Source organism: Notolepis coatsorum (assembly GCF_963971535.1).
Source record: "Notolepis coatsorum genome assembly, chromosome: 5".
NCBI lineage: Eukaryota > Metazoa > Chordata > Actinopteri > Aulopiformes > Paralepididae > Notolepis > Notolepis coatsorum.
In genome coordinates, this window is record NC_140169.1 from 141,902,799 (window position 1) to 142,046,977 (window position 144,179).

Genomic DNA, 144,179 nt, shown 5'->3' on the forward strand with positions numbered 1-144,179 from the left:
TATGTGCTGGTGTCACTTCTGGTGTCACTTCTGGTTGCTTTTGTGCCATAGCTGCAGGGGCATTATTTATCCATTGTAAAACTTTATCATGAAATTCACATATGATTTTGAACTTCGGCATGTACCACTGATCTTGTTCTTCTGAAGCTTCCTGTTCTGATAACAGCTGCTGTACTGATTTGTGAAGTGATTTGAAGTCATTTATTTTAGAATTAAATTCATTGTATTCTTGTTTAACCAATTCCACATTACTGTAATCAACTGCTTGTAACACATTTATTTTGCTTGTGAGTTGTCCAAGTTTAGCTTTTCTTCTATTACATTGCTTTGCATAATTAGCCTCAAGTGCCCGTTGTGTGGGTTTCACTCTTTCCCTCAACCACAGGCAAATTAACATTTTTATCAGAAGTGTGAACGGAGGTAACTTCAGTCACAATCACAGCTTCAGAATGGCCCAATTCCTCTTTATCCTGTCCAGACATCGTTAAGCAGCATTTATCCAAATCCAAATTTATAACGGTGCACAGGGTTTATTTGATGATCAGGGGTGGCCAACCAGTCAGAGACTAAGAGCCACAAAAATTACTGTGGTACCACAAAGAGCCACACCATATACCAGCGTTTCTCAACCTTTTTTTTCAGTCACAGCACCCTTCATGTGTTTATAGGTCTCACCCTCTGGCCTCTGAAGTTGCTAATGTCTTTTTTATTTGGGCCTCACAGGGTTAAAAGTACCCTGTGAGACCCACGGTTGCAAAATTACAAAATCACTTTTAGCCATTTAAAAAAAGAATGTTTATTTAAAAAATGTTAAAGGGGAACTATTTTACTATTTCTTTCACTATTTGGGCACTTTTACACAATTCCTGTGAGTCTATGGAACACCTAGGTTTTTTTCAAAAAAATAAAATGCATTGTTTTGTATTTCTAATCAAGTACTCAAAAACCGCATTTTTCTACCTCAAGATCGTAAGCCGTTTTGAGGCTGGGCTCCAACCACTGTGTGGCCTGGTGCCAACTGCCACATCAACTGCCACATTATTATGCAGCTGAGAAATTTCTGACATCACAGATATGCACATTTTCAGATGACTCAGTTCAGTGAGGGTGAATATTGTGAGAGGAGAATTGGAAGAATGCGCCAATATGAGAATTAGAGACATATATCCTATTAATATAAGTCCACATAGCTAAGAAACAATGGTAAACACTGAAAAAGGCCATTTATAAGATAGTTCCCCTTTAAGCACATGTATAGTCAATTGGTCCTGTTGTTCAGCCTCACAATGCTATTTGATAGTAAATGTGTTTATATGTCCCACCCTCTGGCCTCTGAAGTTGCTAATGTCTTTTTAATTTGGGCCTCACAGGGTTAACCTCTTAAGCCCGAGATATACAGTAAAAGTGTATATTTTCAGCATTACGTTTGTTTACCAATTATTTTAACTGTGGCACATCCAAAAGTGAGTATAGTCTTTTGAAGGAAGAGACTCAGGGCTTTCAAATTTAGAAAAACTACCCTACCCAGCTCACACCAGCCCCTGTCAATCATCCGACTTCTGGATTTACTTTTTTATTTCTCTTATTTTTTGGGATTATCTCCCACAAACCAGAACGTTATTGCCATAAAACAGAACGCAGTTAGTTTCTCTACCTTTCTGTGAACGTCGCAAAAAACGGTGTTGCAATATGATGAACATTTTTGGAGAAATTTACATTATAAAAAAGATGGCAGAATTCAGTACTGTATCTACAAAACCTTCTGTTTAATCATCTTCCCTTTATTCATTTGCTTAGATTTTTCAGGTCTGGTCAATTTTAGCATGGTGTTATTCACAGTCAAAGATACATTTTTTTTTTAAATAGAATTGATATTCTCCTTTGGTTGATTACAATTTACTCAAGCCTAGTAACAGACACTATTTCTGACACTGATCCATTGTCCCTAGATTCAGATACCAAGAACATGCAAATGGACCATTAAAAAAAATGTGTATTCTAAGTCCTTATGGAATGAGTGACATTAAAAAAAAAAGAAGTATATTTTTAAATTTTTTTCTTATGGATGGAAGAGCCACACATTGACAGGCAAAGAGCCGCATGCGGCTCGCGAGCCGCGGGTTGGCCACCCCTGACATAAATTATTCCTTCAACTCCACTTTAAATGCGTGATTTTCGCAATCATTTATCGACATGATATCGCACATTGCATTATCTTCAATAGCATCACACATCCATTAGATACTTTGATCCATCCAATTTCATCTCAAATGCGCGTTTTTCGCGTTCTTTTATCCAATTATATCACACATTCCATTATTTTCAATAGTGTGACACATCCATTAGATCCATCCAATTCCATTTTAAATGCGCGTTTTTCGCGTTCATTTATCCAATTATATTGCACATTCCATTGTTTTCAATAGCATGACACATCCATTAGATCCTTTTGATCCATCCAATTCCATTAATTGTGTCCGTATCAGAGAGATTTTCAACTTGAATGTAGGCTCAATTTGCCTATCTAAGCCAGAATACGTCTTTAACACGCTCACACCACATTGACTTGGGCTGTCTTGTTACTCACTGTTTGATGTTGTTGATGGTTGCATCTGATGGGTTCGAACCGGTTGAGTTTTATGGAAGGAGTTGTGTAAAAGTTTCAAATAATAACGGGGCAAACAACGAAACAAAACAGGCTCCAGACTTGAACTAAAAAGGTTTCAAAACAAACAGGCGCAGCAAAAGGGGTTCAAATAAACTCAAAATGATTCTAAACAAAGTATTTCTTTCAGTCTTTCATTCATTCATCAATCTGCGCTGTGTGTGTGTAGCAAGCGAGCGGTTGAAAATTGTTTCTCGTCTGGCGTGCGTTTACACACAGCTGGGCCATAATTAATAGGAGGACCATGGTGCCATTTTTCGAGGCGACCAGTGGCGGCGCTATTTAGTCAAAAACTATTAAATCAAATGAAATGGCTCCTACAATAATTATTTTTTAAAACCCAGATACAGTGGACAGACTTGTCTTTCTTGCCTGCAACTTAAAGTAATGGCTTTGCTTGTCCAAATGACAATACTGACCAAATTGAGATTTATTTTTCTCTTGTCCATTTATTTTGTTTGCTTTCTAATGTAAAATACAGTTTGAAACCGTCTGTACACAGTAGGCTATGTGTGTGTCGTATATTTCTAAATGAAAACATGAACATAAGCAACTATAAATGTACCAAATGATAAAACAGAGAAATTGAAAGACAGGGTGATTTGAACACCATGTGAAGTTATTTCTGGGACCCTAGGCTAAAGAGGTTGAGAGACAATGGCCCCTCACCCGGCCAGCTGGCAGGAAGCGAGGTTGTTTAAAGTAAGTGGTATGAGACAAGGAAGGAATTTCAGGTTACAACACGGCAGCTGCTGACTACCCCAGAGGTCAGAAAGGTGACACAGGCTATTTGGAAATCGCCCCTTATACAGTAGAATGCCACTCTAATAGGTAGACTAGATGGTTTTTAGACCTTAAGGATATAAAGAAAACTAATGGCTTTGTCAGAGAGATTAGTTAGATGGCTTTAGAAAACATTGCAACACATATGTAAAGAAAAGGACCATTATGTTAAAAGTGAGCTGTCATACCAAATCACCTTAGATAAATAGGTTTGGCAGGCATGAAAAGTTGACCATAAGTGAACCAAATACAAAGACATTGTTTGTAAATTAATGTTAATACTGAACAAAATACTAAGTGATCAAAATAGAGCTAAAACCTAGATTACAGCGTACTTTAGAATAGGAAAAACAAACAGTAAGATAAATAGTTCAATCAAAAATAAAGTAAAAAGTGGACCCAACTGAAGACAAGACAGTGAGTCACTGGCTAGACAATAAAGAATTATCTTAGTATTCTAAAATGCAATTACAGAATGGTAAAGAGTTTGTAGATGGAAATAGCTCATGTTTTATTATGAATGCATCAAGAGCCAGTCTGTCTCCCCATAGACTGTGAAAACCGTTGTCACCAGAACCAACTGGTTGTGTCAGCAGAAGAAATTGTGTAACATGTGGACACAGGACACCAACAGACAGGTTTCTGCTGGAATGTGGACCAAAATAAGAAAAGCGTATGGACGTGAACAGGCAGGCAGGGTCTCCCCCCTCCCTCTCGCTCTCTGTCTCCCCCTCCCTCTCTCTCTCTCTCTCTCCTCTGATAAAAAGGGCGGATGGCGAGGGACAGACACACACTCCCGGTGACGGGAGCAAGGACACACGACTCACACCAGAAGGAACCTGGAGAGACTCGCCACACACACCGGCTGAGCGAAGGAACCTGGAGATGAAACGCTCCTTGCTTGAGCGCTGAACCTCCACCGACGGAGAGAGGATCACCAACCGGAGCTTGAGAGCCGAGCCGGAGACTCAGAGCCACTGACACCCAATGACAGAAGATCGCTTCGCAGCAGGAGATCCTGCCACGGAGAGAGATGAAATCAAGCGCTCCTTGCTTGAGCGCTGAGACTGACGGAGACCCAAGGTTGCCTTGGCAACCACCACAAAGAGAAGCCGCGTGTTGGCCAGGGACAACCTGAGACAGCGAACAGCACCGAGAGACGACAACAGCCATGTTGGCCAGGGACAACCTGAGACAGCGAACAGCACCGAGAGACGACAACAGCCAAATGAAAGAGACAATTAGATTGAACCAAAGAGACGATGTACTGTTTTAATTCCTAAAAGCTGTTTTATTAATAAACAACCGCCGCCCGTTGATTTTGACCATATCATCAGTCTCCTCTTACTTGAAACCGAACATCGGAAAATACCTAAACCAATGCAGAGGGAAAGGGTAATGGAACACTATACGATCAATAAACTTAGATAGAGATACATGAATGAAGAAAAGACACTTCAATTGGTGCCATGACCCGTCCTGCATTCGACCAGAACCGGTTGAACCACAGAGAGGTTCTCTCCCCATCATCGAAGCCCTCTGCGACTGACTGATCGTCCACTTCAGCCAAGGCCAGCGGGACTAGGTAAGTAGTGATGATGGTGTTTAAAATTAGTAATGGTCGAAGCAGTCTCGCTTTTTGGGGTTGCTATTGCATTAGGTAGAAATGAGTTGTAAATGGACCAGGATAATGTTGGTGTTGGAGGGGTACCGGGGTCCAGGTTTCACAACCTGGCTCTGGTCTCAGCCACACACCGGCGCTGCACTTATGTTCAGTTAGGATGCCTATAATTGGTACAAGGCCAAGTGAGGAGAGGAAATAGATGTCTGTATTTAGTTATATCAGCTTAGGGGATAGGCTAGGGATTAGGAAAAATATTTGAGGGGACCGGCGTAGGAGCAGTAGAACAGAGATTAGTCACAGATAGCGGGAAGTGGGACTGTGCGTGACGGAGTGGTTCAGTAGAGGGTAAGGTAAAGAGTTTAATGAGAAAACCGTGGTGTAGCACAGGGCAGCCTGGTTCCACGAAGAGAAAAGAGAACAGAGGACGGAGTGTAGGGTACTGAGGACCGTGGTGTAGTACAGGAAATCCTGGTTCCGCGAAGAGAAATAGAGAACAGGGAGGTAATTGGTTGCTTTTTTTTTCCGCGCCATCATTCGCGGACTTCACTCTTAGAATCGGCACGTATAACAGACGAGTTTAGAAAGACGTTTTCATACAGATCTGTTGTATTGTGACCCGACGGAATCTGCTTAAAAAATTCGCCTTTGGTACGGATTTTTAAGGAGGTATTTGGTCGATTTGGGGGTGAGACAGGTAAAAGCTCCCCAAACGGCGCTGAATATGAAGATTGAGAGGCTGAGAAGAGGAATGATGGGGGGGGGGAAAGTAACCTTTGGAGATAATGCACTTGTGGGGGAAATGCGTGGGGTAACTGCACATGAGATTAGAACATAGGAGGATGTTGTGTGAAAAAAGCAAGGAAATGCGTTTGGAATGAATGTGTGCATAAATGAATAGTATGCTTATGAATGAGACATTGTTTTGCTAAGTATATGTGTTTAAATGGATGAATGTTAGGAGCTCTGAGTAAATGTCAAGGTATTTTTTGTATTATTATGAACCAGCTGGTGGCCAAGGCTGCAACGGAGAAACCACACCCCTGTCCTGCCAGCATTAGCTGAGCGCGACGGGACTAGCGTGTGGACGCTGTGTTGCGTTTTCGAGTGAATTGAATGAATGTCATGTGAGATGGAACCTAGGAGATGTGTAATGTGCGTTGAAATTTTTCAAATCGGGGCTGTAGAAGTTTAAAAGTAATGTAGTAAAGATCAAAGAAAACGGGGATTTTAGAGCTGGTGACGTCATAGGGAGCGTCGGAGCTTGGGGTGCGTTAGATTTGAAATACGGGGCTAGATCGGGAGCGTTAGATTTAAAATACGGAGCCGGCCGGGGCCAAGCGGGCGAGCATGCTAGAATAAGGATAATAATATAGGTTCTGTAAACGGGGGCTTAATAGGATTAAAGTTATGTTACGGGGTGTAGCTGGGGTTGTGTAAACGTCGCGATGTGTTGTGCCGCTCGAGTCAACAGGACTGGGCCGTTTAGGAGAAGTGATGTTGGATGCTAAGCTAAGCTGGTGCTAGCGGCACTGAGCTAACGAAGCTAAGATGCTAAGCTACCTGTGCTAACAATATAGCATGATTGAACTCTCGGGGAATCTCGCGTGTTGCTACTGTTGCTGGCAGCGGGATCTTAGAGAGGCGGTGGACAGGGACTTCCGGTGTAGAGGGTTCTGGGAATTGTAGTTTTGTGGTTGAGGTAGAACGTCGAGTTGACGTCTTGGGGTGGTTTACGTAATGACGCACTTGCGGGGGAGGCGTGGCGCCTCCTACAGGAAGTGGTGAGTGCTGTAGTGCGTTGGTGATGGACAAGACGTTCCAGCGGAGGGCGCTGTTGCCTCTTTTATAGTTTCATCTTTACAGGTGGAACGAGGTGCAGTAAACAATAGAGATCAGTTGTGATTATTATAGGTTTTTAAGCGCGGCAATCTGTGGGAATTTGTGGGTTCTTTTTATCGGTTTTAACTGTTGTTGATGATGGGTGTGTTTACTGGTTTGATTATAAATCTGTATTTGTTATGGGCCAAGTATGGTTGAAGTGAGAGCAGCGGCGTTTTGTGATGGGATTTGGCGTGAACAACCCCCCCCCCCCCTTTTTCCTCTGTCTCTTCCTCCCTCGTTCACGCTCTCTCCCTCCCTCCCTCCCTCCTTCCCTCCCTCCCTCCTTCCCTCCTTCCCTCCCTCCCTCCCTCCCTCCCTCCCTCCCTCCCTCCCTCCCCCCCCCCCCCCCCCCCCCGCCCCCCTCCGCTCCATCCCTGTCTCCCGGCTTAACTTTGTGAGGGGACAGGTGCACAAAGGGAGTTTTTGTTTATTATAGATTGCCTGATTGATTGATTGATTGAAAATTTTTATTAACAGATTGTAGAATGGGTACAGTACAGTACGGCTCAATGCACACGATTGTTAAGGGTATGCAGACCGGGGAAAGACTTTCGTCTTGTTTACATCAGGGTCCCCCATTTTCAATTCATCATGGGCTTGGAGTGTTGGTTATATTAATATAGTGTTACTTGCAAAAATAGGATTACATAAGGATAGATAGAATATTCATGGTCATTTTTTTTGGTCTGATTAAAGTTAAGGTTGGTTTAGACGGTTTTGGTAGTAGTTAATGTTGCATTGTGTGCCCCCCCCCCCCCTTTCCTCCCCTTAGTCCCTGTATCCCTGTATCCCTCCCTCCTTTTTTCTTTTCCCTTCCCTGTCTCTCCTTGTATTTCGCCATCCCTAGATTGCGGCGTGTGTTGTGGGCATTTGGTTGTAGGTTTATTTGAACTGCGTTGTTATTATGTATGTGAAGTGGGTACCGGATGGGCGCTGGCCTGTCTAGGTGCAGGTGGTGGTAGGATGATTTGTGATATTCTTGGTGTGGTAAAAGCTTGGGGTGTTTCCGTTCAGGTTCGAAACTGAAGGGAGGACGCTTTGGGCTGTGAGTTGACGGTTCTTTGTATATTCAGAGAACTGGGTGAATATTGCGGTGGCATAGTGCGGGTGTCCATGAAATTATTAACGTGGCCAGCTGTACTATGTGTCGGTCAGGGTTTCAGTGATCTAAGTTGCTAAAAGTTTGTTGTTTTCCCTGATTAGGTGGTTGGTAGCAGTAGCAACACTGATTAATTTTTATTAAGTGTTGTGGGGGGTATGGTTGTGTGTAAGGATGAATGAAATAGATGTGGTGTGAGGAGTGTGTGAAGCAAAAGCGAATAATACATTTAGTCGATACGCTAATCGGGCATTTAAAAGTAAGAAATAAGGTTAGGATGAACAGATTCATCAAGCAAAGAGAGATTAGAATCAGATGAAGGACCAGGTTTACAAAGGATTATTAGACAATGGATAGGAAGGGGATTAATGATTATATTTCCCAGGAAATCGGGTGGAGAGAGCACACAGGGGATTGGAAAACCTCCAGTGTTCCTGTTGAAGGAACGGACAAAAAACAAGATAAGCTGTATCGTTATTTTTTCAAGCAAATCACACTGTGTCTCTTTAAATATATTAGTATAGTGTTGCCCGACATTTCCAATGCATAACGAAGAGTGGAAATAATAAGGGAAATGCCACTGTGTTAAGTCTGGATGTTTCTGCTTTCTTTCGGTACAGGTGCTCGACCGGACAGGGGCTCTAACGACTTCCATAACCATCTAGGGAAAACGGCTTTAATGCCTTGGTATAAGTATGAATGATAAGCCAATTATCAATCCTTGTCTGCACAGTAAAAATTTTGACAGTGTGAGTGTTTTAACTCAAGGAAGTAGAAAATAGTGTAAGACAGAGAAATTTGTTTTTTCAAACGGTAATTACAGGAGTGGTTGAAAGGGAAGTGAATGACAGTAGCATAGGAAGTTCACCTTAGTGGGACATTTGATAGGAACAACTGAAGCGTTAGATGCAATAACAATAGAATAACAACAACGACAATATGGAAGAGGGCCTTAGTGATCGGGCCATTGGGGGGAGTAGGCCGAGAGCCTCTGCAGACATTTCCCAGATAGACTTTACCAGTGATAGTGATCTGATTGATTTGAATATGGACTTCTCTCATGTGACCAGTACGACAGAAGGACTTGAAATGTTGACTATTCAAGCTGGAGTGTCCATTGCAGGCGACTGCGGTTTAACCAAGGGGCAGAAAAAGAGACTGAGGTTACAGCCGTCCCACGAAGTCCACTCTGGCCGGATGGCTGGAACTGAGACCGACAGCAGGTATGGAATACACGAACAGTTTCTACAGCCCACCCGTTTCCCATGTCTACCCTGCCCTCAGCACCAAAGCCAAGATGAGAGGCGGAGCCCAACGATGGGACGTCAAACCGCCCGTGCTGAGATGGGGGAAGAGGCAGCATACTATAGACAACAGAGAGCGTTTGTGACGGCGTTCGAACAACACGAGGCAGTTCATCGGGATCTGATGAAGACACAGCTGGAGATCGGTCAAGCCGCACACGAGACTCAGAGACTGGGACAAGAACTGGCGAGAAAGACTGTGCTACTAGAAGCGACAGCTGTTGTGATCATGCTTCGGGCGTCTGACCTAGGCCGCTGCGATCAAAGAGTGCCCTGTGCTCCGTTGCCCGGACAGGGAGCTGGGCCGCGACAGGGTGAACAGGACCGCAGGAGGGGTGAGTTTCCAGGCCCCTCCCAACAAGAGAAGGCCCGAGGAGAGGCAGCAGAAAAGGACAGGTATGCCCCTCTCTCCTCCAGGCAACAGGACATGCGACCAGAGGACAGGAGAGGGGTGGACCTGGAGAGGACGGTGGGAGGCCAGCCAAGAGACTGTGGGAGTCGTGGTAAACTGGGTTAACTGGAACCCCTGGGATGGCCGGCGTCGGCTGTGTGCTGGGGTTGTGGGGAGGTTGGCCATTTCGCTCGGTCATGTTACAAAGGGTGGAGGCCTCAGCGAACGTCCAGAAAGAAGCAAGAGTCCAAACAGGGTTGCTGGGAATGTGGAGAGTTGGGACATTTTCAGAGGAGGTGTCTGCATAGGTCATAGGTTAATTAAGAGCAAAGCGGAAATGCACCAACAAAGTCTTTTGGGTGCTCGGGAAAATAGAGTTATTAATAAGTTAAAATGGGAAGAAGGACTGATTGGAACAAAAAATAGAATAAAAAATATATAGGAGCGTTGATACATTAGATTATGAGTGGAAGCGACTAAGATGGATGTGCAACTAACAGGGAGAGGTGAAATGACTGACAGATGCATGAGCCAATCGTACTAACAGTTAATTAATAGACAAATCATGGGTTTTCCTTTTTGCTACAGTGTGTCTGATCAACTCTTGCTGTGGCAGTGAGGAAAACGTAAGGGAGAATGGTATGGTGGACGATTTTTGGTATCTCCCACCTGTGCAGCCTGGCCCGGCTGCACAGATTGGAGAGAGAGAGAAAAATGGTCACCGCAATGGCTCTTGTGGTCATGTGAACTCTGAACCAGACGGTGTCAGAGAAGGGTTGAACAGTTGGTTTTAGACAGGAACAATGGAACATATAATATTAGACAGAGTTAGAATCAAAGGACTATTTATAGTAGTGATTACAATACTTGATCAAAGGGTGGTCAAGGTTGAATTAAGGAATTAAAAAAAAAAAAAAAAAAAAAAAAAAAAAAACAATATTATTATTTCATTACTTATTTTATTTCTTTTTGGATTTCTAATTTTGCTGTCTTAGTTTTGCGGGGGTATTTATGCCTCTGGATGATAGTTTAATTCTGTTGGATGGGTGTGTAGCATGTAGGCACTCACAGTTTTTTTTGTTTATTTTTAATTTTCTTTGTTTTTGGTTGACTATATTTTTTTTTAGGAACTGGCTGGCTGGGGGGGTTCTCTCGCCGGTCAGGGATAGCAGGTGGTGGTGACACAGCGAGACTGGTAGGAGGTCTGATATAATGGGCTGGAAACTGAGAATGGACGGGAGCTGGTTCATGGTTTGTTTTCCGCTCGTTGAGGCTCCAGATGTAGAATCTGGAGGGTTGTGTCACTTTTTGGGTTATGATAAGTGTTGGGGAAACATATTTCTCTGTCTATAAGAAAGCTCTGTAGGTTGTTGGTCGCAATTTGGCCAGTTAGTGTTCATGTAGGGTGCAGACATGTGAATTTGATGATTGACTTATGGAAGACTCTGCACCGGCTTGTTGAAAGCTGGCGGAGTGTGTGTGATGTGTGTTTAAAGGGACTGTGGTTTGTTGACCATGCACATAGGTTCTGTTGGTGATTGGCCTCGTCTAGAGCTGACTGTCCGGACCGAGGAGCTGTCGGGAAACGAGGTATTTGAAAGTGAAATAATGGTTATTCCACTGTCAAGGGTGGAGGTAGTTGTGTTGATCTTAAGATATTTGATCTAGTAAAACAGTACAGCACAAAAAGAAATGAGACAAAGATGATTTGATTGAATGCTAACGTAAGAAGCTGTGAAATACATAGATAATGAATTGGAGAAAAATGTATTGTCAAAATGCAGAACAGTAAAGATGTATCTGTGAAAATAAATGTTTCCAATCTATTGTGTGTTTGTAAATAATAATCCAAAATGCAAAAAGGACAGAGGGAAAATCGTTTCCTTCTGTGGAAAATCGGAGCAGTACCAGAGACCTGCATACAACGAAGGAGAGGCGGTGATTAGCACAAGATACAACAAGAAGAAAACGGTCAAAAACGAGTTAGCAGTAAAGGCCTTAGGAGGTTAGGGAGGGGATTAGGCACCCCGAACCTCTAGCCTTCAACAGGCGGCAGTGGGCTCGCAAGAGTCTGGGCGCACGTTAAACACAAACCTATAGTGCTGGGGAGAAACTGAAGGCCCTCGTGCGTAACGAGGTATGAATTAACATACCACTGTGGTACCGTCTAGTCGGCCCAGGAAACGTCGCACGTAAGTTGGTGTGGGCACTGGGTGGTACGTGGGCGACAGTCCACACCTAGGAGCAGGGCGGTGCACCGGAGGGGGCACAGCTCCTGCCGTGAACAGGCAAGGCTGGCGAAAACGGTCAATATTTCCATGCCCAGAGCAAGCGGGGTGGGGACAAGACCGTCGGTTTCTAAACTGAGTGGCTGATAGGTACTACGGACAGTCAGCCGCTTGGGGTCCTGACTTGATGACGGACTATGAGGTCGCTATCGACTGGGTCGCCAGCCGGTTGGGAGAGCGTTATGGCAGAGACCATAAATGCACCTGGCTCAATGTACAGTCAGGCCACAGTAACCTTACTAGCCGATACAGGGTTAGTAGGCGAGTTGTGCTTCTGTGATCAGTGTTTTTGAAAAGAAAATGCTGGGAAGCAGAGGGATGAGGGGTGTCAATTCAGAGGAATCTGGATTGTCTCTCCTAAGATTGGAAAGGGACCCAGCCTTAAACTGCACCTGAAGGTAAAATAAGGGGACTTCTTCTGTTCATGAGAGGAGACCTTGGCCTGGAAGTGGAGACCTGTGTCTCTGTTGGGGGAGAGGGGCCGGCGTCGGGCAAGGCGGCCAAGGCTGGTTGTACCGTCGTAGCGGACTGCCTAAACCTTACGGGGAGAGGTGCATCTAAGTAGGGCAAGGAGTGCATCCGAACGGGAGGAGGGTACTCTTAACTGGAAGGAGGTTAAAAGGGTCAAAGCGTTAAACAGGGATAACTGACAGGGATGAAAGCAAAGGATAATTGAGGCCTCAGTGGTCTTTTTAAAGAGTAAAAATGATTTATGTTGCTTGTTTGAATTTCCCTCAAATGTTTAGAGTGTTAATACTTTAGTGGTGTGATGTATTAATCTTTTCTTGCAGAGTCCATTACACAAAATAGACATTTAAGCTAAGTACATGGATAAATATAGTCTTAAACGAAAAGAAGCTGAGAATGGTACGATCATCTCTTTGCATAGAGAGACGGACCTAGACTGGATGTCATAATAATAACTGATAAATGTGTATAACTGTGAAAGGAGGAAAAGGTAGGTGAAATGATGATTTTGTAACTGTACAGATGGAAAGGGTTTTGTAGTTTGATTTAGGTCAAATTTTGGATTTTTTTGAAATTTTGAAAAATAGTAGCAAAAATTATGATTATGGTTTTTAACATGTTTAATTTAGAAAATTAATATTGTATAGTGGGTTATTAAACCCCCTAAGGGTGGATTGTCGTATATTTCTAAATGAAAACATGAACATAAGCAACTATAAATGTACCAAATGATAAAACAGAGAAATTGAAAGACAGGGTGATTTGAACACCATGTGAAGTTATTTCTGGGACCCTAGGCTAAAGAGGTTGAGAGACAATGGCCCCTCACCCGGCCAGCTGGCAGGAAGCGAGGTTGTTTAAAGTAAGTGGTATGAGACAAGGAAGGAATTTCAGGTTACAACACGGCAGCTGCTGACTACCCCAGAGGTCAGAAAGGTGACACAGGCTATTTGGAAATCGCCCCTTATACAGTAGAATGCCACTCTAATAGGTAGACTAGATGGTTTTTAGACCTTAAGGATATAAAGAAAACTAATGGCTTTGTCAGAGAGATTAGTTAGATGGCTTTAGAAAACATTGCAACACATATGTAAAGAAAAGGACCATTATGTTAAAAGTGAGCTGTCATACCAAATCACCTTAGATAAATAGGTTTGGCAGGCATGAAAAGTTGACCATAAGTGAACCAAATACAAAGACATTGTTTGTAAATTAATGTTAATACTGAACAAAATACTAAGTGATCAAAATAGAGCTAAAACCTAGATTACAGCGTACTTTAGAATAGGAAAAACAAACAGTAAGATAAATAGTTCAATCAAAAATAAAGTAAAAAGTGGACCCAACTGAAGACAAGACAGTGAGTCACTGGCTAGACAATAAAGAATTATCTTAGTATTCTAAAATGCAATTACAGAATGGTAAAGAGTTTGTAGATGGAAATAGCTCATGTTTTATTATGAATGCATCAAGAGCCAGTCTGTCTCCCCATAGACTGTGAAAACCGTTGTCACCAGAACCAACTGGTTGTGTCAGCAGAAGAAATTGTGTAACATGTGGACACAGGACACCAACAGACAGGTTTCTGCTGGAATGTGGACCAAAATAAGAAAAGCGTATGGACGTGAACAGGCAGGCAGGGTCTCCCCCCTCCCTCTCGCTCTCTGTCTCCCCCTCCCTCTCTCTCTCTCTCTCTCCTCTGATAAAAAGGGCGGATGGCGAGGGACAGACACACACTCCCGGTGACGGGAGCAAGGACACACGACTCACACCAGAAGGAACCTGGAGAGACTCGCCACACACACCGGCTGAGCGAAGGAACCTGGAGATGAAACGCTCCTTGCTTGAGCGCTGAACCTCCACCGACGGAGAGAGGATCACCAACCGGAGCTTGAGAGCCGAGCCGGAGACTCAGAGCCACTGACACCCAATGACAGAAGATCGCTTCGCAGCAGGAGATCCTGCCACGGAGAGAGATGAAATCAAGCGCTCCTTGCTTGAGCGCTGAGACTGACGGAGACCCAAGGTTGCCTTGGCAACCACCACAAAGAGAAGCCGCGTGTTGGCCAGGGACAACCTGAGACAGCGAACAGCACCGAGAGACGACAACAGCCATGTTGGCCAGGGACAACCTGAGACAGCGAACAGCACCGAGAGACGACAACAGCCAAATGAAAGAGACAATTAGATTGAACCAAAGAGACGATGTACTGTTTTAATTCCTAAAAGCTGTTTTATTAATAAACAACCGCCGCCCGTTGATTTTGACCATATCATCAGTCTCCTCTTACTTGAAACCGAACATCGGAAAATACCTAAACCAATGCAGAGGGAAAGGGTAATGGAACACTATACGATCAATAAACTTAGATAGAGATACATGAATGAAGAAAAGACACTTCATGTGCTAGCAGAGCTAGTCTCCAGTCACGAGTCACGGTGCAGATGCGGTGGTTAGTCCACCAAAAAAGAGCCAAAAGATAGAAAATAAACTAGCTGGGCCAGAACTGTTCAACTCCCCTGGTGCCACAGCCAGCAGAGAAGCCTGTTTACTTTCGCTTTCAAACCAGCTGCAGCCTGAGAACTGGTGTGAGGGGATGTAACACTAAAGATGGCGGCAACGACAAAGAATTGATGCAAAATAAACATACATCTGTTGTTTAAAAAAAAAATATATATATATATTTTTTAATACTTATAACAATATCGATAATTATGGATATCGCGTGATATGATATTGTTATCGATATCGTTATCACAATATCATTTTTGGCCATATCGCCCAGCCCTACAAGTGGTTATAGTGTAACAGAGTATTTTCTGTTTCCCAAATAATAGATTCTTATCAAACTGGTGAACTACATGCCTGTAGCCCCCTAAAGCTGCTAAAATACACATTTTGTTCACTGTTTTGTTTCTAGAAGTAGAGCAGGTTGGAAACCCTATATTACTCTCCCCAAAACCAAGACTTCTCCCCAAGCAGAAACAATTTATGAGTAACGCATACCTACTCCCATTATGGGTGGTAAGTGTGTACACAAAGTTAAAACACAGATATACACATTCTCTCCTCAAGTAGATGTATTTTTTTGGGTTATCAATGAATAATTTTTTTTTTACATGTATTAACTCTAGCATTGCCACAGTTATCTACAATAGCAACGATAAAGAAGTGCCAACCACATATTATTATAATAATTAATCCAGTTTTCTAAGTGTTTTGGTTAATCAGAGTGTTTACCAATCGTATATTATCGTTTTTTATTGTTATTTTTGATTACATCACTAACAAAATAATAAAAGAAAAAAGTCTAATTTAATTAGATTAATCACTTTATTCAAATTGAGGATTTAGTTTGAGTATATAAAAAAGAAAATTATAATTATAAAATAAATGAAAATTATTTTTTTAATAAATTTCTTTTAATTAAAAACGAAGGTTCGAACGTCTGTTCGAAAAACCCTGACGAAGTTTGAATCACTTTATTCAAATTGAGGATTTAGTTTGAGGATAAAAAAAATAATAATAAAGAATTTATACATTTTTTTAAATGTATTTACATTTTTTAATTAAAAACGAAGGTTCGAACGTCCGTTCGACAAACCCTGACGAAGTTTGAATCACTTTATTCAAATTGAGGATTTTGTTTGAGGATATACAATAAAAAAATATATAAAAAATTATAAATTTTGTTTTTTTAATTTTAATTATTTTATTATTAAGGTTCTAACGTCCGTTCGAAGAACCCTGATGAAGTTTGAATCCCAAAAACAGGCTTCGGGGACAGCCTTACCAAACATATTATTTATATTATTCAAATGTCACTCAAACATGTTCCGTTGTGATGTCACAGTATGATGTCATAATAGAACATTCTAGAACATTTGTGATGTTGGAGTATGATGTCATAATAGGACATTCTAGAACATTTGTGATGTCGCAGTATGATGTCATAATCAAACATTCTAGAACATTTGTTATGTCACAATATGATGTCATAATCAAACATTCTAGAACATTTGTGTGTATATATATATTCAACAATTCTCTGCTTCAGCACTATTGGTGGAAATGGGGGAGTTGCCCCTAAACCTGAGGAGAGTAAAGTTAGGGCTACAGTACTGGGCAAAATTGAGTGGGACAAGTCTGTCCTTCCCAGCTAGGTGTTTACTTTCAGGAGATGGGGATAAGTATAAACCTTTTTTGGGCAGTATTGATCAGTGGGCCAGGAAGTTGAGACTGCATCAGGGGGGAGTGGCGGAGCACACTCGGTGGCTATCAGTGCCATTTTGGCTATTGCCTGATCGAGTCATTGAACTTAGGTTCTTGAAGGAGGAGGATAAGGGCGAGATTGTGGAGGAAATAGAGAGGTTCCTTCTGGAATCAGGGGCTCTGGAGGTGTACACTGATGGCTCTGTGGATCCTGAAAGTGGGAGGGCAGGATTTGGGTGGTGGGTGCCTTGGTTAGGGATCGGTAAGGGACAAAGAATATCCGATGGCAGCTCAGTATTTGTGACAGAGTTGCTTGCCATCCTCTGGGCATTGTGGTGGGTGGAGGAAGTGGGACCAAGCCAGGTGATTATATGCTCTGACTCGGCTGCTGCACTGATGGCTCTGAGTGCAGGTGGGTCTAAAGCTCGCCCTGATCTCATTCAGGAAATAATGTTGGTTTTATATAGGATTGCGAAGGCAGGCTGGTCAGTGGAGTTTTGTTGGGTCCCAGGACACGCTGGGATTGCGGGGAATGAGATGGCTGACTCCCTTGCCAAACAGAGCCTGGGAAGGGAGGAAGAGATAGGTATTTCAATGGGAAGAGTAGAACTCAGAGATAAGATAAAGAAAGGAGTTGAGGCTGAGTGGCAGGATGAGTGGGAAAGGGGGACCAAGGGAAGGCACTATTTCTCTCTGCAGCCTCGGGTCAAGATCAAGGTGGAGGGATATGGGTCAAGGAGTGATAGGGTGAAGATGTGTAGACTGAGGCTGGGGCACTGTGGGTTGAACAGTAGCTTGTTCATTGTGGGCAAACATCCAGATGGGGTGTGTGAATGTGGAGAGACTGAAACTGTCGGGCATGTCTTCCTAAAATGTGAAAGGTATAGGAAAGAGAGGGAAATCTTTTATAAAAGTCTGGTAGAGCTGGGAGTATCTTCCTTCTCTCTTAAATCATTCTTTGGCATGGATAATGAGAACCACCAGTTGATCACAGAGGCAGTGCTGACATTTCTGCATGCTTCAGAGTTGTACCAGAGGATATAGCGTTAGTGTATGTATTAGTATTGGACAGGCAAGAGGAGCAGAGAAGAAGGAGAAAGTGTGAGTTGAAGAGGCCTAAAGATGGATCACCACTAGTGTAGTATAAGAAATGAGGAGGGAAGAAATACGCCAAGAAAGAAGAAGAAGAAGAAGAAGAAGAAGAGATCATCAAAAGAAGTGCGGAGGGCAGTAATACGCCACGATGCGTCTAATCTGCCGGAAATTCAAAAGAAGAAGAAGAAGAAGAAGAAGATCTCATTGTGCATCTTGAGACAGTACTGAACAGTACTGAACATATAGCCTAAACAACATAGACTGAAACCTGCATTTCTCAACCAAGGTGCCTTGCCGAACGTTTTGCTGTGGAAAGGTGAGTGTCCACAACGGCTAGCTAGCTGTTCTACTTGAATACTGAATGTTAATATTGAATCAGACCATATTGAATACTGAATGTTAATTCAGGTTGACAGTTGACATCATTTGACAGTTGACAGGGGGCTGGAAAGTTGATTTAATAAAAGAAAAAATACTAATTTAATCAGATTAATCACTTTATTCAAATTGAGGATTTAGTTTGAGGATATAAAAAAAAAAAAAAAAAAAAAAAATGGGAATCCTTTTTTTAATTTAAATTCTTTTATTAAAAACGAAGGTTCGATCGTCCGTTCGAAGAACCCTGACGAAGTTTGAATCCCAAAAACAGGCTTCGGGGACAGCCTTACCAAACATATTATTTATATTATTCAAATGGTACTCAAACATGTTCCGTTGTGATGTCACAGTACGATGTCATAATAGAACATTCTAGAACATTTGTGATGTCATAATCAAACATTCTAGAACATTTGTGATGTCACAGTATGATGTCATAATAGACCATCTAGAACATTTGTGATGTCACAGTATGATGTCATAATAGACCATTCTAGAACATTTGTGATGTCACAGTATGATGTCATAATAGACCATCTAGAACATTTGTGATGTCACAGTATGATGTCATAATAGACCATTCTAGAACATTTGTGATGTCACAGTATGATGTCATAATAGACCATTCTAGAACATTTGTGATGTCACAATATGATGTCATAATAGATCATTCTAGAACATTTGTGATGTCATAATAGAACATTCTAAAACATTTTGTGTTCTATATATATTCAACAATTCTCTCACGATCTCATTGTGCATCTTGAGACAGGATAGATAGACTGTCTATCCTACAACACATAGACTGAAACCTGCATTTCTCAACCAAGGTGCCTTGCCAACCCTTTTGCTGTGGAAAGGTGAGTGTCCACAACTGCTAGCTAGCTGTTCTACTTGAATACTGAATGTTAATATTGAATCAGACCATATTGAATACTGAATGTTAATTCAGGTTGACAGTTGACATCATTTGACAGTTGACATGGGGCTGGAAAGTTGATTTAATAAAAGAAAAAAGACTAATTTAATCAGATTAATCACTTTATTCAAATTGAGGATTTAGTTTGAGGATATAAAAAAAATAAAAATAAAAATGAGAATACCTTTTTTAATTTAAATTCTGTTATTAAAAACGAAGGTTCGATCGTCCGTTAGAAGAACCCTGACGAAGTTTGAATCCCAAAAACAGGCTTCGGGGACAGCCTTACCAAACATATTATTTATATTATTCAAATGGAACAGTACGATGTCATAATAGAACATTCTAGAACATTTGTGATGTCACAGTATGATGTCATAATCAAACATTCTAGAACATTTGTGATGTCACAGTATGATGTCATAATAGAACATTCTAGAACATTTGTGATGTCACAGTAAGATGTCATAATAGACCATTCTAGAACATTTGTGATGTCACATTATGTCATAATAGACCATTCTAGAACATTTGTGATGTCACAGTATGATGTCATAATAGATCATTCTAGAACAGTTGTGATGTCACAGTATGATGTCATAATAGCACACTATAGAACATTTTGTGTTCTATATATATTCAACAATTCTCTCAAGAGACAGGATAGATAGTGTAACTGAGGGGTACAATTCCCTGACTGTATTAATCAAGTATTGGTATCATTACACCACTACCGTCTTGTACATTACTGGCCAATACCGTACAAAGGTATATGATGCGAACTTCTCCACAATAATCCGGTTTCCACACAAATACTCGTTTATAATATTTATTACAGCAATAGGTATTATTACATTACATTACTAGGTGCGCTTATATGGCAAATAGAATGTGCATAGGCAAGTCAATACTGAATATTTAGGAATTATCTATGGTACTCAGGTAAGATACTGGAAATGCTGAAAGGGGGGTGTACTACCGGTTGTAAGCCAGCAGGGGGGGGCAATGCTCTATGAAAGTCAAGGGTCCACTGGTCCTCAGCAAGGCACCTGCAGATGGGATATTACTCCCTGCTCCGCGGGGAAAGCAGCTGCTGTTGGTCTCAATGTGCGGGCGGCACGGGGGGTAAGCCGTGGAGTCTCTGTTCCGACAGAGACGGGCTCGAGTGGAGGTCCTCACGGTAGATGTGGATCCCACAGCAGCGGGGTAGCCGGTTCTCGGCTCCGGCAGCTTGGTGAAGAATGAAGAATAATAATCCTGTGGTAGTCCTGCCGGAAAGGGCTCTGCTTGGTGCCGGTGTAAATCCTCCGTGGTGCGGTAGTGCACAATTGAACGTGACGTTACTATTATCCTATTTGCACGCGGCTATAAGTGCTCTATATAGACGCACAATTACTCCCTTCACGTGGTCTTTGACTCGTAATGAAGGCTTTACTAGTAAATAGCGAACGGTACCTTGAACAAAGGTATTAGGATAACACGATTCTATCTTGGGGCGATACGAGCCCTACTCTGCCCACGTTGCGTAGTGGGGGGAGACGTCACTTGGATAACTGGAACTGAACGAGACTGAACGGGACAAGGGACTAAGAGGAATTCTACATTTCTTGCGCCTTATTTATATGCACGGTGAACAAATAGTACCATTTGTATTTCTGTCGCCTCTCTGTCTCGTAGCCTTGGGCGAAAAGCGGGCATGTTAAGGCAAGTCTCGTCGGTACCTTTGAAGGTGGCTCTGGGGGGTAAGTCCCTGACGCCAAGTGGGCGCTGCCCAATAGGAGAGCGAAATATTATGGGCTGTAGGCTAAAGGGATATTCCGTATATATGTACAAGGAATATACAAGGGATATCAAACGATATACAAATATTATGCAATATATATCAATCAATAAATACATATATTCGGTTTAATCTGACCCTTTGTAACAGCCGCCCCCTAATTAGTCCCACCTAATTAGCTAAGCAGGGACAGATTAACCGCACTGTCCACTACTCAATGTCTGTTGTGAGGGGTCGGTCAGTTCACAAAGTCATGGGGTCATGGTCGTCATTTAAGCGAGTCGGGGGGCCTTGGCGACTCTATCAGCTTCGCCACGGGTCGGTTGTAGGTCCGCCCTTGGCCGAGCACTTCTGCCGCTCTGACCTTTCCGTCGGCACCAGTGGTCACTTTGCTTACGCGGCCGGCCGGCCACGCAGCTCGGGGTAGTGGCTGGTCTATGGTCATGACGACTGGACGGGATGAAGGGGGGCTTAGGAGGGAGCGGGCCTGAGACTGCTTTGGTCTGGGCTTGGCTGTGCTTTCTCCTCCTCCGTCTGTTGCTCTTGTTTGCTCTGTACCCCATCTGAGGAGAGGCCGGTCCCGGCCGCCCCGTCAAGGAGTCGCTTGGGGTGCTGGGCTCGAGGTCAGCTACGTCTGGAGCGCAGCTGAGGGGGGTGGAGTTCCGAACTCCCTCTGGTACCCACGGTTCTCTCACGGGCCTCTCGCTTAATGTCAATAGCCTCTGCTGTACGGGGGAGAGGCCGGTGTCGCTTGCCTCTGTATGTAGGCAGCTTGTAGACGTGGGTTGACTGTCAAGTCCGTAGAGGGGTCCCTGGAGCGTCCATCCCAGTCGGGTCTGAACCGCGACTGGGCATCCTTTGGGTCCGACGTGGGCCGCCTCAATGGGGAGAATGAGGTCCGCGTGGTCGGAACCGATGAGCAGGGTCGGTGTGGCGCCGTCAATAAGCGGTATAGGTAGTTGACGTAGGTGCCCATACTTAGCCATCAGCTGTGGGATGGGGTAGGTGTACTGCGACAGGCCTATGTCGTCGCTGGTGAAGTTTGAATCACTTTATTCAAATTGAGGATTTTGTTTGAGGATATACAATAAAAAAATATATAAAAAATTATAATTTTTTTTTTTTTTTTTTTATTATTTTATTATTAAGGTTCTAACGTCCGTTCGAAGAACCCTGATGAAGTTTGAATCCCAAAAACAGGCTTCGGGGACAGCCTTACCAAACATATTATTTATATTATTCAAATGTCACTCAAACATGTTCCGTTGTGATGTCACAGTATGATCTCATAATAGAACATTCTAGAACATTTGTGATGTTGGAGTATGATGTCATAATAGGACATTCTAGAACATTTGTGATGTCGCAGTATGATGTCATAATCAAACATTCTAGAACATTTGTTATGTCACAGTATGATGTCATAATCAAACATTCTAGAACATTTGTGTGTATATATATATTCAACAATTCTCTCAGAAGATCTCATTGTGCATCTTGAGACAGTACTGAACAGTACTGAACATATAGCCTAAACAACATAGACTGAAACCTGCATTTCTCAACCAAGGTGCCTTGCCGAACGTTTTGCTGTGGAAAGGTGAGTGTCCACAACGGCTAGCTAGCTGTTCTACTTGAATACTGAATGTTAATATTGAATCAGACCATATTGAATACTGAATGTTAATTCAGGTTGACAGTTGACATCATTTGACAGTTGACAGGGGGCTGGAAAGTTGATTTAATAAAAGAAAAAATACTAATTTAATCAGATTAATCACTTTATTCAAATTGAGGATTTAGTTTGAGGATATAAAAAAAAAAAAAAAAAAAAAAAAATGGGAATCCTTTTTTTAATTTAAATTCTTTTATTAAAAACGAAGGTTCGATCGTCCGTTCGAAGAACCCTGACGAAGTTTGAATCCCAAAAACAGGCTTCGGGGACAGCCTTACCAAACATATTATTTATATTATTCAAATGGTACTCAAACATGTTCCGTTGTGATGTCACAGTACGATGTCATAATAGAACATTCTAGAACATTTGTGATGTCATAATCAAACATTCTAGAACATTTGTGATGTCACAGTATGATGTCATAATAGACCATCTAGAACATTTGTGATGTCACAGTATGATGTCATAATAGACCATTCTAGAACATTTGTGATGTCACAGTATGATGTCATAATAGACCATCTAGAACATTTGTGATGTCACAGTATGATGTCATAATAGACCATTCTAGAACATTTGTGATGTCACAGTATGATGTCATAATAGACCATTCTAGAACATTTGTGATGTCACAATATGATGTCATAATAGATCATTCTAGAACATTTGTGATGTCATAATAGAACATTCTAAAACATTTTGTGTTCTATATATATTCAACAATTCTCTCACGATCTCATTGTGCATCTTGAGACAGGATAGATAGACTGTCTATCCTACAACACATAGACTGAAACCTGCATTTCTCAACCAAGGTGCCTTGCCAACCCTTTTGCTGTGGAAAGGTGAGTGTCCACAACTGCTAGCTAGCTGTTCTACTTGAATACTGAATGTTAATATTGAATCAGACCATATTGAATACTGAATGTTAATTCAGGTTGACAGTTGACATCATTTGACAGTTGACATGGGGCTGGAAAGTTGATTTAATAAAAGAAAAAAGACTAATTTAATCAGATTAATCACTTTATTCAAATTGAGGATTTAGTTTGAGGATATAAAAAAAATAAAAATAAAAATGAGAATACCTTTTTTAATTTAAATTCTGTTATTAAAAACGAAGGTTCGATCGTCCGTTAGAAGAACCCTGACGAAGTTTGAATCCCAAAAACAGGCTTCGGGGACAGCCTTACCAAACATATTATTTATATTATTCAAATGGAACAGTACGATGTCATAATAGAACATTCTAGAACATTTGTGATGTCACAGTATGATGTCATAATCAAACATTCTAGAACATTTGTGATGTCACAGTATGATGTCATAATAGAACATTCTAGAACATTTGTGATGTCACAGTAAGATGTCATAATAGACCATTCTAGAACATTTGTGATGTCACATTATGTCATAATAGACCATTCTAGAACATTTGTGATGTCACAGTATGATGTCATAATAGATCATTCTAGAACAGTTGTGATGTCACAGTATGATGTCATAATAGCACATTATAGAACATTTTGTGTTCTATATATATTCAACAATTCTCTCAAGAGACAGGATAGATAGTGTAACTGAGGGGTACAATTCCCTGACTGTATTAATCAAGTATTGGTATCATTACACCACTACCGTCTTGTACATTACTGGCCAATACCGTACAAAGGTATATGATGCGAACTTCTCCACAATAATCCGGTTTCCACACAAATACTTGTTTATAATATTTATTACAGCAATAGGTATTATTACATTACATTACTAGGTGCGCTTATATGGCAAATAGAATGTGCATAGGCAAGTCAATACTGAATATTTAGGAATTATCTATGGTACTCAGGTAAGATACTGGAAATGCTGAAAGGGGGGTGTACTACCGGTTGTAAGCCAGCAGGGGGGGGCAATGCTCTATGAAAGTCAAGGGTCCACTGGTCCTCAGCAAGGCACCTGCAGATGGGATATTACTCCCTGCTCCGCGGGGAAAGCAGCTGCTGTTGGTCTCAATGTGCGGGCGGCACGGGGGGTAAGCCGTGGAGTCTCTGTTCCGACAGAGACGGGCTCGAGTGGAGGTCCTCACGGTAGATGTGGATCCCACAGCAGCGGGGTAGCCGGTTCTCGGCTCCGGCAGCTTGGTGAAGAATGAAGAATAATAATCCTGTGGTAGTCCTGCCGGAAAGGGCTCTGCTTGGTGCCGGTGTAAATCCTCCGTGGTGCGGTAGTGCACAATTGAACGTGACGTTACTATTATCCTATTTGCACGCGGCTATAAGTGCTCTATATAGACGCACAATTACTCCCTTCACGTGGTCTTTGACTCGTAATGAAGGCTTTACTAGTAAATAGCGAACGGTACCTTGAACAAAGGTATTAGGATAACACGATTCTATCTTGGGGCGATACGAGCCCTACTCTGCCCACGTTGCGTAGTGGGGGGAGACGTCACTTGGATAACTGGAACTGAACGAGACTGAACGGGACAAGGGACTAAGAGGAATTCTACATTTCTTGCGCCTTATTTATATGCACGGTGAACAAATAGTACCATTCGTATTTCTGTCGCCTCTCTGTCTCGTAGCCTTGGGCGAAAAGCGGGCATGTTAAGGCAAGTCTCGTCGGTACCTTTGAAGGTGGCTCTGGGGGGTAAGTCCCTGACGCCAAGTGGGCGCTGCCCAATAGGAGAGCGAAATATTATGGGCTGTAGGCTAAAGGGATATTCCGTATATATGTACAAGGAATATACAAGGGATATCAAACGATATACAAATATTATGCAATATATATCAATCAATAAATACATATATTCGGTTTAATCTGACCCTTTGTAACAGCCGCCCCCTAATTAGTCCCACCTAATTAGCTAAGCAGGGACAGATTAACCGCACTGTCCACTACTCAATGTCTGTTGTGAGGGGTCGGTCAGTTCACAAAGTCATGGGGTCATGGTCGTCATTTAAGCGAGTCGGGGGGCCTTGGCGACTCTATCAGCTTCGCCACGGGTCGGTTGTAGGTCCGCCCTTGGCCGAGCACTTCTGCCGCTCTGACCTTTCCGTCGGCACCAGTGGTCACTTTGCTTACGCGGCCGGCCGGCCACGCAGCTCGGGGTAGTGGCTGGTCTATGGTCATGACGACTGGACGGGATGAAGGGGGGCTTAGGAGGGAGCGGGCCTGAGACTGCTTTGGTCTGGGCTTGGCTGTGCTTTCTCCTCCTCCGTCTGTTGCTCTTGTTTGCTCTGTACCCCATCTGAGGAGAGGCCGGTCCCGGCCGCCCCGTCAAGGAGTCGCTTGGGGTGCTGGGCTCGAGGTCAGCTACGTCTGGAGCGCAGCTGAGGGGGGTGGAGTTCCGAACTCCCTCTGGTACCCACGGTTCTCTCACGGGCCTCTCGCTTAATGTCAATAGCCTCTGCTGTACGGGGGAGAGGCCGGTGTCGCTTGCCTCTGTATGTAGGCAGCTTGTAGACGTGGGTTGACTGTCAAGTCCGTAGAGGGGTCCCTGGAGCGTCCATCCCAGTCGGGTCTGAACCGCGACTGGGCATCCTTTGGGTCCGACGTGGGCCGCCTCAATGGGGAGAATGAGGTCCGCGTGGTCGGAACCGATGAGCAGGGTCGGTGTGGCGCCGTCAATAAGCGGTATAGGTAGTTGACGTAGGTGCCCATACTTAGCCATCAGCTGTGGGATGGGGTAGGTGTACTGCGACAGGCCTATGTCGTCGCTGGTGAAGTTTGAATCACTTTATTCAAATTGAGGATTTTGTTTGAGGATATACAATAAAAAAATATATAAAAAATTATAAATTTTGTTTTTTTTAATTTTAATTATTTTATTATTAAGGTTCTAACGTCCGTTCGAAGAACCCTGATGAAGTTTGAATCCCAAAAACAGGCTTCGGGGACAGCCTTACCAAACATATTATTTATATTATTCAAATGTCACTCAAACATGTTCCGTTGTGATGTCACAGTATGATGTCATAATAGAACATTCTAGAACATTTGTGATGTTGGAGTATGATGTCATAATAGGACATTCTAGAACATTTGTGATGTCGCAGTATGATGTCATAATCAAACATTCTAGAACATTTGTTATGTCACAGTATGATGTCATAATCAAACATTCTAGAACATTTGTGTGTATATATATATTCAACAATTCTCTCAGAAGATCTCATTGTGCATCTTGAGACAGTACTGAACAGTACTGAACATATAGCCTAAACAACATAGACTGAAACCTGCATTTCTCAACCAAGGTGCCTTGCCGAACGTTTTGCTGTGGAAAGGTGAGTGTCCACAACGGCTAGCTAGCTGTTCTACTTGAATACTGAATGTTAATATTGAATCAGACCATATTGAATACTGAATGTTAATTCAGGTTGACAGTTGACATCATTTGACAGTTGACAGGGGGCTGGAAAGTTGATTTAATAAAAGAAAAAATACTAATTTAATCAGATTAATCACTTTATTCAAATTGAGGATTTAGTTTGAGGATATAAAAAAAAAAAAAAAAAAAAAAAATGGGAATCCTTTTTTTAATTTAAATTCTTTTATTAAAAACGAAGGTTCGATCGTCCGTTCGAAGAACCCTGACGAAGTTTGAATCCCAAAAACAGGCTTCGGGGACAGCCTTACCAAACATATTATTTATATTATTCAAATGGTACTCAAACATGTTCCGTTGTGATGTCACAGTACGATGTCATAATAGAACATTCTAGAACATTTGTGATGTCATAATCAAACATTCTAGAACATTTGTGATGTCACAGTATGATGTCATAATAGACCATCTAGAACATTTGTGATGTCACAGTATGATGTCATAATAGACCATCTAGAACATTTGTGATGTCACAGTATGATGTCATAATAGACCATCTAGAACATTTGTGATGTCACAGTATGATGTCATAATAGACCATTCTAGAACATTTGTGATGTCACAGTATGATGTCATAATAGGCCATTCTAGAACATTTGTGATGTCACAATATGATGTCATAATAGGTCATTCTAGAACATTTGTGATGTCATAATAGAACATTCTAAAACATTTTGTGTTCTATATATATTCAACAATTCTCTCACGATCTCATTGTGCATCTTGAGACAGGATAGATAGACTGTCTATCCTACAACACATAGACTGAAACCTGCATTTCTCAACCAAGGTGCCTTGCCAACCCTTTTGCTGTGGAAAGGTGAGTGTCCACAACTGCTAGCTAGCTGTTCTACTTGAATACTGAATGTTAATATTGAATCAGACCATATTGAATACTGAATGTTAATTCAGGTTGACAGTTGACATCATTTGACAGTTGACATGGGGCTGGAAAGTTGATTTAATAAAAGAAAAAAGACTAATTTAATCAGATTAATCACTTTATTCAAATTGAGGATTTAGTTTGAGGATATAAAAAAAATAAAAATAAAAATGAGAATACCTTTTTTAATTTAAATTCTGTTATTAAAAACGAAGGTTCGATCGTCCGTTAGAAGAACCCTGACGAAGTTTGATCCCAAAAACAGGCTTCGGGGACAGCCTTACCAAACATATTATTTATATTATTCAAATGGAACAGTACGATGTCATAATAGAACATTCTAGAACATTTGTGATGTCACAGTATGATGTCATAATCAAACATTCTAGAACATTTGTGATGTCACAGTATGATGTCATAATAGAACATTCTAGAACATTTGTGATGTCACAGTAAGATGTCATAATAGACCATTCTAGAACATTTGTGATGTCACATTATGTCATAATAGACCATTCTAGAACATTTGTGATGTCACAGTATGATGTCATAATAGATCATTCTAGAACAGTTGTGATGTCACAGTATGATGTCATAATAGCACATTATAGAACATTTTGTGTTCTATATATATTCAACAATTCTCTCAAGAGACAGGATAGATAGTGTAACTGAGGGGTACAATTCCCTGACTGTATTAATCAAGTATTGGTATCATTACACCACTACCGTCTTGTACATTACTGGCCAATACCGTACAAAGGTATATGATGCGAACTTCTCCACAATAATCCGGTTTCCACACAAATACTCGTTTATAATATTTATTACAGCAATAGGTATTATTACATTACATTACTAGGTGCGCTTATATGGCAAATAGAATGTGCATAGGCAAGTCAATACTGAATATTTAGGAATTATCTATGGTACTCAGGTAAGATACTGGAAATGCTGAAAGGGGGGTGTACTACCGGTTGTAAGCCAGCAGGGGGGGGCAATGCTCTATGAAAGTCAAGGGTCCACTGGTCCTCAGCAAGGCACCTGCAGATGGGATATTACTCCCTGCTCCGCGGGGAAAGCAGCTGCTGTTGGTCTCAATGTGCGGGCGGCACGGGGGGTAAGCCGTGGAGTCTCTGTTCCGACAGAGACGGGCTCGAGTGGAGGTCCTCACGGTAGATGTGGATCCCACAGCAGCGGGGTAGCCGGTTCTCGGCTCCGGCAGCTTGGTGAAGAATGAAGAATAATAATCCTGTGGTAGTCCTGCCGGAAAGGGCTCTGCTTGGTGCCGGTGTAAATCCTCCGTGGTGCGGTAGTGCACAATTGAACTTGACGTTACTATTATCCTATTTGCACGCGGCTATAAGTGCTCTATATAGACGCACAATTACTCCCTTCACGTGGTCTTTGACTCGTAATGAAGGCTTTACTAGTAAATAGCGAACGGTACCTTGAACAAAGGTATTAGGATAACACGATTCTATCTTGGGGCGATACGAGCCCTACTCTGCCCACGTTGCGTAGTGGGGGGAGACGTCACTTGGATAACTGGAACTGAACGAGACTGAACGGGACAAGGGACTAAGAGGAATTCTACATTTCTTGCGCCTTATTTATATGCACGGTGAACAAATAGTACCATTCGTATTTCTGTCGCCTCTCTGTCTCGTAGCCTTGGGCGAAAAGCGGGCATGTTAAGGCAAGTCTCGTCGGTACCTTTGAAGGTGGCTCTGGGGGGTAAGTCCCTGACGCCAAGTGGGCGCTGCCCAATAGGAGAGCGAAATATTATGGGCTGTAGGCTAAAGGGATATTCCGTATATATGTACAAGGAATATACAAGGGATATCAAACGATATACAAATATTATGCAATATATATCAATCAATAAATACATATATTCGGTTTAATCTGACCCTTTGTAACAGCCGCCCCCTAATTAGTCCCACCTAATTAGCTAAGCAGGGACAGATTAACCGCACTGTCCACTACTCAATGTCTGTTGTGAGGGGTCGGTCAGTTCACAAAGTCATGGGGTCATGGTCGTCATTTAAGCGAGTCGGGGGGCCTTGGCGACTATCAGCTTCGCCACGGGTCGGTTGTAGGTCCGCCCTTGGCCGAGCACTTCTGCTGCTCTGACCTTTCCGTCGGCACCAGTGGTCACTTTGCTTACGCGGCCGGCCGGCCACGCAGCTCGGGGTAGTGGCTGGTCTATGGTCATGACGACTGGACGGGATGAAGGGGGGCTTAGGAGGGAGCGGGCCTGAGACTGCTTTGGTCTGGGCTTGGCTGTGCTTTCTCCTCCTCCGTCTGTTGCTCTTGTTTGCTCTGTACCCCATCTGAGGAGAGGCCGGTCCCGGCCGCCCCGTCAAGGAGTCGCTTGGGGTGCTGGGCTCGAGGTCAGCTACGTCTGGAGCGCAGCTGAGGGGGGTGGAGTTCCGAACTCCCTCTGGTACCCACGGTTCTCTCACGGGCCTCTCGCTTAATGTCAATAGCCTCTGCTGTACGGGGGAGAGGCCGGTGTCGCTTGCCTCTGTATGTAGGCAGCTTGTAGACGTGGGTTGACTGTCAAGTCCGTAGAGGGGTCCCTGGAGCGTCCATCCCAGTCGGGTCTGAACCGCGACTGGGCATCCTTTGGGTCCGACGTGGGCCGCCTCAATGGGGAGAATGAGGTCCGCGTGGTTGGAACCGATGAGCAGGGTCGGTGTGGCGCCGTCAATAAGCGGTATAGGTAGTTGACGTAGGTGCCCATACTTAGCCATCAGCTGTGGGATGGGGTAGGTGTACTGCGACAGGCCTATGTCGTGGCTGGTGAAGACGTTACTTATACTATACTGCTTCTCGGGCTTGTCCACCGCTGCTGTCTCGAAGGAGACCCTTTCACCCTTTATGGTCTTCTGGTCCCTTCTGATTGTGCGTATGGTCATTGTGTCTTTGACCCCTCGCAGGCCCAACTGAGCTGCTGCGGAAGCGAGGAGGAGAGTCTTTTCGGACCCATCGTCCAGGACGGCGTAAGTGTCCAGGACCTTGTCCTCGTGGCTCAGGAGCACTCTGACCACTTTGAGGAGCACACGGGGGGTCCCGCTGTGCTGGTCAATGTGGAGCACTCCTGTGGGTGGTGACGTAGACTCTACATGGTGCGAGTCGCACCGTGACTCCCAGTGTCTGCCGTAGCAGTCGGGACACCAGGGAGCGGTCTGGTGGTACTTTGGTTCTGGTGCCACCGCCTCAGCATGGTACAGTACCGCGACGGGCCCACTCTGTTGTCCTGGCTGACGCCTGTTGATGTCGTGCAGGACCTCCAGGTGGGTGCCACCGCACCTGCTGCACTTCTTTTTCAGGCGGCACTCAGCTGCTACAGACGCAGCGCTCAAAAATCAAACCAATTCTGCTGCTTGTCTGCTGCTTGTTGCTGCTTGTGTGCCACTTAAGTCTACTCAGGTGTTAATTTTCCGGGGGTGTTGGCTGGGGGAACAAAGGGAGGGTAGTTAACTTAAGTGCTTCCCCAGGGAGGGGGTCGGGGGCTACTGCCCTCAGACCCCCAAAATAATTTTTATATGGGCAGTCTGACTTGGGGTACTGACCATATATTAGTGTTGCAATGCATGATAAGTAAACAGTGAAAAAAGCTAAGAAATCTGATGGGGCTGGGACATTTGGGACGAATAAAAATGTAAGATGAAAATCTGCCCAGCCTGTGGGAGGAAGTGGAGGTGTGAAATCTGGCCCAGTCAAGAACAATAGAGGAGTGGTAGAGAGTGGTAGAGAGGCATGAGAGGTTTGAGTTTTGAGTGCTGTATCTGTAGGTGGCTGCGCGCGCAGCGGAAGCAGCGGCGGTGGTCCTTGACCCACTGGCTCACATCATCCGTGGTCAGCTTCTTGAAATCTTCGCACTGATAGAGCCGATGTTCTCCCTCACAGTACTGGCACTCGATCTTCCACTGGTCCTCTTTCGTCGAGGGGGTGTTGTGGTTCTGGTGCTGCGGTACTGATTCGGCTTGGTGCATGACAGTCACCGATCTTCTTCCATCGTTTATTCTCCTGGGTCCCTCTCTGGAGCTTGGGGTGCTCCGCACGAACGTATCCAGTCGTAAGCTGCTGACTTCTCTCGCCAGGAAGTCGGCTAGATCGAGGAGGGATGGTTCGGGACCATTAGGATCACGGTGGTCTCTCTGCCGCCTAAAGCGCTCTTGTCTGGCGGGTGGCAGCTTCTCTAAAATCCTCTCGACGTTAGAGTTGGCGTATAGCTCGTGCCTACCCTTTTCTCGTTGCGCTCCCAGCATCCCTACCAGGGACTGTACTTTTATAGACAGGTCGTCTAGTGAGCGATTGTCTGTTGCTGGGGGTAAGCGGTCAATATGCCTTATCTCTTCTATTACGTAATCCCATATACGTCCGTATCTCTGGTCCAGCACTGCTAGAGCCGCGGTGTATGGGGTCGTAGAGGTGGCATAGGCTAGCGCTATGTTGTGCGCTCGGGGCACTTTCAGGTGCTGGAGTAATATTGCATACTTGTGGCGTTCATCAGCGACATCCACCAGCATTGTCTCTAAGCACATCCGGAGCTCCGTGTACTGTGCTCGATTCTCATGGATGAAGTCTGGAATCGTCGGTGTGCCAATGTATGATGTCATGGATGACTGGCACATCGGTGAGCGTTGGGGAGAGGTCTCCTAGGCGAGTCTCCTCTTGCGTGTCGTCTTGGGCTGGTACTTGGTGGGTACCGAAGGTCGGGTACCCAGGTGCTGTTCCTCGGGGCTGACGGTGCGTCAAACTCACCCGTGAGTTGAGTTGGGGGTTTGCAGCGCAGGGCCTCAGGGCTGACTTCTGGGATGTACTGGACCTCCTGGTCCTGAGTACGTTGCTGCTGGTCGGGGCTGTACTGGGCCTCCTGGGCCAGAGCACGTTGCTGCTGGTCGGCTTGACCTTCCTCCTCTTCCTCCTCCTCTCCCTCTGCTAGGTAGGACCTGGAGTCTTCTGTTCAGTCTCTCGCCGTGGTCCGGTTCTTCCCGGTTGCTGGGTCTCGTATGGACCGGCCGGGGAGGGGGTTCGGAGACGTGGACCGGATCCTCCTGTAGGCGGGGTCCCGGGTCGCTTCGTCGGGTAGGGGATTGTGTCCTAGACCCATATCTTGACGATCTCTGAGAGCTCCGTGCGGAGTGAGGGGGTGTCGCCATGGCAACCAGTTTGTCCATTAGCTCCGCCTGCAGCCGGTCGCGCTCTGCCTCGCGCCGGGCATGGGCTGCGTCGCGCGCTGCTTCGCGCTGGGCATTGGCGATGTTGCGCTGCGCATTGGCGACGTCGCGCTGGGCATTGGCGCTGGCATGGGCGGCGTGGAGCTGTGCATTTGCGACGTCGGCGCGGCTTCTCTCAATGTTCTCTTCTGCTTGGAGGCGTCTGGTCTCCAGCCTTATGCGTTCATCTTCACTCCTTTGTTGCGCCTGGAAGCGCTCTCGCTCGCCTGCAAAATGTTCGCGCTCGCACGTCTGTTGCGCTTGAAGTCGATCGCGTTCGGTGGAGGCTGCCAGGGTGGCGATGAGTGCTTGCGCCAGCATCTTGTCCGCCTCGCTGGGGGAAGACGCCGTTCGGGGCGATCGGCTCCCGGCAGTACTTGTTGGAGATCCGTTCTCCTGTTGCGTACCGAGGAGATCCGTCTCCTGGGTGCGCTTCTCTTTAGGGTTGTCTTCCTCCCGGAGCTGATCGGGGACTATTTCTTCGGTATTGTCTGGGGATAAAGTCATGTCATGTCCCTCCTGGTCCCCACCGTGAGCTTGGTCAGTTACATTAGAACCCACTAGGGCCTCTGTGGTCGGGGTAACCTGGCTGTTAGGGTCGGACATAGTTTTACTTTCTACTTTTTCCGCGTTTAATTTCCCTTTAAAGCTAGGTATTGGACTGACAGCGTAATCCTCTAGGTACGGAGGTGGCTGTCGTCTGCGCCGCGGGCGATCTAGCTTAGGAGAACCGTTTGTGGAGTGTTCGTCATCGGCCATGTCAATATTAATATTATATTAATATTACGCTAATTATTATCTCCGGCTCGAAGGACCAATTGTAACTGAGGGGTACAATTCCCTGACTGTATTAATCAAGTATTGGTATCATTACACCACTACCGTCTTGTACATTACTGGCCAATACCGTACAAAGGTATATGATGCGAACTTCTCCACAATAATCCGGTTTTATAATATTTATTACAGCAATAGGTATTATTACATTACATTACTAGGTGCGCTTATATGGCAAATAGAATGTGCATAGGCAAGTCAATACTGAATATTTAGGAATTATCTATGGTACTCAGGTAAGATACTGGAAATGCTGAAAGGGGGGTGTACTACCGGTTGTAAGCCAGCAGGGGGGGGGCAATGCTCTATGAAAGTCAAGGGTCCACTGGTCCTCAGCAAGGCACCTGCAGATGGGATATTACTCCCTGCTCCGCGGGGAAAGCAGCTGCTGTTGGTCTCAATGTGCGGGCGGCACGGGGGGTAAGCCGTGGAGTCTCTGTTCCGACAGAGACGGGCTCGAGTGGAGGTCCTCACGGTAGATGTGGATCCCACAGCAGCGGGGTAGCCGGTTCTCGGCTCCGGCAGCTTGGTGAAGAATGAAGAATAATAATCCTGTGGTAGTCCTGCCGGAAAGGGCTCTGCTTGGTGCCGGTGTAAATCCTCCGTGGTGCGGTAGTGCACAATTGAACTTGACGTTACTATTATCCTATTTGCACGCGGCTATAAGTGCTCTATATAGACGCACAATTACTCCCTTCACGTGGTCTTTGACTCGTAATGAAGGCTTTACTAGTAAATAGCGAACGGTGCCTTGAACAAAGGTATTAGGATAACACGATTCTATCTTGGGGCGATACGAGCCCTACTCTGCCCACGTTGCGTAGTGGGGGGAGACGTCACTTGGATAACTGGAACTGAACGAGACTGAACGGGACAAGGGACTAAGAGGAATTCTACATTTCTTGCGCCTTATTTATATGCACGGTGAACAAATAGTACCATTCGTATTTCTGTCGCCTCTCTGTCTCGTAGCCTTGGGCGAAAAGCGGGCATGTTAAGGCAAGTCTTGTCGGTACCTTTGAAGGTGGCTCTGGGGGGTAAGTCCCTGACGCCAAGTGGGCGCTGCCCAATAGGAGAGCGAAATATTATGGGCTGTAGGCTAAAGGGATATTCCGTATATATGTACAATATTGAATACTGAATGTTAATATCAGACCATATTCAAGCCCAGATTAAGAATTCAGAGGCCTCTGGACCAGACTCTTGGAGGCCCCCACGCGTCTATTCTTAACCCAAACGGTTCATGCGTTTTGCGAATCTGATTGGCCACTGACGTTTCTGGTCATGTGACATGTGCGCCCAATCGCGTGACGCGCCCATTTCCACCTCGACCAGCAGCAAACCCTAACCCTAACCCTAACCCTAACCGTTCTATCGCCATGCTCTAAGACAAACTCTAACCTTAACCAACTTCGAAAGAGTGCCTAAGCTTAACCGGGGAAAGAACTTGCCGTCACACGATTGGTGCGACCAGAAACATCAGTGGCTAATCAGAGCGCAAAACGGGAATGCGGAAGCATGCACCATTTGGGTTAAGAATACAGGCGGCTCCCACACACACACGTGCACGCACAGTGGCGTTTTTATATGTAAAACATTGGTGGGGCAGCCACCAACCAAGGCTACATACCAGGCAAACTACAGTAATCAAAATTACAGTATCCACCGAGAGAGAGAAAGTATAGTTGAGGATTTTTTTTTTAAGTATTGAAAATTTATTATATTCCCTGTCTGCCAAAGTTATTGACAGGGTACCACACAATATATTATACTTTATTGTTCAGCTAAAAACAAGCCTACAAACATCACAAAACAAACTGGTCAGACTACTGCTTGACCTTACTCCTAAAACCCACCTCACCCCTGCCCATTTTGACAACCTAGGATGGCTTAGAGTAGACGACAGAGTACAGCAATTTGCAATGGGCCTGGTCTACAAGATACACTACACCACTAAGATACCCATGTATGTCGAAATACTTCCCAAAGGTCAGTGAATACCATGACCACAACACCAGAGGGAGTTCCACAAATCATGTGAAACCCAGATTCGGCTCAAACAATGGGCTAAACACGTTTCGCAATTATGCCACATCAATGTGGAACACCCTACCCTCAGCCGTAAAATAACGTGATCCCTACCCTCCTTCAAAACCGCTCTCAAAGAGCACCTACGGGTGGCTGCAATAAAAAACTGGCCCCTGTAAATGTCCAAACCCCCGCCCCCACCCAGCCCCCTCCAATGTACAGTTTCTTCCCCTTCGAATGTATATATTTCTGTTGGGACATGTGCAATAATGGTTCATGTGCAATATTTTCCGCCGATGTGCAATATTTTTTTTTCTACTGTGATGATTTTGCAATGCTTTTTTTAACTGAATTTGATGGTACTAGTCTACAGTGTACAAGAGTGAACTATTTTATACTATTTTCCCCAATAAAAAATCCCCCAAATTATGAAAAAGCATATATATTAGGGATGTCCGATATTATCGGCCTACCGATATTATCGTCCGATATTGGCATTAAAATGTGATATCGGAAAATATCTGTATCGGTTTTCAAATTTGTTTTTTGTTTTTTAGTTGTTTACTTTTTTTTTACATTTCTATAACCTTTATTTACCCAGGCAAGCAAGTAAGAACTAATTCTGATTTTATTTATTGTCAAAAGTATGCATAATGTTGTGTTAATTCCACAACAAGAGATATGTAATGTTAATTACCTGAAATTATTCCGTTTTTTGGGGGGGGAAACCCTGCATATATCGGTATCGGTTGATATCGGTATCGGAAATTAAGAGTTGGACAATATCGGTATATCGGTATCGGTAAAAAAGCCAATATCGAGCATCCCTAATATATATATATATTAGTGCTGTCAGGCGATTAAAAAAATGTATCTAATTAATTACAGGATTTGTAATTAATTAATCTAATTAATCGCATTTTCATCGCATAACCATTTTAGGCCTGATATTCTATATTTTATAATCATATTTCAAATGGCATGTGTCCGGATGGCAGAATTCAGTACTGTATCTACAAAACCTTCTGTTTAATCATCTTCCATTTATTCATTTGCTTAGATTTTTCAGGTCTGGTAAATTTTAGCATGGTGTTATTCACAGTTAAAGACATTCTTTTTTATTGATATTCTCATTTGGTTCATTACAATTTACTCAAGCCTAGTTGTAACTGAGGGGTACAATTCCCTGACTGTATTGAGAGTATGGTATTATTAAACCACTACTTGGTTATGTACTTCAATTACTGGCCATACAGTACACGGTATATCTGGTGAACACCCACACAAGAATACAACAATGACACCTAAAGTTCTATTTGGAGGGATTTATTATTATAGCAGCAACGGTAGGTTACAGAATGAGAATTATAATTGCGCTTGTAAGGCGAAGAACACTTAAATAGGTCAAGAGCGTAAGTCCATGAGAATAGTAAGATGGGTATAACTGACGCCACCTGTAGCATAAGAATTACATAAGGCACACTCGTAGTCAGCTGGAGACACTAGGGGGGTTCCCTCCGGTTGTAAGCCAGCAGGGTAGGGGAATGTTCGGATGCAAAGTCTGGATCAATGAGGAATAAAGAAGCTCCAGCTACGGGAGTCGGTACATTACTCCCTTGATCGGCAGACAAAAGCAACAGCTATAATCCAGTATGCTCGACAGCATGGATGAAAGCCAGCCAGCCTCTGTGGTCGTAGAGGCGAGCTCGATGGTGCTCCTCACAGGGGTAGATCCCACACAGCAGTGGGGTAGACGGTTCTCTGCTCCAGCAGCCACAGTACCAAAGCAATATAATCCAGCCGGAAAAGGCTCTGCATTCGCCGGTGTAGATTCTCCTGTGCACTATACTTCACATTAACTAGGTCGAACTTGACGTTATTTCACTAAACTCTGACACTTTTACTATCCTATTCGCACATATTATAAGTGCTCTATTTAGACGCAAAGTTGCTCACTTCACTTGGTCGTTGACTCGTGGTGAAGGCTTTACTAGTAATGAACGAACTGCTGCTGTTTCCACCTGCGCCGTATTTATACGTAAGGTGAATAATCTAGTGCCAACCTCAGTTCTGTCTCGTATTACTGCGCAAAACCTTGACATGTTGAGACATGCCTTGGCGGTGGCTTTGAACTCGCCATTGGGGGTATGGCCGTTGGCGCCTAGGGGTCGCTGTCCAATAAGAGAACGAATATTATGGTCTGGTTTGTACCTAGGTAAAGGGATATTCCGTGTATATATACAAAGAATATACAAGGGATATCAAACGATATACAAATATTATACAAGGGATATCAAGCAATAAATATATATATTCGGTTTAATCTGACCCTTTGTAACAGCCGCCTCCTAATTAGTCCGCACCTAATTAGATAAAGCAAAGACAGATTAACCGTCTTGTCAACTACTCAATGTCCGTTGTGGGGAGTAGGGCAATTCACAAAGTCAGTGGGTCATGGTCGTCATCAAGGGAGTCAGGGAGCCTTGGCAACTCTATCAGCCTCGCCACGGGTCGGGTGTATGTCCGTCCCTGGATAAGAACTTCTGCCGCTCTGACCTTTCCGTCGGCACCAGTGATCACTTTGCTTACGCGGCCAGCCGGCCACGCAGCTCGGGGTAGTGACTGGTCTATGATCATGACGATTGTGTCCACTTTTAAGTTGTCCCTGTCCTTGACCCGCTTCTGACGGGCTGGACGGGATGGAGGGGGGCTTAGGAGGAAGCGGGCCTGAGACTGGTTGATCTGTGCTTGGCTGTGCCTCCACATCCTCCGTCTGTTCCTCTTGTTTGGTCTGTACCCCGTCTGAGGAGGGGCCGGTTCCGGCCGCCCCATCAAGGAGTCGCTTGGGGTGCTGGGTTCGAGGTCAGCTACGTCTGGAGCGCAGCTGAGGGGGGTGGAGTTCGGAACTCCCTCTTGTGCCCACGGTTCTCTCACAGGCCTCTCGCCTAATGTCAATAGCCTCCCAACGGGCTGTACGAGAGAGTGGCCGGTGTCGCTCACCTTTGTGTGCAGGCAGCGTGTAGACGTGGGTTTACTGTCAAGTCCGTAGAGGGGGCCCTGGAGCGTCCACCCCAGTCGGGTCTGAACCGCGACTGGGCATCCTTTGGGTCCGATGTGGGCCGCCTCAATTGGGAGAATGAGGTCCGCGTGGTAGGAGCCGATGAGCAGGGTCGGTGTGGCGCCGTCGATGAGCGGTATAGGTAGTTGACGTAGGTGCACGTACTTCGCCATCAGCTGTGGGATGGGGTAGGTGTAATGTGACAGGCCTATGTCGTGGCTGGTGAAGACGTTGGTGATGCTATACTGCTTCTCGGGCTGGTCCACCGCTGCTATCTTGAAGGAGACATTTTCACCCTTTATGGTCTTCTGGTCTCTTCTAATGGTACGGATTGTCATTGTTCCTTTGGCACCCCGCAGTCCCAGCCGGGCTGCGGCGGATGCGAGGAGGAGAGTCTTTTCAGACCCATCGTCTAGGACGGCGTAAGTGTCCAGGACCTTGTCCTCGTAGCTCAGGAGCACTCTGACCACTTTGATGAGCACTCGGGGGGTCCCGCTATGCTTGGGGTCTATGTGGAGCACTCCTGTTGGTCGGTTGCCTTGTTTGGTTAATCTTCGCTGGTGGGCCCTGCACAGTGCTGCGCGGTAAGCGGCGCCCGCCTGGGCCGCCTCACGCCACTGATCAACTTGGACGGGGTTCAGTGTCTTATATTCGGCGCACTGTGCCAGCCAGTGTCCGCCATCGCAGTAGGTACAGACGATCTCCCCTTCCTCTTTGGCGGGGGAGTGGTGACTCGGCGTTGGTGGCGCCGACTCGGGGTAGTACGGGTGGCACTGTCGGTCCCCGTGTCTGCTGCGACCGTCGGGACACCAGGGGGTGGTTTCAGGCCTGGTCTGTGGTGACACCGCCTCGGCCTGGTACATTACCGTGACGGGCACACTCCGGCCCCCTGGCGGACGCTTGTTGAGGTCGTGCAGGACCTCCAGGTGGGCGCCGTCGCACTTGCTGCATTTCTTCTTTAAACGGCACTCAGCTGCCATATGGCTGCGCGTGCAGCGGAAGCAGCGGCGGTGGTCTTTGATCCACTGACTCACCTCGTCCGTGGTCAGCTTCTTGAAATTGTCACATTGATACAGCCGATGTTCCCCTTCACAGTACTGGCATTCAATCTTCCACTCCTCTTTCGTCGAGGGGGTGTTGTTGTTCTTGTGCTGCGGTACTGATTCGGCTTGGTGCATAACGGTCACCGACCGGCGGTTATCATTAGATCCCCGAGGTCCATCTCTTGGGCTTGGTCCACTCCACACGAACGTGTCCAGTCGTAGGCTGCTGACCTCCCTGGCGAGGAAATCAGATAGGTCTAGGAGGGATGCCTCTGGGCCATTGGGGTCGCGGTGGTCTCTCTGCCGCCGAAAACGCTCTTGGCGGGCTGGAGGGAGCTTCTCTAGTATTCGTTCTACATTAGAGTTAGCATATAGTTCATGTCTCCCTTTTTCCCTTTGGGACCCCAGCATCCCTACCAGGGATTGTACCTTGATAGAGAGGTCATCCAATGCTCTATTGTCTTTGGCTGGGGGGAGACGGTCAATGTCTCTTATTTCTTGTATCACGTAGTCCCATATGCGTCCATAGCGCTGGTCGAGGGCCACTAGAGCCGCGGAGTATGGGGTGCTTGAGTTGGAATATGCCAGCGCTATATTATGCGCTCTGGGCACCTTGAGATGCTTGAGGAGGATGGCATATTTGTACGACTCATCGGGGACGTCGGACATCATAGTCTCCAAGCACATCCGTAATTCCGTGTACTGTGCTCTGTCCTCGCGCGTAAAGTCTGGGAACGTCGGTGTGCCAAGGTACGATGCCATGGATGGCTGGCACATCGGTGAGCGTTGGGGAAGAGGCCTCCTGGGCGAGTCTCCCCGTACGTGTTGTCGTGGGTTGGTACTTGGTGGGTACCAGGGGCCGGGTACCCAGGTGCTGTTCCTCGGTGCTGACTGTACGTCAAACTCACCCGTGAGTTGGGTCGGGGGTTTGTAGTGCAGTGGCTCGGGGCTGACGTCGGGGCTGTACTGGGCCTCCTGGTCCAGAGTACGTTGCTGCTGGTCGGGGCTGTACTGGGCCTCCTGGTCCAGAGTACGTTGCTGCTGGTCGGGGCTGTACTGGGCCTCCTCTTCCTCTGCTAGGTCCTGGAGTCTTCTAGTCAGTCTCTCGGCGACGTAGGCCGGTTCTTCCCGGTTGCTGGGTCTCGTATGGACCGGTCGGGGAGGAGGTTCGGAGACGTGGACAGGATCCTCCTGTTGGCGGGGTCCCGGGTCGCTTGGTCGGGTAGGGGAATGTGCCCTAGACCCTTGTTGTGATGATCTCCGGGAGCTCCGTGCGGAGAGAGGGGGTGTCGCCATGGCAATCAATTGTTCTACCATCTGCGCCTGCAGCCGGTCGCGCTCTGCTTCGCGCTGGGCATGGGCGGCGTCGCGCTGTGCATTGGCGGCGTCGCGCTGTGCATCGGCGCGGCTTCTTTCAATGTTCTCTTCCGTCTGAAGGCGTCTGGTCTCCAGTCTTATGCGGTCGTCTTCACTCCTTTGTTGCGCCTGGAAGCGCTCTCGCTCGGTTGCAGCGTGTTCACGCTCGCTCGTCTGTTGAGCCTGGAGGCGTTCTCTTTCCATGGTAGAATGTTCACGCTCACTTAGTTGTTGCGCTTGAAGTCGATCGCGTTCACCCTGAAGTCGATCGCGTTCGGTGGAGGCTGCCAGGGTGGCGATGAATGCCTGTGCCAGCATCTTGTCCGCTTCGCTGGGGGAAGACACTGACGGAGGTGATCGGCTTCTGGCAGTGCTCGTTGGAGATCTGTTCTCTGGGCGCGCCTCGAGGTCCGTCTCCTGGGCGCGCTTCTCTTCTGGTAGTGGGTCGGGTTCTGTCCCTGGAGCGCTTTCTTTATCCTGGAGCTCTCCGGGGACCGTCCTGTTGACGTTGTCTGGGGGTATAGTCATGTCATGTCCCCCCTGGTCCCCCCCGTGGGCTTGGTTAGTTTCGTTAGAACCCACTGGGGTCTCTACTGGCAGGGTCGTCTGGTCGGTAGGATTTGACATGCTTTGACTATCCGCTTTATTTATTTTATCCGCATTTAACGTCTTTATAAAGCTAGGTATTAGACTGACAGCGTATGCCTCTAGATAGGGAGGTGGCTGACGTCTGCGCTGCGGGCGTTCTAGCTCGGGAGAGCTGCTTGGGGAGTGTTCACCGCTGGCCATGGTTAATATCAATATTATATTAGATATTACACTGATACCCTCCGGCTCGAAGGACCAATTGTAACTGAGGGGTACAATTCCCTGACTGTATTGAGAGTATGGTATTATTAAACCACTACTTAGTTATGTACTTTAATTACTGGCCATACAGTACACGGTATATCTGGTGAACACCCACACAAGAATACAACAATGACACCTAAAGTTCTATTTGGAGGGATTTATTATTATAGCAGCAACGGTAGGTTACAGAATGAGAATTATAATTGCGCTTGTAAGGCGAAGAACACTTAAATAGGTCAAGAGCGTAAGTCCATGATAATAGTAAGATGGGTATAACTGACGCCACCTGTAGCATAAGAATTACATAAGGCACACTTGTAGTCAGCTGGAGACACTAGGGGGGTTCCCTCCGGTTGTAAGCCAGCAGGGTAGGGGAATGTTCGGATGCAAAGTCTGGATCAACGAGGAATAAAGAAGCTCCAGCTACGGGAGTCGGTACATTACTCCCTTGATTGGCAGACAAAAGCAACAGCTATAATCCAGTATGCTCGACAGCATGGATGAAAGCCAGCCAGCCTCTGTGGTCGTAGAGGCGAGCTCGATGGTGCTCCTCACAGGGGTAGATCCCACACAGCAGTGGGGTAGACGGTTCTCTGCTCCAGCAGCCACAGTACCAAAGCAATATAATCCAGCCGGAAAAGGCTCTGCATTCGCCGGTGTAGATTCTCCTGTGCACTATACTTCACATTAACTAGGTCGAACTTGACGTTATTTCACTAAACTCTGACACTTTTACTATCCTATTCGCACATATTATAAGTGCTCTATTTAGACGCAAAGTTGCTCACTTCACTTGGTCGTTGACTCGTGGTGAAGGCTTTACTAGTAATGAACGAACTGCTGCTGTTTCCACCTGCGCCGTATTTATACGTAAGGTGAATAATCTAGTGCCAACCTCAGTTCTGTCTCGTATTACTGCGCAAAACCTGGACATGTTGAGACATGCCTTGGCGGTGGCTTTGAACTCGCCATTGGGGGTATGGCCGTTGGCGCCTAGGGGTCGCTGTCCAATAAGAGAACGAATATTATGGTCTGGTTTGTACCTAGGTAAAGGGATATTCCGTGTATATATACAAAGAATATACAAGGGATATCAAACGATATACAAATATTATACAAGGGATATCAAGCAATAAATATATATATTCGGTTTAATCTGACCCTTTGTAACACTAGTAACAGACACAGTATTTCTGACACTGGTAATACATTCCCTGAGATCCATAGAACATGCAAATGGACATATTAAAAAAAGTCTGTAAATGTGTATTCTACGTTCTTATGGAATGAATGAGATTAAAAAATATTTCAATAAAAAAAAAATATATATATATTTTTGTAATACATTTTTAGTTAATTTTTATAATGTGACAATTTGCTGTGTAATTAATTAATCTAATTAACGCGATAAACTGACAGCCCTAATATATATATATATTTTTTTCTTTTTAATCTAAGTGTTGTAGTATAACCAGTTGGATAAAATGTATCTGTTAAGTGAGTTTGGTGACACTACACTCTATAAGAGTGAAGATATTTAATGTTTTTTTCCAATACAAAATCCCCAGAATTATGAAAAAGCATTTTTTCCCCCCAAATCTAAGTATTGTAGTATAACCAATAGGATACTATTGATGATGTGTGCAGTGATTTTGGTGACACTATACACTGTATGACAGTGAAGTTATTGAATCTTTTTGCAGTGTCTCTTTTCGGTGTTGCACTTTTTAGATGGTCCCTGGCTGCACACTTGCCTCAAGGCCGACTGCACATATAGATCAATATTATTATTATTAAATGTACAGCTCCGAGGCCGGCTCACCTCGTTTAGGTGAAAATAAGGTTGTAGCTCATTGTCTACCTTACTACGATAGGAAAGCGGTGTCCTTTGTGTTTTAAAAACATTTCGCTTAAGAATTATTGACCGCGGAAATTAGAATCTGTGAATATCTTTCTAACTTTACCTAAGTCTCCCGATTCCGATACAATAAAGCGAGTCTTCATCACAAATCATATTCTCAAAATAATCTGACCGGCAGATATTATTGCTGGCGGACCTATTTCGGCCTGCGGGCCGCCTATTGCCGACCACTGAACTATCTGTTGGGTAACGTGCGTTTAGACAACACTATTTGGGACAGACCACACAGGCTATTTCCATATTATTAGGCTATTACTTCACATAAAAGATCATGTCTAAATGAAATGCACAAAACAAAAAATTTATGTATCATAACGTTACCCTGGTATAGATCTGTATGCATGTATTTATGTATTTTATTCATAACGTTATACATACATTCGTTAACGTTAGATCGTGCATGGCTTTTACATTGAAAAACGTACTTGTCACGTGGTTCCGTTCTCCATTCTTCACATCAAAAACAAAAAACGAACTAACAAAACGTACACAGACCAAAATCGGCCCATTATTTACTCCTTTTTTTCATTTGATTCTGACACCAAAATACGAAAAACAGCTCCGTATTTTGGTTTTTCCCTGTTTTTTCGATTTTGGTTTCAAACGGAAATAGGAAAACACCTTGTATTTCCGTATTTTTTTCGTTTTTTCGTATTTCCGTTTGAAACGAAAAACGAACTATCAAAACGTACACGGACCTCCCTCCCCGCTCAACCGGGGGATGGGAGGGGGCCGTCGGGGGGGGGCTGCTTATTATCAGTCAGCTCCTCTATGCACCCCTGTGTAGTTCCCAGTCCTCCCGGCACAGGTCGGGCCTTGCCCTCATTACCTGTTGGCCTGCCCTAGGTTAACCCTTTTTTAAACCTGAAACGCCTTAAACTACATTGTATAGCCTGTGTATACGCGCAGTTGTGTTTCCCGGTTTTTTAATGGGTTAAGGGAGCAATCCTTTTCTGTTGGGATGGTTGTCTCCCCGGTATGCCGGTAGCGGAGTCGACTCTGCAAGTGACGCAGACAGTGAAATCCTGGTTGTTCCCCACCCACCTATGGTTATCTAACTATTGCGCCGCGCCGCCGCCACAACTGGAATTTGTATCTGTGCAGGCCAGGCCACCGGGAAAACTCCCGGTGCTCCCGATGGCCAGTCCGGGCCTGTTTACTATACTTTACTCATAGTATATATTCAGATTCTAATTCTTTATTGCCCAATTCATTAATTAAGATTATGCATCTTGGTCATAATTCAAACAAACATGCACACTTCTAATGACTGCATTGTTGATAGAAAATAGCTTTGAAATTGACACAACAAACTAGAATGAATGAAAGAGCTTGGATCCAAGCTCTCAATACTGAATTGACTCAGTTTGGGTCTCAAGATGAGAACATTTACAAGCTCTGCTCTGTTTCTCCAGTGATCAACAATGGTGTCACATCAACTCATCACCATTCTGGATGACTTGAAGAAGGAGGAGCTGAAGAAGTTCATGTTTTATTTGAAGGATAAAGGGCATGGCTACATTCCCATCCCAACATGCCGGCTAGAGAACGCTATCAGACTAGATATGATGGAGGTGATGGTGCAGACCTATGGTCCTGATGGAGCTCTGAAGACTACAGAGGAGATAATGAAGCTGGTTGGCAGGAATGATCTGGTGGCAGATCTACAAACAGGTATTCTTGTCAGCCTGTCTAGATGAGTTCCAGCTGTCCTCTCTGTTCTGTGTAGATGTGTTCCAGCTGTCTTCTCTGTTCTGTGTAGATGTGTTCCAGCTGTCTTCTCTGTTCTGTGTAGATGTGTTCCAGCTGTCTTCTCTATTCTGTGTAAATGAGTTCCAGCTGTCTTCTCTGTTCTGTGTAGATGTGTTCCAGCTGTCTTCTCTGTTCTGTGTAGATGTGTTCCAGCTGTCTTCTCTATTCTGTGTAGATGTGTTCCAGCTGTCTTCTCTATTCTGTGTAGATGTGTTCCAGCTGTCTTCTCTGTTCTGTGTAGATGTGTTCCAGCTGTCTTCTCTGTTCTGTGTAGATGTGTTCCAGCTGTCTTCTCTGTTCTGTGTAGATGTGTTCTTACTTATTTTGTCTTATTTGTTCTTCAGCAGTCAGGGATGGGACAGGATCAACCTCCAAAGCATCTGGACCCATTAAAACTGGTAAATTAAATATTAATTCTAAATGAATTTATCCTGATGTACAGTAGGTGGAAAGACTCTAGTGGTGATTGATTTTTGTAAATTATCTGTCTGCTGAATAAATGTGGCCATTTCTGCCTGACATCAGAAAAGAAACTGGATGAGTTTGACCTGAATAAATATTCTGCATCAGAGGAGGGTCTTCTGGGACTGCTGCCAATGGTCAAAGCCTGCAGTACAGCTGGGTAAGTATTCTGTCTAGATAATTAACAGCTCTGTAAGTGTTCTGTCATATTTAGATAATGAATTGTTCTGTCTAGATAATATCTAGATAATTAACAGCTCGGTAAGTGTTCTGTAATATCTAGATCATTTAGTGTTCTGTCTAGATAATATGTAGAAAATGAAGTGTTCTGTCTAGATACTATCTATTTGTGTGCTGTCTAGATAATGTCTAGGTCATATTCCCTTGATTAAATTCTGAAAGTAATTTCTGAAAAAAATGCTCTGAATATGTTCTATTTTCTATTTACATTCTATATATTTTCTTTCTGCTGCAGGAAAGGACACTCTGTAAATCAGTTGCTCTACTGAGTGTTAGGGTTAGTTTAATGACTACTGACTACTTTTTACCTGTATAAATAAATATTTCCTGCATGCTGGGTTCATTCTGGTTTCCTTCACATCCATCTTCCTTCAGGCTGGAGGGCTGTGAACTCTCAGAGAGATCCTGTGAAGCTCTGGCATCAGTTCTTAGCTCTACCTCCTCCAGTCTGAGAGAGCTGTACCTGACTAACAACGACCTGCAGGATTCAGGAGTGAAGCTGCTCTCTGCTGGACTGAAGAGTCCACACTGTACACTGGAGAAACTCTGGTCAGTATTATATTGAGACACATTTTACTCAAAGAAATTTAACAAAATGTAGAATTGTAAAAAGAAAAAGAAAAGAAATGTAGATTTGTATGTGAAATGAAGTGATTTTAAAACCCAAAGCTTATAGGTGTATCAACTACATTACAATGTCACTCTGTCATTTCCATATTGTAAACTGTTGCCAGAGAGCTGAATACCAGAGCTGAGGCTTTGTGTAGCATCACCCTTGTGCGTTTATGTTTACCCTTAATGTAACTGAGGGGTACAATTCCCTGACTGTATTGTTAGATATGATACTTACTACCACTACCTCTTGTACTTTAGACACTGGCCACCCAGTACTAGGTATAAATAATTATGATAAACACTCCCACGTAGATGAAACGGATCCAACACAAATGTACCAAGTCGAAAGTCTGCGTTTAATGATTAATACATAGCAAAAGGTATGTAGAGCAATCACTTAATTACATTTATGATTTGAAATAGTATGCACTTTTATGGCAAATGAGTATTCGTTGGTATATCAATAGAGAACGTCCAATCTCTGGTGGCGCAGGAGGTAAATATACAACCTGGAATATTTAGGGAACAATAGCAATGATACTTTAATGATTATAGAACTGGATACACTAGGGGGAGATTCCGGTTGCTTGTAGGACAACTGGAGGAGGGGGGGGGGGGTAGAGTCTGGCTGTATCCCGTCTGGCCGAGGGTATCCTGGGAGAACCCACGGTTGTGCGGCTCGGTGCCCAGCGATCCTCGATCCACAGATGAAAGCAGTTGGACTCTCTGTGGGCCGGCTTCCTCCGGTCCACGATGGAGAGACGTGAGGCGACCTCGTCGTGTAGAGCGTCTTCTCACCTGTCGTCCTCTCCGGGGGGGGTATTTCCAACACACGGCAGTGTTGGCCTTTATCCATAGAATAATCACTGTATCCAAAGCATAATCCGTGCCTAGGAAAGCGGGCTGTCGTCGGTAGCATAATCCAGTATGCAGGTCCACTCGCTCGTCGGCCTGGGGCTCCTCGGGTGCAGCTTCACATGGGGTCAACCACCCTGGATAAGCAGCCAGCTTATGCCCGAAACGATGGGGGTACTGATTACGATATTACTCTTACCGCACGAAGCACTACATATGAATAGACTATTATTAGCTTAATAGACTACGTCCAACTCGACGATATAGTGCCAAATATGACTATTCAAATATTAATATACACGATGTCTCAATACCGATGGTGGGCCGAATTGGCCTTACTCCACACACGTGCGTCGCGGGGAGGCTTTTGCGTCTGTCACTCTGTTGGAGGGTAAGAAACTGGACTAAAAGAAGGTCCTACTTTAGTAGCGCAGTATATATACGCACTATGAACAAATAGTACCATTAGTGGTGCGGTAGCCAGATTCCTACGCGGAACTAGGACTTGTTCGTACATGTTAAGCGGTCGGTACGTTTGAACTGGGTCTGGGGGGTATGGCAGCCTGGCACCAAGGTCTCGACCAATAGTAGAATGGAGACTATTATGGGATGTTCAGTAGGCTAGAAGAGATATTCAATGCATATTGTACAAGGAATATACAAGGGATATCAGGGAATATACGGGAATATACAAATACAATTAAATATATATATATAAATAAATATATATATTCGGTTTAATCTGGCCCTTCACAACAGCCACCCCCTGATTGGTCCCAGACCTAATCAGTTAAGCAGAGACAGATTAACCGCGTTGTCTATTACACATAAGGGTTCACTGTAGGGGTCAGTCAACTTCACAAAGTCATAGGGTTATAGGGTCATGGTCATCATCGATTGTGTCTGGGAGTCGGGGCAGTTCTATGAGCCTCGCCACGGGACGGGTGTAAGTGCGCCCCTGGACGAGCACCTCAGCTGCTCGGACCTTGCCGTCGGCACCGGTGATCACTTTGCTTACGCGGCCAGCCGGCCACATAGCTCTGGGCAGTGATTGATCAATAATCATGACGACTGTTCCTTCCGTCAAATTGTCTCTCTCCTTTACCCACTTCTGGCGGGTCTGTAGAGACGGTAGGTAGTGCAGTAGGAAACTGCTCCAAAACTTGTCGGCTAATACTTGGCTGTACCTCCACATTCGTCGGCCGTTCGCTTCTTCAGGCCGGTACATTGTCTGAGGTAACGCGGGATCTAGCCGCCCCATCAAGAGTGTGTTGGGGGTAACTGGGTCGATATCTGCCACATCGCTGGAGACGTAGCCGAGGGGCTTTGAGTTCAATACTCCCTCAATCTCCGTGAGGACTGTCATTAGGACTTCTTCCGCCACAGTCTGGGCCCCAAGTACTGCGTACAGGGCTGTCTTTATAGAACGCACTTCCCGTTCCCAAGTACCACCGAAGTGGGGTGCGTTTGGGGGGTTGAATTGGAAGTCAATCTGTGCTGGAGCGAGGTGGGTCTTAAGTTCTGGGCCCATAGCTTGGAAGCTCTCTCTCAGCTCTCTTTCGCCGCCTTTGAAGTTTGTCCCATGATCGGACAATAGTGTAGACGGTTTTCCTTTCCGTGATGTGAATCTACGGAAGGCCATAAGGAATGAGTCTGTGCTCATGGTTGGAAGAAGCTCGATGTGTATCGCTCTGGTGGTCATGCATTTGAATACAATACCCCACCGCTTCTCGGTTCCTCTTCCTTTCTTTATGTGCAGCGGGCCAAAGCAGTCCATACCCGTTGAGTGGAATGGCTTGTCACCGATTCGGAGGCGACATGGAGGTAGGTCAGCCATCCGTGGTATGCTGGGCTGCGCGCGCCACTTGCGGCAGTCTAGACATGTTCGCTGGAAGCGTCGTACCGCCTCTCTTCCTTGTAGGATCCAGTAACGACGTCTGATCTCCGCGAAGACTCTCTCTGCTCCTGCGTGATGTACATCCTCATCGTATTTCTTTATAATCAGCTCTGTGACCTTGTGTCGGCTGTTCAATACGATCGGGTATTTAATGTCATCCGGTAGATTGGGGGCTCTGCGTAGGCGACCACCCACTCTGATGAGGGTATGAGCGTCGCTCTCGGGGGCCAAATGAATTAATCTGCTGTCTGATGGGACGGGCTTTCCTCCCTGTAGACAGTCCAACTCATCAGGGAACGAGTCTCTCTGGGCTCGCTGCAGTAGAAGCAATTCTGCTTCCTCGTAGTTAGCTGCTGACATTTCAGCGGGGGACTTAATCTCCGGGTGGTGCCGCAGGAATGTCCTTTGTTGTGCACTCTCTATGGTAGTGCAATCGTCTATGTTGGGGTCGGTGGAGGTAACAGTGCTCAATCCACAGAACATAGGTTTCTTATTCTCAGCCTCCTCTTGACTTGCTTCCCTCGGGATGGGCGTGGGCCACTCTCCTTCCGGGAGCTTTAGGAATGCTGGTCCGTCACTGTAGACGTTGCGACGGGTGAGGTCATCTAGGGGCATTCCCCGGGTGATGACGTCAGCTGGGTTCTGTTTTGTATCAACGTAGCGCCAGTCTGTTTCTCCGGTTAACTCTTCGGTTAAGTCTTGAATCTCGGTGACTCTGACTCCCACGAAGACTTTGTACTTGCATGAGTCCGATTTGATCCAGGCGAGTACTGTCGTGGAATCTGACCACAGGATTGTTCTATGCACCGGTATGGTGAGCTCACGTTGGATGAGCGTGGCTAGGTGCGCTCCGGCTAGGGCTGCGCAGAGCTCTAGACGTGGGATAGATTGTTGCTTGCGCGGGGCTATTCTCGAGCGGGCGAGGATAAATGCTGTGTAGATCTCTCCCCCCTCTTCTTGGGCCCGCAAGTAGGCTACTGATCCGTATGCGACCTCGGAGGCGTCACTGAAGACGTGTAAATCCATTTTACATGTCTCTGGCCTCACCGTGGGTGGGAAGTAGCTTCGGCGCATATTAACGCCTGGGAGTGAGTGGAGTTCCATCTCCCACTCTCTCCAGGTGGATGCAAGGTGTGCGGGAATGGGGTCGTCCCAGCCCTGGTCCTTGTCCCACAATGCTCGTACAATCATTTTTGCCCTGGTGGTGTACGGTAGAATACATCCTAACGGGTCATATTGTCGGGCGAGTGTTGTGTACACACTCCGTCTGGTGGTCGGTATTGCCGCCGACCTTCCCTGCTCCGTAGTCAGGGGTTTGTGTCTGTAGTGAAGCGAATCTGTTTTGAAGCGCCACACTAGTCCCAGGGTCATCTCTTGGGCTTCTCCCGGGATTGTAGCCATCCAGGTCTCGCTGCTGGCTGCCTTGTCCTCGGAGGAGAGGCTGCGCAGTACGTGCGGATCGCTGCTGGCCCACTGCCTGAGATCAAAGCCGCCTTTGATCAGAGAGGCGCGGAGTTTAAGTAGGAGAGCCTCGGCTTCTTCCTGGGTCGAAAGGCTTTGTAGACAGTTATCTACGTAGAAGCTGTTCTTTACCCTGTGTCGGACCTCTTCGTCCGCTGCTGGGTCCTCTGCGACATGTCTCTGTAGTGCAATGTCCTCTGGGCAGAGGCTGCTGGCTGGGGGGTCGCTGCTGGCGTGCTGCCGGAGATCAAAGCCGTCTTTGATCAGAGAGGCGCGGAGCAGCGCTTGGCGTCGCCAGTCAATCTTCTTCTTTACGTGTCCCGCTGTGATTAGCTCCTTATTCAGATTTTGGGATCCGATCTGGTAGCTGCAGTTAAATACTATGCGGTCTTTGCCGTTGTGGTGAACCTTGTGGTGGGGCACGTACCACGATTCAGTGGTCTGGTCGGCCTCTTTAATGTCCATCTTTGTGACGTGTCCCGCTGTGATGAGCTTCTCAATCTCAGCGCGGTACACACTCTCTTGGGCGGGGTTCTTGGCTAGGCGTCGCTCTGTGTTCAGCAGGTACCGTTCTGTGGCGTCTGTCTTGGCGTGGAAGGTAGGCATTCCCTCCCGCCGCAGGAGTGGCGTGGCGTATCTCAACACGCCGTTGACCGGGACTCTCTTGGTCCCTGTCTCGAGGAGGTCAATGGCGTAAATGTCATCTTTAGAGCGAATGTCTTTCTTTCCGTTCTTAAAGGGCATTTGTTCCAAGGTCCATAGCCGCTCTACATGTCGCAGGAGTGCGGTTTCTCCCTCTGTGACTCGGGAGTGGAGACAGCTAGTGGCTGTAATTCGGTTGAGAGATTTGGCGAGTGGGCCTTGGAGAGTCCATCCCAAGCGGGTCTCGACTGCTGCAGGACAGCCTCGGGGTCCGGTATGAACCCGGTCTATCGGGACAATGAGGTCTGCATGGTCGGAGCCTATCAACAGTGTCGGCATAGCATTGTCTATGAGCGGGATTGGTAGCTTGCGCAGATGTGCATATTTCTCCATCAGCTTGGCTACGGGGTATGTGTACCGCGACAGTCCTATTTCTTGGCTGGTGAAAGCGTCTGTAATCTGATACCGTCGCTCGGGCTGGCCGCTTGCTGCGATAGAGAATGAGACATTCTCGCCCTTTATCGTCTTCAAATCTCGTCTTATTGTCCGAATTGTCATTTGGTTTTCGCTTCCCCGCAGCCCCAGCTGGGCCGCAGCGGAGGCGAGCAGAAGGGTCTTCTCTGACCCGTCATCGAGGACGGCGTAAGTGTCCAGGACTTTATTCTGGTAGCTTAGTGTCACACGTACTACCTTTAAGAGCACTCGGGCTCCACTGCTGCTGGCGGGATCGATGTACATGACGCTCGCTTTGCTGCTGGATGGTGCGGGTGAAGGACGCCGTCTGTTACTGTCGTGAAGTATGTCCAGATGGGCTCCATCGCACTTACTGCACTTTTTCTTTAAGCGGCATTCGGCTGCCATGTGTGAGCGCGCACAGCGAAAACAGCGCTTGTTGGACTTTATCCATTGACTTGCTTCCTCCGCGTTCATCTTGGGGAATGAGTCACATTGCGCTAGCCAGTGTTCTTTCTCACATTAGGGGCACACTATCTTCCACTTCTCCTTTCTTGAGGGGGTACTGTGGCTCCTACTGCTCGGTACTGACTCCGATTGGTGCATTACAGTCACCGATCTTCTTCCATCATTTAGTCGTCTGGTTCCTTCTCTGGAGCCAGGGGTGCTCCGTCCGAATGTATCTAGCCGTAGGCTGCTGACTTCTCTCGCCAGGAAGTCTGCTAGATCGAGGGGGTTCGGTTCGGGGCCATTTGGGTCTCGGTGGTCTCTCTGCCGCCTAAAACGCTCCTGTCGAGCGGGCGGCAGCTTCTCCAAGATCCTCTCTACATTGGAGTTGGCGTAAAGTTCATGCCTACCCTTTTCTCTCTGCGCTCCCAACATCCCTACCAGGGACTGCACTCTGATGGACAGGTCGTCCAGTGCTCGATTGTCTGTTGCTGGGGGTAAGCGGTCGATGTGCCGGATCTCCTGGATCACGTAATCCCATATGCGCCCATACCTCTGGTCCAATGCTACCAGCGCTGCTGTGTATGGGGTCGTGGAAGTCGCGTAGGCGAGCGCTATATTATGTGCGCGGGGTACCTTTAAGTGCTTCAGTAGTATGGCGTATTTATGGCGTTCATCCAATACATCCACCAACATGGTACTGGAACGTTGGTGCCAGGACAACAGCCTGCTCCTGAACATTGGTAAAACCAAGGAGCTGATCGTGGATTATAGGAGAGGACAGCGGGAGACACACACACCACTGAGGATTAACGGGGCTACCGTGGACAGGGTGAGCAGCTTCAAGTACCTGGGGGTCCACATCTCAGAGGACCTGACATGGTCAACACACATAGGCACAGTAGTAAAGAAAGCGAAGCAGCGCCTCTACCACCTGAGACAGTTAAGGAAGTTCAGAGTATCGGGGAAGATACTTCAGTCCTTCTACTCAGGAGCTGTAGAGAGCATCTTGACCGGAAACATCACTGCCTGGTATGGGAACAGCACGGCACAGGACAAGAAGGCCCTACAGAGTGTGGTGCGCTCAGCCGAGCGTACCACGGGTATTGCGCTACCTCCCCTGCAGGCTCTATACAACAAGAGGTGCAAATCCAGAGCCTGCAGGATAATGAAAGACCCCCACCACCCCAATAACAGCCTGTTCCAGCTGCTGAGGTCAGGCAGACGCCTGCGAATTCTAGAGACTAAGACGGAGAGGCTTAGGCTAAGCTTCTTCCCCCAGGCCATCAGAGCCTTGAACAATGAACATTGAGAGACACAGAAACTGAACTATCCACACACAAGTACATACACGACACGCACGCTGAGCACGCTCACACACTAGCAGCCACTTTAACACTCATGCCGCACACACGCACACTTATGGCCAGAGGAAAGGCCACTTAAAATAGTATAACATCAGGAACAGTGTATTGCACTACTAAAGCTAACTAGCATGTCCTATATGCTCTGTAAATACTAATGTACAGATACCGAGATGGCACACCATGTACCTGTTTATTGCACTGTTTTATTGGATTCTATTAATATGTTGTACCACTGTATTTTATTGGATTCTATTATATGTTGTACCACTGTATTGCACATCGTCGCGGGCAAGACCAGCCGCATTTCATTGTATACCTGTATGCCGTGACAATTAAAACTCTTGAATCTTGAATCTTGAATCTTGAAATGGTCTCCAGACACATGCGGAGCTCCGTATACTGGGCCCGGTTCTCCTGGGTGAAGTCGGGTACCATAGGTGTGCCAATGTATGACGCTGACTGTGGATACATCGGCGAGCGTTGGGGGAGAGGCCTCCTAGGCGAGTCTCCTCCCGCTCCTTGGTGCGGGCTGGTACCGGCAGTGTACCATGGCCCGCTGGTCCAGGTGCTGTTCCTCGGTGCGGGTCGTGCGTCGTGCTCACCCGTGAATAGCGTCGGGGGTCTGTAGCGCAGCTCCGCGGGAGTATAGCCTGGGCTGTACCGGACCTCCTGGTCCGGTAGAGTACTGTGCTGTCGTCGGGCGTGGTTCTCCTCCTCTTCCTCTTCGTCTTCAGTTAGGTCATCCAGTGCTTGTAGTCTCTGGTTTAGCCTCTCCACAGGATATGCTGCTCCTTCCCGGTTGCTAGGTCTCGCTTGGACCGGTGGGGGGAGGTGGTCTGCGGGGGGTATAGACCTCGTCTGTTGGTCAAGTTCAGGGTTGTTTACTCGGCTTGGGGATGCCGCCCTGGAGGTGTGTCTAGACGAGTTCCTGGAGCCTCTGGTGGAGGGGGAGGGTGTTGTCCTTCTGATCAGCTGTTCTATTAGTTGCGCTTGTTGTCTGTCGCGCTCTGCGTCCCGTTGAGCACCGGCTCGTTCTCGGGCCACATTCTCTTCCATCTGAATGCGTCTTATTTCCAGACGTATATGCTCTTCTTCGCTCCGCTGCTGGATCTGCAGTCGATCGCGTTCGGCAGCGGCTTTCAGGCTGATGAGGAAAGCCTGCTGTAGGGTCCTCTCTGCCTCGCTGGGAGAAGGCAGTTGTATAGGGGAGCCTTCCCTTGGGGTACTCCTTGCGGAGCCTTGGAGCTCTATCTCCACGGTGCTCTCCCCGTCTTCTTCCGTGCCGAGTTCTCTCTCGGTAGTGTTGTATTCCTCCCGGGACTCGTCGGGGACTACTTCTTCAGTACTGGCGGGGTGTGAAGTCATGTCTGGTTCCCACTGGTCCCCACCGTGAGCTTGGTCAGTTACATTAGAACCCGTAGGGGCCTCTATGGTCGGGGTAGTCTGGGCGTTAGGGTTAGACATACTTTTACTTTCTAGTTTTACCGCGTTTACTGTTAGTAGAAGACTAGGTTGTTGACTGACAGCGTAAGCCTCTAAGTACTGAGGGAGCCGTCGTTCGCGCTGCGGGCGTTGGTTAGGAGGATCGTTTCGTGGAGTGTTCATCATAGGCCATTTTAATATTAATAACACTATATTAATATTACACTAATTACCCTCCGGCTCGAAGGACCAATTGTAACTGAGGGGTACAATTCCCTGACTGTATTGTTAGATATGATACTTACTACCACTACCTCTTGTACTTTAGACACTGGCCACCCAGTACTAGGTATAAATAATTATGATAAACACTCCCACGTAGATGAAACGGATCCAACACAAATGTACCAAGTCGAAAGTCTGCGTTTAATGATTAATACATAGCAAAAGGTATGTAGAGCAATCACTTAATTACATTTATGATTTGAAATAGTATGCACTTTTATGGCAAATGAGTATTCGTTGGTATATCAATAGAGAACGTCCAATCTCTGGTGGCGCAGGAGGTAAATATACAACCTGGAATATTTAGGGAACAATAGCAATGATACTTTAATGATTATAGAACTGGATACACTAGGGGGAGATTCCGGTTGCTTGTAGGACAACTGGAGGAGGGGGGGGGGGGTAGAGTCTGGCTGTATCCCGTCTGGCCGAGGGTATCCTGGGAGAACCCACGGTTGTGCGGCTCGGTGCCCAGCGATCCTCGATCCACAGATGAAAGCAGTTGGACTCTCTGTGGGCCGGCTTCCTCCGGTCCACGATGGAGAGACGTGAGGCGACCTCGTCGTGTAGAGCGTCTTCTCACCTGTCGTCCTCTCCGGGGGGGGTATTTCCAACACACGGCAGTGTTGGCCTTTATCCATAGAATAATCACTGTATCCAAAGCATAATCCGTGCCTAGGAAGGCGGGCTGTCGTCGGTAGAATAATCCAGTATGCAGGTCCACTCGCTCGTCGGCCTGGGGCTCCTCGGGTGCAGCTTCACATGGGGTCAACCACCCTGGATAAGCAGCCAGCTTATGCCCGAAACGATGGGGGTACTGATTACGATATTACTCTTACCGCACGAAGCACTACATATGAATAGACTATTATTAGCTTAATAGACTACGTCCAACTCGACGATATAGTGCCAAATATGACTATTCAAATATTAATATACACGATGTCTCAATACCGATGGTGGGCCGAATTGGCCTTACTCCACACACGTGCGTCGCGGGGAGGCTTTTGCGTCTGTCACTCTGTTGGAGGGTAAGAAACTGGACTAAAAGAAGGTCCTACTTTAGTAGCGCAGTATATATACGCACTATGAACAAATAGTACCATTAGTGGTGCGGTAGCCAGATTCCTACGCGGAACTAGGACTTGTTCGTACATGTTGAGCGGTACGTTTGAACTGGGTCTGGGGGGTATGGCAGCCTGGCACCAAGGTCTCGACCAATAGTAGAATGGAGACTATTATGGGATGTTCAGTAGGCTAGAAGAGATATTCAATGCATATTGTACAAGGAATATACAAGGGATATCAGGGAATATACGGGAATATACAAATACAATTAAATATATATATATAAATAAATATATATATTCGGTTTAATCTGGCCCTTCACAACACTTAATATTGATTTCAATTGACAATGGTGGAAATGAATTAAATTAAAATACTTGTCATTGACTGATTTTAAACATATTTGAGAATTGTTGGCCTACAGTATATGTGCGACATTTCATCCAAACTGGATCAGAACTGTAGGAGCTATGGCTGGTACAGACAGACACACAGACAGAATCACAGACAGGAGTGAAAACAATGCTTCCTCTCACTGTGTGCACTGGTGTAATTAATTCATAATTCACACAACCTCATCTTGTTCTATGGTTGTTGATAAACCCGTCTTAATATTCATGTCCTTTCTCATCCTTTCTTTCCCAAGACTATTTTTCATGTTCATTCTATTTTCTGCAGCTCACGCCACTGAAGGCCACACCAAAGCAGACAACTTTTTAGGGTTTCTATGACAACCCTTTCTAGTAATTACTATCAAATGTCTATATAAAGTAAAGTTTGTTAACTTTCTGTAAGCTATTATCACATGATCTTACTTTTTTGTACAGTATAAAACCAATATTTAATAGGAATTTACTGTAAATAGATGGGAAAGTAAAAGCGTAATGCTTACAAGATACTTTTAAAGGGATTTCAAATAGGGTCATTTGAATGTAATTTTGAGTTTTTATATAGCAGTTGGGCTGTAAAAATACAGAGAATATATAGCAAATATCTGTATTAAAAATATATATGTCTAAATACTGAAAGTTGCCTTATTTTCACATACAGTAAAATGATGAGTATCTTATGTGTTTTACATATAATTCAATGTAATTTAACATTCAACACAATTAAGCAAATACATGTATTTAAAAAAAAAAGTACCTGTAGAATAACTGAAGGTTTTTACTGTTTTTTAAATGATATTGTTTTCTTTTTTAACATTATTTAACATTACATTTAAAGTTTAACAGCAAAAAAACTGAAAGTTGCCTTATTTTCACATACAGTAAAAGGATGTATATTCTAGGTGGTTTTACATGTAATTTAACATTCAAGACCATTAAGCAATGGAATAATCCTGTAAAAAAATATATAATTTCTTATTAAATCAATTTACAGATTACAACCTTTATTTAATGGTTAATATTTGTGTTATTTACTGTATTTTTATGGTATTTACACTTAATAACCCATTAGAACCCACACCCATTTCTACTTCAAGGAAAATTATGAGGGGCATAAGACTGACTAAATAGACTACAAAGAACACATTTCTGAATTTATTTTCAAAATTGCGCCCCCTAATGGCAAATATCTGAAAAGTTACATATATGTCACATTGGGCGTTAAGCATTAAACGTATTCCTAATTCCCATGTAGTGCACTACATGGTACTACATGGTACTACAGCCAGGGTACTACAGGATACTACATGACACTACATGACACTACATGGTACTACAGGGTACTACATGGCACTACAGGATACTACATGGTACTACATGGCACTACATGGTACAGGATACTACATGGTACTACAGTGTACTACATGGCACTACATGGTACATGGTACTACATGATACTACAGGATACTACAGGGTACTACATGGTACTACATGGTACTACATGGTACTACATGGTACTACATGGCACTACAGGGTACTACATGGCACTACAGGGTACTACATGGTACTACATGGCACTACAGGGTACTACATGGTACTACATGGCACTAAAGGGTACTACATGGCACTACAGGGTACTACATGGTACTACATGGCACTACATGGTACTACATGGCACTACAGGGTACTACCTGGCACTACAGAGTACTACATGGCACTACAGGGTACTACATGGCACTACAGGGTACTACATGTTACTACATGGCACTACAGGGTACTACATGGCACTACAGGGTACTACATGGTACTACATGGCACTACAGGGTACATGGTACTACATGGTACTACATGGCACTACAGGGTACTAAATGGCACTACAAGGTACTACATGGTACTACATGGCACTACAGGGTACTACATCGCACTACAGGGTACTACATGGCACTACAGGGTACTACTACATGGCACTACAGGGTACTACATGGTACTACATGACACTACAGGGTACTACATGGTACTACATGGCACTACAGGGTACTACATGGTACTACATAACACTACAGGGTACTACATGGTACTACATCGCACTACAGGGTACTACATGGCACTACAGGGTACTACATGGTACTACATCGCACTACAGGGTACTACATGGCACTACAGGGTACTACATGGCACTACAGGGTACTACTACATGGCACTACAGGGTACTACATTGAAATATGACTGATATTTGTTTTAATATGCTTTGAACAATTGAACAATATAAAATATATTAACTAAATATCATTGAATCAGACAAATGAACTGAGCAGATCATAATAATTGTTTGCATTGTGACATATGTGTCACAGCAAATTTTCATGAACATTTTAAGGTGATATGCCCGGCCCGGTGTGACGTACGTGTCACAACGATTTTTATCAATTGTTTTCTTTATCATTTTATTCAAGAAATGTGTTCACAACAGGTTATATATCATAAAGACCATGTTATGTAAGCATTATAATTCTTAAATGGGCAAATATTACCTTTTAGCAACAAAAATCTAGCTTTTGAATGTTAGCTACTTCTGTAATTTAGTCACCACCATCAGTCATCATTGTGGAAAGGTGGTTTATGGGAGCACAACATCACATGATCTGTCACATGACCCCACCAGGATGTTCCACTGGTGTCCCTTTGGGACTTCATGAGGTAAAATCAAGAAAAACGCTTTATATGGACATTTCCAGGACATGTAAAGTATGTGTGACACCTGTGTCACGGTGGGTCCTAATGGGTAGTAGAAAAACAAAAGTAATCTGTAAAATAATACAGTGAATTTCCTGTGAAAAAACCTATTTTTTACAGTGTAGCTGAGGCTTTGTGTAGCACCACCCGTGTGCATTTATGTTTACCCTTAATATTGATTTCAATGGACAATGATGGAAATGTATTCAAATAAAATACTTGTCGTTGATTGATTTTAAACATATTTGAGAATTGTTGGCCTATACAGTGCGACATTTCACCCAAACTGGATCAGAACTGTAGAAGCTATGGCTGGTACAGACAGACACACAGACAGAATCACAGACACGAGTGAAAACGTTAGGTTATGTAGATAACCTAGTTATATTAGTATTGGCTAAGCGTCCCGCTCTGAGCCTTACGAGATACTCCTATCTCCTGTGATACCTAATGTATCTCCCACGAATAAAAACACATGCACCCCACCTGTATGGGGCCCCGCCCCTTATGGTGGCACCGCCCATATAACCATGACCCTGGTCATGAAACACCCTTCCTCGCCAAAACCCGTCCCAGGAAAAGATCCCTCAAGAGGGAACTCAGGGCGCGCAGAGCGGGACGCTTAGCCAATACTAATATAACTAGGTTATCTACATAACCTATCGTTATATTTCGTATTGCATCGCGTCCCGCTCTGAGCCTTACGAGATAATGGGGAAGAGCGGGCGCGAGACCCGACAGATGTACCCCCTGAGGACCCGTAAGCCCACATCAAGGGGTGCGGGGAGCCCTGTCACCCCATCCTTCCTAACGAAGGGGGGGCGCAGTCAACTCCACCTGAATGCGAACAAGAGGGAACTAGAACCCCTTGAACACACCGTACAGGCGGAACCACGTGTGACTCAACACACTGTGGCCCAAACCCATACACTCCTGCTACCCGACCAAAGGACGGGAAGCAGGAAAGGCCACAGACCCCAGAACCGCCTGGGAGACAGAACCCCCGGTCATGTCCATGAGGAAAAACCTTACAAAGGAGCCCGGGGAGGACCATGAAGCTGCAGCACAGATGGCCTCCACCGAGGCCCCACCCAGGAGAGCGGCAGAGGCAGCCACCCCACGAGTGGAGTGCGCCCTGACGCCCCCAGGGGGATCCTGCCCAGCCAACGTGTAGCAGAGGGTAACACCCTCGCACAACCAATGGGACAGGCGCTGCTCCGACAGTGCCTTACCAGCATGAGCCCCACCGTAACAGACAAAAAGCTGGTCGGTAACCCTGAAATCCTGAGTACGGCTGAGGTAAATCCCCAAGCACGGACTGGACATGACAGGTGAAGGCCCGCATCTAACTCACTAGTGTGAGGAGGAGGACGAAACGCCTGAACCACAATATCCCGGGAGCGGAAGGAACTCCGGATATTCTTAGGCACGAAAGCAGGATTAGGTCGCAGAGTGACACCGCAATCGGTCCGAAAAGACAGGCACTCTGGACGTACCGAGAGAGCACAGAGCTCACCTACGCGTTTAGCGGAAGTGACAGCCAGAAGGAACGCGGTCCTGAAGGACAGCTGTCCCAACGGCGCCCGCTCGAGCGGCTCAAACGGGGCCAAGGACAACCGACCGAGGACCAATTGAAGATCCCAAGTCGGAGCCAAGGAGCGTTGCACCGGCTTAACGCGTCGAGCGCCAAGCAGGAAACGCTTCACAAGAGGGTGGCTGAACAAGACATCCCCTCAAACCCCTCATGATAGGAGGATATAGCTGCTGCATATACCCTCACCGTCGAAGCCGACAGTCTATCAAGGAGAGACTGGAGGTAACTAAGGACAGCATCCAGGGGGCAGGAGACTGAGTCCCGGCCCCCCGCCTTACACCACACTTGGAACATACGTCATCTGCCCGCGTAAGCGCGACAGTGGAGGGAGCATGCGCATTCCAGATGGTAACACCATCAGGATCAAGAACCTGCGCGCCTCAACGTACCCGTCCCAACAACTGACCTAACAGATGTATGGGGAAGAATCCCTGGCGGCACGGCATCGGTCCCAGACCTGCCTGGCCATGTCCAGACACAATCCTCACCCGTCAGGATGAGGGCCGCCCCGCGACAGTACACCTGCACCCACATTCTCCCTGCCGGGGATGTGGGGAGCCCTTAGGCCGCGCAGATGGAGGACGCCCATAGCCAGCCGCCCGCCGCCTGGTGCAGACAGGGGGAGCGTACTCCTCCCTGTCTGTCGATACACGACACTGACGTCGTATCGTCCGTCCTGATCAACACCATCTGTGGACCAGAAGGACCGCTTTCAACACCAACACATTGAACGTAGCGCAGACCGGGCAGCATGGTTTGCCAGCTGCCCCCTACTGCGTTGGCCCGACGCATCACCAGCGAGGGAGGCGTCGGTGAAAACGCGACGTGAGACAGCGCCGTAACCGTCCTAGGACGGAACCTCCCGAGCGTGTTGACAACACGCTCTGAGATGGATGCCCATAGCCCTCCAACCGTTGACTGGGAAGAGGAATACTCTACATCCAGTCTACAGCAACCCCAGGCTGGTAGAGACCTGCCTGGTACGAGACCTGACGATCCACCTTGACCGCGAAGGACCAGAACGTCATCAGGGCAGAACACTCCGTAACCCCGGATGACGCAGAGGCCCCAGTGCGGCCTCCACGCACTTGGTGAAGATGCGGGGAGCCAGAGAAAACCGAACGGCAGCCTCTGGTACTCATACGCTAACCCTGCAAAGGAAGCGTAGGTAAGCCCTAGGATGGAAGATCGGGGATGCGCATACGCATCCTACAGGTCTATGGAGGAGAACCAGACCCCCACCTGACAGTGTTCAACAGGTAGGAGACGATCCAAAAAATGCTGAACCTTCCCATGGGACAGGTCCAGCCTGGGTCTTACACCCCTCCCTCCCGACTTCTCGGGCAGAGAACACCGGGAGGAGAACGCCACGACGATGGCTTGCTTCGTCCACAGAGATTGGATCTCGTCGACCAGAGCTGTCCCTGCTGGAGACCCCGACAACAGGGTCTGTACCAAACCTGAAAACGGGTGGGGTTGTGTAAACACAAGTCCCCGCCTCACCATTCTCTCCATCTACCTCGACATATGGTACTGCCGTAGTCATATGTGACGACACTCCCAACGCACCCGCCGTCACGTGGCGCAGGTCCGCCAGGAACTGTAGATAGTTGGCCCGGTCCCCCCGCTGTGCGAAGACAACCCTGGAACCGTGCGAGGAGCGCGTTCCGTGTCGGAACACCTGCCCTGACACCACCCACGAGGCAATCGCACCCAAGGGGGAACCCCGACAGAAAGGGCCTGTCTGATACGGGGGGCTTCCGATCAAAAAAGCCCCCCCACTGAACACCCCTCCAGAACATGCTGAAGGAGTTGTTCTGCAGCCGGACATGCAAGGTGTAAGGCCCCCATGGGTTCCTACACACCGTAGCCCTGCAGTGATATTACTACCACCCCAAACCATGTGAGCTGCGACCACTTGCCAATATTTCAGGAGTGGGAGCACCAACATGATACCTGGCCTGGCGAAGGCGAGGCCGGGGAAGCCTGCACTGTGTGCCTCAAAAGGTTTCGAGCCCCCGTGCTGACAACACTTAAGTTGACAGACGTAACACCAGGCTCAACCAACACAGTTCAAGGTGTGGGAGCCGCTTGACAGCACAACATTCTCACGGACAGACCCAGGCTCAGCCATCAACTGGGTGTCAGCCCCTGTCCCCATGAGAAGCGAAAAGGGGGGCCGCCCGCGCATCAACGAAGGCACGCGGCCCGCAGCCAAAGGAAACAATCATACTTTTTTAGAGCCCACTTCTTCCGCTGGTGTTGGGGAAGGGAGTGATCGGAGAGCGGGCTGCTCGCGGCAGGACGGTGACGGCTTGTTTGTTCAAGCCGAACCCATCCTACATGGCCGATCCCCGGCCTTGTGGACACCTGTCGAATCAACGCCCAGGATACCTCTGGCGGGGGAAAAACATGGCCGCCTGTCGAGGGCCCCGTCATCGCCGCTGACGAGGCCGTGCTCTCTCTTCTTCTGGCTGCGCGGTGTGAGGCGGTGTAGGGCCTAGGACAATACCGCCCGCGCTCCAGCAGAAGACCAAAATCCCCTGCGGAGAGGGGAACCCTGAGCGGTTATAGCTTGCGGCTGGGTCAAAGCTAATAACGCCAACAACCTCGCGCGATGTGTCGACGTCGGCTGGCCCCAAGGCCCCTCCACCAGACACAATTTTTTTTAATAGAAAAAACACCAATTCGAACACAGTTCTAATCGTTGCCAATTCCATACCGTGGCGGTACAAGCCTTAACAGCCCACCAGCCACTCGCCAGGCCGACCCACCCAAGGTGTCGGCCGGGCGGGGCATTGTTTCAATATATCAAAAACAAAGGACTGACGTTAACATGGAGCACCAGTGGTGATTGCAAACAGCACCCTCCACTGTGGTGTGCACCATGAAAAGGTTAAATGAATAAAAGAGCTAAACCACAAAAACTGTAGAATGAGCAAACCCATACACACAAAGTTAAGGGGAGACGGACCAGACCCGTCTTCATTCAAAATATTCACAACAGAACACCAGCCCTAGTTGAGCCCATTTACCAAAAAAAGGTAAACAAAGCCCCCCCCCGCACTACTCCCCCAGTATACCGATTGACCGTCAGTATGAATGGTTTGAGAGGAGAGAAAGCTGTAGCAAGACAGACCTTCTCATAGCAGAGTGACAAAACGAAACAATAGCCCCCTACACAGGGCCGCCCCAGGAGATGGGGGGCCTCGCGTCTAAAAACGCACAGGGCCTCACATTTCTCCCAGGCGGCCCTGCCCTTATACTACTGCAGCCTAACGCCAGGCAATGTGGGATCCAAGACAACAATTGCCTGTGCACAGACACGCAACATGTTTATCATGTCGGCTGGACCCATAGCCCCACTACCCGACGCCAACCCAGATGGGAACACCGTTCAACAAACCCCGCCGGAACACAAGGTAAAATACCTGGCTAGGAACCTAGCCACGACCTACCCCGTTGTCAACCTATTTACCCGAAAAAGGTAAATAGAACTCAAAAACCCCACAACAGCTACCGACTGACCTTCATTGATGAACCTGGCAAGAGGCGGGAGAGTGACAACATCTCACGGCGGAGACATTAAAACAGCATAGCAATTAGCAGTAGTAATAGCATGCGGCAGTAGCGATAGCATGTTAGCATAGCTTTAGATGTTTTAGCAGCACGCCCAAGACAGCTTGGAAACCGTTCCCTGCAGAGAACGTTCACCAAACCATCCTGCCCCCGGCGCCAACACACAACATGGTTGTGTTAACAAAACAAACCAGCATTACTAACACTAATACCCATGCCTGAAGACACAGGGCCTACCTGAGTACAAGCTGGCCCGACAGCCAGCCTTGTACAGCTGAACCTCGATGTGCAGTCATCAAACGAGGAACATCACAGGCCCGTCGTGTCGCCGAAAACATGCGTCGAAGATGCCAGGGGCCAGCAACCTCCGGTAAGCTTCCAACATTATTAATCTTCCTTAATCTTTTCATTCCGCTAGCTCGTATGGTGCACGCATCCAATACGCTGGGACGAAAATAGAGGAAGGGTGTTTCATGACCAGGGTCATGGTTATATGGGCGGTGCCACCATAAGGGGCGGGGCCCCATACAGGTGGGGTGCATGTGTTTTTATTCGTGGGAGATACATTAGGTATCACAGGAGATAGGAGTATCTCGTAAGGCTCAGAGCGGGACGCGATGCAATACGAAATATAACAATGCTTCCTCTCACTGTGTGCACTGGTGTAATTAATTCACAATTCACACAACCTCATCTTGTTCTATGGTTGTTAATAAATCCTTCTTAATATTCATGTATTTCTCATCCTTTCTTTTCCAAGAATTTTCTTTTTTTCTTTTTTTTTCATCTTCGTTCTATTTTCTATTTACATTCTATATCTTTGTATTTCTGCTGCAGGACAGGAACCCTATGTAAATCAGCTGTACTACTGAGTAGTAGGGTTAGGGTTAGTTTAATGACTACTGACTACTTTTTACCTGTATAAATAAATATTTCCTGCATGCTGGGTTCATTCTGGTTTCCTTCCCATCCATCTTCATTCAGGCTGGACAACTGTAAACTCTCGGAGAGATCCTGTGAAGCTCTGGCCTCAGTTCTCAGCTCTACCTCCTCCAGTCTGAGAGAGCTGTTCCTGGATAACAACAACCTGCAGGATTCAGGAGTGGAGCTGCTCTCTGTTGGACTGAAGAGTCCACACTGTACACTGGAGAAACTCTGGTCAGTATTATATTGAGACATATTTAAGAAATGTAACAAAATGTAGAATTGTAAAAAAAAAAAAAAAAAAAGTATATTTATATATATGAAATGAAGTGATTTTAAAACCCAAAGCTTATAGGTGTATCAACTGCATTACAAGGTCACTCTGTCATTTCCATATTGTAAACTGTTACCAGAGAGCTGATTACCAGAGCTGTGTAGCATCACCCTTGTGCGTTTATGTTTACCCTTAATATTGATTTCAATTGACAATGGTGGAAATGAATTAAATTAAAATACTTGTCATTGACTGATTTTAAACATATTTGAGAATTGTTGGCCTACACGTATATATGTGCGACATTTCACCCAAACTGGATCAGAACTGTAGGAGCTATGGCTGGTACAGACAGACATACAGACAGAATCACAGACAGGAGTGAACAATGCTTCCCCTCACTGTGTGCACTGGTGTAATTAATTCATAATTCACACAACCTCATCTTGTTCTATGGTTGTTAATAAATCCTTCTTAATATTCATGTACGTTCTCATCCTTTCTTTTCCAAGACAATTTTTTTAATTTTCTTTTTTTTTCATCTTCGTTCTATTTTCTATTTACATTCTATATCTTTGTATTTCTGCTGCAGGACAGGAACCCTATGTAAATCAGCTGTACTACTGAGTAGGGTTAGGGTTAGTTTAATGACTACTGACTACTTTTTACCTGTATAAATAAATATTTCCTGCATGCTGGGTTCATTCTGGTTTCCTTCCCATCCATCTTCATTCAGGCTGATCGACTGTGAACTCTCAGAGAGATCCTGTGAAGCTCTGGCCTCAGTTCTCAGCTCTACCTCCTCCAGTCTGAGAGAGCTGGAACTGGATAACAACAACTTGCATGATTCAGGAGTGGAGCTGCTCTCTGTTGGACTGAAGAGTCCACACTGTAAACTGGAGACTCTCTGGTCAGTATTATATTGAGACACATTTTACTCAAAGAAATTTAACAAAATGTAGAATTGTAAAAAGAAAAAGAAAATAAATTTATATTTGTATGTGAAATGAAGTGATTTTAAAACCCAAAGCTTATAGGTGTATCAACTACATTACAAGGTCACTCTGTCATTTCCATATTGTAAACTGTTGCCAGAGAGCTGATTACCAGAGCTGAGGCTTTGTGTAGCATCACCCTTGTGCGTTTATGTTTACCCTTAACACTTTGATTGCCCAAGGTTAAATTCATGATATACCATCCGTTGCCAGCTATATTTAACATGGAGAAGTTCCCCTTCTTTGCAGGGCTATAACTTTTTAAATTCTATTGCTAGATTGCCATTATTAGGGCCCATTCAAGGTCCTATATGTATTGTTCATGGTGTAGCAACGTTAAACTTTTTCATTCACATATTCATACTAAAATATGGTCTAAAGTACAAGTATGTTTTCATCTCTTTCTGCAGCTTTCTCCAGAACGTGATTTATAGCCCCAAATGCATTATATTGATGATGAAATACAGTTTGGTAGGAATCTGTGCGAGATCAAAAATTTCAACTGGACGTACTTCTAGAATTTACTACACGTCATCTGATGTTGACCGGGTGGGCGAGGGGGCGTTTATAATTCCGTGGGCAACGTTATACCATTCATCTAATGTGGGTCATATGTTCATCATAGCAGTTAGTATAGAAGACGTTAGAAAATAACGCTGAATCTTACCGTGGCTTCCTCGCGCCGCTGGCAGATGATCGTGGAACAGAATTTTTTCCATTATGGGATGTCGAAATACCCGATCCATTTCCAGGTTGTATAATAGTATATACGTCCAAATCATGTTGTTTTTTCGAGTTATTTGCACCGATCGATGTTCACTGTGTGAAGACAGAGTCTCTCTAGCATTAGCGAGTGGCCGGACCCCATATGGAGTGAGTCCTGCCGGTTCAAAGGTTGAATATCCGGTTTCGATCTGCCGATCAGCCACCAGATGGCGCTCTTGAACCGCTAGAGGGTTGAGAGGACATCAGGACTGTGTTTCAAGGCTGCGGAACGGTAATATGATTTTGATCACAGATTTTTGAAATATTGATGTCAAAGACGAGTTACGGCGTCCTCGGCAACTTGAGCATGGCTAGGAAAGACGTTCTAAGGCGTTTCCGGCAGTTAAAGTGTTAATATTGATTTCAATTGACAATGGTGGAAATGAATTAAATTAAAATACTTGTCATTGACTGATTTTAAACATATTTGAGAATTGTTGGCCTACAGCAGGGCTATTCAACTGGCGGCCCGCGGGCCAGATCCGGCCCGTGGGATGATTCTGACCGGCCCGCCAAAGATTACATGATAATTTTTTTTTTTTTACTTTTTTCTTTTCATGTCAACGTTAACACGCACAATTGAGCCAAAAGTCACTCAATTAATGACAGATTTCATTGATAAATTGAGGGAAAACTTTGCAAGTCGATTTGATGAATTTGACATGTCCAGAGAATTGATGCATTTTGTGAGCAACCCATTTGCCAATGTAGCTGCTATTTCCACAAAAGGACAAGAGTTCCTTGCATCACTTCACATTGATGAAGGTCTCCTGCAACTTGAAATAATTGACATGCAAGCATCATCTGCTCTGAAGCAGGCATGAGAATGAATCCACCACAACATTTTGGATAAAGTGTATTCATGTCAAGACATTCCCCAAAATAAAAACGCTGGCAATATCTGTGCTAACAATGTTTGGCTCAACATACACCTGTGAATCCAGTTTCTCTCACATGAATGCCATTAAAACAAGCAACCATGCCTCCTTGACAAATGAGCATTTGCATCACTGTTTGCGGGTAGCCCTCACTTCCTATGAACCCTCTTTCTCTGCCATTGCCCAGTCAAAGAAGTGCAATCGCTCTCATTAGATGTGTGTATGTAGGCTAGGCCTGTCTGCCCCCCACACCCCCCTGATGTTTGAGAGTTAAGAGTCGACAATAAGTGCTAATAAGATGCTGTGATTTGCTGTTGTTGCACAGACATGAAGCACTTTTTCATAAGCTCAGCTGCACTATAAATGTGTTTTTTTGTTCAAGTGTTGATGTTAGAATGTTCAGATGCACATCATGCACTTGTTTGTTTTTTATTTTATTTTTATATTGAAATGTTGAAGAGGAGATGTTGCAGTTGTTGCACAGTCATAAATTAAGCACTTTTTGCAGGAGATGTTGCAGATGTGGCACATAAATGAAGCACTTTTTTTGAAAAGTATACTACTTTTGCAATGTAGTTAAAGGGGAACTATCTTATAAATGGCCTTTTCAGTGTTTAGCATTGTTTCCTAGCTATGTGGACTTATATTAATATGATCTATGTCTCTAATTCTCATATTGGCGCATTCTTCCAATTCTCCTCTCACAATATTCACCCTCACTGAACTGAGTCATCTGAAAATGTGCTGATTTGTGATGTCAGAGAGACACCGCTGCATGATAATCAGCTGAGTTTCCACACAGTTCCCACTGTGGTTGGAGCCCAGGTACTTGATTAGAAATACAAAACAATGAATTAAAAAAAAAAAAAAATATTACAGAGGTGTTCCATAAACCCACAGGAATTGTGTAAAAGTGCCCAAATAGTGAAAGAAATAGTAAAATAGTTCCCCTTTAAATAAAAGTTGTGAAAATGTGGTTGCGTGTTGTGTCAAGTGTACATATATTCATAGCACGGGGAGGCGCCGTGGCAGTCCGGCCCCTGGCCCCTTGGGTTTCTGACAATGTGGCCCCCTGAACAATTTAGTTGAATAGCCCTGGCCTACAGGATATGTGCGACATTTCACCCAAACTGGATCAGAACTGTAGGAGCTATGGCTGGTACAGACAGACACACAGACAGAATCACAGACAGGAGTGAAAACAATGCTTCCTCTCACTGTGTGCACTGGTGTAATTAATTCATAATTCACACAACTATATATTCATGTACTTTCTCATCCTTTCTTTTCCAAGACAATTTTTTTAATTTTCTTTTTTTTCATCTTCGTTCTATTTTCTATTTACATTCTATATCTTTGTATTTCTGCTGCAGGACAGGTACCATATGTAAATCAGCTGTACTACTGAGTAGGGTTAGGGTTAGGGTTAGTTTAATGACTACTGACTACTTTTGACCTGTATAAATAAATATTTCCTGCATGCTGGGTTCATTCTGGTTTCCTTCCCATCCATCTTCATTCAGGCTGATGGACTGTGATCTCTCAGAGAGATCCTGTGAAGCTCTGGCCTCAGTTCTCAGCTCTACCTCCTCCAGTCTGAGAAAGCTGCTCCTGACTACCAACGACCTGCAGGATTCAGGAGTGGAGCTGCTCTCTGTTGGACTGAAGAGTCCACACTGTAAACTGGAGACTCTCTGGTCAGTATTATATTGAGACACATTTTACTCAAAGAAATTTAACAAAATGTAGAATTGTAAAAAGAAAAAGAAAATAAATGTATATTTGTATGTGAAATGAAGTGATTTTAAAACCCAAAGCTTATAGGTGTATCAACTACATTACAAGGTCACTCTGTCATTTCCATATTGTAAACTGTTGCCAGAGAGCTGATTACCAGAGCTGAGGCTTTGTGTAGCATCACCCTTGTGCGTTTATGTTTACCCTTAACACTTTGATTGCCCAAGGTTAAATTCATTATACCATCCGTTGCCAGCTATATTTAACATGGAGAAGTTCCCCTTCTTTGCAGGGCTATAACTTTTTAAATTCTATTGCTAGATTGCCATTATTAGGGCCCATTCAAGGTCCTATATGTATTGTTCATGGTGTAGCAACGTTAAACTTTTTCATTCACATATTCATACTAAAATATGGTCTAAAGATTTTAAAACCCAAAGCTTATAGGTGTATCAACTACATTACACGGTCACTCTGTCATTTCCATATTGTAAACTGTTGCCAGAGAGCTGATTACCAGAGCTGAGGCTTTGTGTAGCATCACCCTTGTGCGTTTATGTTTACCCTTAATATTGATTTCAATTGACAATGGTGGAAATGAATTAAATTAAAATACTTGTCATTGACTGATTTTAAACATATTTGAGAATTGTTGGCCTACAGTATATGTGCGACATTTCACCCAAACTGGATCAGAACTGTAGGAGCTATGGCTGGTACAGACAGACACACAGACAGAATCACAGACAGGAGTGAACAATGCTTCCTCTCACTGTGTGCACTGGTGTAATTAATTCATAATTCACACAACCTCATCTTGTTCTATGGTTGTTAATAAATCCTTCTTAATATTCATGTACTTTCTCATCCTTTCTTTTCCAAGATTTTTCTTTTTAATTTTCTTTTTTTTTCATCTTCGTTCTATTTTCTATTTACATTCTATATCTTTGTATTTCTGCTGCAGGACAGGAACCCTATAAATCAGCTGTACTTCTGAGTAGTAGGGTTAGGGTTAGTGTAATGACTTGACTACTTTTTACCTGTATAAATAAATATTTCCTGCATGCTGGGTTCATTCTGGTTTCCTTCCCATCCATCTTCCTTCAGGCTGGGGCGCTGTGAACTCTCAGAGAGATCCTGTGAAGCTCTGGCCTCAGTTCTCAGCTCTACCTCCTCCAGTCTGAGAGAGCTGTACCTGGATGACAACGACCTGCAGGATTCAGGAGTGGAGCTGCTCTCTGTTGGACTGAAGAGTCCACACTGTAGACTGGAGAAACTCCTGTCAGTATTATATTGAGACACATTTTACTCAAAGAAATTTAACAAAATGTAGAATTGTAAAAAGAAAAAGAAAATAAATGTATATTTGTATGTGAAATGAAGTGATTTTAAAACCCAAAGCTAATAGGTGTATCAACTACATTACAAGGTCACTCTGTCATTTCCATATTGTAAACTAATTAATTCATAATTCACACAACCTCATCTTGTTCTATGGTTGTTAATAAATCCTTCTTAATTTTCATGTACTTTCTCATCCTTTCTTTTCCAAGTTTTTTTTTTTTTTTTTTAATTTTTTTTCATCTTCGTTCTATTTTCTATTTACATTCTATATCTTTGTATTTCTGCTGCAGGACAGGAACCCTATGTAAATCAGCTGTACTACTGAGTAGGGTTAGGGTTAGGGTTAGTTTAATGACTACTGACTACTTTTTACCTGTATAAATAAATATTTCCTGCATGCTGGGTTCATTCTGGTTTCCTTCCCATCCATCTTCATTCAGGCTGATTAACTGTAATCTCTCAGAGAGATCCTGTGAAGCTCTGGCCTCAGTTCTCAGCTCTACCTCCTCCAGTCTGAGAGAGCTGCGCCTGGGTGAGAACAACCTGCAGGATTCAGGAGTGGAGCTGCTCTCTGTTGGACTGAAGAGTCCACACTGTAAACTGGAGAAACTCTGGTCAGTATTATATTGAGACACATTTTACTCAAAGAAATTTAACAAAATGTAGAATTAATTGTAAAAAGAAAAAGAAAATAAATGTAGATTTGTATGTGAAATGAAGTGATTTTAAAACCCAAAGCTTATAGGTGTATCAACTACATTACAATGTCACTCTGTCATTTCCATATTGTAAACTGTTGCCAGAGAGCTGAATACCAGAGCTGAGGCTTTGTGTAGCATCACCCTTGTGCGTTTATGTTTACCCTTAATATTGATTTCAATTGACAATGGTGGAAATTAATTAAATTAAAATACTTGTCATTGACTGATTTTAAACATATTTGAGAATTGTTGGCCTACAGTATATGTGCGACATTTCATCCAAACTGGATCAGAACTGTAGGAGCTATGGCTGGTACAGACAGACACACAGACAGAATCACAGACAGGAGTGAAAACAATGCTTCCTCTCACTGTGTGCACTGGTGTAATTAATTCATAATTCACACAACCTCATCTTGTTCTATGGTTGTTAATAAATCCTTCTTAATTTTCATGTACTTTCTCATCCTTTCTTTTCCAAGTTTTTTTTTTTTTTTTTTTTCATCTTCGTTCTATTTTCTATTTACATTCTATATCTTTGTATTTCTGCTGCAGGACAGGAACCCTATGTAAATCAGCTGTACTACTGAGTAGGGTTAGGGTTAGGGTTAGTTTAATGACTACTGACTACTTTTTACCTGTATAAATAAATATTTCCTGCATGCTGGGTTCATTCTGGTTTCCTTCCCATCCATCTTCATTCAGGCTGACCAACTGTGAACTCTCAGAGAGATCCTGTGAAGCTCTGGCCTCAGTTCTAAGCTCTACCTCCTCCAGTCTGAGAGAGCTGCGCCTGGCTAACAACGACTTGCAGGATTCAGGATTGGAGCTGCTCTCTGTTGGACTGAAGAGTCCACACTGTAGACTGGAGAAACTCCTGTCAGTATTATATTGAGACACATTTTACTCAAAGAAATTTAACAAAATGTAGAATTGTAAAAAGAAAAAGAAAATAAATGTAGATTTGTATGTGAAATGAAGTGATTTTAAAACCCAAAGCTTATAGGTGTATCAACTACATTACAATGTCACTCTGTCATTTCCATATTGTAAACTGTTGCCAGAGAGCTGAATACCAGAGCTGAGGCTTTGTGTAGCATCACCCTTGTGCGTTTATGTTTACCCTTAATATTGATTTCAATTGACAATGGTGGAAATTAATTAAATTAAAATACTTGTCATTGACTGATTTTAAACATATTTGAGAATTGTTGGCCTACAGTATATGTGCGACATTTCATCCAAACTGGATCAGAACTGTAGGAGCTATGGCTGGTACAGACAGACACACAGACAGAATCACAGACAGGAGTGAACAATGCTTCCTCTCACTGTGTGCACTGGTGTAATTAATTCATAATTCACACAACCTCATCTTGTTCTATGGTTGTTAATAAATCCTTCTTAATTTTCATGTACTTTCTCATCCTTTCTTTTCCAAGATTTTTTTTTCATTTTCTTTTTTTTTCATCTTCGTTCTATTTTCTATTTACATTCTATATCTTTGTATTTCTGCTGCAGGACAGGAACCCTATAAATCAGCTGTACTACTGAGTAGTAGGGTTAGGGTTAGTTTAATGACTACTGACTACTTTTTACCTGTATAAATAAATATTTCCTGCATGCTGGGTTCATTCTGGTTTCCTTCCCATCCATCTTCCTTCAGGCTGAACCACTGTAACCTCTCAGAGAGATCCTGTGAAGCTCTGGCCTCAGTTCTCAGCTCCACCTCCTCCAGTCTGAGAGAGCTGTACCTGCAGGATTCAGGAGTGGAGCTGCTCTCTGTTGGACTGAAGTGTCCACACTGTACACTGGAGGAACTCTGGTCAGTATTATATTGAGACACATTTTACTCAAAGAAATTTAACAAAATGTAGAATTGTAAAAAGAAAAAGAGACGACTTCCGGTTTGAGAACGAGATGTAGCGTCACGTTTGGTCAACGCTCCGCTCCCGTTAACGTTAATTTTGCATCAAAACCCTATTTGTACAACACTAATGTGTTTAAACCTCATCGTATATATTAAATAAGACCTTCTACTAACTATATCGACAGAAAGAAAGATTAAATATGGGACCAAAGAAAGAGAAAGAACCTGGAAAGAGACACGGAGTAGACAATATAACGGTCCCGGCTGTGACTCACTCCGCGAGGGAGATAGCAGCGGACAATATAATGGTCCCGACGATGACTTGCTCCGTGAGGGAGATAGCAGTGGACAATATAATGGTCCCGGAGGCGACTCTCTCTGTAAGGGAGATAGCAGTGGATATTGAAAAGGAAATATCCGACAATATCACCGCTCCCAACGCTCCTGTAACCTCACCCGAAACAGACATGGAGAATAATACACCACCCGATTTCAAGTCTCTGACTAATCTGATAAAGGAACTGATGGATAAAGCGGACGCCAAGGCTGACGCTTTTAAATTATATATCGATGCTAAATTCGAAGAGGTTAAAACAGCGGCTGCAAAACAATCCGAGCGTATTACTGCAGTTGAAAACACTGTGATCGAATTTACACTGAAAGTCGAGGAGAGCAAGAATGCTCTTCATGAAGAAATCATGGAGCTAGCGGAGGCGATGCAACAGGGGGACAAAGAGCTTTTGCAGAAGATACATGACAACGACAAGAAATCAATGGAGAGGCTGCTTGATTTCGAACGTCACAATCGTAGATTTAATATCCGTATTGTGGGATTGGATGAATCAGTCAAATGCACAGACGACTCATTTCCAGCAGTGTTAGCTGAAATTCTAGGCAAAGATATCCTCCCCACAATACCGTTAGTGGATCATTGTAACAGAATCGGTACCCGGGACACGTGTTACTGTCTTGCAACGTCTTTCGCTTCCGGGGGCGCCCTGATTGGCCGTGACGGCCACGTGACACGCGCGGCCCCGCCCCGCGGCAGCCCCAGACGCGCCACCGTCGAGGCTGCTGTGCGCTTCTCAGTGCAGAGAGCTCTGTTCACTCGCCCCACTGCCTGCCACATCGCGGCACGCTTATGCCATTAACAGCGTGCATCATTTAATCATTTATCATTTAACATTTGAAAGGCATACATTGTTGAATGAATGAATGAAAACTTTATTTAACAGATTGCAGAATGGGTACAATACAGTACGGCTCAATACACACAATTGTTAAGGGGATGCAGACCTGAGAAAGACGTTTGTCTTGTTTCCATCAGGGTCCCCCATTTTCAATTCATATAGGCATTTATGACATACACAACATACATGACATTTATGGCATAGGGACATATAGGTATTTAGTACTGATACATTTGTGACATAAACGGTATTCAAATATATAGTACTGTTACTATACTATACAGAAGTACAGAATACTTTTATCCAAAATGCTTCTCATTGTCGCGCCACATCTCCTGAGTGCAGCCAGCTGTTTAATCACTTTCCCTACTTCCACCCGGCCGACGGAGTCCCTCCTGGACGGGTTCACGGAGGGGGACGAGGCGCGGTGGACGGTCAGGCCCTGAGGAGAGCCATCACCGAGGGAGACATGGGCCTGACCGTCCACCGCGCCTCGTCCCCCTCCGTGAACCCGTCCAGGAGGGACTCCGACGGCCGGGTGGAAGTAGGGAAAGTGATTAAACAGCTGGCTGCACTCCGGAGATGTGGCGTGACAATGAGAAGCATTTTGGATAAAAGTATTCTGTACTTCTGTATGGCAACAATGTATGCCTTTCAAATGTTAAATGATAAATGATTAAATGATGCACGCTGTTAATGGCATAAGCGTGCCGCGATGTGGCAGGCAGTGGGGCGAGTGAACAGAGCTCTCTGCACTGAGAAGAGGAAGCGCACAGCAGCCTCGACGGTGGCACGTCTGGGGCTGCCGCGGGGCGGGGCCGCGCGGGTCACGTGGCCGTCACGGCCAATCAGGGCGCCCCCGGAAGCGAAAGACATTGCAAGACAGTAACACGCACCCGGGACCCCAGCGGGACCCCAGCGGCAACAAGGTGAGAGTTATCATTGCTACTCTGCGTAAAACTGAAATAAGAGACGCGATCATCAGAGAGGCACGCAAGCAATGGGGGAAACTGAAATATAAAGAGAAACCAGTGTCGTTCTACGAAGATTTGTGCAGGGAGGCTATAATCCGACGAGCCCCTTACAAGGTTGTGATGCAGAAGCTCTATAAGAGGAAACTCCAGCCCAGCCTACACTACCCAGTGTTTCTTTCCATTGTGGGGGAAAATGGAAAAAGGATCGGGATACGCTCGCCTGAAGACGCCGAAGATTACATGAAGGAAACACATTGTGATCCCGGCCCCTCTCGGATGACAAGCTTATTCATTTTTAATTTTAATTTTTTTTGTGGCTTTGCCATGGCTCGGACTTCAAAAGCGGCAGCAAACTTGTTGACAACATTGAGGTACAAATAGTTTAATACGAAACGCTAGGCACTATATTTATAGATTTCTGGTTTTTGTGCAGGCAATATTCTGACGTTGACATTTTGGAACATTCTGGAATATTCTGGATTCTTCTTTCGATCGCTCTGTGTCATGCTGGAATATACTGGAATATACTGGAATGGCATAACTCTTGGGTAGGAAGAATAATCTGGGACATAACATCAGTTTATACAAGTCATGATCGGTGGCTAACTTTCTAGAATACACTGCACTTTTACAATGAAGGCCTGGGAACAATACCATTCGGTATGTACATGCACATGAACCAGATATAGAAGATCAATAAACCCTCATAACGGTTTAATGCCCACACTTGTCGGGGGACGAACTGCATACAAGGATTTAAAAACTTCATTTTCATCCAAAGGTATAAGCTTGGCAAAGTTATTTTAATATTTTAAGCAATTGCTCCCTTACTTTAGGGATTTATATAATTTAGTTCTAAAAATCTATTTTTTTTATTTTTTTTCTCCTTTTCTCTGTAAGGTTCCAACATATACGTGTTAGTAGAAGGTTCAAATGAATATGCTAATTGAGGTATATTTTTCATTTTTATTTTTATTACATTAATGGGAAGGTGCTAGACCACGAGAGACATTCTATTAAATTAGAATTAAAGTTTTAGATCCTATGGCAATTAGCATAGGAAAGTTAAGGTTAAAAGGCTCACCTTGGGCTAACCGGTGGTGTAAGGGAGGGAGTTATACGCGAAGGTTGTATCTAAGGAACACAGCCCTGTACGACTCTGAGGGAGGGGGATTTAGGGGTTTATTTGTATATATGCATGTTTTTAAGCTCGGCTCTCAACGGGACCTCAATAGTTGGATGTATATCCATTGTGAATTCGTACTCCAGAAGCATTACCACCAATTACACAACAACATGTATAGATTATGGCTAGTTTGAATATAATGATCTGGAATACTGGGGGAATAAATAATCAACATAAATGCAAAAGCGTGCTCACACTGATGAAAAACAAACAGGTTGATGTGGCTCTTCTAAGCGAAACGCACATTTTAGTGGAAGACAAAGCTACGCTAGCGGACAACATATATCATAACATTAGTCACTCTTCCTTTGGAACGAGATCACATGGAGTTGCTATAGTCGTGAAACGGAAGTTGAATATTGAATTGAAGGAAGGTATGGTCTGATACAGATAGTCGGATAACCATAGCTAAAATTGTATACAGGAATAGGAAAATAGCGTTGGTAGCGGTATATGCCCCAAATTTGTACGAAGCTAACTTCTACACTACACTTACCAGAACAATGTTAAACCTTCCTGAATACTCATTTATAATTGGCGCAGATTTTAATGCCATTTGGGATCCCAGGATGGATAAATCTTATCCCACCTTTTCCAACGACCAGAAAAATTCATCTAATGCGTTAAAGGCCAACCTCCAGCTTAAACCCTACTGATCAATTATGGGTAGTTTACATCATTGGTATATCATTTCATTATTTATTTTTTTCCATTTGACACCGGAAATGCCACTCTGAAAGAGTTAAAAAGGTCCATGCACGAATAACATGCACGCGCGAATCAAAAAAGCTTATCAAACGCCGACGTCACAACAGGACACAGGTGCATATTAATGAGCCGAATCTAATGTTGCTTTTCCACTAAAATAAAGTACTCAGTTTGTCTCCGTGTGGGGAGGCGGGGCTGCTGGTGATCAGCATGAGAGCTCCAGAAATGTCACGTGAAAAACTGCAGACCACTGATTGGTCAGAAGAGAGACGCGTCACTGTCTGGAGAGTCTGAACGAAAACAGAACGCCGCCATCTTTAATGTCTCGCGTAGGATGTCTTATGTATGTTTGCAGCACGAAACAAGTGCAATAAAAAAGGATACAGTCACTGTGTATTCTGCCTCATTTATTGATGAAACAAAACCGACATCAACACAATTTGCCACCGAGCGGAGAGTTTAGTCTGACAAAAGGTTCGCTGATTAGTTACGCTTGTTGTTGGGGTTAGGGACGAGTGGTAACGTTAGTTAGCCTAATGCTAACGTTAGCAGATAGACACGAGAGGCTAGGTAACGTTAAAGCTTGTAGAATAGACACAATGAGGTAACGTTAGCGTTAGCATAATAGACACAACGAGAGTCTGGTTAATGTTGTTATTGATTGAATGAAAACTGTGTTTTACTCTGGCTTGCCAAGCTCATCATAGCCCCTTTCGTGACTGATGCACCGAGTGAATCCACAGTCACTTGCTCCTTAATAGGAAACCAACCTAGATTTACCATGAAGGACTGGTTCTGGCTGAACCGTTCGTTATACAAGTATCACAGAGACATTTCAAATGTACTCACAGTTGCACGAGGGTTTCGGACAGAGATACGGGATGGTTTGAAAGCTCTGCGTTGCTAATAAACATTTTAAATATTTTTTATAAACTGCTCAAAACGGCATTATTTCCGGCGTTGGCTGCCTGGTGTGATCACAGCGCATGCGCATCATGCACCCAACGCCGGAAATAATGCTCCGCCTCCTTGCTACTGCCTGTGACTCACAGAGCCCCCTGGTGACCAACACCTGTTGTGACGACATTACACGCGCACGTTATGAACCATTGATTAAAATATGCACGTGCGTGGTGATTGTGTTGGGCAGACAAAATGTTTTGATAAAAACGCTAAAACTGGGTCAATTTCAATACTTTTTTTTCCAATTCTTCATGAAAGTCACTGTTGGCCTAGTCCACATTGTTTATTGAACAAAAATACAACTTGGAGGTTGACCTTTAAAGGATTGGTCTAAGAATACAGGTGTAAATGATCTATGGCGATCACTCAACCCTACGACCCGAAAGTACTCTTGTCGATCTGCAAGACATAACACACTTTCCAGAATAGATTATGTTTTTGCATCCCCTAGACTATTTGATAACTATGACGTGGAAATGGTACCCAATGCACTATCAGATCACTGTTATTTACTCCTAAAAGGATCATTTGGTATACTGTCATCCCGAGCCCCAAGATGGTGATTTAACTCGATATTGCTGAAAAACAAGGAATTCATTACACAACTCAAAGAAGCTCTTTCTGTATTCCTACTGGAGAATGCGAAATCGGTACAGGACCCCAGAATATTATGGATGTTGGTAAAGGGATTGATCAAGGATTTTACCGGGTACTTTTACTCCAAAATACGCAAGAATCGTTGTTCAAAACTGGCAGAGCTGGAAACGCTTTACTCTACGTTATTTTCCTATTTACAATACAACTACTGGGCTCGATTGGAAACTCAAATTAATGTGTTAAAAAAAGAGATTAATGCCATTTATAAACAACAATCTGAAGTTCAAAAATACGTAGCACAAGACAACAGCATTACTTTCATGGTTCTAAACCAAGTCACCTACTAGCTATGCAGTTAAGAACCAACGCAAAATTTGCAGATATAACTACCATTAAGGCACAACAAGGACTTGTTACAGACCCTAAAAAAATCAACGAGACATTCAAAGAGTTCTACTCCAACTTGTACAAATCAGAAACGGCCTTCGATCAAAACAAAATGGACACATATCTTAATCAAATGAACCTTCCTAAACTATCAGAGGATGACGCTAAACAGTTAGAAACACCCATCACACTAGAAGAACTTAGGGAGGCTATATCTGAAATGCAAAGTGGTAGGGCTCCTGGAAGAGACGGTATCCCACCAGAAATGTACCTCTCATGTTGGGATGTAATTGGACCCCTATTACTTAATATGATTCTATATTCAATCAAGGAGGGGAACTTCCATAAGAACGACAATATTGCACTCATAACAGTCCTCCTTAAAAAAGACAAAGACCCCAATGATTGCGATATAGACCCTTAAGCCTCCTCGGAACCGATATCAAGCTGTACTCCAAGGTATTAGCCATCAGACTTTAAAAGCACAAAGACCCCAATGATTGCGATATAGACCCTTAAGCCTCCTCGGAACCGATATCAAGCTGTACTCCAAGGTATTAGCCATCAGACTTTAAAAGCACATGACGTCTTTAGTTCATCCTGACCAGACTGGCTTCATAAGAGGCCGCTTGATCACGGATAATATAAGATGGTTATTACATGTGCTAGATGCCAGCAAGGATGACACCAGACACACCTAAGGCGATGCTGTCCCTGGATGCGATGAAAGCCTTTGATAGGTTGGAATGGTCTTATCTATGGGCAGTATTAGAAAGGATGGGGTTAGGAAAAGGATTCATTGATATGATTAAAGTATTATACAAAGACCCATCGGCGATGATTACAACAGGTATAATCACCTCCGAAATCTTTCCGGTATCGCGCTCCTCTAGACAGGGTTGCCCTCTTAGTCCCGGACTATTCGCTTTATCATTAGAGCCTTTAGCACAATATATAAGACAATCCCAATCCATAAAACCAATCGCAATCAAGGGCACACAACATCATATTAGTTTATATGCGGACGACATAATATTGTTCATGCAAAACCCTAACACCTCAATGCCTCATCTTCTCAAGTTGATTGATGACTTTGGCAATCTATCGGGATTTAGGATACATTGGCCAAAGTCGGCTTTCCTTCCACTTAATGCCCCTGCAAAGAATATACTCCTTCCAGAAGAAATACCAATGGTTAAACACTTCAGATGTTTAGGAGTTGAAGTATTCCCTACTATAAGCCAAACGGTGAAGTACAATTACATAAAAATCCAAGATAAGATCAAATACGACTTTGACAGGTGGTCCAAACTTAAAAACTCAGTACAGGCACGGGTATCAATAGTTAAGATGGATGTTCTACCTAGAATCAACTTCATTAGCTCAATGCTACCGTTACCCCCTCCAGATGGTTACTGGAAAAAATTACACTCCACCGCATAAAAATTTATTTGGAATAACAAACCTCCACATATAAACTAACTAAGCAAAATCTGCATATGGCTCGCTGATAACAAACTATCATTACACATGGGCAAAACAGAGTCCATTCTCTTCGGTTCAAATAACAAACTCAGCAAGACCGACGGCTTCTCAGTTACAGTGGGTGACAATATTGTCACAAGGAAAGAAGATATTACCTACCTGGGTTCCATCCTAGAGGCAAATCTTTCCTGTGACAAAATGGCATCCAATGTAATAAAAAAAGTCAACCAACGAACTCGTTTCTTGTACCGGATCTCCTCACTGGTAAACAAGAATACCCTGAAGACTCTAGCAGGAGCACTCATTCAAGGGTACTACGACTATGCTTGCACCTCATGGTACCAAAGCACCTCAAAGGCGCTAAAAACAAAATTACAAACATCTCAAAACAAACTGGTCAGACTACTGCTTGACCTTACTCCTAGAACCCACCTCACCCCTGCCCACTTTGACAACCTAGGATGGCTTAGAGTAGACGACAGAGTACAGCAACTTGCAATGGGCCTGGTCTACAAGATACACTACACGACCAAGGTACCCATGTACATGACTAAATACTTCCCAAGGGTCAGTGAATACCACGATCACAACACCAGAGGGAGCTCCACAAATCATGTTAAACCCAGATTCGGCTCAAACAAGGGACTAAACACGTTTCGCAATTATGCCACATCAATGTGGAACGCCCTACCCAAAGCTGTAAAGGAATGTGAATCACTACCCACTTTCAAAAACACTCTCAAAAAACACCTAAGGGAGACTGCAACTCGAAACTGGCCCCTGTAAATGTCCGAACACAACCCCCGCCAACACCCCCCCCCCCCCACTCCTACCCCCCCCCCCCCCCCCCCCAACCACCTCCAATGTACAGTCCCACCCCCACCTACCCAATCCAATGTACAGTTTCTACGCCTAATGTATATACTCTTTTCTTTCTGGACTCTTTTTGTATCACAAATACAGTACTGTAATTGCAAATCTGGTATGTCATAAATGTATAGATGTAGCAGTACTGTCTATCTGTATGTCATGTATGTCATATATGTTACGATGAATTGGAAATGGGGGACCCTGGTGGAAACAAGACGAAAGTCTTTCTCTGGTCTGCATCCCCTTAAAAATTGTATGTATTGAGCTGTACTGCACTGTACCCATTCTGCAATCTGTTAATAAAGTTTTCATTCATTCATTCATTCATTCATTCATTCATTCATTCATTCATAAAAAGATCCACCGCACAGAGAAACAAAGCCGACAGAGGTATGGCATTTCCAGATTTTTACCACTATTTTAAGGCGTACTCTTTAAGACCACTGGCAACCTGGTTTGATTCCCAAGCATCTGTATCCTGGAGAAACTTAGAAGTAAATATAGTAGCACCACATAGACTGCAGGACATAGTATACACCATATTATCAATTAAGCAATGCGAATTGAAATTTGGCCCCCTTATTACTCATGTGATCCGGATATGGCGTGAAACACAAAAAAAATATTCTAACCTACATAAATGGCATAGTCATACTCCCCTATTCAATAACAATGCACTCCTGATTGGAAAACAACCTATAAGATACCCTAAATGGGAAAAGCAGGGCATACACACATTAGGAGATGTTTTCAACAAACAGGGTTTTTGTAGCTATAAAGACATACATAAAAAATGTAATCTCACCAGTTCCACATATTATTTTTACGCACAGTTATTGGTCTGTTTGAAGGCTCATGGAGTCCCATTAAGGATACCAATTGAGCACCACAGATATCACAAATTCTTCTATGAAAGAGAGACATCGAGAGGTTTCGTATCTGATTTTTATCATCAATTACTAACGTCCTCGTATGGAATCCTCCCCCTAGACTCAGTCTGGAGGAGGGATATACCAGACTTGGAAATAAATTTTGATTGGCAAGAAGTCTGGGCAAACGTTCGAATTGCGTCACGTAACCCGGACCACCAACAAATTAATCTTAACTATATTCATAGGACATACCTGACTCCTATAAGATTGAACAGAATGGGACTTAAACAAGACTCCAGATGTTCCTTATGTACAAATGGGGATGAGGGTACATTTATGTACTGGGATTGCCCACCAGTTAAGAAATTCTGGAAAGAAGTGTCCCAACAATTATCAAATTTCTTATTTCTGAACATACCTGTACACCCCTCTGTATTGCTGTTGAATGATGTTTTTGAGTTTGCAGTCCCTATACAGCTAAAGAGATTAGTTTTATCTGGTATCACAGCGGCTAAAAAGCTGATAGCATCACGATGGTTTCAACCGGAAATAATTTGTCGGAAGGTATGGGTTATTACATATCTCGATGTGATTTATCTAGAAATATCTACAGCAAGAATTTTAGGTGTCAGTGAAACCAAAATTGCAATGTGGTTAGAAGTGGTGGAGAGAATAAAAGCTAGCATATGAATTGTAGTGCCTGGTTAGGAGCGAATGATAATGGATAATGGATAATGGATAATGGATAATGGATGGATGGATGGATGGATGGATTATCCAAGTGGGGGTGAACGAGCGAGAGCATAATATGGATAATTATGTATGTAGGGTATTAGATAGCAAGTATTGGGTGTATATCTCGTATACTACATTTATTTAAATGGTGATTTCATTGGATGTGTACTGTTAATGCTTGTATGTCTAATTTTATGTTATGTTTAAAAAATAATTAAAAAATAAAACACAAAAAGAAAAAGAAAATAAATGTATATTTATATATATGAAATTAAGTGATTTTAAAACCCAAAGCTTATAGGTGTATCAACTACATTACAAGGTCACTCTGTCATTTCCATATTGTAAACTGTGGCCAGAGAGCTGATTACCAGAGCTGAGGATTTGTGTAGCATCACCCTTGTGCGTTTATGTTTACCCTTAATATTGATTTCAATTGACAATGATGAAAATGAATTAAAATATAATACTTGTCGTTGATTGATTTTAAACATATTTGAGAATTGTTGGCCTATACAATATGTGTGACATTTCACCCAAACTGGATCAGAACTGAAGGAGCTACTGTATGGCTGGTATAACAGATACACAGACAGAATCACAGACAGGAGTGAAAACAATGCTTCCTCTCACTGTGTGCACTGGTGTAATACATTTTTTATTCACACAATTTCATCTTGTTCTATGGTTGTTGATAAATCCTTCTTAACACTTTGAGTGCCAGGGGTGCGTTTTGTCGTTAGTTCATGCCGCCAGTTGAGTGCCACCAACGCTATATAGCGTTTGTTTGTCGTATTTTTTTATTATTAGCGATTTGAATTCATATTTCATCAATCGAGCCTCACGCTAGTGTTGCAGACTCTCTCTGAGCTCAATTGGGAAAATACCGCCCCCTATCGTCTCTCCCTGTGTAACTGCACCCCATTGGTTTAGACTGATGGGGGGGGGGGGGGCGCAGTCTCCTCATGTTACTCTCCGGCGAGGCATCTGAAGAGACCCAAGTGATTCGCCGAGCCGGAAAACGCGTGGAATACATATGTACAGTAATATCGGTAGGCCGATAATATCGGACATCCCTAGAATATACATTATACATACGTTTAAGCAGCAACATCCTGTATTAGCTGCTACACAGACCAACAGATCAATGCAATTTTTAACAAAGTGCAGCAATTTTAGGAATAATATATATATAGAGCAAAGGACCTTTTGTAAACTCAAGCACTTTCGAGGTAAAAGTAAAACGCAGTACTTTCAAGTACATTCCAGAACAGTTGACCATTGAAAAAAAAAATAACTCTTGATTCATCTCAATTTCTCTTATTTTTTCAGTATTCTGTATGAACAAACCAGACTAAGAAAAAAAGTAATTTGCAATTTATTATACTTTATACGTATAGCACATGCATGAGTCTGGTCTCCTTTGAAAGGTAGCATTCTTACACAATAAAGACAAATCATGATGCGATTAAATGCATACATTTTTTTTACTTTTAATTATTTCTGTAGTTAATTAATCACAATTAATGCGATAAAGTCCCAGCCCCACTAATAACACTTCAAATCATTGGTAAACAAACGTAGTGCTGAAAATATACACTTTGACTGCTGTTTTGATAGAGTTAGGGTCTTTACTCTAGGCTACAATTGAAAAAGAAACGTAACATTAATTAATACGGACTGTATTGATCTATTTATGAGTGATATTAATTTTGTACCGGAACACTCTGGCTTAACACTTTGAATGGCAGCCGTTTTAGCCATCCTTGTACTCAGTGTGCCACCGCTGTAAAGGATAGGGATTATCACTGTGCGTCGCGGTGTTTGCAGGGCTATATCTATATTCTATATTATAGCTATGGAGACAATACTATGGCTTATTTGACAGTAATTATCACTCATTCAACATGTGAAAAATAATACGTTTTTCATGTATACGTTCGCGTGTTATACCATGCTGAATATTGTATAGTTTCAGAGTGATCCTGGCTAATTTCAGGTAATTGCGCTATGGAGCGATATGTGAATTTAGCTAAAAACGTTCACGTTGCTCGCCTGTACGCGCTACTATTTCCAAATCAAAGGTATATAATAGGTATTATGTCTCATCATGAATTCATGAAAGGGGGGGGGGGTCGTTTTTTTATGCTTTGATCGCCTGTAACGGCATTCGTTTTGAACACCACACACGCTGATTAAAAAGAATATTCTAATTGTCTGATCGCGATTTAGAGTATTGATGTCCATCTGGTCCCGGACATAATTTGGCACAACTTATGGATAGAATGTGCTAGATGCGTTTCGAAGTGGTCGGATGAAGCGATTCACTTGGCTTGGTCTACATTCTCCGCCCGGACCATATACAATGTAACACACAGTGTGAAATAAGGTTTCAAAGGGTGGGCGATACTGCCACCTAGCAGGATGTGGCCGGTATTGCACTTTGGGGATCTCAGAATGATTTCCTATGATAACACAGAGGTCCGTGAACCTGTAATGAATAAGAAAATCAAATAAAAGAAAAAACTATGAAAACCCGAGAAATCTCGGGTCTGGCACTCAACCGCTGGTGAGTTAACCAGAGAAATCTGGAGTCTGGCCACCAATGTGTTAAGCGGTAGCGGTTAAGTACAGTACTTGAGTAATAGTTCTTACCTATCAAGGGTGAAAAGTAACTAAGAACATTTACTCAATTATAGACAGACAAATTCTACGAAACTGAAATATCCCTTTAAATAATATTTATATAGTGTATATTACTGTATATAGTATTGATATAACATGAAACTAATATATCATTCAAATAACATCAATAAAATTATATATCAATAGAATAACAGATTAATAACATAATAGATCAATCACTAACTAAGTTTCATCCACATGTTTTTATGCAAATAAAGTGTTATCGAAGGAAAAACGTATGATGGAAACAGTAAATCCCCATACAATTTCATGAATATCGGCAAAAGGTTTTTGCACTCAACCTTACCGGATTTTCTCTTTATCAGTAAAAAGGTTATCCACCATGTGTTTCTACTTTAGATATTAGAATTATAACCAACAACTAGAGAAGGAGATGGCGAACAAAGGCTATATATACAAAATCTCCATTATGCATCTCTCTTATATATCTCCTGTTATACATCTCTGTTATACATATCACTTTATATATCTCACGTTATACATCTCCGTTATATATCTCCTGTTATACATCTCCAATATGCATCTCTGTTATATATCTCCTGTTATAGATATCACGTTATATATCTCCTGTTATACATATCACGTTATATATCTCACATTATACATCTCCGGTTATAGATATTACGGTATACATCTCCCGTTATACATCTCCATTATGCATCTCCGTTATACATCTCCTGTTATAGATATCACGTTATATATATCACGTTATACATCTCTGTTATACATCTCCATTATACATCTCCATTATGCATCTCATGTTATGCATCTTCTGTATTAATCCATATTATAATAATAACTTAAACTTGATTCCTTTTCATATGTGATTTGGCTAACTGGACAAATATTTGTGTCTGCACTGTGTGGTTTATTTGCTAATTTTGTGTAAAAATTAAACGCTTAAAATGTAGGAAATATATTCAATGTAATATTAATGTTATAATGTTTGTTTTGTTTAGCAAAAGTGTGTTTTTACAGCATGTGACATCATTACACACAGGTTTCTATTCACATCAAATTTGTTGGATGGCATAATTGGACGGCATAATTCACATTGAAGGTGACATGCATTATAAATGTCTTTTTTCAGTGTCTAGCATTGTATTATAGTAATAGGAGTTATTATCAATGTGTCTGTGTCTCTAAATACCATATTGGCGGATTGCCGTCATTCAGGTCATTCATTTCCTGGTCCATTTTAATCAGGTCGTTCTGATTTGACTCGCATGGTGACGTCACATGGCGAGGATGGAGCGGATAGTGATCCGATTGGCTCTGTGGTTGTAGCGCACCAAACAGGGTTTGACAGAGAGCGAGCCAGAGAGAGAGGGAGAATCAGATAGACCCTCGCGACAGAGCACACATACACACACGCGCTGTCGTCTCTCGGTCTGTCTCTCTCTCTCCCCCTCTCTATCTCTCTCTCTCTCTCTCTCGATTCAGGAGCAGCGCGCGGCACAGTGGTAGACTTCCTCAAACGGGAGAGGGAGAGAGAGAAAGAGAAGGGGACCTGCGTATCTCGCACGCAGCTGTGTTTACACAGTGCTCTCTCTCTCTCTCTCTCTCTGTCTCTCTCTCTCTCTCTTTTTTGCCACTCGCAGACTGTGTGGATGACTGTCACTGAAAGTGCTTATGGGCGGAGCCCAGCCAATAACAGGCTGAAATCTTGAGGCTGGAAAATGATGCTTTTGAGTACTCCATTAGAAATATAAAACAATGATTTTTTTTGATTTTTTCATAAATCTTACAGATGTCTTCCATAGACTCACAGGAATTGTGTAAAGTTGCCCAAATAGTGCTAGGAATAGCAATGCAGGTCCCCTTTAATGTTTTTTGCAAACTTCAAATAATTGGCTTTAAATTCAATTGACAAGTGGATGGAAACTTAGCTACTATCTGTTCTTGTTTCTACAGTCTGGACTCTGCTGAAGATTAAATCTGGGCCGAGGAAACATGAGTGTTTGTGTGTGAGAGAGTGCTGTGTGTGTGCGTGTGCGTGTGTGTGTGCGTGTGTCCGTCCGTCCGTGTGTGTTTAGGTGTGCGTGTGTTTAGGTGTGCGTGTATGTATGTGTGTGTGTTTGTATGGTGATAACTAGTAATGAGGTGTGTGTGTGTCTCCACCAGATTTGTGTCTCCTCTGACAGACGGACACACCTCCACACCTTCTAGAGTCTCCTCTGACAGACGGACACACCTCCACACCTTCTAGAGTCTCCTCTGACAGACGGACACACCTCCACACCTTCTAGAGTCTCCTCTGACAGACGGACACACCTCCACACATTCTACTGCAGCTTCTCTGAACAGCTCTATCCTGGGTTTAGTGTCTGGTCATCTGGCTCCTCATTGTCTCTGTGTCAGAATGATTTCACTGACCTCTTTGATGTCTAACACACACACACAGGCACACACACACACACACACATACATATACACACCCACACATGTACATGTATGTAATAACATCCTCTTACATGTTAAATAGATAAAGGTAACATATTATACCTCTCTTTTCTTATACTTTTACTATGCCTTTCAACGAGCGATGACAAACTCAAATTTAGCAACAATGCAGATGTTATAATAAAAAAGGCTCATCAGCGTCTGTACTGTCTTCGTAAACTAAACTCCTTTGGAGTCGACCAGAGAATTCTGGCAACATTTTATTCTTCCTTTATTGAAAGTATTCTAACCTTTTAATTTGTATGCTGGTTCACATCCCTCTGTCAAAGAAACAAGAACAAACTGCAAGGTGTTGTCAACCTTAGCTCAAAGATTATCGGCAGAACACACAGATCCCTAGTGCAGTTTAACAGCTCAAGTGCTCAAGAAAGCACATAAGATAATTAGTGACTCCACACATGTCTTTCATGTGTGTGTTGACCTGCTGCCCTCAGGAAAGCGCTTTAGACAGCCTGCCTGTAAAACAAACAGAAGGAAGTTTGGGTTTGTTCCAGAGGCCATTCGACTGGTGAATGGCCACAGTACAAGGAATGGTCAGTTTACTAACATATCATGCACTTTTTGACCCCTTGATTAAGTAAAAAAAAAAAAAAAAAAAAATTGTACTGACCGAATTTATTTATTGGACTTGACAGATCAACAATGTAGGGATCCCGTTCTGGCAGTGTCATGTCTATTGTGCTTTGGTAGTGTCATGTATGTCTCTTGTCCCCTGTTTTGTCTTGAATGTGTAGAAGTGCAGCTGTTTTCCGTATCCATGCTCTAAATTGCCCCTTGCGGGACTGTTGAGAGTCACAGCCAGCGTGACCCAGCATTTGCCATCCTGTTCCCCCTCACAGACGTTATTAGGACAGTGACCTCTGTGCCTACTTTCTTTTCTTTCAATGTTGATGATATGATTAAAGAACATGTATTATCTTGTATATCACAGCAGTGCAATTGTTTTGTTCTCTGTTAATGCTGTGTGCTTCAGGACTGTGTGCTTCCACTGTGTGCTTTCCTCCCCCGGACAGGTCCTATCTACTGCAGGGCACATTCCAAAGGGCAGAATGAGGAGCTCTTACAAGGACAGTTACGCTTTGTGCCTACACTACGTTCTTTCACGCTGTGTATAAACGTATAACTAAAATGATCAGTATATGTTGATTGCACATGTTAAATAAACTAGAAAGTATAATCAATACTTAGTATACTTACATACTATATACATACTGCCAAGCAGGAAGGCTTGTATCAGTATTATCTTTCCCTCCCTTGTGTATGACCTTGTAAGCCTGCTAGCCTGCTCCGGTCGGCGCCCCAGGACCCTATAAACCGCTGTGTGCTGATTGGTCGCTATGACCTTATCTCGGAAGAAGAGTTATAGCTGTCTCACTTTACAAACAGTTCGACCTCGGGTCGCTCCCAAGAATCCTAAAATGCAGCTCACTGATTGGTGCAACAGAGGCTTAACCCTTTACTATCACACTACCGAGGGGCACTGCACAATGTTGTACGTGTGTTTAAAACAACAGGTGATGATTAAGCTTAAACATGATTAAGTATTTTATTGTATAAGTCTGTATAGTACCTGTATATATATATCTGTATATATCTATAAGCTTACAGGCTATCCCTCTAAGACCAGTCTCCCTCACTAGCATGCTGATAAGGCCAGGGACCAGTGCGGAAGCACATGACATTGATGAGAGGGATCCTAGGGGAATTCTGAAGTACAGTAATCTGTTTCAGTTAAACTTACTTTTACTTTTTCAAGTTACTAACCATTGGAGTAGCGATAAGCCAATGGCAAGACACAGTTGAAAGAAGGAGTGTTTATCTTTGCTTGCAATATGACGCTACGGAACTGTGTATAAGAAGTAATGTTCGCGCATGAAAAGCTCTTGGGCTTGCTTTTGTGACTCTTTTATATCCATTTCAAAGTTGTGCGGTGTACTGGGACTTTGAAATATGGATGTCCTATAAGACTGAACAAAATGGGTCTTAAACAAGACTCCAAATGCTCTTATGTACAAATGGGGACGAAGGGACATTTATGCACATGTACTGGGACTGCCCACCAGTTAAGATATTTTGGAAAGAAGTGACCCAGCAATTGTCAAATCTCTTAACTCTGGATATACCTGTACACCCCTCTGTATTACTGCTGAATGATGTCTTTGAGCATGCAGTACCTCCACAACTAAAGAGATTGGTTTTATCCGGTATCACAGTGGCTAAAAAGCTGATAGCATCACGATGGTTTCAACCGGAAAAAATTTGCCGGAAGGTCGGACTCTTACATATCTCGATGTGATTTATCAAGAAATATCTACAGCAAGAATTTTGGGTCTCAATGAATCCAAAATGGCAATGTGGTTAGAAGTGGTGGAGAGGATAAAAGCTAGCATATAATGGTAGTGGATGGTTAGGAAAAAATTTTAATGGTTGGATTATACAATGGGGGGTCCGGGAGAGGGGGGTACGAGCTGGAGCATATGTGTATTTGTATATCCTATTGTGTGTTGTCATGTTTGTTTATGTGTTTGTTTAAAAAATAATTAAAAAATAAAATACAAAAAAAAGAAATATGGATGTTTTGAATGAGCTTTTCCTTAGGATGGTAGCACTATCTTTTCTGTTTTAGATTTGAAGAGCTGTGCTAGGCTCTTAGCTCATCTTTTGTGATGATTTTTACCATAGAAGTTTTATTGTTCTTCAGGCAAAAGATGTTGACTTCGACTTTGATGAGTTTTTGTATCCGTGTTTTATTATTTTCCTGGATTGGATCTTTCCAAGACAGTATTATTGTAACTACTTTTTCTAATTAAACTTTGTTAAATACTTTTATTCAACTCTTGGACCGCGTTCTTTTACGAGCTCCATCATGATCTTTCAAAACGCTGGCCACGCCTTGCTTTCATCTGAGGTAAGCGGGATGGAATTGATTGGAATCATTATGTCCTGGTAGCCTGATTACAGATTCAATCAATTGCTGGTTACTGCTTCTAGCTAAAGTTATACCAATGACTATTCAGTAATCCTTACGTCTGTACCCGGGTTGGAGTCAAAAGTAGGGCTCTGATGCGGATACCCTTGTATTGAGTGTGTTTTCGACCTGGTCTTATGGAAATGATTATTAATAGGGATGTCCCGATCCGATCACGTGATCGCGATCGGGGGCCGATCACGTGATTTTCAGAAGATCGGGATCAGAAAAATATATAAAAAAATCGGGATTAAAAAATTAAAAAAATTATTGTTATGACCATGTTCACATCTTAAACTCATACTGAGGCCTTAGTTTTGGTTTTAAATTCCATATCATCATTCATTTATTTATTGTCACACAGAGCAGAAGAATTTTGCCAAAACAAACGCATTTCCTTTGATTTAATTATACATCCGCATTTCATTGTATACTTGTATGCCGTGACAAATAAAACTCTTGACTTGAAAAATACATCAAATGATTTATGTCAAGGATGAGTGACATCCACTAGTTGCAGAACTGGCAGTCACCTGATTTTTACAGACGATGGCGCCATTGCTCTCATGAAGCAGCAGGTTGGAGGCGGAGTTTTTATATTACTCCGGTTGCAATGCCTCGCTTGAATGAAGTTAACTTTTCACCTGGATAACATCAACATTCAGGGTGAATGTAATGTGAGAAATTGGGATGGGAGAAAAAAAAGTGATCGGGACATCCCTAATTATTAATATTATACACTAATATTACACTATTATTATTTTTTTTTTTTTTATTTATCACATTTTAATGCCGATATCGGCCGATAATATCGGTAGGCCGATAATATCGGACATCCCTACTTAGAAGAGTTGTTAACCTCTTCATTGTTTGTAATAAACAGAATGTCTGCTTTGGAAAACTCCTTTCATTGGCGAGTTTAGCACCTCGCTGAGGGATATCGAGCGGCCACAGGGTTTTATCTTGAATCGGTGTTGAGATAGATAGAGACACCTGTAGCTCTTAACAGGGACTAATACATTTTTTTTATTGAATTGAATTGAGTTGAAGTTAATATAATAACTTTATTTGTATAGCACTTTTCATACAGAGGTTGCAGTTATAGGTCTCTGAGGTCCTGAAACATGTATTATGCGTGAACTACATATGGGATATGTACAGATATAGTATATAAATATATGTAAAAGGGATTATATGCAGGTATTTGCAGACATAAATCAAATAAAATCCAATTTATTTGTAAGGCCTGACAACACACGTTAATGTCCCCATGGGCCGGACACATCTTCTTTAAACAAGTCAAGAAGAAACATCACATTAAATCAAGAACAAAACAAAAAACACCATGAAATCCAAAAGAAAATGTCAAATAAACACTCCCAGACATACCCCATGTGAAGGTAAGGAAAAACGAACTAAAAACCTAGCAATAGGAAAAAAGCACCACAGGCAATGTGGAGGGGAGAAACCTTAGAAGGGCCGTTCAAGGGGGGATCTCCCTTCTTAGATGTGGGTGATAGTAGTGTTCCTACTGTATAAAACAGGCGAAACAGTTTGTAAGTATGTACATATACGTGTAATGAAACACAAATATGCACATGCAATAGAAACTGGGGTACATAAGAAGATTTTTAAAGATTGAAAATAGAATAGAGCTGATGACGGATCCATTTGATGTATGGGGAGAGGCGTAGAGAGGATCGCACCCTCCCGGCCATCACCACGGGACGTCCACCACTCCGACTCCGGTCATCACCACGAGACATCCACTCACAGGGAGACGGGGACAGGCGTTAGACAGGCGTATAACACACACGACTTCAAGTCATGTGTGGTACCATTGACTGGCATTTCATAAACAATATATCTGTGTAAGGTAACTATGCAAAAACATAATGGGAGCTATTGTTAGAACAACGTGGTTTGAACAGCTGACTAAGGGGTGATCACCAACCCCCATGGTGCTGGATTGTTTGTGACACATTCTGTGAGAGTCTCTAGACAAAACCCCCCACTCAAGCAACTGCTAATTCTATAGAACAAACAACGATAGGTTATGACTATAACCAAGTTCTGTTAATAGTGGTGACGCTCGGCATCACTCATGCACTCCCTCGCGTACGTGCACGCGCACTGAATAAAATTCCACAATGTACCTTTATCCCAGTATTCGTCTGACCACACCCCTCGTTAGCTTACCTACATAAGCAGGTGTGTGGTCACCTGCTCTCCTCCTTCCCAAGCTTTCACCACAAGGTGAGATCAAGGGCTGCAGCGGCGTCGGATGCCGAGCGTCACCACTATTAACAGAACTTGGTTATAGTCATAACCTATCGTTCTGTATCATAGTGGATCCGCTCGGCATCACTCATGCACATAGGGAGGCCGAGCGGAGCCACCGGCCGACAAATACACCCCGCTGAAGGCCCCCCACAACCATCAGAACAGGGCGGGCCGAGCCCCCCCGACCCCCCCTAATGGAGGGCACCCCCCCCTATTAGAGGTTTCCCGGAAGGGCGACGGACCCGACCGTGCGAAGAGGCACTCAAGCCACTCAACGCACAGGGTGAGCAGACCGTGGCCTGACCCCACGACTACACACACGCACAACCCGCATGCCACCCGGGAACGAACGGAGGGAACAACCTCGTTACTGCCCCCAGAATCACGGGGTCAAGGGCAAACCCAACCCCGTGGCAAGGCCGTAGCAGCGGAGTGCGCAGGAAGGCCCAGACCCACCAAGGGACTGGACCCCCTGGAACGGGGGCCCGGAGAAGTCCATGATGCCAGCATCAAGACCCCACCAGGTGGTCACTTAGTGACCCCGCCCCCCACATCGCCAGCGTATTCGGACAAAGGCCCCTCAGCCGAGCGGGCCCTGTCCCCCCTATAGTACACCGCCTGGCATACTGACCCTGCAGTACAGGCAGTCAGTACGACCGTCAGCGCACCGGGGAAAAACCAGGCAACAGGCTGTTAACCCGAGCGTGGAGACTGCGGACGAGACAGGCGCCAGAGGGGTCAGCTGAACACAGCCGCCCCGGCGGAAGGGGCGTATGCTGGCGTTGTCGTCACCATGACAAACCCTCCTCAAAGCGAAGGCTGACACAATTGGCAGACGTCATGAACGTGCAGGGGCACACTCAACCGGGCAATCCGGGAGTCGACACTGCACCGACACACCAGAGAACCAACCACCTAGCCGTTACCCTATGCGGTGGTTAGTCCCATAACCCCTCAGAAAAAACACAAAACGTACCTGCGGCACTACCGCAGTAACCGTGTTCCAGTTTCCAACAGGGTTATCCCGGGCCTACGGGTCAACGAAAACATTACTTCGGACCGGGCCCGGTGATACGGGGAGCACAGGGTCCCCCGAGGAGGTCAAAGACCACCCCAACAGGCCCCCTTCGCCATGCGTAAGAGAAGAGCGCAAGAATGGAAAACCAGCCCCAAACACCCCGTACTCGGTATTCCCAGGTGGTCGCCCAACCAAGTACTAACCAGGACCAACCTGTGTAGCGGCCGAGATCTGACGAGATCGAGCGTGTACAGGTTGGCATGGCCGTAAGCCATTACGACAGTGCAGAATACAATGTACCCAACCAGGGTCACCATAGCGCTTAACCCTGTGACACCCGGACCGACCCAGCACTTTTCCCCCTGAAAAAAGCCCAAGTCCCTCAGGGTACCAGAACAGCAGATCTGCATCCCCGGCGGACAACGGGTTCAACTGATCCGGACCAGCGTGACCAGAACCAGTCCCGTGCCCTAACCACGCCGACATGCCAACTCCAGGAGAAGGGGCAGATATGCGTGTCGATCTTAACATGAAAAGAAGGCGCCACCCAGGCGTTCGGTGAAAACCGCGCCCAGTGGCCCACCCCCAGGGCGTGAGACCCTTCTACGTATGGTCAGATCTATTCCGTCATCATCCCCTGATATGAACGAGAATCCGTCGACAACCACACAGGTCGTCGGAAGAGGAAAAAACCCCCATCCCAATTGCTTTATAAAAACGCTGTTTTAACCCCAAGCAATCAAGGCGCGCCAGTCAGTTGCTTAATGTCCAACAGAACATCCCGAGCTAGCACTATGTGTGCGTCGGGCATATCCACATCAATAATAGGCTATTTAGACCTTATCATTGAATCCTCAAGGCGCCCAGGGGAACGACAAGAGGGGCGGGATGCAACCAACTCCAACCCTTTATAATAATAAGGAAGAAGCATCAACCGTATAAACCCAACTGCACAGCTGGGAGTAAAAACTGTTTATTTTTTTACATCCAGTCACTCCTGTAGTCAGAGAGTATAGACCGAACTTTCCCAGAAGCCTTCCCACATGAGTCGTAGTTATGAAAAAGACATGTCAACTGTGAGTCACGTGACCAACTGACTCAAGTTCACACATAAATCGAGCGTAGCAGACCCGTAAGCCCTACGCTCTAACTCGACACCTTTAATACCACAAACCTTACGTAAAGATTGTAACTCACGGAAGCCGTCGCCATAGCAACATTGCCATGGCGGGGGGAAACCCTGTACATGACTCCTGTTTGTAATAGGAGTTGTGTCAGGACAACCCTCCCCCCCCCCCCCCCCCCTCCCTGCCAAGACGTTGAACGGCTCGGCCCTGACTGGCTCAGCAGAATAAGAAAAAATCTCCTAAACCAACCAAGTGGAAAGGAGGGGTTTATCCGGCACCCCCTCACACAACCCTGTTTCCCTACACACCAAAAACAACTGTAGCATTTTGAGACCTTCGGTTACAACGCCAATGTATAGCAAAAGCTAATACAATGCCCGCTACCCACAGCTGTGAACAGGATTTACAACAAAACAAGTTGTGTGTGTGTGAATCCTACACCCGCTTCCTATGTCGTACATAGCAACGCTGACAGAGAGTAACGGCCAGGCCGTGGAACGTGTGTGTACGAGTATTACTGCAACTAACACAACAGTGATGTGGAACACATTTACTTTGTTAAAGCAATGGAATATACCACCAGTTTCTACCTGCATGTGGAGCGTCAGGCTAATGACCTTTCTATGACTGAGTGTATGTTTGCAGACCTTGCTTAATCCCATAACACAACACGACTCATCTCTCAATGTAATAATGCAGATTCACATTACGCAACCCCATCATATGATTCGTTGAAGAAACACACAGTTTGTTTGGCCAATAATACAGTTCCCCTTTTATCTGGGAACTTTTTATTTTCAAGGCACAAAAAACACAATAAATGAGGGGCCGGAGAGGGTGTAGAGGAGAGGGGACAGAGGGAAAAGTCACTTTTAGCGGCGTCTGCTACCTCACGCCGCTCGAGTCTTGCCACCCCGAGGAGCCCCGGAGGGGCGGTAGTGAATCGGCGGCTGGTCACGTCGTTCCCTACCGTCTCCTCCGGTCGTGGATGGGCTGGCAGTAGCAGAAACGCAGTCTCTCCTCCTGGCCTTCTTAGAAGGGCCAGCAGTGGCGGCGGAGGCAGTGGTAGGCACGGCGGAGGGAGCTCGACGTGGTGGAAGCCTTCTGACTCCACTGGCAAGGACGGGAGGCGGAAAATGGGGTTGGAGCACAGATCGCTCCTCTGCCATCTCTCTGCATGTTGAGGTCATCAATTGCAGGGCCTTCCCGAATAGTCCAGCATCGGAGAGGTCGGCCGTTAGAAGAGGGGCTCTCTTCTGCTCCGGCACTCGAGCCTGCTCCAGCCAAAGGTGGCGCTGGACCAGGGTAGCCAGGGCGCGCACTTTCCCCGAGGCGATGGCCTGCACCTGAGTAAGATGCAGTACAGCTCCGGCCGCCTGGGTGATCTGATCACGTTGTATCTCAGTCAGATCCGTGCCGCCCATCATTATCCCCGATACAAATCTTGCCAGCTGTGCGACGTTGGAAGCGGCCGCCAGCGATTGTGTACCGGCGATAAATTACTGGTCACCCCAAAATGCCAATCGCCTAGCCGATCTTCCATGGAGAACCGGCTTGCATAGCGGCTCCCACACCACATCCGGACAGAGGAGAGCGGCCATCGGCCTATCAAGCCGTGGCACGCCCTCTCTCATACCTTCGACCAACCCCGACACCCTCGTAACTGGTACGTAGGCGGGGGTAAGTCCTATGATGTGGGACACCACCTGACCCCGACGAACATAGGCCCCCATTGAGGGGGAAAATGGGTAGACAACGTCCACCCCTCTCACCGGGAGACACTGCCAGAGATGGCCTATGAGGTCATCGGGGACAGGAGCAGGCAATGGCTGCGGCAGCGGCACGCCGTTTGCAGCGGCGGCTACCGCCATGAGCTCGGGGAACAACGCCCGCAGTTCCCCCTGCTGACCGTCGTCCACCGAACCCGCATCCCTCACATGCAGCAGGCTACGACCGGTTGAGGAGCCACAATCTGATGTGGCTGATAGCAGGGCATCCTGCTGATGAGGCCGAGGTGGTTCCCCGACATCCTCGAACAAGGCGCCCCAAGGAGACATTTCTCCCCCCTCCAGCGCTACCTGGACCGGAGGGATACTTGTCTCCACAGGGCCTTCAAACAAGAATCCGTCTGCCTCTTCCATGTAATCCTCTGTTTCCATTGGGCATGCAGAGACCGACGCATCCTCGCTGGACTCCAGCAATTCCCCAAACCCAGGCCGCTCGCGCCTGCAGGACACCATCTTGCGACGTGAACGGGCAGACGCGACAAGTTTGCATCGCAAATCCTCCTGAACCAAGGGAACCGGCCGCGTCTCACGGACGGACGATTCCCGGGAACCAGAGGAACCAGAGTCGGGATCAGGCCACCGCCGGAGCAGCGGCACCGATGCACCGGCTCTTCGGTGAGGCAAACAATCCATCGGCTGTCTCCGGGGCTGGGCTGGCAACCAAGAGCGTGGCAGCAGCCCTGCACCCAGGCGCACGACAGAGGCGGGAATGGAGAACCGCTGGTGAAGAGTGGGTCTACTCTCCAAGGTAGACATTATGAATTAGCTTTTTCTTATTGAACAGTTATGAGAGAAGAAAAACCTACGCACAATGTAAACACGTCTCACTTCTTTCAACTGTCACATAGCAATGTCTAATGACAATATAAAATATAAGCTGAAGCGGGCTGTATGTGAAAACCAGCCCCTTCAGTAGTGCACTACACACGGTCCCGAGCAGATAAGAAATAAACACAAGGCGTTGTTCCAAATAGTAAATGATATTTATTATAGTGGGGCTTGAAACCCACTGTTCCCAAAGGAGAAATGATATTTATTATAATGGGGATTTAAACCCATAGTACAAACAAAGGGCAAAGGGTAATGGAGAACAAACAGGGAATAAACAAATAAGACAAACAAACATTAAGCAAAGGTAAACCCTGGGAACCACCCAGAAATAAAACACTACAGTATATATATATCCCTTGATGGAGGGAGATGGCGCAGAGGCCAATAATATATACAATAATAATCCCACCTGTTAGGGAAGCACACAAAAGTGGAAGACAAGACCAACACAATAATATTGCCCACACACAGTGGTTAATGGCTTTTACAATTAGGCTACAAAAGTATCCACTCAATAGTGGCAAAATAGCGGCCACCTCCACACTCCACTCTGGTCGGTGGCAGTGATTCAATGAGGCGCCCCGATGTGTGTCACCTCCCACTCTATTGACCACCCATCTCAACTGCCTGTTCAAAGGTGCACCAATCAGATGCATCCAATCCAATCAGGGAGATGAGTGGCATCTGCGAAACAGAAGCAGGCGATTAGGAGATGACACAACATCACACATAGAAAACACAAATAATATATTACCCTGATGTTACATGTGGGTTTGTGTGTGCCCTCCATATACTATTGTAACCTGAGACACAGCAGACCTCGTTGCCGTGACAACCAGTGCCCCGGGGACCAAAGTCCACTAATGGCGGGAAGATCTACGGAGAAGGTAAACACTTCATCTGTCTCTCGGTATGTCTTGTGTTTCTCCGTTTGTCTGTCTCTGTCTCTGTCTCTGTCTCTGTCTCTCTCTCTCTCTCTCTCTCTCTCTCTCCATCTGTCACTGTATTTGTTTCTCTCTCTCTCCATCCGTCTCTGTCTCTCTCTCCATCTGTCTCTGTCTCTCTCTCGCTCTCCGTCTGTCACTGTCTATCTGTTTGTCTCTCTGTCTCTCTCTCTCTCTGTTTCTCCGTTTGTCTCTCTCTTTCTCCATCTGTCACTGTCTGTTTGTCTATCTCTCTCTGTATTTCTCATTCTGTCTCTCTCACTGTCTCTCTCTCCCTGTCTCTCTCTCTCTCTGTATCTCTCACTCTGTCTCTCTCACTGTCTATCTGTGAGTGTCTCTCTCTGTATCTCTCACTGTCTATCTGTGAGTGTCTCTCCCTCTCTCTGTCACTCTGTCTATCTGAGTGAGTTTGTCACTCTGTCTATCTGAGTGAGTTTGTCTCTCTCTTTCTGTATATCTGTGAGTCTCTCTCTCTCTCTCTCTCTCTCTCTCTCTCTCTCTCTCTCTCTCTCTCTCTCTCTCTCTCTCTCTCTCTCTCTCTCTCTCTCTCTCTCTCTCTCTCTCTCTCTCTCTCTCTCTCTCTTAATTGTATGGCAGTCTGACACTGTTAGCCACTGAGCAGCTCCACCTGAGCAGTTGGGGGTTACCATTTGCATGTTCTTGGTATCTGATTCTAGGGATCTCAGGGAATGTATTCCCAGTGTCAGAAATACTGTGTCTGTTACTAGGCTTGAGTAAATTGTAATGAACCAAATAAGAATATCAATTAATTTTTTTTTTAAATCTTTGACTGTGCGTAACACCATGCTAAAATTGACCAGACCTGAAAAATCTAAGCAAATGAATAAAGGAAAGATGATTAAACAGAAGGTTTTGTAGATACAGTACTGAATTCTGCTATCTGGACACATGCAATTTGAAATATGATTATAGAATATAGAATATCAGGTCTAAAATGGTTATGCGATTAATTAGATTAATTAATTACAAATTGTTGTGAAGGATCAGATTAAACCGAATATATATATTTATTTATGGATATATATTTAATAGTATTTGTATATCGTTTGATATCCCTTGTATATTCCTTGTACATATACACTGAATATCCCTTTAGTCTACTAACAGCCCATAATAGTTTCATTCTCCCATTGGACCAGACCTCGGCGCCAGCAGCCATGCCCCTTGGTTCAAGTTCAATCGTGCCGACGAACATGTCGGTACTAGCCTGGTTCCGCGTAGGAATACGTCTACCGAAATAAGAATGGTACTATTTGTTCACAGCGCATATATATATGGCGCAAGTAAAGTAGAACTTTCTCTAGCCCTTAGCCCTTAGTTCGTACCCTCCAACCTAGTGGCAAGACGTTTTAGCCTCACCCACGAGACACGTGTGGTGTAGTATGGTCAACTTGGCCTCAGAATAGCATTGAGACATCGTGTGGATTAATAGCTTGAATTGTCATAGTTTGGCACTATACCGTCGAGTGGGACGTATTTCTATTAAGTTAATAATAGTCTATTATGTATGGTGCATCGTTCGGTTAGAGTTATAAAGTGAGTAGCACCCCCATCGTTCCTCGCGTTATCTAGAGTCTTAACCAGGTCGAGCAGACCACTAGTGGTGCTTTCTTCCGAGGAGTTCTGGGCGAGGACGAGTGGACCTGCACATTGGATTAATCTACCCGGACGACTGCGAGCCCTACACGGCTTGGATTACCTACTTGCTTTGGTTGCTTTGATTTATGCCATGGATAACAGCCAACGCTGGTGAGTGTTGGAACTACCCCCCGCGAGGCACCCAGGTGAGACGGCGCTCTACCCAGAGTGAGGTCGCCTCACGTCTCTTCGTTGTGGATCTACAGATATCGTCTACGAGAGGGTCCAGCTGTATTCATCTGTGGACCAAGGTTCTGGGCACCGTGTTCAGTACTCTGAATTCTCCCAAGAAATCGTGGCCAGATGGGATATCGCCGGCGGCTCTCCTAACCCCCCCCCCCTCTACTGACTTACAACCAGCAGACCCCCCCTTTAGTATATCCAGCTATAATCATTTAAGTACCATCGCTATAGTTTCCTAAAGAACCAGGTTGTATACTTGCTTCCTGCGTAATCAGAGATTGGACATTCAATGTTGATTTACCTACAAATACTCATTTGCCTTACAAGTGCATTCATAAATGTCAAATCATATTTCAAATCATAAATGTCATTAAGTGAACGTTGTAATATACCCTTTGCTATATTAAAGTTTGACTTATACGTTTGTGTGGACTTGGTTTCATAGGTGGGAAAGTGTTTATCATATATACATCATGTACTGTGTGGCCAGTAGTTAAAGTACATAAAGCAGTAGTGGTTTAATGATACCATACTTATCAATACAGTCAGGGAATTGTACCCCTCAGTTACAATTGGTCCTTCGAGCCGGAGGGTAACTAGTGTAATATTAATATAGTGTTATTAATATTGAAATGGCCTATGATGAACACTCCACGAAACAGTCCTCCTAAAGTAGAACGCCCGCGGCGCAGACGACAGCCACCTCCGTACTTAGAGGATTACCTAGCCTTCTACAAACAGTAAACGCGGTAAAACTAGAAAGTAAAATTATGTCTGACCTTAACGACCAGGTTACCCCGACCACAGAGGCCCTAGTGGGTTCTAATGTAACTGACCAAGCTCACGGTGGGGACCAGGAGGGAACCGACATGCCTTTACACCCCGCCAATACCGAAGAAGTAGTCCCCGACCAGCCCCGGGAGGAAGACAACCCTACAGAGAGAGAACTCTGCACGGAAGAAGATGAGGAGAGCACCGAGGAAATAGAGCTCCAGGACTCCACACCGAGTACAGCCAGGAGCGGCTCACCTCTACAACCGTCTTCTCCCAGCGAAGCGGAGAGGATGCTATCACAGGCGTTCCTCGTCAGCCTGACAGCCTCTACCGAACGCGATCGACTCCAGGGTGAACGCGATCGACTTCAGATACAGCAACGGAGCGAAGAAGAGCACATACACCTGGAAATGAGACGCCTTCAGACGGAAGAGAATATGGCAAGAGACCGAGCAGACACCCAGCGTGCCGCTGCCGGTGCCCAAAGAGACGCAGAGCGCGACAGACTACAAGCGCAACTAATAGAGCAGCTGATCAAAGGGACAACACCCTCTCCCTCCGCCAGGGATTCAAGGAGCTCGTCGAGACACCAGTCAAGGGCAGCATCCCCTAACCGAGCAAGCGACCCTGAACTTGACCGACAGACCAGGTCTATACCCCCCGCAGACCCCCTTCCCCGACCGGTCCAAGCGAGACCCAGCTACCAGGAAGGAGCAGCATACACTGCGGAGAAGCTAAATAAGCGACTACAGGACCTAGAGGACCTGATAGAAGAAGAAGAGGGAGAGGAGGAGAACCAAGGCTGACGACAGCACAGTACTCCACCGGACCAGGAGGTCCAGTACAGCCCAGGCTATACCCCCGCGGCGCTGCGCTACAGACCCCCGACTCTATTCACGGGTGAGCATGACGCACGACCAGTCCCGAGGAATAGCACCTGGACCAGCGGGCCATGGTACACTGCCGGTACCAGCCCACAGAGAGGCGCAGGAGGAGACTCGCCTAGGAGGCCTCTCCCCCAACGCTCGCCGATGTATCAGCCATCCACGGCGTCATACATTGGCACACCGATGGTACCAGATTTCACCCATGAGAATCGGGCACAGTACACGGAGCTCCGGATGTGCCTAGAGACAATGCTGGTGGATGTCGTTGATGAACGCCACAAGTATGCAATATTACTGAAGCATCTGAAAGTACCCCGCGCGCACAATATAGCGCTAGCCTATGCCACCTCCACGACCCCATACACCGCGGCTCTAGCAGCGCTGGACCAGAGATATGGACGTATATGGGATTACGTAATCCAGGAGATAAGGCATATTGACCGCCTACCCCCCGCAACAGACAATCGCTCATTAGACGACCTGTCTATAAAAGTGCAGTCCCTGGTAGGGATGCTGGGAGCGCAACGAGAAAAGGGTATGCACGAGCTATACGCCAACTCTAACATCGAGAGGATTTTAGAGAAGCTGCCACCCGCCAGACAAGAGCGCTTCAGGCGGCAGAGAGACCACCGTGATCCTAATGGTCCCGAACCATCCCTCCTCGATCTAGCCGACTTCCTGGCGAGAGAAGTCAGCAGCTTACGACTGGATACGTTCGTGCGGAGCACCCCAAGCTCCAGAGAGGGACCCAGGAGAATAAACGATGGAAGAAGATCGGTGACTGTCATGCACCAATCAGAATCAGTACCGAGCAGTAGGAACCACAGTGCCCCCTCGAGGAAAGAGAAGTGGAAGGTGGTGTGCCCGTACTGCGAGAAGGACCACTGGCTGTCGCAATGTGACCTGTTCACAAAGATGAAGGCAGAAGAAGTGAGTCAATGGATAAAGTCCAACAGGCGCTGTTACAGATGTGCGCGCAGTCACATGGCAGCCGAATGCCGCCTGAAGAAGAGGTGCAGTCGGTGTGACGGAGCCCATCTAGATGTCCTACACGACAGTAACAGAAGAAAGCCTGCACCTGCACCACCGAGCAGCACCAAGGCAAGTGTCATGTACATTGACCCCGCCAGCAGCAGCGGCGCCCAAGTGCTCTTAAAGGTAGTCCGTGTGACATTGAGCTACCAAGATAAAGTCATGGACACTTACGCCGTCCTTGATGACGGGTCAGAGAAGACCCTCCTACTCGCGTCCGCTGCGGCCCAGCTGGGGCTGCGGGGGAGCGAGAACCAAATGACGATTCGGACAATAAGAAGAGATTTAAAGACGATAAAAGGCGAGAATGTCTCCTTCACTATCGCAGCAAGCGGGCAGCCAGAGCGACGGTATAGGATTACAAATGCTTTCACCAGCCAAGAAATAGGACTATCACGGTACACCTACCCCATCGCCAAGCTGATGGATAAGTATGTGCACCTGCGCCAACTACCTATCCCGCTCATAGACGGCGCCACCCCGACCCTGCTGATAGGCTCCGCCCATGCAGACCTCATAGTCCCGATAGACCGAGTCCATACAGGACCCAGAGGCTGTCCTGCAGCAGTCGAGACCCGCCTAGGATGGACTTTACAAGGCCCCCTCGCTAAATCTCTCAACCGAACAGCAGCCACTAGCTGCCTCCACTCCAGAGTGACAGAAGAAGACACCACACTCCTGCAGCATGTCGAGAGGCTATGGACACTAGAGACAATGCCCTTTAAGAACGAAAAGAAAGACATTCGTTCTAAAGAAGACATTTATGCCATAAACCTCCTCAAGCAAGGGACAAAGAGAGTGTCATGAACCAAGCTCAAGGTACAGACAAAAACAAGGGAGACCACACAAGTACTTAAGGTTTTTAAAGAAAAGTACTTTAATTAATCTATTAAACTATGTACAAAAGTAATTAAAGAATGAGTGGATCAGTATTATCAGTAATGTAGTGAGTGCATTAATGAATCAGTGTGTGGTGCGTGTAAGTGAGAAGATGAGAAACAAACAAACCAACCAAACCATACAAACAAAACCAAAATGCCATGACCAGCCTGGAGGAGAGACAGAGATCAGAGGCAGCCTCTCTCTGATATCCTGCCTGGGACACCCCGGCCCAGGTGTGCCCCAATTAGCTGACAAGCCTTCCCCAGCTCTGCTCTGCCAGCCAGAGCAGAGGAAGACAAGACAATGTGGGAGAGGGTCGTCACACCTCCCCCCATAAGACAGGGACCCTAGGGTCACTGTTCTCTAACCTGACATGGTATACAACCAACATATCAACAAACATTTTTAATAAAAACAAAGTGACAGTTGAACAACGTGGTAGCAAAAACACGCCCGCCAACTCCTCATCCAGCCACTCAGCCCCAGACTCAGCAACCCCGGTGTGCCAGAGAAGCCCTTTAAGAGAAGAGGGGTTAAACTAGAATGGGCAGATATGTACCTATTACACCAAATCAATACTAACAAAAATGTAAATCTTCCAAAAAAAACAATAACAATTTTTACTTTAAAAAAAATTGCAAAAAGAATTTCCTTCCTACAACACCATCCCTCCAGCACCTTCCAATTATAATCATTTACTTGCTGTACATCCAAATCTACGTTCCACCATCCCCATAGCACTCCACTCCTCCGCAACCTTGAACCCTATAGAGCCTTTTAAGAGAGAGTATAAAAGAGCAGAGGGACAGCAGAAGCACAAATAAATAACACAACAATCAATCATTCACATTAAACCTAGAAAGCGTGAGAGAGAGCGTCAGCAATCACGTTTTCAGTGCCTCTAATATGGCGAACATCCAAATGATATGGCTGCAAAAATAAAGCCCACCTCATCAACCGCTGATTGGGGTTCTGAAAAGAGCGCAAAAAGGTGAGGGGATTGTGATCCTGTGAGGTTTTGCCCGCTGCTCACCACCTTTTCTCTGTTTCTTTAAAGCCTACTGTTAGAAATTCCCTTCTCACTCACTCTCTCTAGCCCCCACCCTCTCGTTCTTTACTCTCGTTTACTCTCAGTGGCCACACCTGGACTATTATCAATTACCTCTCGCACCTGTGGTGGCAGGCTAATTAGTTCCCCTGTGGGCTTTAAATACCAGGGCTCTTCCCCTCGTTTCGGCGTGGGGTCGTGTTGTATTCATGCTGAGTCATATTCTCTAACATCTAGACTCTTTCGGGAGATCCCCTGGTCTACCAATGCTGTAAGATGGATCTCTCCAGCCTTGAGATGTTTTGCTCCAGCCTTCGTCTGCTGTCGCCGTAGCCTGTGGAGGAGACTGTTCTGCGCTCCCTGTAACTTCCACGGGAGGCACCCCAGCGTTCCACTGCAGACCCCAGCGCAGCTGTTCGTCCTGACGCACATCTAGACCAACGCGCATCTCCCGGACCCTCGGGCTTGGCACGCTCTCCAGTCACCAGCGCGCAACGCGCATCTTCAAGGGCTTTGGCCACCTGTCGCCGTTTGCCTGGAGGGAGACATTGTACTGCGCTCTCTAATTCTCTACGGGAGGTATTCCAGTGTTCCACTCCAGACCAGCGCGCCAGATGCGCTCAAGCCTTCGCCACCTGCCGCCGTTTGCCTGGAGGGAGACACTGTACTGCGCTCTCTAATCCTCTACGGGAGGTATTCCAGTGTTCCACTTCAGACCTTCGAGCTTGGCACGCTCCTCCGTACCAGCGCTCAGACGCGCATCTTCCAGACCTTCGAGCTTGGCACGCTCCTCCGTACCAGCGCACTGACGCGCATCTTCCAGACCTTCGAGCTTGGCACGCTCCTCCGTACCAGCGCACAGACGCGCATCTTCCAGACCTTCGAGCTTGGCACGCTCTCCAGACCTCAGCGCGCCGACGCGCATCTTCCAGACCTTCGTGCTTGGCACACTCCTCCTCGCAGACGCACCCCGAGGCGTCTCTCGGTTCCGACGCGCACACCAAGGTGTGGCGCGCACTCTGTTCCTCGGCCCCGACAGCGGCTACCCGGTGGACGACACCCTCGCCACCGCCACTGTTCCGACGCGCACACCAAGGTGTGGCGCGCACTCTGTTCCTCGGCTCCGACAGCGGCTACCCGGTGGACGACACCCTCGCCACCGCCACTGTTCCGACACGCACACCAAGGTGTGGCGCGCACTCTGTTCCTCGGCTCCGACAGCGGCTACCCGGTGGACGACACCCTCGCCACCGCCACTGTTCCAGCACTCTGTTCCTCGGCTCCGACAGTCGGCTACCCGGTGGACGACACCCTCGCCACCGCCACTGTTCCAGCACTCTGTCCCTCGGCTCGGACAGCCAGCCACCCGGTGGCGATGCCCTCGCCCCGCTGCTGTCCCTTACCTTTACGCATACGCCTGGGTGAGTTTTGATTGTGATGTCACTCACTCAGCGTAGTGCCCTTGCCCCCGTTCCCGCTGCTGTCCCTGTACCTTTACGCATACGCCTGGGTGAGTTTTGATTGTGATGTCACTCACTCAGCGTAGTGTCCTTGCCCCCGTTCCCGCTGCTGTCCCTGTACCTTTACGCATACGCCTGGGTGAGTTTTGATTGTGATGTCACTCACTCAGCGTAATGCCTCTTGCCCCCGTTCCCGCTGCTGTCCCTGTACCTTTACGCATACGCCTGGGTGAGTTTTGATTGTGATGTCACTCACTCAGCGTAATGCCCCTTGCCCTCGTCCCGCTGCTGTTCCTGCACCATTACGCATACGCCTGGGTGAGTTTTGATTGTGATGTCACTCACCCAGCGTATTGCCTCCTTTAGTTCTCACTTAGTTATTAGTTTGGACATTTCATCTCCCACTCTGTTTTGTTCTCTCGTGGATATTATTTTGGACATTTCATCTCCCACTGTGTGTTTGTTCACACGAAGATAGTATTTACTTTGTTACTTTGTTATTTGGACTGTGCTGCATCTGCTCTGTTTTGTTCCCTTTGAATATTAACCCTCTCCTCTGTTCTGCAGAGCGGCCCAGATGTTTTCCCACCAGTCCCCAGTTCCTCCCTGTCCCCAGCCCGCCTCCGCGGTTCTCTGTCCCCAGTTCCTCCCTGTTCCCCAGCCCGCCTCCGCGGGCCTCAGTCCCCTCTGTCCCAAGTTCTCCCCTTCTAGTTCCACCTAGTCCCTAGTCCTCTATCCCTAGTTCTCCTAGTCCCTAGTCCTCTTTCCCTAGTTCTCCTAGTCTCTAGTTCCTCTGTTCCCAAGGCGTTCCCTTAACCTTCCCTTAGGCGTTCCCTTACCTTCCCATAGTGTTCCCTTTTCCTGCCCGCCTCTTAAAGGCACTTTACCTTCCCCTCTTGTGTTATTCCTGTGTTTTGTGTTTTCTCCCTTAAAGGGACAGTGCCCTTATTCCCTGTTCTAAATAAATATCTGTTTCTTGGCAAACCATCATACCTGTCTTGTGTTGTGCGATTGGGGTCGGTTACAAACCATAACAGATCCGTGTATACCACCAAAGGTGTCCCAGAACTAACATACACATCAAAATGTTGCAATCCCCAAATCAACGCTAAAGCCTCCTTCTCAATGACTGAATAATTTAACTGATATGACGTAAACTTCTTTGAGAAAAACCCTACCGGCCTTTCCACCCCCACATCATCATCAGCCTGCAGCAACACTGCTCCCGCGCCCACATCACTGGCATCAACCTGCAATATGAAAGGTTTCTCAAACTGTGGTGCTGCCAACACCGGAGAAGAACATAGAAGAGCCTTCACATTGTTAAAAGCACACTGGGCCTTCTCTGACCATACAAACTTAACCTTCAACCGTAGAAGATCTGTGAGGGGCGCAACCACTGAAGAGAAGTTTTGACAAAAACTTCGATAGTACCCCACCATTCCGAGAAAACGCATCAACTCTTTCTTTGTAACAGGGGTTGGGAAATTGTTGATGGCCACCACCTTAGCCTCAACAGGTCGAACCTCTTTTTTCAACTGTGCTCCCTTATCCGGTGAAACCCGGTAAAAACGTTGTTTGATAGGTTGAGCCATATCAACATCGATGTCATGTTCAATGAGATGCGTCTGCGACGGTACATCTGCAAACAATGATGGGTAACTGTTTATCAGTGCAACCAATTCATTTTTCTTACCCTCATCCAAGTGCTCAAGTACTAATGGCAATGATTTTAATGTCTCAGAGTTGTTCAAACGACCCTGTAACACAGCCTCCTCTTTTGTCCATTCCCCCTCCCCATTCACTGCGTCTGCTGAAAACACTGTTGTGTTTGTGCACAGTGCCGTTTCTACGCACGGGACCTGAGTGGAGACAGGGGAAGATACACGTTCATAATATGGTTTCAGCATATTTATATGACACAATCTAGATTTACCTTTAGGCAATGAGATCAAGTAATCATTGTCAGAGATCTGCTGCTTAACCATACATGGGCCAACAAAACGTGCCTGAAATGGTGAGCCCACCACTGGCCTAAGAAACATGACCTGATCTCCAGGACTAAACTGCCGTTGTTTTGCTTTACGGTCAAACAGAGATTTAATTTTATCTTGTGATTTTTTCAACTTCCGTTTTGCCATTTGCCCTGCCACATAGAGTCTGTGCCTAAAACCATCCACATATTCCATCAAGTTCTGAGGTGGTTCAGACTGTTGGTCAATATTTTTCAACACAGCCAACGGTCCACGCACCGAGTGCCCAAAAACCAAATCATTTGGACTAAACCCGGTGCTGGACTGAACCACCTCTCTCGCAGCCAGTAACAACCACGGCAGCCCCTCCTCCCAGTCTCGATCAAGTTCTGTGCAGTAAGCACGCAAAAGGGACTTAAGGGTTTGGTGAAAACGTTCCAAACAACCCTGACTTTGGGGATGATAGGCCGATGACAGGTTATGCTTAATCTGAAGCTGTTGCAAAACCTGAGCAAACAATCGTGAGCGAAAATTGGAACCTTGATCCGTCTGTATGACTTTTGGAATACCAAAAACCGAAATGAACTGAGACAGTGCTTTGACCACAGACTTGGCTGTAATAGAACGCAACGGGTAAGCTGCTGGATAACGGGTAGCCTGACACATCAAAGTTAACAAATATTGGTTACCAGACCTTGAGGGCGGCAACGGACCTACACAATCCATAACTAAATACTCAAAAGGCTGGTCCAAAGCTGGAATAGGACACAGTGGTGCCGGACGTATTGACTGATTGGGCTTTCCCGTCAGCTGACAGGTGTGGCAAGTTTTGATGAATGCAGATACTTCAGTTTTCATACGTGGCCAAAAGAAATGATCCAGGATCCGAGTGTACGTTTTTTGAACACCCATATGCCCAGCTACATCATTATGCGCCGCTTTCATGACCATTTCTCTGAACTTAATAGGCACCACAATCTGCACAATCGGGTTACCCACAAAGTTATCTCCCTGTGCACACCACTTTCGCAACAGGACACCATTTTGCTCAAAATAGCCTTGAGCTGCATGTTCCATGTCCCCCACAGGAGACACCAACTCAAAACAAGTCTTCAGAGAGAGGTCAGATTTTTGTTCCAGAACCAAATCACTACGAGATATCGACTCAAGAGGCACCGGTATTAATACAGCCTTTCCCTCTGTTTTTACTTGTTGAGCAGACTCATCCCTCAGCCGACCCATCGCTCGAGTCACTGCGCACGCTGGGAACCACTCCTTTTCAGGACCAGACTCTACTCTTTCATCCTTTGACTTTGAAGTAAGGGGTGCCGGAACCTGGGTGACCACGTACGGTGGCGGCGCCTCTGCCCACACTCTATCTCCTGCCAGGTCATTCCCCAAAATGACGTCAACCCCCTCCACAGGCAGAGCTGGGCGCACTCCTACCCTCACTTGTCTAGTGACAAACCCGCAGACTAACTCGACTCTATGCACCGGTACTGGAATAATATTCATACCCATACCCTGCATCAAAATGACATCTCCGGTGTCTGTATCAGAGGTGAATGGAAGAACAGAGTCACAGACAAACGTATGTAGTGCGCCAGTATCTCTCAATATTCGAACTGCCACTTTCTCCTTCCCAGGTATGGACATGTAACCCTCTGAAATAAATGCTGCATAATCCGCCCTGTTTTTTGACTCGCACAGAGTAGGACAATGGACCACAGACTGCCCTTCCGTTTGGAGTGCTAACTGGACCAAGGAAACATGTGCAGCCAAAGCAGCAGGCTTTACTTGCGGTCTGCCAGAAAACCTTGCCTTGTCTTTAAGTGTAGGACATTCATTTTTCCAGTGCCCTTTTCGCTGGCAGTAATGACAACTATCATCCTTCCACGAACTATCAGGCCTGGAATAAACCGAATCCACATTTGACCCAAAACGTCTGTCTATGCGCGGAGAAAATCTTTTCTGCTGCACACCACCACTAGCTTCGGCAAATGTACGTTTATGAATTAAACTATATTCATCAGCCAACATTGCTGCTTCCTGCAGAGTTTTTACTTTTCGCTCGTTCAAGTAAGTAGCAATACTATATGGCACACCGTTTTTTATTTGCTCCAGTATTACCAAATCAGACAGTTCTTGAAAAGTTCTAACCTCTGACGCCGAACACCATCGATTAAACTGAACAACCAGATCACGGACAAATTCAACATGAGTCTGGTGCTCCTTCTTTTCCCAATTCCTAAAACGTTGCCGATATGCTTCGGGGACCAACTCATATGCCCGTAACACTATAGTTTTAACTGTCTCATAGATTTTACTGTCTGCTACAGTCAAAGAAGCATAAGCCTCTTGTGCCTTACCTGTGAAGACACACTGCAACAACAAAGTGCACTCCTCATCAGACCACTTTCTTGCATTTGCCACCCGCTCAAACAAAGAAAAAAACAGGTCCGGATCCTTTTCTGTGAACTGGGGAAGCAGTTGCCGGTTAGATCCTACATTAAATGTATTTTCCTCCTGACCAGTGACCCCGGAGGACATTTTCCCCTCAATTATCTGCTTCAATTTAATGGTTTCAATCTCTAATTGTGATTGGAAAGAATTCGCTTTAATTCTTTCCATTCTTTCCTCATGTTCCATACTCCTTCCCTCATATTCCAATTTAAGAGTATGAGTAAGAGTTAACAACTCCTTTTGCTGTTCAAAGGTCAAAGCTACAGGGGTCACTGTAGGTTAAATGATATTGTGGGTGAAACTGTAGGTTTATCTATATCAATCAAAATCTCCCTCCCCACCAATGTGTCTCTCACCAATATTCTCACATCTTCCTTCAAACGTTTATCAGTCACCTCAATCTCAAAGTGCTCAGCAATTTTTTGCAGGTGTTCCCTTGTACACTGGTTCAATAACTCGATTGAAGGAGTGTGTATAAAGTATTTTACAATGGACGCCATATCTAAAGCACTAATCACTACTTATATGGAAAACAAACAGAAAACATGGTGAGCAAGACTTTCCGAGTGCCAATCCCTAACCATATACAATGATATTTGTATTTTTGAGCAACCCTGGTTCCCTACCAATATCACTAATCTAAACCTAACAGTCTTCTTTCTTTACCCTCGACAGAGACCGAAGTCTCCACCTTACAGACTCCAGTTCAAAACAAAAAAGGCAAAATAATAAATGTAGTGCATTCGGCGCCTACCTAACCAGGGCTACTCACTACCACTTTTAAACAGATTAAATAGCACTCAAAAAGTCATACTCACCACCCGCTGCACGTCCACAGAGGAGAGGATTCACCACACTCTCACTCAGGGTCCAATTACTGACCAAGCTGCTCTCCTCCAAACCAATCAAACAAACAAAAACAAACAAACAAATTACTTGTATGCATCTCCCAAACAAATTACATGTAGAAACAAACATGCAATTACTAACAAATGAATAAATCTATAACAAAAATGTGGTATGGAATAAACTTTCCGAAGTGTTACTTACCAAGAAAGTCCAAAATCAGATTCCACCACTACAAACTAAGCCAAAAGCCAACAAACTAATCAATTAAACAAAAAAGGTCCACCAAAAGGCCGAGCCCCCATTTTGTCATGAACCAAGCTCAAGGTACAGACAAAAACAAGGGAGACCACACAAGTACTTAAGGTTTTTAAAGAAAAGTACTTTAATTAATCTATTAAACTATGTACAAAAGTAATTAAAGAATGAGTGGATCAGTATTATCAGTAATGTAGTGAGTGCATTAATGAATCAGTGTGTGGTGCGTGTAAGTGAGAAGATGAGAAACAAACAAACCAACCAAACCATACAAACAAAACCAAAATGCCATGACCAGCCTGGAGGAGAGACAGAGATCAGAGGCAGCCTCTCTCTGATATCCTGCCTGGGACACCCCGGCCCAGGTGTGCCCCAATTAGCTGACGAGCCTTCCCCAGCTCTGCTCTGCCAGCCAGAGCAAAGGAAGACAAGACAATGTGGGAGAGGGTCGTCACAAGAGTCACAGTCAACGGAGTGATGAGATACGCAACTCCACTCCTGCGGCGAGAGGGAATGCCCACCTTTCACGCAAAGAAAGAAGCCACGGAGCGGTATCTATTGAACACAGAGCGGCGCCTAGCAAAAGACCCCGCTCAAGAGAGTGTGTACCGCGCTGAGATTGAGAAGCTAATCACAGCGGGACACGTGACAAAGATTGACATTAAAGAGGCCGATCAGACGACCGAATCATGGTACGTGCCGCACCACAAGGTCCACCACAACGGCAAGGATCGCATTGTGTTTAACTGCAGCTACCAGATCGGATCCCAAAATCTGAATAAAGAGCTCTTGCCCGGCCCCACACTCGGCCCCTCTCTACTAGGCGTGCTACTACGCTTCCGCCAGGACAAGGTGGCTATCAGCGGCGACATCAAAGGGATGTTCCTGCAGGTGAGACTAGTGGAGGAGGATAAGCCCCTGCTGCGGTTCCTATGGAGAGAGAGGACCGGAGATGAGCACCCCGCCATCTATCAATGGGAAGTCCTCCCTTTCGGAACTACATGCAGCCCATGCTGTGCTACATTTGCACTACAGAAACACGTCGCAGAGGACCCAGCAGCAGATGAAGAGGTCCGACACAGTGTGAAGAACAGTTTCTACGTGGACAACTGTTTACAAAGCGTTTCGACTCAAGAAGAAGCCGAGGCTCAGCAGCGACCCGCACGTATTGCGCAGTCTCTCCCCCGCGGACAAGGCTGCCAGCAGCGAGACCTGGATGGCGACCATCCCAGGAGAAGCCCAAGAAATGACATTAGGACTAGTCTGGCGCTTCAAAACAGACTCGCTCCACTATAGACACAAACCCCTGACCACGGAGCAGGGAAGGTCGACGGCGATACCGACCACCAGACGGAGTGTGTACAGAACACTCGCCCTACAATATGACCCGTTGGGATGTATTCTACCGTACACCACCAGGGCAAAGATGATTGTACGAGCACTATGGGACAAGGACCAGGGCTGGGACGACCCAATACCCGCACCCCTTGCCTCCACATGGAGAGAGTGGGAGACGGAACTCCGCTCACTCCCAGGCGTCAATATACGCCGCAGCTACTTCCCACCCACAGTGAGGCCAGAGACATGTAAGATGGATCTACACGTCTTCAGTGACGCCTCCGAAGTAGCCTATGGATCAGTGGCCTACTTGCGTGCCCAAGAGAAGGGAGGAGAGATACACACCGCTTTCATCCTGGCTCGCTCAAGAATAGCCCCACGAAAGCAACAATCTATCCCGCGTCTAGAGCTCTGCGCAGCCCTAGCAGGAGCGCATCTAGCCACGTTAATCCAACGTGAACTCACCATTCCGGTGCACAGAACAATCTTGTGGTCAGATTCCACGACAGTACTCACATGGATCAAGTCTGATTCATGCAGATACAAAGTCTTCGTGGGAGTCAGAGTCACCGAGATTCAAGAGTTAACAGAAGCAGCGAGCTGGCGGTATGTGGACACCAAACACAACCCAGCTGACGTCATCACCCGGGGAATGTCCCTAGATGACCTCACCCGTCACAACATCTACAGTGACGGACCAGAGTTCCTCAAGCTCCCGGAAGGAGAGTGGCCTACGCCCACCCCACGGGAGGCGAGTAAAGAGGAGGCTGAGAACAAGAAACCTATGTTCTGTGGACTGAGCACAGTCGCCTCCACAGACCCCAACATAGATGACTGCCTCACCCTACAGAGTGCGCAGCTAAAGACATTTCTGTGGCACCACCCAGAGATTCAGCCCACTGCCGACATTTCAGCAGCTGACTACGAAGAAGCAGAACTTCTTCTACTACAACGAGCCCAGAGAGACTCGTTTCCCGACGAGCTAGACTGTCTACAGGGAGGAAAGCCTGTCCCATCAGACAGCAGATTGCTCCACCTGGCACCCGAGAGCGACGCCCATAATCTCATCAGAGTGGGTGGTCGTCTGCGGAGAGCCCCCGACCTACCGGATGACGTTAAGTACCCGATAGTCTTGAACAGCCGACACAAGGTCACAGAGCTGATCATAAAGAAATACGACGAGGATGTGCACCACGCAGGAGCAGAGAGAGTCTTCGCGGAGATCAGACGTCGCTATTGGATACTTCAAGGAAGAGAAGCAGTGCGACGCTTCCAGCGAACCTGTCTAGACTGCCGAAAGTGGCGCGCGCAGCCCAGTATACCCCGGATGGCAGACCTACCCCCCTGTCGCCTCCGACTCGGCGACAAGCCATTCCACTCCACAGGCATGGACTGTTTTGGCCCGTTGTATATAAAGAGAGGAAGAGGAACCGAGAAGCGGTGGGGTATTGTATTCAAATGCATGACCACCAGAGCGATACATATCGAACTCCTTCCAACCATGAGCACAGACTCATTCCTTATGGCCTTCCGAAGATTCACATCACGGAAAGGAAAACCGTCTACATTGTTGTCTGAACACGGGACAAACTTCAAAGGCAGAGAAAGAGAGCTGAGAGAGAGCTTCCAAGCTATGGGCCCAGAACTTAAGACCCACCTCGCTCCAGCCCAGATTGACTTCCAGTTTAATCCCCCGAACGCACCCCACTTCGGTGGAACCTGGGAACGAGAAGTACGTTCTATAAAGACAGCCCTGTACGCCGTGCTTGGGGCCCAGACTGTAGCGGAAGAAGTCCTAATGACAGTCCTTACGGAGATCGAGGGAGTATTGAACTCCAAGCCCCTCGGCTACGTATCCAGTGATGTAGCAGATGTCGACCCAGTCACCCCCAACACACTCCTGATGGGGCGGCTGGACCCCGCGCTACCCCAGACAATGTACAGGCCTGAAGAAGCGAACGGCCGAAGAATGTGGAGGTACAGTCAAGTACTGGCTGACAAGTTTTGGAACAGCTTTCTACTCCACTACCTACCGTCTCTACAGACCCGCCAGAAGTGGGTAAAAGAGAGAGACAATTTGACAGAAGGAACAGTCGTCATGATTATCGACCAGTCACTACCCAGAGCTATGTGGCCGGCTGGCCGCGTAAGCAAAGTGATCACCGGTGCCGATGGCAAGGTCCGAGCAGCTGAGGTGCTCGTCCAAGGGCGAACTTACACATGACCCGTGGCGAGGCTAATAGAACTGCCAAGACTCCCAGACACTATCGATGACGACCATGACCCCATGACTTTGTGAGTTGACTGACCCTTACAGCGGACCTTGAGTGGTAGACAGTACGGTTAATCTGTCTCTGCTTAGCTAATTAGGTGGGACTAATTAGGAGGCGGCTGTTGTGAAGGATCAGATTAAACCGAATATATATATTTATTTATGGATATATATTTAATAGTATTTGTATATCGTTTGATATCCCTTGTATATTCCTTGTACATATACACTGAATATCCCTTTAGTCTACTAACAGCCCATAATAGTTTCATTCTCCCATTGGACCAGACCTCGGCGCCAGCAGCCATGCCCCTTGGTTCAAGTTCAATCGTGCCGACGAACATGTCGGTACTAGCCTGGTTCCGCGTAGGAATACGTCTACCGAAATAAGAATGGTACTATTTGTTCACAGCGCATATATATATGGCGCAAGTAAAGTAGAACTTTCTCTAGCCCTTAGCCCTTAGTTCGTACCCTCCAACCTAGTGGCAATGATAATAATGATAATAATGACTTGGATTTATATAGCGCTCTTCACTGACCCAGAGCGCTTCACAGAGTCCATTATTCGTTCATACACAGTCATACCGGTGGTGGTAAGCTACAATTGCAGCCAGAGCTGCCCTGAGGCAGACTCACGGAAGCGTGGCGAATAATCAACGCCTACGGCCCCTCCGACCACCACCAACATTCATTCACATGCATACACATTCATACGAGGCAAGTAGGTTAAGTGTCTTGCCCAAGGACACAACGGCAGTGGGATGGACATGGGCTTGAGCGGGATTCGAACCACCAACCCTTGGATCATTGGACAACCCGCTCTACCCCTGAGCCACGCCGCCCCACAAGAGCAAGACGTTTTAGCCTCACCCACGAGACACGTGTGGTGTAGTATGGTCAACTTGGCCTCAGAATAGCATTGAGACATCGTGTGGATTAATAGCTTGAATTGTCATAGTTTGGCACTATACCGTCGAGTATATACCGCCCCCCCCCCCCCCCCCCCCCCCCCCCCTAAAGGTAAAAAATATATATATGTATATATACATTTTTATTTTAATTTTTTTTCATACAGTCAAAATAATAGCGCTGCCCGAGGCTGGGCATGATACAGTCAACATATACGTAGCAAGAGAGAGAGAGAGAGAGAGAGAGAGCGAGAGAGAGCTCCCATTCTACAGTCAATATACAGTGTTATCGCTGCACAGACCCGGCAATGCCCCTGACCAGAGGAGAGAGAAATATAATATAGTATCATAGACTACTACAAAAACCTAGGGGTCCGCAAAGACGACTTCGCAATTATGCCACATCAATGTGGAACGCCCTACCCACAGCCGTAAAAAAAAACACAACCCAACGTGTAGATAGATAGATGATCTATCTATCTACACGTTGGGTTGTGTTTTTTTTTTTGATAGTGTTGACTGGATTAATAGAGAGCTTTTGGACTATAAATTAATCTGTTCTGGTATTGATGGACTATTTTATAAGGCTATCAAAAGCCTGTATAAGGCCCCATCTGCCTGTCTGCAGCTGAATGATGTTAGGACCGGCTGGTTCCCCACACCATTCGGTGTAAAACAGGGAGATGTGCTTTCTCCTACTTTATTCGCCCTTTATGTCAATGACCTGGCGCAAGAAATCAAGCAAGCCAATCTTGGTATTCCAATAGATAATATAATTCTAAGTATTTTATTGTACGCTGATGATATTGTTTTGTTTGCAGAAAATGAAGCAAATTTACAAAACATGTTGAATATTATGAGTTCTTGGTGCATGAAATGGAGACTTGCGATTAACAGTGAAAAAACACAGATTATGCACTTTAAGAAAAAACACGAACAGCAGAGTAGTCATAAGTTTCAATTTGGACCAACGCCCCTGATTTACACACACTCTTATAAATACCTTGGTTTCACTTTTAATGAGTACATGTGCTTCATAGAAGGAAGGAAAATAATGTCTGAGTCAGCAGGAAGGGCGCTAGGGGGCGTGTTGAGTAAAATGAAAGTGTGCACTGACCTTGGGTTTTCAACATATACACAATTATTTGATTCAATGGTGGGTTCTGTTTTGTTTTATGCTGCTGGAGTATGGGGTTTTGATGATGCTCCTGAATGTAATGCGATCCAGAACCGGGCCATACGATACTTTTTAGGAGTCCATAAATACACACCAAAAGGGGCCATAGAAGGGGACATGGGGTGGGATTCTTGCTTGGTCAAGCAAAAAGGTGAAATGGTGAGGTTATGGAACCGCCTGGTCCAGCTGCCAAATGGCAGGGTGACTAAAAAGATTTTTAATTGGGACAGAGCACACGGTCATCCCTGGTCAAGAGAGATGTCTATGATTTTTTCTTCTACTGACTTGAGTATGATTTTTATGAACAATTTGCAGTGTAAGGTTAACATAATTAAAACAAAGTTATCAACAATCCATCAGGATAACTGGAAGGTGGAGATTTTGAAAAAACCTAAACTTAGAAAATATATTGCAATTAAAAATGAGTATTTTACTGAACCTTATGTAATGTTAAACTTAAAGAGAAGACGGAGGTCTCTGTGTGCCCAGTTGAGGTCTGGCACCCTGCCATTGGCTGTGGAAGTGGGTAGATTCCAGGGTAAACCTGAGGAGGAGCGGTTGTGTGTTCTGTGTGATCTGGGAGTGGTGGAGGATGAATATCATTTTGTTTTTTATTGCCCTTTGTACACCACTTTGAGGAGAGCTTTATTTGAAAAAATTCAAATTGTAAACCCAGATTTGTTTTGGCAGTCTGAGAGCTGTATGTTGAGTTGCTTTTTTGTGGAGGACATCTTCGGTTTTGCAGGATTTTTGGAGAAGGCATGGCACCTGAGACAAAACACACTGTATCCTGTATAATTGTGTTTGAATTCACCTTGTTTTTCTGTTTATTTACGTTGGGTACAGCTTGTGTTATATTACGTTTTATTGTATTTTCTTGTATTTTTCTTTGTTTTATGGCCATCTTGGTCTTTGTCATTTGTTAAGAAATTGGTAAAGTATATTATTATATACTTATTGTTATGTGTCTTGTAAGCCCATATGGGCTGGGCATACATCTGTATGTAAGACACGAAAATAAAAAATATCAAATCAAATCAAAAAAGTAGTAGTAGTAGTAGTAGTAGTTGTAGTAGCCAGGGCCGCCGCTAGGGGTGTGCGAGCATTGCGGTCGCACAGGGCCTCGCGAGATATATATATTTTTTAATAAAAATAAAAATAAATAGAATGTTAACAATCACTTTCCATCACAGACCTAAAATCTAGTTTTGCTTACATGCTTATATATTTCACATTAGACACGTGTGTAGAATAGTGTTCTGGGCTCTGCAGATATACTATTGGTTTCATTCAATGACCTGTTTACTTTTGTGCAAAGCATCGTGGGAGGACTAACACTAGGGGGAGCTGGTTGGCGTCGGTCAGGTAGTCGGTAGAGAGATGTGAAGAAGACCGGTATTATCCACGAGGGGAGGGGGTACAGGTACGGGGTCTATTCGGCGCTATCCACGGGAGCGAGTGGATGTCTTGGCCAAGAGCATCCTACTTTTGAAAACCAAATGTGCAGCATCGGAGCAGAAGAAATAACGCAGCGTGCCGTAAGCTTATCAATACCAAGTATAGTGATTATGTTATGCCAAGACGAAGAGGTCGTTCGGCAGATGGACTGAAGATGAAAGTTGTTGCGTGTTAGAACGTTCAGTCAGGCTAGCCATGTCGGCTAGTAGCTTAGCTAAAGGCAGGGACAGCTAACTAGCGTTAGTTAACCTAGCTAGCTAGCGTCAGCTACCTTATCGAGTGCTAACGTGTGGCAGATAAACTAGGAACAGACTCCCAAGTTCATCCCAACGGGGGGACAATATCATGGGACTGGTGAACTTTGTCATCTCCACAGTCGTCTCCTTCCTCTTGGACCTGATTCTGCGTTAGGGTGAGTTTTTTAATGCAATCTATTCTGTTCCTGCCGTGGATCTCTCTCTCTCTCTCTCTCTCTCTCTCGCATGCGCTCTCTCTCTCGCGCTCTCTCTCTTGCTCTCTCGCTCTCTCTCTCTTGCTCTCTTGCTCTCTCTCTCTTGCTCTCTCTCTCGGTCTCTCTCTGTCTCTCTCTCTCTCACTCGGTGTGTTGCATCATGCAACAGGGTCTGCTCCGGTATCAATATTGAATGTGCAGTAATGCTATGCACTGTTCTGCTGCATGGACATTACTGCTCAACATGATCACTCCAGCTTTACAAGTTGCTCCCTGGGAACATTTCACACTGTGCTCGTGCAGTTTGTGACGTGTGTACTAAGCTTATAGAGTTCGATTAAAATAAGGCAAAACTGCAAATCTGCATGTCGTGCTTGAAAAATTAACCTGGCTTTAAGCTTGTTTATCAGGTTCCAGGGGTGTTTTATGCATTTTCGCTGTTACTGCCAGGTGTACGACTGTACAGGTGCATTGCCACTAAGCCTCGGGCAGCACTATTAATTGAGAATGGCAGGAGGCCAGGAACAATTCAAAATAATATTTACATAATGGAGCCAATAAATGTATACAAAAGAACTCAAAAAACAATTCTCTGAATTAGAAGCTTTAAATTGCAGCTACTTGAAGCAAGCAAAGTTTAGTTACTGGTCTATTAAATTGCAGCTTCTTGAAGCAAGCAAAGTTTAGTTACTGGTCTACACTCGTGCAGAACGCACCAGTCCTTTCCTGTCGGGATAGGTCTCCAGGACTCTTCCAAGTAACCAGGAACCACATGGGGCTGTAGCGTCTGCGATCAATACAATGTCTCCAGGGACAAGACTTTGTCTCCTTACTCCACCGCTGCCGCTCCTATAGCAAAGGTAAGTATTCTCTCAGCCAGTGTTTCCTGTTCCACTTTGTCTGCATCCTCATGACTCCGCTTATTTTATGACTCATCTCCATTAGAGTCTTTCGTAGTTTCAGGATCCAAGCAACTGACCTCTTCAACCTTTTCTAGTTAGAAAAGTAGGTGATCAGTTGGTGTGTGGCACTTGGTGCATCGACAATTACTGCATTGATGTTGAGATCCTTTTTGACCTCAGGGTCATCAGCAGAAATTGTTGTACTCCAAGATACCATCTGGCCACTCTTCCTCTGGTTTCCAAAGAAACTCAGGGCCCTCAATCCACCTTCTGTTGGTCAGCAAATCATCCACCTTAACTCCCCTTGAAGTTTTGTCAGCAGGGTTCTGAGTGGTATGAATGTACCTCCACTGCGTGACACCAGATGTTCTTTGGATGGCAGAAATCCTGTCTCGGTGGAACTTCTCATCTCTCCCAAACCTCCTTTTCAGTCCAAGGATGCGTTGCCTAGCAACAAACTGATTGTTTGGCAGAGACACTTCTTTCCTTCTAAAGGGAAGCTCCAAGGTGTAATGTCCGTCCTGAAGTTTGCATGAATCAGTCATGATTTCCATGAACTTCATATCATCCCTCGACATTTCCTCTTTGCCTTCTGATGACCTTTCATTAAAATCATTAGTTATAGAGATCCTATTAACAATAGCAGCGGGGTAGACACTCTCACTCCGCTGCTCACTGTAGCCTGAAAGGGGACCATTAATGACCCACCCCAATAGGGTCTTAATGGCATATGGCCCATTGCCACGACTGTTCACAACTTCCCAAGGTTCAAGCATTTTGGAGGCATTGGTACCTATCAATAACTCCACATCAGCTTGAATCCGAGGAAGGACAACCCCATCCAAGTATGGCCACTTAGCCAACTCCTCTTTGCTAATGATGTTACTTGTGGTTACGGGCATCCTCTTCTGGGTGTAGACCTTGGGCAGGTCATAGAACTGTTTCCCAGTGAGGCTGGCGATCTCCAAGTCTGTCAGCATGTAGCTGGACACAGATGCCTTTGGGCCCATGGTATGTAAGCTGATTTGTGTGTTCCTTCCTGTAAGGTTCAGCCTTCTCATTAGGGTTTCTGAACAAAATGTGTCAGTGCTGCCTGGATCTAAAAATGCATATGTTGTAATGATGTTGTCTCCCTTGCTGGACTTCACCTGTACAGGCAAGATTGACAGAGCCCCATTGCTGCTTCCGGCCCCTGTTTGTCCACATGTCTGCAAAGAGATCTGTGCGTTACTCACCGAAGGTTTCTTTGGCTGGTTTGTGTTGCTTGCTCTCTCCGTCTGATTTATATGAAGAACACTGGGATGGTTTTGGCTGCACACCTTGCAAGTCAAGCGCTTCTCGCAATTCCTGCTAAGATGTCCAATGCGAACGCAGCCAAAACAAATTCCTTTTTGCCTTATAAAAGTAATCTTGTCCCTGTGTGTCTTCTCCTCCATCTGAGGACATTGATCCAGAGTGTGTTTTTTAGAGCAACATACACAAGTGTTGGTGTTGTGAGCACATGCATTTCTTTGCTTTGCAGGGGTTTCGATAGTAACTGTGGTTGCAAAACTGTCTCCTGTGAATTTGGGTTTGATTTGTGACTTCATTCTGTTCATGTTCATAGGTCTACTTCCTGTACTTGGTGGTGTATTTTGAATGTCTCCGAAGACTGGGTCTGAGACAATCTTTACCTGGCGCTCAATGAATGTGACAATATCCATGAATTGTGGTCTGCGATGGTGTTTTTCCATTATCGAACATACAGACTCTCCAATTCTCTCTGAGCTTGTATGGAAGCTTTGAAATCAATACTTTCATGTTCGCTGGCATATCGAGTTCCCTCATGTACTGGACATTCTCCATAGCATTACAGCACTCCAGAAGGAAAAGAGCATAGGCTTGAAGAGATTTTATGTCTTCAGCCTTCACTAGCGGCCAGTTGAGCATCTTCTCCACGAAGCTGCTGTGATTTTATATTCATCTCCAAAGTGTTGTTCAAGTAGGTACTTAGCCATATCATAGCCTCTGTCTGGAGCCATGTGTTGACAGCTACGTACAAGCTCTTTAGGCTGACCCCTGGTGTACTTTGTACTGAAGTACAAACAATCACCTCTGTTTCTCGTGTTCTTCTCCACACAATGAACAAAGGCTCTGACAAAGGTTCTGTACTGCAGAGGATCCCCATCAAAATATGGAATCTCTCTTGGTGGCAGTAAGTGAGTGGTTTGCTGCTCCACTAGCATTGCTGTTATCTCATTTTGTCTTTTTAATAGGTTGCATACAACTGAGGTTTCATTACTTTGAGGTGAAATTACAGTTGGGGTCGTTAGCTGCACAGGAGGGTCCATGTGAGTTGTATTGTCCTGTTCTCCATCCCAAGACACCTGTTGTCTTTGTAAAGATGGCGGTTGTGTTTGAATGAGAGTTAGCTGTAACAACATAGATTGTTGTCTTTGCCAAAATGGGGGCTGTTGAATGGGTGTTGGCTGCATCAAGTGCATAGGTTGTTGTATTTGCCAGGGTGGTGGTTGTTGAATGGGTGTTGGCTGCATCAAGTGCATAGGTTGTTGTATTTGCCATGGTGGTGGTTGTTGAATGGGTGCTTGTTGCTGTTGCATAGCTTGTGGTTTCCATAGTGATGGTTGTTGCACATATGATTGCTGTGCAGATGGTTGCTGCAGTTCTGGTGGTTGCATAGATGGTTGCTGTGGTTCTGGTGGCTGCATAGACGGTTGCTGTGGTAGTGATGTATATTCTTTTGCATGAGGATTGAGAGTGACTGAGGGTTCCTTTAACCTTGTTCCTTTCCTGTAGTAGGAGTCCATTCCATCGGACTGTGTGAGTGAAAGAGCTTGGTGACTGGGGGATTGTAATACTGCTATTCTTGCGTTGGTAGCTGCCAGTTGTGCATCAAGCTCCATCGTTTCCTTTTTCTTTTTCAAGATCTGTTCCTGCTCTTCCAGAGCGTGTTTATCCTTTTTCAGAGCGTGTTTCAGGATCTGTTCCTGCTCTTCCAGAGCGTGTTTATCCTTTTTCAGAGCGTGTTTCAGGATCTGTTCCTGCTCTTCCAGAGCGTGTTTATCCTTTTTTAGCATTTGTTCCTGCTCCTCCAGAGCGTGTTTATCCTTTAACGCTGCAGCGTGAATCACAAGTGAAGCTCTATCTGCCTCGGCCTGTAAGCGAGCTGCTGAGGTAGAAGATCTGCTGGACCTGCTGGACCTGCTGGTACCAGACCTTGTGTGACCTTTGTGAGCAGATTTTTTACTTCCCACATTAGAAATGCTGTCATTTGGATTAATTAGATGTTGCACATCCTCCTCATCCTTATTAACACTTTCCACAGGTTTTGTAATTTTTGTCCATGCATTCATGTGATCAATAAAGTCATTGACATTGATCATTTTGGCTTTGAACCAAATGTCATGTTTTCCCCTTTCCTCAGGAGGTACTATTGGCAACAGAGCCTCCTGGTTTTCTGCTGCTTCCTTGCATATGTGGAGATATTGCATAAATGCGCACTGCACCTCCTGTTTGCATCCACTTTTCATTAACCCCAAAATCGTTTTTTGCAAGTTAGAAGCCTTGTTAAATTTAGATTTATGTAATTTATGTAATGTGTCAATTTTATCCAATAGGGCTTTTGGTGTTAATTTGCTCTTGCGTTTTGTGACCTGCTGATCGGTATCAATATTGTGTGTGATTTGACCTGTGTCCACCTCGGACTGTGTTTTAGCCACTGTGGGGGTGGGCTGTGACTTTTCAACCAATGAAGGTTGTTTACAATGCGTTTCAGCCGTGGCGGGCTGTTCAACCATAACGCTGGTCTCGGTTGGATTCTGAACACCTTTATCAGAATTCATATCAGCAATATAAGACCAACAGATTCAATATGAAACGGTACCTTTGGTTAAATCACAATAAACAAAACCCACAGTTAATCATCACATGACGTTCTAACCAAACCTTAATAGACACACACACACGAACGGGTTGCACAACCATATACCACCAATGCATTGGAATTTTCCCTTTTTATATTTTTCTCAATTGACCCCGTGTGCACACATTTGTTTTTTATATGGCCATATAAGATATACCGGTAGCGCGCTACATACCTGTTCGTTGCGCAGCGCTGTCGGGGCCGTTTGACTTTATTCTTTGAACTTCGAAAAGTCTTCAAACAGCGCTCCTTGTCCGAGCGCTATTCAACTTCAAACAGCGCTCCTTGTCCGAGCGCTATTCAATAAACTGCTTGCGCGCAGGACAGCTCCCTGGTCCGTCCGCTCGCCCAAATGGTGCTGGGGCAGGTGGTGCCGTCCGCTCTTTGACGGTGGTACCGTGGACAGCTCCCTGGTCCGTCCACTCGCCCAAATGGTGCTGGGGCAGCTCAGCTGGTGCCGTCCGCTCCCCGACGGTGCTGGGCAGCTCCTCCCGGTCCGTCCGCTCCCCGACAGCTTGGTCCAGATTGTCCACGTTCCGCGCAATTCCAAGCGAAAAGGTGAACCAAACAGTTGTCACTAATGTCTTTCAGCGGGCTCAAAAATCAAAACACTGTCCCGCTGATCAGCTGTTGAATCTTGAGCGCAGAGCGCGCTGTCTCGCTGATCAGCTGTTTGAATTAATCTTGAGCGCCGAGCGCGATTATCCTCGTCTTCCAATAAGTAACAAAGGCAATTGTCCATTTCAAACGAAGAGCCTTAGTTTTTGACTAATGTAGACTCCTTTACCTATAAGCCTACTGCGAGGGGCAAGTGGGCTGGCTTGAGTTAGACGCGTGCTTGAAGAATTCAATGTCCAGAGTGCTCGTATCATTTTCGATATGCCAATCCTTTTATTGACCATTATCAACCAAATAATATAATAGAAAAAACTCTTTTCCTAATTACACTGAACGCCGACCTATACGGCACATCAACACGAACACGACAAGACACGGTCAAAAACTGTATGGCTATTCCCCTTGCGCACCTGGGGCTCGTCACCCACTGATCAGTATATATGGGTAACCACCCCCTGTGGTGGTTGCCATGGTGACTGATAATGCCAAACCTCTGCACCGTGAGTTAAAATAAAACTAAATAAACGGAAGGGCATTTTGGCTCCAACACTATGTCTTAAATTATGTGTCTAATCTGCCCGTCGCTTATCAATGACTTGTTTGCAGTCAACAAACATTGTCGAAACGGATTGTTTTTTAATCCGTTAATTTCCATTTGATAGCATTTTGAAAAGCCCTTGTTTTCTTGAAAGTTTCAGGAAAATATATAGATTCCGTGATAAACGGCATTTACTGGAATATTCTGGAATACACAAACGTTGTAATTTTTCGGCCTATTTGTGAATAGTTTTCAAATAAACGCTAGATTATCGATAGTATATGTGTACTTATGCACGCTAGAGAAGCGGGCTGAAAAATATATTCTCTCATTTCCTGATCAGCACACACACACACACACACATGGGGCAAACGCTGATATCTCTGTGAAAGTAGATCCAATTACCCCAAGACTGGTAAAATAAATTGCTTACCTCAGATCCGATGTGCTTCCAAAAATTATTCCAATTCCTGATCACCATTCCAAATATCGATCGCGTTTATTGATTCAGCACTGGGTACTGTAAATATGTATTACACTTTGTTTTGCGGCTCAGCAATCACTTCGATCCTTCAGTTGGCTTGACGGAAAAGTAAAATGAGGAAACTGGACCCCCCCCCCCCATCAGTCTAATCCAATGGGGTGCAGTACCACAGGGAGAGACGATAGGGGGCGGTATTTTCCCAATGGAGCTCAGAGAGAGTCTGCAGCACTAGCGTGAGGCTCGATTGATGAAATATGAATTCTAATATACGACAAACAAACGCTATATAGCGTTGCTGGCATTCAACTGGCGGCATGAACTAACGACAAAAAGCGTCCGTGGCACTCAAAGTGTTAAATAGTTTCAAAATATCAGTCATTTCTGAAAATAAGTTACAAAAGTTTTAAAAAAATGCGTTTTGGAAAATAGCTCTTTATTTGATTATCATAAAAAAGTGTTTTCTATACAGAGATATCGACATCGGTAAATATTGGTATCGACCAGAACAGAAATATTAATATCGGTATCGGCCACAATTTTCACATTGGTGCATCACTAGTAGCAGTACAGTAGTAGCAGTAGTAGTAGCAGCAGTAGTAGCAGTACAGTAGTAGTCTAGTAATAGTAGTAGTAGTAGTAGTAGTAGTAGTAGTAGTAGTAGTAGTAGTAGTAGTAGCAGTAGTAGTAGTAGTAGTAGTAGTAATAGTAGTAGTAGTTATTAAAGGAGCTCCCGTCTTATACGGAGCTACTGAGTTGACACGCCGTTATACTCCTGGTCTCATACCAAAACAGTCCTTGTCCCAATGACACAATGCAGGCAGCTTTACTTGGAAAATGATATTTATTTGCTTCACCGTGCAAACAGAATATCCTCGCTTTTGTTCCTTAAACTGATTAAATAATAATGAATACAATATCTAATTGCCTACAAACATTTCGCCCTGTGGCGTGTTCGTGCGTGCGTGCAGTCAAAAACCATTGCCCTTTTCCGGGTCAAAACTCCTCCTCATACAGGTGTACCTGACTCTTAAATAAAAGAAGCGCCACCCCCTGGTCACATAAATCCACTGCACATTAAACCCATTTTGGCCGTTACACACCGACCCCTAATTGTTAAGGCAGGCAGACATAACAATTCAAAAAATAAAAAAAATAAACAAATAAGAGCCAAAACATGTCATGGATTAAGTGCATCTACATTTCATGAACCAAACACAGTTTGGTCACCGGCCTTACAATGGTGCTACTTTTAGTCTGCAATTTCACAGACCGCACCAGACCTTGTTTGTCTGGAAAGACCTCCAGAACCCTGCCAAGTGGCCAGGACCCACGAGGAGCTGAAGAGTCCATGATGACCACAATATCACCAGCTGCCAAACTCCTTTTCCTCTGGTTCCACTTTTGCCTCTCTTGAAGCAAGGGCAAGTACTCACGTACCCATCTTTTCCAGAAAAGATCTGAAAGATACTGGACTTGCCGCCATCGTCTTCTTACATACTGGTCATGTGGATCGAACACTCCAGGTGGCAAAGCTGGTTTACCCTTCAAGAGAAGAAGATGGTTTGGTATAAGTGGCTCCAGGTCATTGGGATCATCCGAGAGTTTGGTTATTGGACGGTCATTCAAAATGGCCTCCACTTCACAGAGCACTGTATGAAGCCCATCATCATCCAACCTCTGCTGACGTAGGACAGAACTGAGAACCATTCTCACCAGGCGGATCATCCGTTCCCAGACACCACCGTGATGTGAACCTGCCGGTGGATTAAAGCTCCAACGGATTCCAACTTGTGCCAGAACTCCATGAATCTTGTCTTGATTCAAAACGGCCAGAGCCTCCTTCAGTTCTCCTTCTGACCCAATGAAATTGGTACAATTATCGGACCGTAAGTGCGCCACTTGTCCTCTCCTGCTGATAAAACGCCTCAGAGCATTGATGCATGCGTCTGTGTCCAATGACACCGCGACCTCCAGATGGATGGCCCTGCTTGCCATACAGGTAAATATGACTCCGTACCTCTTACAGGTTGATCTTCCTTTCTTCACTTCGACTGGTCCAAAGTAGGGATGCTCGATATTGGCTTTTTTACCGATACCGATATTCCGATATTGTCCAACTCTTAATTTCGATACCGATACCGATACCGATATCAACCGATACCGATATATGCAGGGTTTCCCCCCAAAAAAACGGAATCATTTCAGGTAATTAATAATTTCACTGGATGCATTCAAAAGGCTTTCTAAATGTAAGCATTATCTGTGCAAAATATGATAATTAAAAAAGTAAAAATTAACATTACATATCTCTTGTTGTTGAATTAAACCAACATGCATACTTTTGACAATAAATAAAATAAGAATTGGTTCTTACTTGCTTGCCTGGGTAAATAAAGGTTAAATAAATGTAAAAAAAAAAAAAAAAAAAAAACATTTTTTTTTTTTTTTTTACCGATACCGATATTTTCCGATATCACATTTTACTGCCGATATCGGCCGATAATATCGGTCGGCCGATAATATCGGACATCCCTAGTCCAAAGTAATCTACCCCTGTGTTGGTAAAAGGTGGTAGGTCAGGAAGGATTCTGTCTGCTGGAAGATCTGCCATCTTTTGCTCCACTGCTCTGCCATTGTAGCGTTTGCAAAAGCTGCATTCAGAGATGATCTTCCTAACAGCTGCATGGGCGTTGGTGATCCAAAATCTCTTCCTCACTTTGGACAGTGTGTGAGTCCTTCCACCATGTCCCAGATTCTGGTGTACATGCTTGAGAATGAGCATTGAAACATGATGGTCCTTGGAGAGAATGAGCGGATGTTTAGCTTCCTCTGGCATTGACCCTCTGCTCAGTCTTCCTCCAACTCTCAAGAGTCCATCTTCAAACACTGGATCCAGCTTATATATGGGACTCTGTCGACTCACTGCTGCCTTCCCAGATGTTAAAGCAGCAATCTCTTCACTGAATCTCAGTCGCTGACAGTAGCCAACGATGGCAACCTCTGCTCTCTGCAGATCCTCCAGCGTCAAAGTGCCGCTCATAGATGTTGCTGTGAGCCTTTGACTTGCAGCCTGCTTTCTCAGACGGCTCTGTTCAAACAACATGACCCTCAACCTGAGGAACCAGGCAACTGCAGTCTTCAGCCTCTTCCAGTCTGAGAAGTAGGAAATTAGCTGGTAAGCAGGACTGGCCATGTCACCCACACTGATGGCGTTTACTGTTGCCTCCTTTTTGACCTCCTGGTCATTTGAATCCACTGAGACGTCCAACACAGTTTTGGGCCAACCCTCTTCTGGCTTCCAAAGAAATGCAGGACCTTCAAGCCACCTGCTGCCATTCAGGAAGTCCAAGACCCTCATTCCTCTTGACGCATCGTCAGCTGGATTGTCTTTGGAACAGACATGTCTCCACTGTGAGGGTTCAGACCTTTCTCTGATGGTCGAGACCCTATTGGCTACGAATGTGTGGAAACGCCTGTCCTCATTGTTAATATACTTCAACACTGAAGTGCTGTCAGTCCAAAATACCGACTCCTCCAACTGGAACTTCAGCTCTGCCTTCAACAGTGAGTCCACTCTGACAGCAAGGACAGCAGCCGTCAACTCCAGCCGAGGAATAGTTACAGCTTTCAGTGGTGTTACTCTGGCTTTGCCAAGCAGAAAGGTAACCTGGATGTGGTTTTCCTGACACAACATCCGGACATACGATACAGTTCCATATCCACCTTCACTGGCATCGGCAAAGTGGTGTAGTTGGGCATGTCTGACCTTCCCAAAAGACACTGGTTTAATGCACATATTCGCATGGAATGCAGCCAGCTGCTCCAATTCCTCCAACCACCTTTTCCATTGGCGTATGATGTCCCGTGGCAGGTCATCATCCCACCCACATCCTCTTCTGCAGAGTTCCTGCTGCATTATTTTTGCACGCAAAGTGACTGGTGCCAGGAAACCTAGAAGATCGTATACTGAGCTGGCAATGGACAGCATACCACGTCTGGTGAGAGACTGTTGTTTCAACTCGATCTTGAACCTGAAAGAGTCAGTCTCCACACACCATAGTAGGCCAAGAGCCCTTTCCATTGGAAGTTTGTCTCTGTCCAGATCCAACTCCTTTAGATCCTTGGCCCTTTGCTCTGCTACGATGGACTGTAAAACACCACGACTGTTGCTGATCCACTTCTCCAAGATGAAGCCCCCTTTGCGACACAGAACAATAAGATCCGTTATCATCTGGATAGCTTCTTCTTCAGTCGCTGAGCTCTTCAAACAGTCATCCACATAGAAATTCTGCTTGACAGATTGGGTGACTTCAGCTGAGAACTCAGCCTGATTATCATCAGCAGTTTTCCTCAGGGCATAGCTTGCGCAACTAGGGGATGATGCAGCGCCAAACAGGTGCACAGTCATCCTGTACTCCTCAAGGTCCCTAGTGACATCTCCCTCTGGCCACCAGAGGAAGCGCAGAAAATCCCTGTCTTCCTCAGCGACCTTCACCTGGTGGAACATGGCTTGAATGTCACCCATGAATGCCACCGGTTCCTCTCTGAAGCGAGTTAGCACTCCAAGCAGTAAACTGGTAAGGTTAGGACCCTGCAGAAGTTCACTGTTCAGGGATGCTCCTTGGAATGTGGCTCCACAGTCAAACACCACACGGAGGTTTCCTTTCCTCGGATGGTAGACACCATGGTGTGGGATGTAGCACACTTTTCCTTTTTCACCATGCAGTTGTTGCTGCGGTACTTTCTCTGCATAGTTCTTCCCAATACGCTTGTTCATGTATGCTGCATACTCCTGGTGCAAGCTTTTGTTATTTAGGAACCGTTTCCTCAAACCTTGGATCCTTTGCCTAGCGACTCCCACATTGTTGGGCAGACAGACCTCCTTGTTCCTAAAAGGCAATTTCAAACAGTACCTCCCCTCCTGAAGCACTGCTGAACTTTCCACAATTTCCAGAAACCTTAAGTCTTCTCTGGACATTTCCTTCTCCTTCACAGCTACTTCATTGAAGTCGTGATTGTACTGATTGGCCAGCATTTCTTCTAGCCTGCACACTGAGATCCTGTTGACCATAGCAGAGGGAAACTCTGTCTCCACAACACCACTGTTTCCATTCAGTGGACCATTAACGACCCATCCCAGCACCGTCCTTATAGCATACGGGCCATTCCCGTGACTGTTGATGACCTCCCAAGGTTCCAATATCTTGGGAGCGTTGGTTCCAATCAACAGGTCGACATTTGCTTTTAGGCGTGGGATGTGTACGTTGGACAAATATGGCCATTCCGACAGTTCTTCAGGTGTCACCATGTTCTCAGCCGTGACTGGCATTTTCTTCTGTGTGAGAACTTACGGAAGAACATAAAAGTCATCGCTGTCCAAACCAGCTATCTCCAACCCAGTCAAGGAGTAAGCTGGAACAACTGTCTCTTGCCCCATGGTGCTCAACAGGAAGTTGGTTCTTCTGCCTGTGATATTCAGCCTCTGCATTAGGCGTTCAGAGCAGAATGTGGCTGAGCTACCAGGGTCTAAGAAGGCGTAGGTTTGTATGATGGCATTTCCTTTTGCTGCTTTCACACGTACAGGGAGAATGGATAACACACACCGGTCCTTACCGGCCCCTGTATGTCCACATGTTTGCAGTGAAGTTGGTTGCTTATTGGATGGTTCCTTTAACTGTTCTGGAGAAGATGGTTGCCTTTTGATGTGAAGCAGGGTGGGGTGAGTTTGACCAGACTTTGCATATCAAGCGCCTTTCGCAATCTCTGCTCATGTGACCAACACATAAGCATGCAAAGCAAACTCCCTTTTCCCTCAGAAAGTACATTTTCTCCTTGTGCCTCTTTTCCTGAAGTTGTTTGCACTCCTCCAATGAGTGACTGCGAGCACAGAAAAGGCATCCAGCTCTCCTAGCATTCATTGTACTTGATGTTGGTGATGTCAGCTCCTTGGTTCTCTCAGATATGTCCATGGTTGTTAACAGAGCATTGAGAACCACGTGCGAATAGAATGGTAAAGTGTCAGAGTTTAATGCAGTAACGTCGAGTTCGACCTAATCTAATGTGAAGTAAATAGTCGTTCAGTTATTGTATATCGTGCGGCCACAGTTTGTTCGTGTGTAGCATTACCCAGCGGTTCGTCGTGTCTTTAGCTAGTGTACTTAGCCAGGGTGTGTGGCCTAAATACGTCGCCCACACCCGTGAAGCCACCAATAGGGGGGGTGCCCTCCATTAGGGTGGGTCGGGGGGGCTCGGCCCTCCCTGGTCTGATGGTTGTGGGGGGCCTCAGCAGGGTACATTTGTCGAGCTTCTAGCTCCCGCTCAGCTCCTATTATGCATGAGACGCTGAGCGTGAGCTAGTGTGGCACAGAACGTTAGGTTATAACTATAACCAAGTTCTGTTAACACTAGTGAACGCTCAGCGTCTAGACGCTGCTGCAGGCCCTTGATTTTTCATTGTGATGAAATTTGTTGGGAAGGAGATGAGTGTGTGGCCCATCCCTGCTTATGTAGGTGAGCGGATGGGGGTGTGGCCAGATGAATGCTGGCATTTAAAGGTACATTTGAAATGTATTCAGTGTGCATACGCTGAAGCGAGATTATGCATGAGACGCTGAGCGTTCACTAGTGTTAACAGAACTTGGTTATAGTTATAACCTAACGTTATGTTGCCTATGACCTGTAAATATACTATACCTGATCGAATTCAATAGCTATTGGCCTACTAACCTGATCAATACAATATACCTACCTGATCGATAAAAATAGCTTTACTGTATTTCATGTTTGGTATTTGTCATAGTAGAATACAGAATAATTTATAATTCAATGCTTTTGGCTGTGTTTCTAGACATTTACCAGTATAAATACACTGTAAGAAAAGAATCTGTAAAAAAACGGTAGAAGTCCGGCAGCTTGGCGCCAGAGATTTTCTGTAGAATTTACATTGAAATACCCTAATTAAAATAAAGTGGAAAAGCAATAAATTTACAGATAATTCTGTTTATTATTTGAGAACCAGAGAACAGAGAACCACTGTTAATTGACAGGTTAGGTTCAGCAGTGAAACACTGTTATTTTACAGGTTTTTTCCTACATTATTATGATCAAACACCTTCAATAAAGTGACAGAACTTAAAGTTCAGCAGTGAAACACTGTTATTTCACAGGTTTTCCCTACATTTACGATGAAACTCCTTCAATTAAGTGACATAACTCAAAGTTCAGCAGTGAAACACTGTTATTTCACAGGTCTTTCCTAAATTATTACGATCAAACTCCTTCAATAAAGTGACAGAACTTAAAGTTCAGCAGTGAAATACTGTTATTTCACAGGTTTTTCCTAAATTATTATGATCAAACTCCTTCAATAAAGTGACAGAACTTAAAGTTCAGCAGTGAAACACTGTTATTTTACATGTTTTCCCAGAATTATTACAATCAAACTCCTTCAATTAAGTGACAGAACTCAAAGTTCAGCAGTGAAACACTGTTATTTTACATGTTTTCCCATAATTATTACAATCAAACTCCTTCAATTAAGTGACAGAACTCAAAGTCCAGCAGTGAAACACTGTTATTTTACATGTTTTCCCATAATTATTATAATCAAACTCCTTCAATTAAGTGACAGAACTCAAAGTTCAGCAGTGAAACACTGTTATTTCACAGGTTTTTCCTCAATTATTACGATCAAACTCCTTCAATAAAGTGATAGAACTTAAAGTTCAGCAGTGAAACACTGTTATTTTACAGGTTTTCCCATAATTATTACAATCAAACTCCTTCAATTAAGTGACAGAACTCAAAGTTCAGCAGTGAAAGACTGTTATTTCCCAGGTTTTTCCTAAATTATTACGATCAAACTCCTTCAATAAAGTGACAGAACTTAAAGTTCAGCAGTGAAACACTGTTATTTCACAGGTTTTTCCTCAATTATTACAATCAAACTCCTTCAATAAAGTGACAGAACTTAAAGTTCAGCAGTGAAACACTGTTATTTTACAGGTTTTCCCATAATTATTACAAACAAACTCCTTCAATTAAGTGACAGAACTCAAAGTTCAGCAGTGAAAGACTGTTATTTCACAGGTTTTTCCTAAATTATTACGATCAAACTCCTTCAATAAAGTGACAGAACTTAAAGTTCAGCAGTGAAACACTGTTATTTCACAGGTTTTTCCTAAATTATTATGATGAAACTCCTTCAATAAAGTGACAGAACTTAAAGTTCAGCAGTGAAACACTGTTATTTTACATGTTTTCCCAGAATTATTACAATCAAACTCCTTCAATTAAGTGACAGAACTCAAAGTTCAGCAGTGAAACACTGTTATTTTACATGTTTTCCCATAATTATTACAATCAAACTCCTTCAATTAAGTGACAGAACTCAAAGTTCAGCAGTGAAACACTGTTATTTTACATGTTTTCCCATAATTATTATAATCAAACTCCTTCAATTAAGTGACAGAACTCAAAGTTCAGCAGTGAAACACTGTTATTTCCCAGGTTTTTCCTAAATTATTACGATCAAACTCCTTCAATAAAGTGACAGAACTTAAAGTTCAGCAGTGAAACACTGTTATTTCACAGGTTTTTCCTCAATTATTACAATCAAACTCCTTCAATAAAGTGACAGAACTTAAAGTTCAGCAGTGAAACACTGTTATTTTACAGGTTTTCCCATAATTATTACAAACAAACTCCTTCAATTAAGTGACAGAACTCAAAGTTCAGCAGTGAAAGACTGTTATTTCACAGGTTTTTCCTAAATTATTACGATCAAACTCCTTCAATAAAGTGACAGAACTTAAAGTTCAGCAGTGAAACACTGTTATTTCACAGGTTTTTCCTCAATTATTACAATCAAACTCCTTCAATAAAGTGACAGAACTTAAAGTTCAGCAGTGAAACACTGTTATTTTACAGGTTTTCCCATAATTATTACAATCAAACTCCTTCAATTAAGTGACAGAACTCAAAGTTCAGCAGAGAAACACTGTTATTTTACAGATTTTTCCTAAGTTGTTACAATCAAACTCCTTCAATAAAGTGGCACCACTAAAAGTTAGACAGACACTTTTATTGTACAGATTGTTAGAAACAAAAAGCTTCAAGTGTTAACAAACGATCAGGATTGTAAAACTGCTTTATTTTGGAAGCAAGTGTGCTGTATAAAACAGATTCAAATGATTTAAAACTTTAGCTTGCAGTGTTTATTCAAATGTAATGTTTAAATACAGTATGTAAAGTTAAAAACCTATAGAAGTACAATCTAAACACTATTTATGGATCAATATGCATGGCAGCTGCCACCATTGGTGTGTGAATGTGTGTGAATAGGTGAATGAGAGGCCATACGCGCTTTTGATAAAAGCGCTATTGCTATATATAAGTGCAGTCCATTGAACATAACATAATGGCCAAGTAGTAAAGCAACATATTGTGCTGTTGAACCGAGGGGGTTGTGGTCAGGTCTACAGTTTTTTAGCTTTACCATTTCAGTTTTATATTGTTTTCCACAATATTCTCCCGACCCCTGGGGGCTCCATAATATGTGTGAACATTATACTGTTTAATTCAGAATCCCAACTATACAGTGTATTACTAAGTCAAATCAAAACATACCACACCACAAAAGGTCAATGAATCGGTGGCACAAGTGAAGAGCAGAATCCTCCAGATTGGCAGTAATCAGCTGGATCCTTGGTGCATGGTGCATCTGGGAAAATGAAGAAAAAGGACACTATGATTCACTGGAAAGTCCTTGAAAAGTAGGATTTAATGGGTTACCATTCCTCAAACTTTATTAAATAGTCTGTAACGACATTTGCCACTATTACACATTTTGGAAATGTGAACAGAGTACCGTCAGCTTTGAGAGTGCTAGTTGCATGTTTGTTTAGCAATAAAAACATGCACCTAATGCACGTCCTTGTCAGATAAAATTGAATCACCAAAAGAAGGAAGACGTGGATTCACAACACCGGATACCAAGCCACCAGGGCTGTGAAACATTTTGAGCGAGTAGCCAATCTCGGTATTGATTGTCACATGACACTTTTAGGGGCAAACATACCTTTTCCCATAGACATACATGGGTAAAGAAACGGCTGGGGAAATCACTCAGGCGTCGCACAAAGTCCAAAACTACTCTTAACCCTTGTGTCTGAAAACTAAAGCGTTACTCAATTGTCCTCTTCAAAAACGCAATACAAATATTATACTATGTTTTTTTTTTGATCAAATTTTTTATTATTATTCACATGAAACAAGACAACACATTAACCACAATCACAATACATAGAACTTCACAAGAAAATAACAAAAACAATAATAATAATACAGACTAACAATTATACAGACAAGAGAAAAGAAAACAGAGTTCAACCTTCTAAATTTTAATTCCAAGGGGTACTATCTAATAAATGGTCTTTCCCAGTGTTCAGCCCTGATTCCCGGCCGTGTGACCCTATATTAATAAAACGTACATCTCCAATCCACCACAAGGACCATTTTTTGCGAACACGACCCGAAAACAGAGCAATGAACCTTCATGAAAAAACAAAAACCTGTAGAGGTGTTCCATAGACTCACAGAGACCGTGTAAAAGTGGCCAAACAGTGAAGAAATAGTTAAATAGTTAAATAGCTGCCCCCCCATAATATCCCCAGCTAAACTCAAGATGACAAGACAAAAGACAAGACAGACAAAAACATTTCCTCCTCCCCCTCCCAAGAGACCGCCGGACTCACCCGAACACGCACCCCAACCCCGCTCAGCCGCACACTGCGGTCTTTACCTTCTCAGCTGCTGCGAACCACAGGTCAATTCCAGCCTGCCCCACCCCAATCACCCGGGCTGTGGATATCTCAAGATAAATCACATCCAATAGAGTTAGGGACCAGTTAATCATTGTAAGTTTCTCAGGCTCCTTCCATCTCATTGCTATTAGCTTCTTCGCTGCTGTGACGCCCGCTAGGACAACCCTTTTCAGTTGTACGGACGCGGGTAGTGTCGTTATATCGTTCAGGAGTAGCGTAACAGCTGTGAATGGGATAGTTAAGCCACACAGATCTGAAAGTTTGTCCGTTATTGACCTCCAGAAGCGGGCCACTGGTGGGCAATCCCAATACATATGCATATAAGTGCCAGTGGCCTTTTGAGAGCACAAAGTACACCGAGAGTCGGTTATCGGTCCCATAGCATATAGCTTCCTAGGTGTAAGATAGGTCCTATGAATATAATTGAAATTAATTTGCTGGTGATTGGGGTTGCGGGAAGATAATGCCACATTTGCCCAAACATCATCCCAGTCAAACTCGGGGTCCAACTCCGGGATATCCACACGCCAGATTGTATCCAATGATACATTTTTATACGTGGATTGAATTAAGAGCGTATAAAAGTCGGAGACAAACCCTCTGGATGTCGTCCTGTCCACTATGAGCCTGAGGAAGGGGTGTGGGTGCAAGGCCTGAGCCCACGGTACGCCATGCGCCCTCAGTGCTGACCTTAGTTGAAGGTAAAGAAAGAAGGACTCGCCGGGAAGATCATAAAATTCTCTTAAGTCCTGAAACGCACGGAGGCCGTTCTTATAATAAATATCCTCCAGAGTATGCACTCCCCTCCTTTGCCATTGAGGAATATTAACCGGCTTGTGTCCAACAAGTAATTGCTGGTTATTAAAAATTGGAGAGTCCAGGTGCCAAGGGCATTTAACCCCACACGACCTCTGTACATTACGCCACGTTTGGATCACGTGAGTTATGATCGGACCATACCTCAGCCGGCATTTCGAAATAGAGACAGTGGAGTACACTACATCCTGCAATCTTAGCGGAGATACCGCCGCCGCTTCTAAGGAGCGCCACGATACAGCCTCTACAGGGTCTAGCCAGCACATCAGAGGTCTCAGTGAAAAGGACCAGAAATAAAGTTTAAAATCAGGGATTGCGAGGCCCCCATCTTGTTTTCTACGTTGAGTAGTAGCCCTTTTGATTCTCGGGCGTTTGTTATTCCAGACAAACTTAGATACCATCGATTGTACCTTGCGCCAGTGGTCTATTGGAGGGGGCAGGGGGAGCATTGAGCTAATAAAATGTATCCTAGGCAGGATGTTCATTTTGATTATGGAAGCCCGGGCTTGTAAGGAGTTAGGAAGGGATGACCACCTGTCTAGATCCTGGCGCATTTTATCATAAGTACCCGTGAAGTTGTACTTAGTAGTTTGGTTCAGCGTGGGGAATATCTCTATGCCCAAGTATTTAAAATGTTCTACTATGGGGATATCAGCTGGTAGTCGTACCGCCTTGGCCAGTTCATTAAGAGGTAGGCAGGCTGATTTGTTCCAGTTAATCTTAAAACCTGACAATTTACCAAAGTCGTCGATTATCCTCAATAATTTTGTGGCCGACCGGGAGGGGTCGTCCATGAAAATCAGCAGGTCATCCGCATAGAGAGCAATTTTGTGTGGAGTATTGTTGACCATTATGGGGACGATGTCCTCCGATTGCCTAATAAATTGGGCCAAAGGTTCGAGGGAAAGCGCGAACAGTCCCGGGCTCAGAGGGCAACCCTGTCTAGAAGATCTGGAGACTGGAAAGAGTGTGGAACAGTTTTTGCCTGTCAGTATCATCGCAGACGGCGAGGCATACAGGACTTTAATCATATGAATAAAACTCTTTCCAAGACCCATGACCTCAAGTACCTTCCACAGGTATGACCACTCAAGTCTGTCAAACGCCTTCATGGCATCCAAAGACAGAACTGTGGACGGAGTTGTATTGTCTTTACTGTTATCGATTACATGCAACAGCCTCCTAAGATTATCTGCAGCCAGACGCCCCGGGATAAAACCAGTTTGATCGCAGTGTACCAATACAGACATAAATCTCTGCAGGCGACGGGCCAGCACCTTGGCAAACACCTTTAAATCGGCCCTGAGAAGACTCAAGGGTCTATAGCTACCACAATCATTGGGATCTTTGTCCTTCTTGAGAAGTAAAGAAATCAACGCCATATTGACATCTCTTGAGAACTCCCCTTGTTCGATAGCGTAATTGATCATATCGAGCATCAATGGACCCAGTTGGTCCCAGAAAGCTAAATACACTTCGGGTGGAATACCATCCCAGCCTGGTGCCTTACCCCTCTGCATTTCAACAATCGTCTCCCTCAATTCTACGAGAGTAATCGGTCTCCCCAGTTCCTTGGCCTCTTCCTCAGAAATGTGGGGTATCTCAAGCCCGCCAATGAACGATTCAAATTTAGAGTCATCAAGATTACCCTCTGAGCTATATAACTGTGAGTAAAACTCTTTAAAAGTGTCATTGATCTTTTTCGAATCAGTAGTGACTGCACCCTGGCTCGTTCTAATTGAGGGGATATCCGAGAAATGATCATTTGAGCGTATTTTCATTGCCAATAGATGGCTAGGTCTGGAGCCGTGAAAATAGTAATTTTGTCTTGTCCTATGTATCAAGAACTCAGACTGTTGTTTAAGTATGGAGTTTATTTCTTTTTTGACTATCTTACGTTGTGTGTTTAGTCGTTCATTATAGTTAGTTTGCAAGGATGCGTATAGGTCCGCATATAATGATTCCAGTCCTTCTAGCTTTTTTGACCGGGATTTTCATAAATTGGAGGCAAATAGTGTGACATGACCCCTGATAAATCCTTTCAATGCGTTCCACAGGACCCTGGGGTCTTCTACTGTGCCAACGTTGATCTGCAAAAATTCAGCTAGTTTACTCCTGAACTCAGAACAGAAGTCATCGTTCTTTAGCAAGGTCGAATTAAAACGCCATCTGGGAGCTCTTGCGGAGAGCCTGCCAAAGGTTGCCGTAAGGAAAATCCCCTTGTGGTCTGAGAGAGCCAAGGGAACCAATGAGACATCGAAACTATCAAACATATTAGGGGACGCGAATGCATAGTCAATTCGAGAGAAGCTTTTGTGTCTGGCTGACAGGTGAGAGTAATCTTTGAGGGTGGGGTTGCATAAGCGCCAAAGGTCTGTGAGCCCCGTGTCTTTGGCCCACATCCTAAGGGCCTTAGAGGCCCGTTTTTGGTCGCTCGTTTCAGAGGGCCCGGACCTATCCATCTCCGCATCCCAGCACGCATTAAAATCGCCACCCACAATGAGAGCGTATCCATTAAGTTCCAACATATTCTTTGTGATTGTATTATAGAACGCTGAATCAAATGTGTTAGGAGCATACAATGCTATTATAGCCATCTTCCTATGCAAGAATTCAACTTTTGCTATAGTAATCCTTCCCTCCGTGTCCGACCATACATCCAAGATTTTGATATCAAGGTTACGTCTTGCAACTATGACTACTCCTTTCGTCTTATCATCGGCTGAGGATGAGGAGATAACGTGATATTGCCGATTTGCCAGTCTTGACACGTCACCTACCAATAAATGCGTCTCACTAAGGAGAGCAAGGTCAATATTTCTCCTCTTCAATAGCCAAAGGACACTGGCACGCTTGTGTGGGGCGTTAAGCCCTCCTGCGTTCCAAATTAAAATATTCAATTTAGCCATGGTCGAGCTTGTATAAATGCGTAGAGAACATACCAGTGCAGCCAGGCTGAGTACAGAGGTGCTGATCCCGGCGGGCCCGGACGGTCAATCCCAGGAGTTCAGAGGAGGAACAATTACACACATTTAAGACAACAGTACATAAAACACATAAAAATACCACCCCAGCTACAACCCCCCCTCCTTCTACTCTAAACCCTACCCCACCCGTCCTATTATAAGGCCCCCTATACCCACTCTCCAATCCCCACCCTATGCCCCATCCCCTGAGGATGGTCATCTTCCTATCACTTCCCACTAGAGACATGGATCAATAAGACGCTCCCCACTCCAACCCCCCTCTAGATAAACCCCTGAGTAAACCCCCATTAGTCCAATAAACACAAATAATAATAAAAATAAAATTCAATAAAGATATCGGTCGAAACCCACCTGAGCCCTGGCCCCAACATGAGACAACCATAATGGTAAAAATAGCCATTATTAAATAATAACTCCACATCAACCTGCAACCATCTATTTCCGAATCTGCGCTTCAACGTCGCATTGTAATAGCCCAAAAGGGTATAGGAAAATTCAAAACAAAATTAAATTAAAGCATCCCAGCCGATAGTCTAAGGCAGGATCGGGTCACAGGTTAATTGTGCAAAATTGTGTGAACAATGTCAATTAAACAATGACAAAAAAAAAAAAAAAAAAGGGGAAGGGAAGGGAAAAAAAGGTGTTATGGTCAAAGTGCACCCCTTTAGCTGTCCCTCTGATCAGGCACAACGGCTGAAATGACATAACCTATGTAAGAATAGAATTAAACACATTCATTAATTAATTAATTAATTAATTAATTAATCCGGGGATGGTAATAGGCAACACCTGACACCACCTGTTATCATACATTGTTTCAATAAAGATATCGGTCGGAGCAGTTAGTCCAAGGTAGGATCGAATCACAGTTAAATTGCTCATTCAAATGCCATTAAAACAGCGACAATAATTATTATATAATTACTCAGCATCAACCCTGTAACCATCTACCTTGGAGTCTGCATATTAATGTCGCAACGTTATAGCATAAATGGATCACGGGAAATTCAAA